This window comes from Salmo salar, chromosome ssa17, assembly GCF_905237065.1.
Source record: "Salmo salar chromosome ssa17, Ssal_v3.1, whole genome shotgun sequence".
Lineage (NCBI taxonomy): Eukaryota > Metazoa > Chordata > Actinopteri > Salmoniformes > Salmonidae > Salmo > Salmo salar.
In genome coordinates, this window is record NC_059458.1 from 52,982,281 (window position 1) to 53,108,597 (window position 126,317).

Here is a 126,317-nt window from a genome sequence, read left to right on the forward strand (position 1 = left end):
AGGGAGAAAAATAAAGAGAGGGAGGGCGACAGGGAAAGAGAGAGGGAGAAAGATAAAGAGAGGGAGGGCGACAGGGAAAGAGAGAGGGAGAAAGATAAAGAGAGGGAGGGCGACAGGGAAAGAGAGAGGGAGAAAGATAAAGAGAGGGAGGGCGACAGGGAAAGAGAGAGGGAGAAAGATAAAGAGAGGGAGGGCGACAGGGAAAGAGAGAGGGAGAAAGATAAAGAGAGGGAGGGCGACAGGGAAAGAGAGAGGGAGAAAGATAAAGAGAGGGAGGGCGACAGGGAAAGAGAGAGGGAGAAAGATAAAGAGAGGGAGGGCGACAGGGAAAGAGAGAGGGAGAAAGATAAAGAGAGGGAGGGCGACAGGGAAAGAGAGAGGGAGAAAGATAAAGAGAGGGAGGGTGACAGGGAAAAGAGAGGGAGAAAGATAAAGAGAGGGAGGGCGACAGGGAAAGAGAGAGGGCGACAGGGAAAGAGAGAGGGAGAAAGATAAAGAGAGGGAGGGCGACAGGGAAAGAGAGAGGGAGAAAGATAAAGAGAGGGAGGGCGACAGGGAAAGAGAGAGGGAGAAAGATAAAGAGAGGGAGGGCGACAGGGAAAGAGAGAGGGAGAAAGATAAAGAGAGGGAGGGCGACAGGGAAAGAGAGAGGGAGAAAGATAAAGAGAGGGAGGGCGACAGGGAAAGAGAGAGGGAGAAAGATAAAGAGAGGGAGGGTGACAGGGAAAGAGAGAGGGAGAAAGATAAAGAGAGGGAGGGCGACAGGGAAAGAGAGAGGGAGAAAGTTAAAGAGAGGGAGGGCGATGGGGAAAGAGAGAGGGAGAAAGATAAAGAGAGGGAGGGTGCCGGGGAAAGAGAGAGGGAGAAAGATAAAGAGAGGGAGGGCGACGGGGAAAGAGAGAGGGAGAAAGATAAAGAGAGGGAGGGCGACGGGGAAAGAGAGAGGGAGAAAGATAAAGAGAGGGAGGGCGACAGGGAAAGAGAGAGGGCGACAGGGAAAGAGAGAGGGCGACAGGGAAAGAGAGAGGGCGACAGGGAAAGAGAGAGGGCGACAGGGAAAGAGAGAGGGCGACAAGGAAAGAGAGAGGGCGACAGGGAAAGAGAGAGGGCGACAGGGAAAGAGAGAGGGAGAAAGATAAAGAGAGGGAGGGCGACAGGGAAAGAGAGAGGGAGAAAGATAAAGAGAGGGAGGGCGACAGGGAAAGAGAGAGGGAGAAAGATAAAGAGAGGGAGGGCGACAGGGAAAGAGAGAGGGAGAAGATAAAGAGAGGGAGGGCGACAGGGAAAGAGAGAGGGAGAAAGATAAAGAGAGGGAGGGCGACAGGGAAAGAGAGAGGGAGAAAGATAAAGAGAGGGAGGGCGACAGGGAAAGAGAGAGGGAGAAAGATAAAGAGAGGGAGGGTGACAGGGAAAGAGAGAGGGAGAAAGATAAAGAGAGGGAGGGCGACAGGGAAAGAGAGAGGGAGAAAGATAAAGAGAGGGAGGGCGAAGGGGAAAGAGAGAGGGAGAAAGATAAAGAGAGGGAGGGTGACGGGGAAAGAGAGAGGGAGAAAGATAAAGAGAGGGAGGGCGACGGGGAAAGAGAGAGGGAGAAAGATAAAGAGAGGGAGGGCGACGGGGAAAGAGAGAGGGAGAAAGATAAAGAGAGGGAGGGCGACAGGGAAAGAGAGAGGGCGACAGGGAAAGAGAGAGGGCGACAGGGAAAGAGAGAGGGCGACAGGGAAAGAGAGAGGGCGACAAGGAAAGAGAGAGGGCGACAGGGAAAGAGAGAGGGCGACAGGGAAAGAGAGAGGGAGAAAGATAAAGAGAGGGAGGGCGACAGGGAAAGAGAGAGGGAGAAAGATAAAGAGAGGGAGGGCGACAGGGAAAGAGAGAGGGAGAAAGATAAAGAGAGGGAGGGCGACAGGGAAAGAGAGAGGGAGAAAGATAAAGAGAGGGAGGGCGACAGGGAAAGAGAGAGGGCGACAGGGAAAGAGAGAGGGAGAAAGATAAAGAGAGGGAGGGCGACAGGGAAAGAGAGAGGGAGAAAGATAAAGAGAGGGAGGGCGACAGGGAAAGAGAGAGGGAGAAAGATAAAGAGAGGGAGGGCGACAGGGAAAGAGAGAGGGAGAAAGATAAAGAGAGGGAGGGTGACAGGGAAAAAGAGAGGGAGAAAGATAAAGAGAGGGAGGGCGACAGGGAAAGAGAGAGGGCGACAGGGAAAGAGAGAGGGAGAAAGATAAAGAGAGAGGGCGACAGGGAAAGAGAGAGGGCGACAGGGAAAGAGAGAGGGCGACAAGGAAAGAGAGAGGGCGACAGGGAAAGAGAGAGGGCGACAGGGAAAGAGAGAGGGAGAAAGATAAAGAGAGGGAGGGCGACAGGGAAAGAGAGAGGGAGAAAGATAAAGAGAGGGAGGGCGACAGGGAAAGAGAGAGGGAGAAAGATAAAGAGAGGGAGGGCGACAGGGAAAGAGAGAGGGAGAAGATAAAGAGAGGGAGGGCGACAGGGAAAGAGAGAGGGAGAAAGATAAAGAGAGGGAGGGCGACAGGGAAAGAGAGAGGGAGAAAGATAAAGAGAGGGAGGGCGACAGGGAAAGAGAGAGGGAGAAAGATAAAGAGAGGGAGGGTGACAGGGAAAGAGAGAGGGAGAAAGATAAAGAGAGGGAGGGCGACAGGGAAAGAGAGAGGGAGAAAGATAAAGAGAGGGAGGGCGAAGGGGAAAGAGAGAGGGAGAAAGATAAAGAGAGGGAGGGTGACGGGGAAAGAGAGAGGGAGAAAGATAAAGAGAGGGAGGGCGACGGGGAAAGAGAGAGGGAGAAAGATAAAGAGAGGGAGGGCGACGGGGAAAGAGAGAGGGAGAAAGATAAAGAGAGGGAGGGCGACAGGGAAAGAGAGAGGGCGACAGGGAAAGAGAGAGGGCGACAGGGAAAGAGAGAGGGCGACAGGGAAAGAGAGAGGGCGACAAGGAAAGAGAGAGGGCGACAGGGAAAGAGAGAGGGCGACAGGGAAAGAGAGAGGGAGAAAGATAAAGAGAGGGAGGGCGACAGGGAAAGAGAGAGGGAGAAAGATAAAGAGAGGGAGGGCGACAGGGAAAGAGAGAGGGAGAAAGATAAAGAGAGGGAGGGCGACAGGGAAAGAGAGAGGGAGAAAGATAAAGAGAGGGAGGGCGACAGGGAAAGAGAGAGGGCGACAGGGAAAGAGAGAGGGAGAAAGATAAAGAGAGGGAGGGCGACAGGGAAAGAGAGAGGGAGAAAGATAAAGAGAGGGAGGGCGACAGGGAAAGAGAGAGGGAGAAAGATAAAGAGAGGGAGGGCGACAGGGAAAGAGAGAGGGAGAAAGATAAAGAGAGGGAGGGTGACAGGGAAAAAGAGAGGGAGAAAGATAAAGAGAGGGAGGGCGACAGGGAAAGAGAGAGGGCGACAGGGAAAGAGAGAGGGAGAAAGATAAAGAGAGAGGGCGACAGGGAAAGAGAGAGGGAGAAAGATAAAGAGAGGGAGGGCGACGGGGAAAGAGAGAGGGCGACAGGGAAAGAGAGAGGGCGACAGGGAAAGAGAGAGGGCGACAGGGAAAGAGAGAGGGCGACAAGGAAAGAGAGAGGGCGACAGGGAAAGAGAGAGGGCGACAGGGAAAGAGAGAGGGCGACAGGGAAAGAGAGCGGGCGACAAGGAAAGAGAGAGGGCGACAGGGAAAGAGAGAGGGCGACAGGGAAAGAGAGCGGGCGACAGGGAAAGAGAGAGGGCGACAGGGAAAGAGAGAGGGCGACAGGGAAAGAGAGAGGGCGACAGGGAAAGAGAGAGGGCGACAGGGAAAGAGAGAGGGCGACAGGGAAAGAGAGAGGGCGACAGGGAAAGAGAGAGGGCGACAGGGAAAGAGAGAGGGCGACAGGGAAAGAGTAAAACAGAGAAAGAGAGAAACAAGAACGAGAAGAATCCCATGTTTCTTCTTTAAGGTTGAATGTGGTGTCTCTAATAGAAGGCACCATTTGCACGGGCCATAAAGGACATTTATGCTCATCACTGTTCCCCAGCAGAACTCCATTGACTCTTTGTTTTAATTGTCCATGAACAGACCCATTGTTCTGCTAGATCCCGGTTTGGGAGGAAATTTCCTCCAACTCGTTCATTGTTACAGAGAAGACATTATAGCCCCTTCATTATTTTCTTCTGATATAAAGAATATGTTATTTGAATTTACATAATTCTGTCTCTCCCTCTCTGCTTGCAGCTCAAAAGCTTGTCTTCCTATAAATGTCTTAATTCAACTTTCAACATGAATTCAAATGAGGGGAAATTCATAATCTCTTTACTGTGTTGTATCTGTAGATATTACTGGTCTCGGGTGTTCGTCCAACCATTGAGTGAACTCCAGCTGGAGTCTTTGTTGAGGACAAGGTCCTCAACTGTATTGATACACAGCATTTCCATTTTTGTGTGAAGGGATACATGCAGTACATATATAGTTTTGTTATGACATAGTTATACATTGATAAATACATCTGACATACAGAAGAAACACACAGCACTTCCTTCTATTTGCTGTGCTTCCAGCAGCCTCCAGTCCATCAGACTTCCTACGGTTGTTTTTCCCTGAAGATGAGTAGTGTAAAACATGTTGCTCTTCTTCTTCTGCTTGGTCAGACTAAGGCCTGTAGGACAGCCAGTTGTTCCCTGTACTGTAGCAGGGGGCTTGTCAGACAGAGTCGGGTGACTGCTGAACATGAAGAGAAGGAACAACACTGTTTTGAGGGGATATGATGCCAGATTGCAGATTTGATGTTTGAACAGCACCAATGTCTTTGTGTGGTCGGGTCTTTGTTTTACTGCTTGTTTTAAGTTTAACTAGAGCTCTGATTTTGGCATCGAGACATGACAAATGACAAATGAGGTTTATGAAATGGACATACTAATACTCTTCGAGGGTTGTTCAAGTTTGTGTAGCCTCCATTTCGACAACCTCTGGGTTTATTTTATGTCTGAATTATAATTCCACGTATCCCTGTCTGTCAGCGGAGGCTGCTGAGGGGAGAACGGCTCATAATGGCCGGAACGGAGCAAATGGAATGGCATCAAACACCTGGAAACTTTGATCTTTCTGATACCATTCCACTGATTCTGCTCCGGTCATTACCACGAGCCTGTTCTCCCCAATTAAGGTGCCACCAACCTCCTGTGGTCTATGTGGACTAACTCTGCTGGGTTCTAGTATTATAAAACCCCATAGTCTCCCTACTTTTCTCTCACTGCTTATTTCTTACTATATTAATAATGAAAGGCGTCTGTTAAGAGGAAGCCAGGGTTTGTATTTGTGAGTAGCTGAGAAGATTTCCAAGGTCGCCAGAAGGATGAACCAACTGTTATTCTCCCACTGCGCGAGAATCCCTGAACCTGTGGTCCTTCCTGCCGTCGAGGCCGAGCCGAAAGCTTCAAGTATTTTCTAAATATGCAATGAGAGCCCGAGACCTCTTGGCACGGCGTGTGTAACCTTTTTATGCAACAGGGATGTAATCTGCATTCTTTGTTGTGTTAAGAAGAGTTAAATGACCACTCGGGACAGACATGGCCTGAGCTTTGACCCTACGGGGGGCGGGGGGGGGGGGGTCTAAGTGAGGACAGCGAGAGTGAGGCGTATTATTCCCCCCCGTTATAGACTGGCGGTCCATCAGTATTGCGAGGGCAAGCCAGACTACACGCTACGTGGTGAAGCCACGCGCCCTGGCTCACTCTTTCTCTCTCGCTCTCTGTTCATGATAAGGTCACTATGTGAGATGATGATGGTGGAGATGAGATGGGCCGGGGTACAGTCGCTGACACAATTAGTCTCCTACAGTCTCAGACTAGGTCTTCCCTAATAGGCCTAGGCCTCCTCTCTTAAGCATGCAGACAGAGAGAGATAGGGAGAGAGATGGCACACAGTCGCAAGCCAAGGGGATAACTAACACCGAACACGCTCCTGGTGTGGAAAATCTAACAGGGTTATATGCAGGTTTTCTTCCGTTTCTCTCTCTGAAAATGAATTTCAACATTTTTCTATTATTCATTATTTCTTTCTCGGAAAGCAGTCTCATGATTTTGACTAGGTAGTGAATTTATAAAGAGGTGGAAGTGTTGGTTTGTCACGGGTCCTTTCCATTGGCCCTGTCATCCCTGTCCTTCCATTGCATCTGCAAAGATGCTCCTGAAAGGGCACATTTGTTGTATCTGGCGGTGTAGTGTCAAGACTTCTGAGAGAGAATAGATCTTTCTCTTTAGAAACAAGCACATCCTCTGGAATTAATCTGTCTTGGTATGGCTTTGTCTCCGAGGTGACACACAAGCAAAGGCTCCTTTTGTGCAGCAGAATTAATGTGGCTAACGGGTGTAATAAAAACGTCGAGAACTTGCACGTCGTGTTTGAAGATAAGCTTCTCCTTTTGTTGGAGGAGCACATACTGTAGTCGAAGATAACTGTTCAAACACAGACAGTGTTGGGTGAAAGATTACCATGTTTTCGGCATCTTTTTCAGTCCTGCATCTTTACTTTAGACAGACTACCTCTAGTGTCAACATTGCCGTTAATGGTTTGTATTTTCTTTGTTTTAAGGTGACTCGATCCTTCTGGTTTTTCTATCGAGACACAAGTGCACAAGCTCAGTGAGTGACTGAGCGTAAATAAGTCCACAAGCTCAGTGAGTGACAAACCCAGATAGCCTAACGCAGATGTCTCGTTCTCTGAGACTCTGAGGTGAGAAGTAACGGACAGCCAGCAGGATTAAAACACTGGCTCTCTCTGGTGGAGAACGCCTCATATTCATTAAAGACGGACTCATCACAACAGTCAGGCCGATAAGCAACGCGCCGAGTTGGCCATCATTCGTTATGCGCCTCAACATAAACCCACCGTTCAGTGTGTGCATGTGTGTGATTGTACGTGCTTACATGTGTGTGCAGCAGTCCCTTTGTTTGAACGCAAGCCAGGCTTATATTTTTTTACTCCGAAGTGACGTATCCAAATAAAGGAAGAAAAGCATGGAGTGACATTTTTTTGTTGTTGGTCTCATGACAAATGGTAACCCAACACCCCTAAATTACTGAACTGTGTCTGAGGACTATTGAGAAAAATGTCCCCAGGGGAATCTTTATCTATTGCTCTTGGAGAGCACCTTGGGGACGGCTTCTTCTGTCTGTCACCTTCCCTTCTTCCCTTCAAACCCCCCTCCTCCACCCATCCAGTCTCACTGACACTCGTGCTTCTTTGACGCTATCACGGAGTGCAGCCATTTCACTTTGCACCTTGCAATTAAAATCAGAGGAGGAAGACACTTAACTTTCATACCCTCGCTCTCTCAATCTCAGCACAACCTGCAGCTTTTCCTCTTTTCTCCTTCTCATTCACGTGGAGGAAGAGACGGTTTGTGTTAAGATCTGAGAGTTGAATAGTACGAGAGGTATGGAAAGGATTAACACAGGAGATCTCGCGATGCCTTTCAGCTGGAGTAGATATTATCAGTGTTTCACTTCATTTTCCTATGATGCCATGAAGGGGACTTTGTGAACATGTGATTCTAGGCTGATATGTTTTACAGCACAACCTGTGAGGAAGGAAGGCTTGTGGTATGACTCAGTTTCATGGAGTCGAACTTTCTCTTAATTCAGTCAGTCCATATAGACTTTCTATCTGTATGTCCAGCCACCTAGTTTCAGTTGTAGACATCTCAGAAGTCTTGTCCACCAGCTCAGGAATCATGCAGGGTTTGGTCTGTGTGTGTGAAGTCAGGAAAAAGTCTTTGATCTTTGTGGCGTTACTATACCGACCTCTGCAGGAGCCCTAGCGACTTTGCGTGTGTCTGCGTCTGACACCAAACTTTTGGCTTTTCGAAGTGTAGTTGGCTCGGTGCCATTAATGTTACGACGGCTGGTCCAGCTTGTGTAACGCCACAAGGCTGATATATGGAATGACCGTTTCATCTGGAGAGTATAGGAGGCCGGCCAGCTAACACATCAACACAGCTCAGAGATCAGGACACACACACACACACACACCCTGAGAGAAAACATAATCAGACACGGAGATCAGAGATTACAGCTAAGTAAACAACCCACTTGATTAGTATTTCATTACTGTTAAATTTTTTATTTGGGCTCAAATTGGATATCCGAGGTTGCCATTTTGGCCCGACCGGGGCTTCTTCCTCTCCTGATATTAAACATGGATTATGGATGGCTAAGCTCTTGTCTGCTAGACACCTCAGGAAATAAATAAAAACCCTGTCTGCTCCCTGCTCGCTGGCCATTGATTTCTAAGCTACTTACGGGTTGTTTGTATGTACGGACACACAGGAGTGTAAGCTTGTTAAATGTGAAGTGTATCACCTGTCACATTAGGGCCTGTCTCATCTTTCTCCGGGGCTTATCTGCACATTGAACAGGTTTATTCCACCCAGCCGCGTAGCTGCTTCGATTGACCATGTTCATTTATCAGATTAAACTGTTGCCTCGGCGTCCTGACAAGGTGCGGCTAACAAGATCATACGTCGCGCTATTATGATTTGAACCCAGTGGCTGACACTTATGACGGGCAAAATCGGGTGATCATCCACCACTGTTTTAAAGACTCATCCTTTATTCGTGTGTTTCCCTGTGTGTTCCTATTCACGAGGTCTATGTAGATCTCTGTAAGAAATGCAGTCGATTTGGGATTTGAGTGTTGTTATCGAGAGTGTGTGTGTGTGTGGAATTTGTCGATAATTAAACACGTCACGTTTGTTATAGGATTCTTCCCTTCTCTCCAAAAGTTCTGTATCTAATTAAGAGACTACTCCACTCTAGTTGGCCTAGCCTTGTGAGTCTCTGGGATCACCCAGTAGATTACTGCACGGTAAAATAGAGAGCAGTCCGGTTTATTATGCCAAGAAAACTTCTCCGGCCTCTTCTCTTCCACCCAAATATGTCATAAATAATGATCAGTGTGCGTTCTGGGGCATGGATATGCTTGTTTAGTTTCAAACGGACCCAATCAATAGGCGCTTGTCATCAAAAATGTATGAGAACACTAGCTTGTATTTTTTATTTATTTATTTGTCTATTTATTTATTTAATTTGGACTCGTCTCTTTTCTATTTCTTAAGTAATCTTTATCATATGTGTGGATGGATCATGGACGTGGGCCTGTGTGGGTTGTCCGTCAAGGGACTGTGAGATTATGGATCGAGGACAGCGGTCATGACTGAAATGTATTGACAGTTTTAGAGGGGATTTGGTGCTCCTGTCCAAAGAAAACAGACAGACATGATGATGGACATTTTCAACATTTATCATGTGTAGTAGAAATTAGCTGGAGCAGGAATGTTGAAAATGTCCATCATCATGATCAACGATGATTAGCAACACAGTCCACCGTAGTTACCTTCACAGTTGATTTATTCAACAGACAAATAGTTATTTCTTCCAATTAACCTCTGTGGTTAAGAAATCTAAATGCTTTGTAGATTCATCTGATTTTCCTATACATTTTCCTCTGGTGAATTGTATCTAATTATGTGAGAATCTACAGTTTTCCATACCCACCTGGCACGAGTGTTAATGTCTCCCTGAGTGTGTTTCTCATATTGTGACAATAATGTGTTGTGGTTATGAGTGACGAGGACGGTTCAAATGCAATCCAATTATGCCATCAGAGGAAAGTGTGTGAACCCTCATATCTAATTATATCTGTTTCCTATGTGATAAAATTACAAGACTTCCTCGAACATGATAGTGTAGTAAACAAACTCACATAAAGCTTCACACAACACTTAGATGTATAGGCTACAGTCACTGTCATGAGAATCATTCAATCGAATAAACAAAACCAACTTTTAGAAGATAAAACCATTTGATATAACAATGTATCTATTTTTCTCTCCTCTCCTTTCTCTCTCTCTCTTTCCGTCCCTCTCTGAAGAAGACGTGAGAGTTTGAAAGGTAAGCTAGCTTCACATGTCACCTATAAGCAGACCCATCCTTTTCTACTGCCCATCACAACAGTTGTGTCTCTTCCATTTCTCCTCACCACACTGTGTACATCTACAGTACACTACTACTGCCTCTCTCCCTTCCCTATCTGACAAAAGATGCACGTCCTCTCCCTCCTCTCCATGTCAGGTGCGTTTACCATGGCTTTGAACGCCATGCCTCCATGTTTTATTGATCGCTCTGTTGGTTGATGCTGGATTCTTCCACAATGCCTTACCATGGGCCTCATGCATTAGAAATGTACATTGTATGGAGCGAAGGAGCAGGATGAAAGGAGGACGAGGGACGCTTGTTTCTTTCTATTTTGGTGGGAGAACGGAGGAGAAGGCTCATTGCTTAGCATTTCCGTATTAATTCATGTTTCCTCTGTTTTTCATTGGGGAAAATAAAAGAAAATGTGGCATTCATAGTGAGTGTAACTTTAGGTTGAAATTGTTTGAAGATAGATGGTTTGGCCAGGAATAGGTTGGCTTGATTCCTGCTATGTGGACACAGTTCAGTAGCAAGAAAACTGGTCATATTTAAAGGAGGATTGTACTACGGACGATGGACAATCGTCGGTAACGGAATTACACTTAGACTCTGATTTTTCATTTGAAAATGTATGCCAATCAAAAACCATTTATTTCGAAGTTTAACAAAGCATACTGCTCTATGCACAGACGACTGAACATTTTACAAAAACAAATTTACAGGAAAAACTGTGCAGATGCAAAGTTTGGTAACAGAATGAAGGTAAAATCTCCATCAGTTTTAGTCTGTTACCAAAATCTGTATCTGCAGTTATTCCTGTAAATGTTTTTGTAAAATGTTCAATGGAAATTGTTAAATTAGTCATTGTGCATAGTTCTATGGTTGGTTAAACTTTGAAATCAATGATTTTTGTCTGGTATACATTTTAAAGTGAAAACTCTGAGTCTCAGCATAATTCTGTTACCATGGAATTGCCCCTATCTGTCATAAACTTCGTCGTCTAAGGCGGAGAAATCATCGGACCAAAATGCAGCGGATAAAGTGCTCATCTTCGTATTTATTAAAGAACCACACTTAAACACAAAAACAACAACGAAAAACAGTCCCGTAAGGTGCACTGACTATACAAGGAAACAACCACCCACAAAACACAAGAGAAAACTAACCCAACTAAATATGGCCTCCAATTAGAGGCAACGACAACCAGCTGCCTCTAATTGGAGGTCCTACCAAAACCAACATAGACATAGAAAAGCTAGATAGAAACATAGAAATTGAAAAACTAGAACATAACCCAAAAACCCCGAAACACACAAACCAAACACCCCCTGCCACGCCCTGACCAAACTACAATAACAAATAACCCCTTTTACTGGTCAGGACATGACAGTACCCCCCCCAAAGGTGCAGACCCCGAACGCACCTAAACACAAAAACCCCACAAAAAATAACCCCAAACTTAAAGGGAGAGAAGGGAGGGTGGCCACCATCACCGACGGTTCTCGTGCTACACCCCCCCTCCCCTATCCTCCAACTACGGAGGTGGCTCAGGCTCCGGCTTTAGTCCCCATTCTAACCTGCCCACCCCCCTTGAAGGCTCATGGCTGTAGACCACTGCTGAAGGCTCTGGGCTAAGGTGCGTCGCTGGAGACCTCGGGCTGAGGTGCGTCGCTGGAGACCTCGGGCTGAGGTGCGTCGCTGGAGACCTCGGGCTGAGGTGCGTCTCTGCAGGCTCCGGACTGTGGGCCGTCTCTGCAGGCTCCGGACTGTGGGCCGTCTCTGCAGGCTCCGGACTGTGGGCCGTCTCTGCAGGCTCCGGACTGTGGGCCGTCTTTGCAGGCTCCGGACTGTGGGCCGTCTCTGCAGGCTCCGGACTGTGGGCCATCTCTGTCGGTTCCGGACTGTAGGACATCGCCGGAAGCACTGGACAGGGAACTGTCGCCGGAAGCTCTAGACGGGGCACTGTTGCCGGAAGCTCTGGACGGGGAACTGTCGCCGGAAGCTCTGGACGGGGAACTGTCGCCGGAAGCTCTGGACGGGGAACTGTCGCCGGAAGCTCTGGACGGGGAACTGTCGCCGGAAGCTCTGGACGGGGAACTGTCGCCGGAAGCTCTGGACGGGGACTGCGCACTGAAGGCCTGATGCGTGGGGCTGGCTTTGGAGGCGCCAGACTAGTGACACGCACCACAAGGCTAGTGCGAGGAGCAGGAACAGGACGTACTGGACTGGGCAGGCGCACTGAAGGCCTGATGCGTGGGGGTGGCTTTGGAAGCGCCAGAACGAGGAGCAGGAACAGGATACACTGGGTCTTGAATACGCACTGGAGGTCTGGAGCGCACAGCCTGCACAACCCGTCCTGGCTGGATTGTCACTGTAGCGCTGCACGGGCGGAGTGCTGGCACAGGGTGAACTGGGCCGTGCTGAGGCATGATGGCTGCCGTGCGTAGAGCAGGCGCAGGGTAGCCTGGGCCTAGGAGACGCACTGGTGGCCAGATGTGCTGTGCCGGCGCACTTCTCCCTGGCTGGATGCCCACTCTAGCACGGCACTTGTGGGGGGCTGGTATCAACCATACCGGACTGTGCGTGCGGATGGGCGAGACCGTGCGCACTTCCGCATAGCACGGTGCTCTCAACGCCAAACGCTCCCCATAATAAGCACGAGGAGTTGGTTCAGGCCTATTGCCTGACTTACTCCAACTCCCCGTGTGCACCCCCCAAAGTTTTTTGGGGGCTGCCTCCTCACCTCCTGAAATGGAGGATATAGTGCCTCATACCTCCGACGCTCAGCCTTTGCTGCCTCCAGCTCCTCCTTCGGGCGCCGGTACTCCCCTGCCTGCCTCCAGGGTCCCTTTCCATCCATTATTTCCTCCCATGTCCACGACTCAAAGTAGCTCTCCTGCTGCTCCCTCCTCAGCTGCTTGGTCCTTAGTTGGTGGGTGGTTCTGTCATAAACTTCGTCGTCTGAGGAGGAGAAATCATCGGACCAAAATGCAGCGGATAAAGTGCTCATCTTCGTATTTATTAAAGAACCACACTTAAACACAAAAACAACGATGAAAAACAGTCCCATAAGGTGCACTGACAAGGAAACAACCACCCACAAAACACAAGAGAAAACTAACCCAACTAAATATGGCCTCCAATTAGAGGCAACGACAACCAGCTGCCTCTAATTGGAGATCCTACCAAAACCAACATAGACATAGAAAAGCTAGATAGAAACATAGAAATAGAAAAACTAGAACATAACCCAAAAACCCCGAAACACACAAACCAAACACCCACTGCCACGCCCTGACCAAACTACAATAACAAATAACCCCTTTTACTGGTCAGGACATGACACTATCTGTGCAGGAAACAAGGGGATTGGTTGAATCTGTCTCCTCCCTACAGCCCTTTAGTGTAAACTGAATGCCCTAGATTTGAAAGTCTGAATGGAATGCTTCTGATTGGTTAGAGTAGATAGATACTGTTAGATTTGGCTCTGAATCAATTCTTACTTTTCTGGTTATAAAATATAGTAGTAGGTCTACTGCTGTTTTTGCGAGCTAAAGTAAAGCCCAGTTGCCTGTGCCCGTCATAGGTGAAATAACATTGATTAAAACATATTTCTGTTACCTTCAAATGGTGATATGTTGCAAAGAAACGTAAAGTAGCAGAAAAAAAACACGAAGACGTGTCAGGACCTGAATTAACGCTCCATATTTTAGACCCATCGCCAACTGCGTAGCGTCCACAGACAGAAGGATCTCACATGTCAGACACTTCCAACCATTTTAACACTTTTTTTCTCACAGGTGTTGTTCTCCGTCGCTTCGTTTCAAGGAGCAATCAAGTCTATTGTTACAACAAGAGATTTTAATCCTACTCCCTCTGGGCCTATATCATTTTGTGAAGACAATAATCAAATGGATGTAAGATTTTATTCCCACAAATGTATGAAGAAAAGATACTCAAGTCGCTCTTGGAGAGAAATAAAAGTAAAACATTTGTTTGATTTTTATCTAAAACATGTTTTGGCATTATGGTCCTCATCAGGGTGCTTCCAAAGAATTCCTCCCAAATCTTCATCGGACTTTTAGTTTGACATTTTTTTTGTTGCCTTGTCCGCTCCTGCCTATTTGTCTAAGGGGTGTTGTTGGGGCCATTTGTAAAAGGGACGTCAGAGCCAAACAGATGTTAACGGTTATAACTGACAATTACAAACAGAGGAATCTCAGGAAAAACTGCACATTTTGTTTATTTAAACTAAATCGTTACATGACTTGCCCTCTCATTGGCTCAGAGCAGATTTATTTTAAACGGAACAGTTATGCTGATACTCAAATTTCTTTCTCAACCCAGTCCACTGAGCGCAATAATCTGGGTTCCTGTAGACTAAACATAAAATTAAAAAGCAATCTGTGCGATACAGTATGTTTTATAGAAATCTCAAAACTGCACATCAGCAACTTTACAGAGATAAAAGTGGGCACCGACCGATCCTTCCTCCGCCAGTCGGAAAAAAAGGGGGATAAGATGAATACTTTTGATTTTTTTGCATAAAACATTAAAGTACTTGATGAACGAGCATGCAGACCAGAAGGTAATTATTTTATTGATTCAGAATCCCACCCAGGGGATTTAACTTTAGCTTTAAGAATAAGAAAAGGGTCCTGGGATTTCTCCCCTTCTCCCCCTCCTATCCTCCGTCTTGTACAATGACAGGGGGATGAGCCCCAGGTATGGGTGGTCTCATCACATGTGTATCAATAAGGAGCTTACCGACACTACTGGAAATGGGAGGGAATACAATACCGTCGCAATTTGATTTGAAGCCCCGCGGGTCAATCCTCTGAACCATTTTTCAGGCATTTCCTTTTATCGTTCTTTCATTTTCCCCAATTCTCCATACTGTAACTTTGACTTGACTTCAATATTGACGTTTTTTTATGGTGAAGGACTGTCTTTCAGGACAGTTTCTGGTTTAATCGCTATATATATATATATATATATATATGCAGAGGCCACTGGTTAAAGCTTGGGATGCTGAAAGTGTCTTTCTGGACTCTAGCTGCATCTTGAATGACACTTTATTCCCCTAAATAGTGCACTACCTTGGACCAGAGCCCTATGTGGAACGCCTATGTGGCTCTAGTAGTGAAAAGAAGTGTGCTGTGGAGGAAATGACTGTGTGTCATTTTAGATGCAGCTTGTTAATAGACTATTTCCAGGGTGACTCTATACCAAGCCACAGCGTGTGTCTCTGTGTTCGTGTTGTTTGATTTATCCCATGTCCCTGTCAACAAGATGGCCCCTCAGAGAGGCTTCCTTTGACAAGACACCCCGCTGCGTTTAGCTGGCTCTTCTGTATTGAAGGTGAGGTGCAGTGGACAACAAATTGGCTCCTGCAGGTCACCCTCTCCAAATGCTAAGGTTAGCGTTTAATTGTGGCGCGAGGTGAGGAAAGGCAGCAGAGTTATAGACAAAATAGCGATGCACATGTCACCGTACGTGTTGTGAATAGTTCACTTAATACCACTGTATACACAGCGGGACAGAGACCGGGCCACCTTTGCTCCGCGTCCCGGAAATCTCTGAATAAGATTCCGACATAAATTCTGCACATATAAAATTAGTAAATGCCACTGTAGCCGTAGTTAAATATCACATAAACCCCAGGGGGAAACCCTTGGAAGTTACTTTGGCCTATTTTGCAACAAAAAAAAAAGAAGTGAGAGGGAGTGAGGAAATAGCTGTGTATAGTCAAACAGCTGTGTATAGTCAAAAGGAGGTGGGTATGAGTCGTGCCGGTTGGAGACAGAAGGTTGTTTTATATATGAAGCCATCAAGAGCTCAAGACCTCCCCTCCCTACCCCGTGGCTCATATTGAAACCATCAAATAAAAGTGCAGTTAAGAAACCTTTTATTCTGTCCCTCATATGGCTCGTTAGGGGTTAAGTGTAGTCTAATCTCTCCCCTAACAAAGTTGCTTTGAAGTGAGGAAAGGGGGTGGGGTGAGGCCAGGGGTTGTTCACACAAGCCATTTTGTAAATTAGCTGCAGCTAAAAGCCTTCTCTGGCACAGGCAACCCTGCTCAATGTGAACTGTCACTTTGAACTCACAGAGAGCGCAGCCAGCTCCAGACTAGGATGTGGATACTGGATAGAATATGGTGGTGGGAGACTGGGAGTTATTTTTAGGGGGAAACCTTGAATCCATCTTGATCCTCTCACATTAAACCCCCATCTTCTCTCCTCTGCTGGATCCCAAGGGCTCCTCTCCCACCCCCTCCACTCCCCTCCTCTCCTCCACCTTCCTCTCCCCCGTCCTTCTCTCCTCCTCTCCCTGCCAGCCTGTTGATACTCCAGGCCTGGCATCATGCCAACAGGGGGCAGGAGGAGTGGAAAAGCCCCTCCTCATTAATTTACCAACAGATTGCCGTTAGCTCCTCTCTCACAGTTCCGCCCACGCCGACGAGGAGTGTTTACAACAGTTTAGCGGCGAACTGTCACCGATTAAAGCCTTAACGTAACACAATGTCACGGAGCGGAGACGAGCCTTGTTTGTCTCTCGGCGTCGGCTGGCGTTCCCCTTAATAGGCTATCCTGGGCCCCTGCCAACACTGTATGTCTGTGAGCCAAGCAGCAACAGGTCTGACACCCACCAGCAGACAGCAGAGAGCCCAGCAGCACAGCACAGTGTGTGGATTGGTTTGGACGGAGCTGCTTACCTGACACAACACAAGCCCACAATGTGGTTGTGATTTCCAGTGTAAATGTTATTGTACTTGCATGCCTTCCACGCCATATGTTTTTGTGTCTTTGTGGAGGAACATTTGGAAGGGGAAGAGATTCTTTCTCCGAACGGATCATGTTAAATTACTCAAAACCGTTTAACGTCCTACACAGAAATGGCATTTTGAAACCATATGGAACTCTTTATTTAATGTTTTCCTTGTTGATATACAGAATATATAACAAATGGTAATGGCTAGCAGCTGTTGAATGGATGAAGCTCAGCAGTGTTATATGTTTTGGTCGCTTGGCCTGAGTGATTATGGAGATGTTTAAGAAGTACCTCATGTACCAGTTCCAACGGTTTCCATGTTGAGACCTTTGATTGGATTTTGTGACCGGCTTGTTCCATTCCGTTTTGGAGTAATAAACGCTCCAGTGAAGAAGAAGAAGAAGCATATCAAGTGTGTCGTCTGTAGTGAGTACGAGGCAGGCAGTATACCATTGGAAAGCACCAGACTTGGCTGAAGATTCAGCATTAACTTTCGAGTTGGCGTCTGGTCAAGCTATTCAAAAGGTTCAACTGTTTTATTGTTTAAACTGTTTTTTTTCTCCCAGATGGAAAGTGATGGTGATAAGAGTTTTGGGAGGAAATCAAACCTTTGATTGAATAAATAAAAGGAAGAAATTAAAAATAATATAATAAAGCAGCCAGTCTGACCCTAGAGAGACCTAGACTTATTTTTTTATCTGTGTATGCTACAGTATTTGGCCCCTATTCACTTTTACCATGATCACACTAGCTAAATGAACCGTCGAGGTCCCTATAGCTAACTCACCATAGCATGTTTATGCCTGTCATCAAATTGACTTGATATAGTATAGCAAAAATAACGGTGATTTTAAAAAGCCCCAGGCCTTAATTATACAAACCGAGTGTGACGGAAACAAATCAAAACAATAATCGCATACGTATGAATCCACTACTGGGATATAACATAAATGTACAGACAGAGTCAGTAACCTGATAACTGATTTGTACAGTACAAGTCTGTTTCCAACAACAAATCCATGTTGATTGATACAGATGTTCAGGATCCTCTGACAGCTCCCGTCCATCTCGCTCACATCACCTCTAAAAGGGTGGGAAGTCGGAGAGACTGATGTGAGAGTGAGAACGATGCGTCCCTCAATCACATTTTTGACAAATCACTTTTGAAAGGAACACAAGCTGTGCTGAGAGGCACTTTGATACAGGAGACAGAACTGAAAACAGGAGAAAAGAAGAACTGAGAGGGGTGTAAATCTTATACACTTCGGCGGTGAGTACACCATACACCACATTCAACCTCAAAGTGATATACTGCTGGTATTACCGCCAAAATCTAGGCAAACAATGACAAAGTGCATTATCAGGCCAAATGACTGGCTTTCTAAGAGTCGCTCAATTTGTCGGGACCAATAAAGCCATTGGCGCTCACAGTCTGGGCTCGCCGCCCAATCCGTGCCTAGAGGAAAGATGATTGGAAGTAATTTCTGACAGCTGTTGGAGTTCCACACGAATCAGAGTTCACTTCAGCCAGTCACGCTAAGTTTTAGCAACATCTATATGTATAGGATCTGGCTTTTGAAGGCATATGTCATTTATATGTATACAACGTGGTTCTATGCTTAAAAAGGCGTATGAGTGGTGTCGGCATGGGGTAATGAGAACCCATCTGGGGGTGTTTTGGGGTCCCCGGGCCCCACATGTACCATGGGGAGGGGGGCAGGTGGGGGGTCGTGTGGTGAGGGAAGGAACACCCAACACCTCTGGGAGTGTGGGGGGGGGGCGAGAGAGTGTCTGGGAGTGGGCGTGCTTTGGGGCGGCAGGGTGTGTGTGGGGGGTGAGAGAGTGTCTGAGTGTAGGAGGGGTATGGTAATAGGGTTTTATAATCTGTGAAGGGGGGCTAGGGGATGGGGGTGTTGGAAACAAAACGCTCCTCCTCTAGCCACCACTAAGCCTACCATCCAGCCCATAGTGGTTAAGAGGAGCCCTGTCCTTGTCAGTGATTATCAAACCATTAGTGTTCTCTGTTTGTTTGATTTCCTCCATCGATAAAGATCATCTCTGACCAAACAAGGTTATTGACGAAACACTGCAACCGACTGAAGCTTGGATAAACAGACTAGCACACAGGGCAGGCTTGTTGTGTTGAGATAGGCCCACGTCCTAGCAATCCATTACAGCAATGTCTTCGAGTCTCTCAGCTGGTTCCTCACACAGCCTGCCATGCAGTATGTTTTCATATGACAGACTTCTAGAAGAATTAACATTGACAGACGCATTGTAAAGTCTGTGATGGCATTCGGTATTGTGAGTTGCCATTGTCTTTCGAAATAAAATATTTATCCTATTGATTTCTTTTGATTAAAATCTCTACGCACACAATTCTCCCGTCGCTGTGGAGATAGTCACTCTCTTTCTCTTTGAGAGAAGTATATGTCAGATTCATATTATTAATATTTCAAAGCTGGATAATACATTTATAACAGGGGTTTGTTATGCAAAAGGACCTATTTTCACAGGATTGTGTTCCGTGACAGAACAACAACAGCGAGCAAGGCCTCTCTTGATGTTTCCGTTGTTTGTGTTTGTTTGTCGTTGAGCAGCGGGGGAAGCGACGACGAGGGGAAAGTGTTTAGTAATACAAGAAATGACACGACAACTTTCTTCTTTTCTCCATCTGGCGAGAGAGACGGAGAGCAAATTTGAAGATCTATTATTTACAGCAACATCTTGCTAGCTAACGAGTAAGCAGTTTGTTTACTAAACACTTGTTGGATGAAAGCGTCCCGATTGCATAATGCATGAACCCAGTGTTTGTTCACGTAAGTCAAGCATTGTAAAATGTTGTGGTGCCAGGTTTATCCCTACACATTAAAAATACACCAGTGTAACACAGCAAAGCTCCCCGCATTGTTATAATTTATTCAGCCCAACTCACATTAATATTGCAGATTGCACATCGGCGTGCCAACCAAACTCTGTGTGTCTGTTCCTCATGCCAGACAGTTTGCAAACACCAATCCCTCCTTTCTCTCTCTCCATCCCCCCTAAAAAAGAATCCTTGTTTTAATCACTCGGTTTGCAGTCTCTCTGTACCTCGATCAGCTCAGGTGAGAGATTCTCTCTATGACACCCTTCAGGGCATCTTAGGCACCATTTAATCCAAATGCCATATTGGAAAGGCACGCAAATACTGACGGGCGGGTTAAGGCTGTGCTTGTTTGGTTTGCAACTGGCGGCTGCTCGTAGATGTACTGTAGATGTGTGTGTGGAGCTTGTGTAGTAGTGGTACGGCCATAGATGTGTGTATGGAGTGTGTGGTAGCACAGCGTGGTGTGTCTCTAATTGGAGAGCGGGGAGCGGCCGGAGTGTGCCGTGTGTCAGTCAGTGTTTAGGATGCCCCGGGGCTCGCCAGGCACTCCTGTGGGTATCAAAGTGTTCTAATTAAATGTGGGGTTCACCACGTGGCCCTCCACATCACAGGCCCAGAGAGGGGAGAGGAGGGAGAGGGTCCGGTGTCCTCTGGTGTCTTTGAGAATCCATGCTAGTCCACACTAATTAGCTGTTGTCCAATTGACTTCCCTTATTCACATACTGCAACGAATGCCTTCCCACCGCCTCCCGCCTATGCAACCTCCTCCCATCGTATTTTTATTTTTTTAAATGTGCCCCTTCTGCCCATCCCTGTCTTTGGCTGGCGAGCCTAATTAATCTTATGGAAATCTCCTCCAGCCAGATCCCCAGCAAGGTTGGGCTGCGATGTTTATAATTTGATTTGTGATGATAAAAGTGAAAGCTCAATGGTGAAGAAACAGTGTCATTTTCCCAACACTCGGGAGACACAGTGGCAAGGGCTATCAATCTTTCCCACGTGCCCGGAAAACTGATATCCCCGAAAATTAACTTCAATTAATAACAGAAATTCCCCCGACGCGGCCATGGTGTCGAGCCGGGCTTTGAAGGAGGACCTTCAAACACATCTGTCTGCTTTCTTTTATAAGCCGTCTGGGGAGTTATTTTATTCTTTTCATTATCATCAGCAGCATTTAAAGATTTTTTTTGCTCTGGCCATTTAAATAAACCGGCGTCAACACAAAAATCTATTATATTCCCTCTGGCAAAAATGCAAAAACAAAATGGCAGTTCATAACGATGCTTAATATTCTGTATGCATTCCTAAACTACCCTCTCCACCAAAACCATGTTGATTTCCAGAACTTGCATCATAGATTCTTCTTCATATTGTACACAGTATGTGTCTGTATATACCAGGCCTTTGTCGTAACCATTCAGCCCTCAGAACTGACCATAACCCTCTCAATGTGTCCTTAGAAACCCTTTAGACACTGTTCATATCACCCATTTGCCCTTGTCGGAGTGGCACAGACACACAGCACTTAGCGTGTCACACAGACAGCACCATCCCACAATAAAAACAATCATTTTCTCTCCAGCCCCTCCAGGCCTGAGATGGCAGCAGCAGTCACGTCTGGCCAAGCTGCTTATTTATTTGTGGATGTTCCGCCGCTCGCTGTCAGAATAAAGAGGACAACATGGAATCTGTTTGAGAACATCATTTCAGTGTGTGTATCTTTGCCTCAAGCACTACTGGCTGGCTGCTGTGTCTGAGGATACGTCCTAAATGGCACCCTATTCCCTGTACAGTGCACTACTTTTGACCAAGACCCATAGGGTACCCTATAGGGCTCTGGCCAACAGTAGTGCACCATGTAGGGAATAGGGATCCATTTGGGATTCAGCCTGAGTCCTGACCGGCTCAATAATAACTCTGTCTGTTGCCCTGGCAGAGCAGTGCACTATGGGTAGTGTGGTAGCAGGCGGCAGGCGTCTGGTTAGCAGAAGATCCCCCCCCCCCCGCTACCTCCTGTTGAAGGCTAAAGAGATCCATGTCAACAACAAGCAATAAAGAAGCCAAGGCTGGCGAAGGAAGGAGGCGGAGGAGGGAAGAAAACACACACACACTACACACACACTACACACACTACACACACACTACACACAGACGCAAATAAAATATAGATAGAGGTGAGCTTTGAAGGGTCTATTATACAGGATGTGTGTGTGTGCTGTGAGGGAGCCATATTGCTGGGATCAGTGTCACAACTCCACGTCACTGGAGGGGGTCTGGAGGGTTGCCAGCTGCTGTTTACAAGGCTACAAGCCCCACAGCACAGTGTTCACATGCGTTTGATACTGGTCTGCTGACGCTTCATAGGGACGAAATCCCCTCCAAATGAAAACTAAACCACCAGGCTTTCTCTGAGAGAGAATGGATGAACACGGTTCAACACAGTTCAGTAGAGAGAGAGACAGAGATGCTGAGTCAGGTTGTTTGGCTGGCAGATTCACACAAGTGGTACAGTAGAGAGGTTGATGTCAGTACATGGGTACTGTACTAGGCTGTCTCTGTAGCACACCAGGGCCCGTATCCACAAAGCCTCCCAGAGTATGTGCTGGGCTTGTATCCACAAAGTGTCTCAGAGTAGGAGTGCTTATTTAGGATCTGTCCATATAATATTATTCATTATGATCTAAAAGACAAAACTGATCCTAGAACAGCACTCCTACTCTGAGACGCTTTGTGGATACAGGTCTGCTGGGTATCGTCAACAGCCGTTCTGCGCTCTTAGATTGACTTATCATGGCCCTTCAATGTGTCGTTTCTCACTGTAAATAGGACTTCAGTGAGTAGTTGAATTGATCAGCTTTCTACTTCCTGGTTTAAAAAAGCATATTGTTTGGATTTATACCTTCAGAGAATCTGTTATGGAGAATGTGGATGTACAGTAGGTAGAGCATCCACCACGGCCTGTCTACTGTAGCAGCCACTTCACTTCAATAAAACAACACAATCCCTTCTTAATTAAAGTTAGCGGTGTGTGTTGGTGTAAATGTCAAAACACATTGCTCACCTGCTGCTCAGAGAGGATGTGAGGGGCTCTCTCTCCTCTCTTTCTTCCTCTCCCTCTCTCTCCCCCCTCTCTCCTTCTCTCTCCCTCTTCTCCCTCCTTTTCAACCCCTTCTCCCTTTCTCTCCCCATCCCTCCCCTCTCTGTCCTTGCCTCTCTCTAAGGCTTCCTTACTCTCCTCCTCTCTCTACCCTGCCTGAGGCTGTTGGCCTCTGTTGGGATGGTTTATATGCAATAGTGGGGCCTCCATTTATTGACCAGTGTTAATGTCTCAATGATCTCCCACTCATGTTATTGGTAGACAGGGGGGTTGCCGGGCGGGCTGCATACTGAGTAGTGGGCTGGCACTGGCCTCAACGAAGCGTGTGATTACTACAGCAGTGGTGGTGGCGGCCCGCCGTGCCCCCCCCCCCCGTTTTTCAAATGCTTGTTAATTAGCAGCGCTGTTAATTAAGGCCCCACATCCTGGCCTTTCCATTCATCTAGACAACGAACGAACAGGGTTCATTCACTCAAAGTCGATGTGTGTTGCAAGTCGATGTGACTCTCTTTCAATCTCTCTCTCTCTCCATCATGGACAGAAGTCTCTCTCGTTCTCTCATTAGTACATGTTCTAACTTGTTAAGGCTTTTGATATGAAAATTGAACTGTGCAGTTGAAATCACATTCTTAATCACTGTAATTCTAATCTGTTCTGATGAATAAAGAAAATCATTGTTTAACATGCCATTACAATTAAGAAAGGGGCATATGTATATGGTACATAAGAAATGGGCATATATATATATATATATATATATATATATATATTACAGGTAACTGCCAAAATAAAAGAAACACTTGAGTAAATGAGGGATACAAAGTCAATTGAAAACAGGTGCTTCCACACAGCTGTGGTTCCTGAGTTAGTTAAGCAGATAACATCCCATCATGCTTAGGGTCATGTATAAAAACGCCCAGTTGCCTATTATTTTGTCTACTGTACCATGATGGCTAGAAGAAGAGGTCTCAGTGACCTTGGAAGAGGGGTCTTGGTCACCAGATCTCAACTCAATAGAACACTTATGGGAGATTCTGGAGCAAGTCCTGAGACAGTGTTTTCCACCAACATCAACAAAACACCGAATTGTGGAAGAATTGTCTCATCCCTCCAATACAGTTCCAGACACTTGTAGAATTTATGCCAAGGCGCATTGAAGCTATTCTGGTTGCTCGTGGTGGCACAACACCCTATTAAGACACTTTATGTTGGTGTTTCCTTTATTTGGCAGTTACCTGTTTATGGGGCATAGAAAGGGGCATATGGACATGTATATGTGAGAATTAAATGTCCAATGCAGCTGTTTTTTTTAAAATATTAATTCATTTCTGGGTACCTTACTGTGAATTGTTTTCAATTAAAATGGTTAAAAAATAAACAAAAATGGCTTCTTAGAAAATAGCAATTTCTCAAGCAACAATTTTGCTAGTACTGTCTGGGAGTGGTCTGAATAAGAAGATATTTGAAACTCTCTTCCTTATTGGTCCTGAGTGGCGCAGAGGTCTAAGGCACTGCGCCACTCTAGTGTAGGCCGTCATTGAAAATAAGAATTTGTTCTTAACTGACTTGCCAAGTTAAATAAAGGTTAGTATTGGTCTATTAACTAATTTACCACCTGGTGATGTCACCAGGAAAGCCAAAACTTCATCCATCCACAACAGGCTTCATTCCACACTAAAAGGGCATTGTCATCAATTTCACAGTATTATTCCAACTTCAGTGTGGAAATACTGTATACATAAAACACAGGAAAATAACATTTTTGACTACACAAAGAAACAGAAACAACACATTTTAGTTTGAAACGATTTGATGCGATTTGGTTTGATTAGAGGAATCGATGCAATTCGGTTAGACAGGATTTGATGTACTAACATTTGTTGCATAAACATACATTTTTCCATTCTAAATTCAAATCTGCTAATGACGGAGCTCATGAGCTGGACCTCTCTGTCTGAGCTGACTTGTGTGTGTCTGAGAGAGAATTATGTATTTTCTCCCACCACTTTTGATCTGAAATCACTATCACCCACTTAAGTGTTTGAGCTAGTAAAAGCTTCTAAACAGCTTGTACCCCCAGCCATAGGACTCCTGAACATCTAATCAAATGGCTACTCCAGACTATTTGCATTGCACCCCCCTTTACGCTGCTGCTACTCTCTGTTATTATCTATGCATAGGCACTTTAGTAACTCTACCTATATGTACAAATTACCTAGACTAACTGGTGCCCCCGCACAAAGACTCTGTACAGGTACCCCCTGTTTATAGCATCAGTATTGTTATTTTACTGCTGCTCTTGAATTATTTCTTACTTTTATTTCTTACTTTTTTTTTGTATTTTCTTGAAACTGCATTGTTGGTTAAGGGCTTGTAAGTAAGCATTTCACTGTAAGGTGAATTCGGTTGTATTCGGCACATGTGACAAATAAAATTTGATTTGTTTTTGTAATGTATAAATATCTATCTTAAAACATGTGCCATGCCATGATACCCAATTCATATATAGCACAACTTCGGATTTCACCCCATCTCAAAATGGAATGGTTTTGACCATTTAGAAGTTTTTAGGGAGTAAGCTTCTCCTCACGTTTGCTCACAAAAGGGATTGCTCTTCTTGTTATAAAATTATCAACTTTACCGTGTATATCAAAAAATGACCTTAAACACTGAACAATCAAAATCAAATCTAATGTAAGCACCGTTCAGCAGGTAGGCTATAGCCAGAAGTAGCCTTGTCAAACTTACTTTTATTCCACTGAAACACAATTTTCAACAGCGCATTTGATAAGAATAACCTATCAAATTACATTGGTTGTCACTCAACTAATAAAGCCGAATACTGAGCAAGCCCATTTACAAGCATTTGAATGCTAAGTGTGGTGCGCAGATGTGCAAAATCAGGAATAGACTGCCTACCTCTCATTGGTCAACGCGTGAAACATCGCAGGGTGCGCAGTTTGACAAGGCTACTGATATTGCCTGGGGTTGTTCGGCATGCAAAGTTACTTGTAGATTGATGACTGTCAACGCAGTTACATGCTTTCTTCGACATTGGAGAGGACCTATTACTTGTCACAAAAGCTGAGAGGTATTTTCGGGAAGCTAGAAAGTAACATGAGCACACCATTTTGTGAACCAATGATTGTTACGTTTTAAGCGATTTTCTGACCTATGCATGCTACAGTACATACCGGATGCACTCTATCTTAAAGCGACATTTCTAATTTGTATAACTTGATATTCATCATCTTCAGCACCATCCCAAAAATGTCACATTTCTATGTTTTATAGTAAAAAAGATAAAGGTGCGTGTTTCCAATGACATCAACCAGTAGGCATTGGAAACACTTAAAGTGGAACTGAGAGCGTTCTAACTACTTTACAGATATGAAACAAACAGACAGTCATAATATCAGTCAATATCAAATTCCCAGTTTGTTACAAAGCCAACTTTATAAGAGGTTTTAAAAACAGGTTCTATGTGACTCAACGTTCCACGACGTACACTAAGGCATTGTTTGCAGAATAGATGGATGCAGTTCAATGCATGATTCATATAATTCACTAGTACATTTCTTGGTAGTCCAAATAATATTGCTGTCAGGTTGTAAATCACAGCTCGCCTGCTACATTGTTTGCTGCCTCCATTCGGAATGCACTGCTTCAGTTTCAATGACTCAATATTTTGGAACAAAAACTCATGTAACTAAGGCTGGGAATGGCAATACAATCAAACTAGCAAGGGCAATGATCACAAGTCAGTCATAACGTGGATAATAGGCTAGCGTATCTGTTTATGTAGCAAGCTAAAAAGTGAGGTAGCTGCTATGTCATTGGAGGAGTGGGTGAGTGAGTGACTTTTTCCCCTCATTTCGTTTTTTGGTGTCCACACAGCTAGACATGCAGGTGTCATTTGGTTAACTACTGTAGCAAGAATTGAACGACTGTTATCCAGTTAGCATATCTCTTGCGTTCGCAAATTCACTCTGGCTATCTACTCCGATTTTTTGCCATCATTGTAAGCCTGCCTGCCACACACACACTATACGATACATTTATTAAACCTAAGAATGAGTGTGAGTTTTTGTCACAACCCGGCTCGTGGGAAGTGACAAAGAGCTATTATAGGACCAGGGCACAAATAATAATATAATAACAATCAATAATTTTGCTCTTTATTTAACTATCTTGCATATAAAACCTTATTTGTTCACTAAAAATTGTGAATAACTCACCACAGGTTAATGAGAAGGGGGTACTAAAAAGGATGCACATAACTCTGCAATGTTGGGTTGTATTGGAAAGAGTCTCAGTCTTAAATCATTTTCCACACACGGTCTGTGCCTGTATTTAGTTTTCATGCTAGTGAGGGCCGAGAATCCACTCTCACATAGGTACGTGGTTGCAAAGGGCATCAGTGTCTTAACAGTGTGATTTTCCAAGGCAAGAAACTCTGAGCGCAGCCCAATCCAGAAATCTTGCAATGGCTTCTGATTAAATTCATTTTTCACTGAACCGCTTGTTGCAATTTCGATGAGGCTCTCTTGTTCAGATATCGGTAAGTGGACTGGAGGCAGAGCATGAAAGGGATAACGAATCCAGTTGTTTGTGTCATCCGTTCCAGGAAAGTACCTGCGTAATTGTGCACACAGCTCACTCAGGTGCTTCGCTATATCACATTTGACATTGTCCGTAAGCTTGAGTTCATTTGCACACAAAAAAAATCATACAATGATGGAAAGACCTGTGTTTTCCTTGTTAATGCAGACAGAAAAGAGCTCCAACTTCTTAATCATAGCCTCAATTTTGTCCCGCACATTGAATATAGTTGTGGAGAATCCCTGTAATCCTAGATTCAGATCATTGAGTAGAGAAAAAACATCACCCAGATAGGCCAGTCGTGTGAGAAACTCGTCATCATGTAAGCGGTCAGACAAGTGAAAATTATGGTCAGTAAAGAAAACTTTAAGCTCGTCTCTCAATTCAAAAACACTTGTCAACACTTTGCCCCTTGATAACCAACGCACTTCTGTATGTTGTAAAAGCGTTACATGGTCGCTGCCCATATTATTGCGTAGTGCAGAAAATACATGCGAGTTCAGGGGCCTTGCTTTAACTAAATTAACAATTTTCACTGTAGTGTCCAAAACGTCTTTCAAGCTGTCAGGCATTATCTTGGCAGCAAGAGCTTCCCGGTGGATGCTGCAGTGTACCCAAGTGGCGTCGGGAGCAACTGCTTGCACGCGCGTTACCACTCCACTATGTCTCCCTGTCATGGCTTTTTTTTGTTTCATGGCGCCATCAGTACAGATGCCAACATGAGCAGCAGCTACGTTTGGCTACATACGGACCGTTAGTGGAATTACCGCGAGAGAGTAACGGTTAATGTGATTGGAATTATTTGACTAGGCTACCTGTATTTGACATTGTGTTGTTATTTCGCTGAACACTAGATGGTTTCATTTTATTTTTTGGCAGTGAAAGGAGGCTACTCAGGCGAGAAAAAACACTCACCCAAATGTATAGCCTCGTTGGAAAATATAAATGGATTATTTGAAAATTTGAAGAAGAAAAAAATGTTTAAAATATATATATATATTTAATTTAAAAAAATGTCAATCCCATTTTTATTTGGCGTACCCTCGACGGTATTGCGCGTACCCCCGGTACGCAAGCTAGGAAACTTTAGGCAGGCAGGCAGGCAGGCAAGCTGCAGAAGGACGTGTAGGCTACAATTCCCCATTGTTTATCAGTACAATTATGACAGCCAACTTGCTGAAAAAGTTTGAGAGGGTTTATCTAATGTTCCTTTGTTATATTTTAGCTCATCTTGCTCTGGCTAGCATTAGTTATTGATCTTGTTGATGTGCATAACTGAGAGAGAGCCTACCTTTTCATGCTTGTTTGATCAATAGGACTGTACATTTCATAAATGTAATAGGACTCCTGTGGTATTTACATTTTTGCAGAAATCCATTCAGGTGTGTTTTGTGGCATTTGGCAAATGCGTTCTAATGATCTAAAGTCGTGCTGTTGTAACCACCTGTAAACACAGAGTCTAATTCAAAGTGAATGATGGTAGGCCTGTGTGGCAATGGCTTGTTTGAATAAAGGCCTATTGTAGCTCTGATTGGCAATTGTGCACCAGTCTGCATAGACTCCGGTCCTAGACGAGACAGATGTTTTTATTAGGCTTTATATACTGCAGTGTCTATTAATTGTCCAAACCACAGCCGCTTTCCCACCCTATATTGCTATAGAAGTTTCACAAATGCCTTCATATTCCCAAATGTTCTAAGAATTTATGAAAACGTGAAAATGACCATATCTCAGCGCTTTTTTTTTAAGTGTCATATTCTTCCTGAAGGTGTATATGAACAGATGTTAAGAAGATTTAGTGTTGCGGAAAAAATGCTGTCAGTTCCAATTTAACTTATTTATTTTTTACTACAAAATATAGAAACACGCAATTTTCACATATATTGATGTTGGGGTGGTGCTGGGGAAACATTTTGAAATGTTCCTTTAAACATTTCAATCGTTACATCTCTATTTTACATGTTTCCACACTATGAGGTTGTAATAATACTGTGACATTTTGAAAATGATGACAATGATCTTTATAGTGATAGAGCTGTTTGAAAAGACGGCCTGAACTGTCTGCCTGTTGTGGTGGGAGGAAGTTTTGGCCTGCCTGGTGACATCACCAAATAGTAGATTAGATAATAAACCAATAGCTAAATTCTTGCTTGATAAATTGCTTTTTGCTAATAAGCATTTTTTTCTTCTGTTTAATCTTTTTAACATTTATAACAATCACAGTAACATACTTAATTGTTCCCACAGAAATGATTTCATATTGAGATAGAAACGGCTGCATTGGACCTTTAAGAGACAGTGTAAGACTGTTCCGTGTAAAGGTATTGTACAGTCAGTGAGCATGTACAGTATCAGTCAAAAGTTTGGACACACCTACTCATTCAAGGGATTTTCTTAATTTCTACTATTTTCTACATTGTAGAATAATAGTGAAGACATCAAAACTATGAAATAACAAATATGGAATCATGTGGTAAGCAAAAAAAAAACGTGTTCAATCAAAATAGATTTTAGATTCTTCAAAGTAGCCACCCTTTGCATTGATGACAGCTTTGCACACTCCTGGCATTCTCTTAACCAGCTTCACCTGAAATGCTTTTCCAACAGTCTTGAAGGAGTTCCCACATATGCTGAGCACTTGTTAGCTGCTTTTCCTTCACTCTGCGGTCCAACTCATCCCAAACCATCTCAATTGGGTTGAGGTCGGGTGATTGTGGAGTTGTGGAAGCCAGGTCATCTGATGCAGCACTCTATCACTCTCCTTCTTGGTTAAATAGCCCTTACACAGCCTGGAGTTGTGTTGGGTCATTGTCCTGTTGAAAAGCAAATGATAGTCCGACTAAGCACAAGCCAGATGGGATGGCGTATTGCTGCAGAATGCTGTGGTAGCCATGCTGGTTATGTGTGCCTTGAATTCTAAATAAATCACTGACAGTGTTCACCTACTCTGCGTCTCACGATGACACGGCGGTTAGAACCAAAAATATCAAATTTGGACTCATCAGACCAAAGGACAGCTTTCCACCGGTCTAATGTCCATTGCTCGTGTTTCTTGGCCAAAGTAAGTCTCTTATTTTTATTGGTGTCCTTTAGTAGTGGTTTCTTTGCAGAAATTCGAACATGAAGGCCTGATTCACGCAGTCTCCTCTGAACAGTTGATGTTGACATGTGTCTGATACTTGAACTCGATGAAGCATTTATTTGGGCTGCAATCTGAATTTATCCTCTGCAGCAGAGGTAACTCTGTGTCTTCCTTTCCTGTGGTGGTCCTCATGAGAGCCAGTTTCATCATAGCTCTTGATTAATTTTTGTGACTGCACTTGAGGATACTTTAAAAGTTCTTGAAATTTTCCTGATTGACTGACCCTCATGTCTTAAAGTAATGATGGACTGTCGTTTCTCTTTGCTTATTACAGCTGTTTCTTGCCATAATTTGGACTTGGTCTTTGTGAAGCAGTAACCGAAGCAGCGGATTGGACAGTGAGGAGACAGACAGGATGTTCTGGTGCTCACCAATCTTAGAGGCTTTTATTTACAATATTAACAGGTGCAGGACTAATTGGCCAATAAACTTTGTACAGAAAACCACAAACAGGACGTTGACAAAGACTTGAATAAATCAAACATTCTCAGTATAAACTCTTCCGGCAACAACTCTTTGCCTTTAACAAACCTCAGGTATAACTCTACTCTAGCCAACCTTTTACCTGCCCAGCCTGCTCTCCCCCAGGTAAAACCCAACTGAGCACCTTAAGTACTCTCCCTTCAGCTAGGAATGTTCCATCACGATAGCCCCAAAACTAATTTCTACTGTAAGGGTCCTGTGTGTAGCTGGTGTAGAGAGTCAGGCGCAGGACAGCAAATATGAGTAATCAACGTACTTTTACTCAGAATGACAAATGTACAAAGTACCATCACGAGCACACCATAACGGACCGAAAATACAATAAACAATCACTCACAAACAAACATGGGGAACAGAGGGTTAAATAATAAACAGGTAATTGGGTGAGTGAAACCAGGTGTGTAAGACTAAGACAAAACAATTGGAAAATGAAAAGTGGATCGGCGGTGGCTAGAAGGCCGGTGACGTCGACTGCCGAACGCCGCCCGAACAAGCAGAGGGACCGACTTCGGTAGAAGTCGTGACATCTACCATAAATGCATAATTTCCCATGGACATAACATCATAAACAACGGTTTTACGTCAACACACACACTTCAATAACCTGTGACATAACTACTTTATGTCACACAATACACATTCATGAAGTAATTCACCCCCGCAATAATTCATCACTTTGGTTATTCCTTCAACCAATATATATTTTGATTTGTTGAACACTTTTTTGGTTACCACATGATTCCATATGTGTTATTTCATAGTTTTGTTGTCTTCACTATTATTCTACAATGTAGAAAATAGTCAAAATAAAGAAAAACCCTGCAATGATTAGGTGTGTCCAAACTTTTAACTGGTGCTATATATATTTCCACGCTATATGATGATATTGTACATAGTGCACTGTACCATTAATCATTTTATTTAGGCTGAATGTCACAGTTGTGTGCAGTGCCTCCTGCTTCTAGCTCGCCTCGTATAAACATCCCTTCAGGATCAACCTTCTCATATTTCTTTGTATTTTCATGTGATAGTGTCTTCAGTGGCTGGTGAGGCCTCAAAAGGCTAGACGAGCTTGTACAGTAAATAAAATAACAATGCGGCATGTGTGAGACTGAGTGTGTGCATCGGACCGCGCGTCTGTGATTACACTGAGGCATAGCAGGTCCCCTCTCTTTCCCTCGTTTGTTATCGTTAGGGTGATTGCCTCAATGTCTCACTGACCTTCAGACACCATCACTCTGCTCTAGTCTACACACACACACACACACACACACACACACACACACACACACACACACACACACACACACACACACACACACACACACACACACACACACACACACACACACACACACACACACACACACACACACCAACAGATGATTACTTCTGTTTTTATATATTCTCTCTATCTCTCCCTTTCTGTCTTGGTCTGTGTGTGTGTGTGTATTGCTGTGTAGTAGCAGAAATGTGGATATTTTCATAGCAATGTATGTTTTCACTGTTAATTTTCAGCTTCCTAATGAATTCCTATGAGACTACTACTTTCACTCCCTTTCTGTATTTCCAAAATAACCTATTCATAATGGACAGTAGTACAGTACAGTGCTGTATAGCTAGCCTAGGTGGTTGCTGGGGAAACGCATGGCTGTCCAATCACTGATTCCCAGTTGGCAGTGACAGTTGGAAGTTTCCTGTGTGTGTGAGTGTACATGTGTGTGCTGAGACTGAGGCACTGTTTCACTGAGTGGCTTTGACCTTCAACCGGGATTAGGGACAATTAAATTGTAAACAGGTGGTTTAAACAGGCCCTCAGTAGAGAGGAACAGTCCACACGGGGGGAGAGTAGAGTTGGGAGTCAACGTGTCACTTCCTCCTGAACCAGGAGCCAGCCGTGACTGGTCAGGGCTACTGTGGGTGAGGTCATCACAGGGTTGTGACCTCACTGTCAGCGTACAGGCCAACCGTATCATCTGAAGTCGACAGAGAAATGGTAGGGTGGTGGGGGGGGGCATTGTGTGTGTGTAGATACATATGCTTGCTTTTATTCAAATTCTCACATTTTTACAACCTCGCCCAATGTTAGTAGTACATTATTTTTGTTATTGCTCATTGTCATCACAGCACCATATCAATATTTATCAGCAGCAGCAGGACTGAAATGGAGGAATGATGATTAATATTAATTACAGGCGACAACGTGATTGAAGGCAGCAAGGTTTCTCATGGTGGAGTGGCTGATGATGTCTCCAGAGTCCCTCCCACGCAGAGTGAGCAGCCCCAGCCAGCCAGGGGAGGGTTGCCTGAGTAGCAGCCCAGCCGGGACTGATATAGTGGGGAGGGAGGATTCTCTCAGTGCTCCATGCTGTCTGTTTCTCCTCCACAATGTTTTCTCAGACTGCAACGTGGTTGAGCACATTTTTCCTTCCTTCAGATACGGCTTATTGGAACAAATTACGCCGTCACCATTCCTCCGCGAAATACCCCTCAGCACCAAGTGATTAATTATGTCTACTCAACCATTTAACATACATACAGCTATGTCAGTCTCTCCTCCCAAACAGTGAGACAATCATGGGTGGTGAAGGGTGGTGTGCTATGGAATTGATTTCTATGGTAACAAGTCAGCCAGCCTGCACGCGCCACTCATCTGAGATGAATAGTGTCAATGTTAGCATTCTGAACTCTCTCTCTCTCCTACCAATAAAGTTGGTTTGAGTCTTCCAGACCTTTAGACCCCACAGTCTAGCCCTTGTCTGTTATTGTAGATTGACTGAAACTACTTCTATCTCTATAGCTGACCAGGCCTGACCCGGGTGGTGCTATAGTAGGTTATGCATGATGTGGTCCACTCTGTGTTGAGTGTTAATGTGTGTGGAGGCTGGAGGACCAGGCTCTGGTAAGGGGGTTGTGTTGGGGCCCCGGAAGGGGCTAGTTGGGGTAGTGGGGGCATTGAGGGGCCTCTGAAATTAAGAATGATTAGCACCAGGAGCGGTGCTGTGGAGCGGGGCAGGGGAACAAGTCTCAGCTAATGAACAGAGCCAGGGGACGAAAGGAAAGCCCAGTGGAGATAGATACAGAGAAATGCACACACACACAAACACGCACGGTCGGCTCTGATCAAATACAGTAGTTCAGGAGGGGTAACTATCTTAGCGCAAAGCCTGGAAGTCTTTGGGTACAGCTAGCATGCTAATGCTAGTTAGCACTGGCTCGCGAAACTACCTCCTTCATACTGGACGCGGAGACATAAAAATGGTATCCACAAGTTCATCTGACTCTAGGAAAATCCTGAACTATTAACTTCACCATAACTAGGAAGTCAAGTGTTCATTTATTTCATTTTGTGTATTTAGAAGAGAAATGGGTGTGACAGAGTAAATGTTGAAAAAGCACAGGCAGCCAGTGTGGCATTATTGCAGCAATCAGTGCTCAATAATTTTACGAGTTTATAAGTGTCAGCATAATTAAAATCACTGTTACTTCAGTGAGAAACATTTTTGTTGGCTTCGCCGGTGATGTAATTTACTTTTAGACCTTTCTGTTAGCGGGAGTTTTTCAACGCAGATGTGCCAATGAAAACAGCTCCACCACTACCCCCCCTCTCCATTTTCCTCCTCTGACTCTCACTCTCTCCCTCTCCACTCTTCCTTTTTCTCTCATTCTCTCTCTCTATCTGCCATTTTCTCAAATGTCTCTCTCTCTCTCTCCTTTCTCTTAGTCACACTACCCCTGGCACTGGAGATGTTTTCAAGCAGAAAAGCTATCCATACACACCATAAGGGTTTGTAACCAATGTGAGTGGCTTTCACTTCTCTGCCATCAACACAAAAGCTTTTCCTTGCTTTGTAACAATTTACTATTCCCGGGAGAAGTGCGTGTTTACGAGTAAGCTTCAATCGTTCTGACACTCTGGAATTGCTTAGCAGAGCAAATGTTTCATCAGTTTCATGCATTGTGTTGGACTGACTGAAAATAGAATCCCATACATGTTTGCAGGGAACGTGTTCTTGGCGCATCCCAGGAATTCTCCATAAAAACAATTCTGGATTTCACTTCACCTACTTACTCATATTGCACTGTTGAATTGTACTTTTAGAATGATGAAGAATGAATAAATGGCATAAATTCACTTTGAATAACCCCCACCGTAGCACTTCACATTGCAGGGAGGTAACTCACCACACCTGTAAGAATTAGGTGGTATCTCCCATGGGGGGGGGGTTGAGGTATGTAAACGTCAGGCCAGCCCACTCCTCTCAGAGGACCAGTGCATGCGGGAGTCAGTCAGTGAGTGGGCATGCAGCCCTCCCACACAGAGCAGGTGTGCTTTTAAAACCTCCCTGGCCATATCATCTCTAATGAATAATGATGCCGTGGGCTGTTGTTTATTTGCTGGCTCTGAAACAGGATCAGGCTTATTTAGCGGGACCTCTCACTCGTCCTCCATCTCTCTCAGCCCTCCCTCTCTTTCTCTCCTCTTTATATCTCTCTCACTCTCTCTCTCTCTCCCTCCCTTTCTCTCTCTCGCTCTCTCTACCCCTCTCTCCCACACACAATCTCTCGCTCTCCCGCTCTCCGTCTCTCTCTCTCTGTTTTTCTCTCTGTTTCTCTGTTACTCTCTGTCCCTCCCTGCCGATACATAGCTAATGGTTGGCAGATGCAGCGGGGATCCGCGTGTTTGTTTGCACAGGCCAATTCCTCAGACTAAACTGGTATCGGCCTCTGCCAGCTGGGTTGTATCAAAACAGTGCGACTGTGGGGGCGCCACCTGGCAAAACAAGATGGGAACCAACGTGACCTGAGTATAACATCTCTCTTTTAACAAACGAGCAGTTTACTGAGCGAACGCATCTGAGCCCCCACTGTTGTTTTAGCTGTAAATCCTATCGCGTCGAGCAGACGAAGAAGTCAGATATTTGATGTGTTGAGAAAAGGAGAGGAAGGGGGAAAAAAAGAAAAAACATTGAGTGCTTTCTTTGTCTGTTGAAACGGGGTCAGACTGAAATATGTGATCCAACGGTACAAAAACCAGACTCTATATTTAGTCCTTAAGGGTTGTGAAAAGATGGAAAAATATTTCCTCTCCAGTCTGACTTATATGATACAGTACACACTCTCAGTGATACTGATGATAACAGCCTTAAGTTCCTCTCAAGTGTCTTGCCAGAAGATGCTCCTCTGTAGCGTTTATATTGGAATTTGGTTTACATTTAACCATGTAAGTCATGCTGTTAAAAATTTGTTTGGGAGTGTGTAGTTAGAACTTCGTCATAGGCCAGCCCAATCAAGTAGCATGTTGGAGCCCAATAACTTTGACTGTCCTAGCTAAGTTTGTTTAGTTTGTTTAAAAGGAAAAGTAACTCACCTTAGTTACTCAGTAAACACCACTGAGACTACGTGGCCCTCGGGAAATGGGGATTGCAGTTAGTTGATAACAGAATGAAGTGAAGAAACAATGGGGGATGTGTTCCTGATGCTTCACTACTCCACAGGTGTGTCAGGTTTAAGCTGAGGTAAAATAGGCCCCCTCCCCCGCGCACACCCCTTACAGTACCTCACCTAGCTCTCCCCCCTGGCAGCGGGATAGGGGAGGAAGAGGCAGGGAGGGAAGGATGAGAAGGAGGGAAAGGGAGAGGTGGAAATGGAGGCAAAGAGACAGAGGTAGAAGAGGAGGAAAATTGAGGAGAGGTAGGAGTGAAAGCCAGAAGTGGAGAAAGACAGGGTGGTGGTGGTAGAGGAGGAAGAGGGAGAGGGTAGGCGAGGAAGGAGAGGAAAGGAAGGGGGATCCTGGCCGTCCCGTCTGCATCTGTCTCCACAGGTGGGGGTATCTGCAATGAGTGTAATGGATTCATTTTGGTGAGGAGTTGTTCCTCTCTGGGCAGTACTGCAGAGATTTCCTGATTTCCTGTTTTTAGAGACACGCCTTTCCATGACTGGAACGTTCCTCAAGGTGTCGGCGAAAAGGGATCTATTCATGCTTTTATGGCCAGTTAGAGAGCAACTGTTTTCTCACACAATTCCAAAAAATTTGACTCAACGCGCGTCAAAAAGAGTCAGTGAATACTGTCCTGTAACTACTGATGCTGCTGATTTGAATGTAATGACCGTGTCACGTCAGTGTGATTTTAATTGCCCGTCAGTCCGACTTGATGATCAAGCAAACCGACAAAGGGAGAAGATCATTTCAAGGGCATTTTGCATTTCTCCGGCCTATTCAAATCCTCCGGTGCAGACCTCACACGTGACTGCCTCCAGTTAACGACGTTCAAATCAGATGAATTTGATCCTACGAAATCATATCTTTGAAATATTTTCAACACCAACAATTCCTTGTAAAATACCGTTACGGAACAGAAATATCTGCCTTCTTTTTATTCCAGCACCATTTTATTTACGTGCTTGCCCTCAGTCCCCTGACTGCCGTTCACATGATGGACCATTCCTCACGCAAAACAGCATCAATCTTTAAAATATGTGAGGATTGCATAGCTACTGGCCGTAGCGTGTGGCTGGCTGCATTATCTCGCTGCCTGCCTGCCTGTACTACTTCATAAATAAAGCCATTCCACACCACTGAATGTACTGAGGATCGGGAGCTAGGTACTCATTCTTCTGTCATGGGACGATTCAAGCCCTCTCTCTCTCTCACTCACTCAACCCTGATGGAATGACTTCTAGGGGTAGATCTAAGGGAGGGAGGGAAGTAAATCTAATATATTGACAATAAACAAACAGTGAAAGTATCTGATATTATATTTTCCTTCATTGTCAATGTCAATTGATTGCTTTTAAAAGTGGTATGTTTTATGACTCTTTTAACTGGAGATTCTGAGGGGATAAGTAAGTAGGTGGCAGCCATTTTCTTTCCTCCCCTTCACTCTCCCCCAAATTCTCCCATTGATTGGCAATATAAGGATTGAATTTGTTTCAGCACTTCTAGCAACTTCAATACAGCTGTCTACGGTGATTTACATTACACCACAATATACATACAGCACTTGCAAGCCTGGGTCTGGGAGTGATTTCCAGGCGGCTCAGTCAGGGTTCGTGCTGATGCTGGGGGAATAGAGTGAAGGCCTGACTGAAGTGTTGGGTCTGACAGAAACCTCCATCTGATACATGCAGTTCCCGATGGGCCTCAGGGGCTAAACCCCTCCAGAGCCTGTTGGTGTGTTTGTAATCAGCCCCCCCACCATCACCAGCCTCTCAAGGCCCTTTCTCAGTTTCCACACCAAATAAGAGCGTGAAAAGTGAAGGTGGATACGAGGAGGATCTGAGCCAAGCAAAACGGGAGGGCCTTGTTTTAAACATATTTATTTTTGAAGACGCCCTCACGGTGATGTGGCTGTGCACTGATGTTCCAGCAGTCTCAGGTGTGGAAGTTTGAACAAACAGGGCTCTGTTAAGGGAGAGAGAAGGAACAGGGAGAGGGGCCGGGCATTTTAAGCCCTGCTGTTATTTTACGCCCGCTGCAGGGAGAGAACGAATTAGGACTGTGTCTCTGCTCCTCTTTCCCCGAGGCCCCAGCCCCAGAGAGGGAGAGAGAGGGGGATAGGATAGAGAGGGAGTGGGGGAAGAAGTAGGGAGAGGGAGACATGGGGGGAGGGAGGGAGTGAGAGAGAGAGAGAGAGGGATGGAGAGAGGAAGCGGGAGAGAAGGCAGAAAGCTTTCAAAGGTTCTCTTTTTTCTTTCTACCTGCTTCCTACTTAAGGGGGAAGCAACAAACTAGCATACATGCACTCTGTGGGTGAGACAGTGAAAGGTTGTGTGGAATAGTTTGTAAAATATGTATTTGTTGCGGCTTTGATTGAAGTCTAACCTAAAGCATTTTTGTATCCACTCTGCTTGATCCTTGCTCCTTGGCAAACACACACACACACACACACACACACACACACACACACACACACACACACACACACACACACACACACACACACACACACACACACACACACACACACACACACACACACACACACACACACACACTCACCAGCCAGCATCATAATAGAACAGCAGCAGCCTCTGCCAAAGTGGATCATTATTTACTAAACAAGTTGCTTGCCTAACAAGAGAAGACTGATTACCATAACCGCTGCTATCGAAACCCTGGCTCTGGAGGAATATCCATCATAATTGATGTGTTGCAAAGCAGATTACACACATTAACGCACACACTCCTAGATATGACAGCTCCAACTGAACATGACAAATTCCATAATGCGAAAAAAGGTATTTTAATCTCTGGGTATTAGGATGCAAAACAGCAAGTAACAAAGGAACATTTGCATGTTGTGTGTGTGCGTGTGTGTGTACACGCACCCCCACCTCTCTCTCCTCTTCTCCCCCCACTCCTTAATTACATTTTATTTGTTGCAGAAGATTCCTTCTGTACTGTAAACTGTTGTTGGCCTGGCAGGCCTTCTCCTCAGTTCATAATATATTCACTCATCTGTGTTAGCTAATCCTAACATGGCATTAGCTACGTAGTTGCTCCGTACGATAGGTTTGAGCTGGGGGTGACAGCTGCTGTGGTATTATTTACAGAACGCGACGCGTGTTATCCATAGCACAACAGAGAAGCTCATTTAAATTGGCTTGCTCATTCATTTGGACGGCATTAGCCTGCTCTACCCCTGTATAATCACCGTCAGGCGTTGCCGGTGTAAATAGGCTTTTGGGATAGATGGGCGTTTCACTCCTCACTCCTCTCTCTCTAGTTCAGTTAATCAACTCAACAGCGTTGAGACGGTCTGCCTCTGGAACGTCTGTTTCCTTACTGTTCAGTAGTGTACATCTTGGTTGAAGGGTGAGGAGATTTGTATCTAGATCGGGGCGTGGCTATTTGATAAAGGCCTACATCTGATAAACCATTTTCATCGTTATTCGTTATTCGTTTTGTAATTTATTTCATTTCCCGAAATCTTTTACTTCCGAATAGTATGTTCTGTTGTTCACATGTACCTATAGTTGATTTCACTAGTAGCCATTTCTTTATCCAGGCTGCGTTTAGAGATTATGAGTTATGAGGCAGAGTGCACAGAAGGTTTCTATAACACTACGTGAGCCTGAAGTACAGTGTCTACAGTTAAAATGCATTGTATTCCACGACATTGTATGTGTCATTTAAAAGGTTTCAATTAAATGTTGTCCTATGTACAAACTTCAGTATTATTAGTACTATTATTATGTATTTATCATGTTGTAAATTGTGCTATTTTATCACAGCATACATTAACTTTGATTAACTCAATATACAAAAATGTTTAATTCAGAGTCTATTTTAGACTATTATTGTGAACCGTGTAATTGTTTTATTTTGTTTAAAAGAAACCAGCAGAAGCTGGATCTCTACTGTGTGTTTATGTGTAGAGGAGGATTTAACTCTTCACAACTGTGTCCTTAAGATTAGCAACACACCCACTCCTTAGGCTACGCTCTTTTAATTAACACTCCGTGTTAATCACTTTGAACCCAGCCAAGGTAATGACATTCCATCATACAGATCTCTACACTCACTACACCTCACACAATATTCCCTCCTTTCATTTCATCTCTCTGTCTGTCTGTCTGTCTGTGTGTGGAAAGACACTGTAGTATTTCAATGAGGGCTTTCATGTAATAAATGTGTGTAAAAAGTTTTTTTTTTCTTCTATTTTCGTAAGGGAATTGTATTGAACAAAACTGTCAATCACTTTGTGGCGTCACATCGACTATACAAACACTTAGTGTGATATGACACCAAGTAGGAAATGAAATGCCCTGCCTCCTTTTACACTCAGCCATCTGCGGATATGCATAGATTTTTTCAACTATTTTTCCCAAGACTTAATATAACTTAATGGCACATTAATATGTGTTAGGATACATGGGGCACGCAGTATGCTATCTAATCCATTAACCGAGTTCCTACTTTATATACACTGATATAGGCCGTTTTAAGTACATGTTGGCTAAATATCTTCTGCCTGCCTGGCGACGCGCTAGCTGAAATAATGATTTCGATATAAGTTAAGCTGATTTGCCTAAGCTACCGAGTAATTAACTGAACTTAATAATTTCATTTTGATTCATTTCCATCACCTGAATTATGTTTTGTCCTCCCTTTTGTGATGGTTGCATCTTCTTAAGCTTTAGCCACAGCCCTGTCAGGCATTTAGAGATACCTTTAAATCTGTAGCCACACTGACCTCTAGTGGTGCCTGGTCCCAATCAGGATGTCTCTGCGTCTCTGTCCCTCCCTGGCAGAGATTACATTTAACTGGGCTCAGAGGTGGCCAGACAGACACTCACGCTGTGTCCCAAATGGCAACCGTTTCCGCTATATAGTGCACTGTTTTTGACCATAGCCCAACACGGTGCCATTTGGCACGCAGCCTCAGTCCCGTCTCAGGTAATGAATCCGCTTTTGGACGGACGGTCTCGTCGGAGGCTTTACCCTCCAAACGCCCAGAGCTGGGATTGCCCACGACGGGCCGTGGAGAGATTAAGAGTCAATGTAATGAGAGCAAAATAGGTTCTTTTAGCTCCTTTGTCTCTTGTCCTTTCCTCTCACTCTGTACGGAGACTGACTTAACTCCGCACTGACTCCACACGGGCCAATCGCATCGACTTCTTTCTTCATCATTCCTCTCGCTCCTCTCCTCCCTCGGCCGGCTTCCTCTCTTTCGTTTTTTTCCCCCCTTTCCGTACACTTCCATTTTCCCTTGCGTCCATCCATCCATCCATACCCACTCATCCATACGATCCCATCACCTAAGATCTTTAGAATATGGGAAAATGCACACACTACTACTCTGCAGACATGGTAATAGGTATAATAGTGTCAGGTCTTGCATTTAATAAACAATTACCCATCAATTATGAATGAAGGCCCAGCGATGGCCTGGATTCCTGGGTGAGGGAGGAGAGGAGAGGGAGATAAAGAGGTGGATGAATAATGTAGACGAGTAGAAAGATGCCCATTGGAGAGAAAAGGCGCCCACCAAACGCCTCGGCCCACACAGCTAGAGCCAATTATCTCACTGTGGTAATGATCATCATATCAACCCCAAACTTGGCTGACATTTACCCACAGGTCACGCCCTGCACCTCGCCTCACCTCGTCTCTCTCTTGACTAACACACACTCACTTACGCCGGAGACACGCAGGAGAATAGACAGACACACTACAGCACATTGTCCAATTGCACTCTCCACTATTAGATTCAACTTTAATTAAAAAACATTTTTTACTGAATATTTTTTGCTCGGTTGGTTTCCCCCTCAGGTGTTTGAGGGGGTTCGGGGCGGTAAGGGTTCTGGTGTTGGCAGTTATAGCAGCGAACATCATAGCCCTAGACCTGTCGCTCCCGTTTTGAATTACAAATCAATCAGGGCCTTCCATGGCCACCGTTCCCCCCCACTGTTCCCGCCAACCCCACTGCCCCACCAAGGTCACCGAGATTACAGAAGGTTACCAGAGAGAGAACGAGGAAGAGTGGGAGTGGGGGCCAGTGATGGGAGGATTAGCATAGCAGTTCCCAATAGCGGAGGAATTAAACGGGGAAAGCTAGCTGCTAACCCAACAAAACGGACCTGCTTTTTTGCTCCATTAGAATACATTAGCCGGAGATATTATGGATGGCGAGGGGGAGAGAGTCGGAGAAGGGATATTTTGGCCCCCTCGGATCAGAGGCTGGCCCGGAGGTGCTAAAGGCAACCCGTTAGTGTGGAGGATGAGGCTGAATCAGGGAGCCACAATTGAACCCCAATTGAGCCCCAGTGGATGGCTCCTCTATGGGCCCAGGCTGGATAACACGGACATCTTGGATCCCTGGTGGATCCCCAATGGCTCCCTCAGGCCCCGGGGCTCTGGTTGTAATGGGATCAGAGGCAGCCAGGACCCAGCCTGGACACAGTGCAGCTAGACACACTATTAGCCAAGTCTGTGGCATAAAGGAGGCTGCCGTCTGTAACTACTTTATAAGTACCTTCCTTCTTATACTGTAGTTCTTGGTATGTTCATAGACGTGCGTATAGACAACATCTGGCCATGTAATTGAATGCATGTCCATATGCATGACCATATGCCTAGGCTATTCGTGTGAACACCCATATAAAATAGTGAGTTCAGTAATTGTTCCTTTTTTTTCATTTAATTTGAACACTGAAAGAAAGATATGCAGAGGGATCACATTAACGTTTCAGAGAAACCTTGATACGGTTTGTCCTGGCTTTCTGCACGGAGATATTAACTGACTATATGAACGCTACAGTGTTCTGTTCTCTCTGTCGTTGGTTGGATTGACATTTTCCTAATGATGTGCTTTCTTTCTCTCATCCATGTCCCTCCGCTCACCTCTCGGCCCCGCCCACTGATTTAAAACACATACAAATGTAACCGCCTGCCTTTATTGTCAGAATAAAACAAAAACGCGGTTCGAGACACCTTTGGTCCCCCCCCTCCGCGCCTCCATCTGTTGAACATCTGGAATTGTGTGGCTCAAATAATTGGAAGTCAATTTGTTTGAAGTTATGTTTTGGCATCTGTTTCGATTCATAAAAACCTCTGGAAATTGCATTCATTTAATAGTGTTTCGAAGCCCAGCTGGTTATTTTTCATCCCTTTCTGTTCCGTCGTTAATGCGATGGTTTGCTGGCGTGTGACGTGGGAGTTTGTGAGAGACTGGTCATGGTGTGGTCTCGCCTCGTAAAGGCTCAATGGACTGGAGGCCCAGCCCCAAAGGATCATGGGATGTATTGTGGTGGTACTGTACAGCATGGCGGAGGGGCGCTACAGTATCTGCAAATATCTAATGACACTCTGGCTCTGGTCAAAAGTAGTGTATTATATTATAGGGAATACAGTGTCATTTGGCCATGGTCTGAAGTCCTGTACTAGATTATCAATGGAGTGCAATTTGCCATATGTATCCAGTACTCAGGATCTCTGGATCAGAATCAGCATGTTGTTTACCACACGGCAACTCTGAGTCCAGGCATGAAAATACATATGACACTGCTGTCATTTTGTTACTCACAGTCAAATTTCATTGAACTTGTGCACAAGCCTTGTCACAGGCCAGATGCTGATGACCGTTTGTAAAATGTATTTTTTTCCCCCTCCTGCTCGGGTTGGTGTGGCAGGTGAGGAGGTGAGAATATAGTGTGTGTGCCTGTGCGCACACACATATACATATGCGAGTGTGTGTGTGTGTCAGAGTGCTCGTTGTGTTCCAGAGTTGCCATTGGCAGCTTCAGCAGGGGAAAGCATTGTAGCACGCTACGCTGGCAGCTGTGGCATTCTGTACAGGTGACAGCTCTGCAGCATCCGTGTCAACCTTAGTGGGAAAAGGGGTGAGAAATTGTTAGCCGCGCTAGCACCTCGGAGGTTCATTACATCAATTGGGTTCATAAGACTGGTCTTTATTGGAGTCCATATACTGTACATCTAGAAGAAACCCAAATGTACTTGTAATTTTACTGGCGTAATGTTAAAATTATATGTTCATAATTAATTTTTTTATATACAAGAAAGGAAGGAGTTAATTAACATTAACATGAAAGCCTTTTGGGGTTTGTTCGTTTGCCTCGCTGGTTTAATCAACCACAATAACTCTCTGGGTTTGTATTGGGATTGGTAAAACGAGAGTTTTGGGTTTTTGACCAGAGTACACAGCATACTGCTGCCACCTACTGGTGAACTTTAGCATTGAACTACTCCTGCTTCAGGAAGTGGTGAGGTAATGCTCTGCTACGCACAGAAGTTATACAATAAAGCAATAGAAAGATTGTTTTACAAACCACACAGTTTTGGCAGTTACTCTAGTAGAGGAATAATTATAATCTCTGTCGTATGCAGAAGGTTAGACAGAGGGCATGGCAGCACCATATCAAGAAAGGTTTTAAATATTATAAACTAATCTGTTTTACATCTTTACATAAAATCTGTTTTACATCTTTACATTCATCTTTAGTTATTGAATGTATCGGTTCATGTTTTCTATATTAAACAGTTATCGGATACTCTTAATAATGTATGACTGTTTTGTCAATATATATGTTGTATCCCTGTCTTGCCCCCGAGTTTCCAAAGCTGTGGTTTAATGAACTGTGATATTCCGAATAAAACTTCCTAGTTCTGATGTCACCGTTGCCTCAGGCCACATCACTGTTTGAAGCCCCTTGAGATGAAACCATGAACTTTGTTCAATATTATCTTTGATGAAGCAAGGATTCTGGACAGAGTTGAAATGCATTCAATCTATGAAATGTCTTATTTTAGTCACATAATGAGAAGCTTGTGTATCTAAATCATGTATTTTATATTGTTTTGCAATAGGAGAGTATCTGGAGATAATCATATTGACATCAAAATGTAAATTGTGCCTTTGGAAAATTCTCCGAGACCCTCCATGTTTTCTCCTTAATGAAAATCCATATTTACCTTCCATAATTGCATTGGCCAATTACTTGTAAACATCACTCATCGCTTTGTAGTTGGGCTGTCTATATTGCATAATGATTGGGGGTTCAATTTTATTTTGTAGCTATAGAGGAGATGCAGGCAGTTATCTTTCAATTTCATTATGGGAGAAACATACAAGCTAATAACATTCTAAAACATTCATTTAGAAGAGCTTTGATGAGGAACACAGGCTATCCACTGAAACGCATTGAAATGTTGCTTTTTTTCCCTAATCTGGACTGTTGTATTATTAATGCATAAATGTAATATGATTAGAAAATATCCACTAATGAAATATTTATTCTAAAGATTTCAGCGTTATATGTATCCAAAACAAGACGGACTAAATTTTTATGAGTAAAGTTTAGATGTTATTTCAAGCAACTATTTTGATTCTCAGTGATTAATTGGACAGTATATTCTTTAAAACCAGTCATCTAGCCTCTTCAGAGAACTTTAAACGAACAAGTATTTTAAAGCCTACTGTATACTCTCCTTTAATTCGGGCCTTTTCCCTGTCCTTAAGAGCCCTTAACTGGATCAGCACCATCACTCCTCATTTTCCCATTCTCTCTGTCTTCTCTCTGTCACTCATTTACTGTCTGTCGCCCTGGGTGAGAACCCCCGTTTTACCCACACCCACCTCTGTTCAGACACAGCTCCCCTGTATGGACTTTCATTCATCAGTTTAGCCTCATAGGTCTAGCCTCCTCTGATTTTGTGATAATCAACCTTTCTGTCACTCCTCCTGGTTCATAACTGAGCTGCTCCTGCTGGATAGGAAAGAATGAAAGTTAACAGGTCTCCATACTTTTTTGATGATAGAGTAGGGCGTAATATTACAAATTAAACACAAGAGCTTTTGTGTTGGGTATGTGGTGCGCGTGTGTGATTATAATGACAAAACGCCAATTCTGATTTATACAAAAAAAAGGGGTTTATTATATTTTCCCCACCCCACCAATAGAAAAGAGAGCATGTTAGAAAGTGTAATGTTTTTTAGGAATACATGGATTAAAACACATATAAATACATAAAACATTTTATAAAAATAAATGTAAAGATGAACGAAGGACGTGTTAGGCTTTTTCGGCTAGTATCACTGTTCCATTTTAATTTCTGTTTGGAAGAGGAACCACCAGTAACTAACGTTAGATAGGGCCCATCAGTGAACCTCAATGGTTTAAAGTCCTTTATACAATAACAGTAATACTATACCTCTGAAAAGGAAGCAATCCTCTTTTGGCATGTCGCAAAGACACGTGATCGGTACAGTGAAGTAGTCTGTATAGTTTACAGTGGTGTACAACAACCCCAGTGTTCAATGCACTGTGGAGCAGTATTTTAAGATCAGTATGGACCGATTGTCTTTCTCCCTTTTTCTCATGAGTCTGGTTCTGTCTGCGAGGCAGAGGTGCTGGATGCACTCTCGGCCAAAGTTTTTAAAAAGTGGGAGTGCCAGTGTTAACTAACCCTGGTCCTGGAGAGCCACAGGGTGTGCAGGCTTCTGCTCCGGCCCAGCACTAACACACCTGAGCCCACGAATCAAGCTCTCAATGATTCGAGCTGGTCAGTGGAATCGGATGTGTTGGTGCTGGGCTGGAACAAATCCCTGCACCACTTTGTGAGGGTGACCAACTGCTGTTTGTCCTTTGACCTTTGACACGGGGTCGCGGAGGGGTCAGGGATCATAGGTCATCGTCGCCATCGTCCGAGCTGAAGCTGCTCCTGTGACTGGAGTCCTTGGAGGCGTCGGGCGAGCCGGCGGAGAGAAGCGGGTCGGTGCCGAAAGGCGAGAGCGGGTTGTCCATGAGGATCTCGTCCAGCCGTTGCTCCTCTTTGAGCGTGGAGCTGAAGAAGTCTGTGAAATGAGACAGCGGGTCGGAGAAAGTGGTGGAGCCATCAACCACCCCCTGACCCTGGTCTGTAAGCCCGGTGACCATGGCTGGCATGGAGGTCCTCTGGAGGTACTCCCCGTTCAGCTCTTCCTGGTACAGGGGTGGCTGGAGACCCTGCTGTGACTGGGGAGCTAAGGGCTCCTGCTGTTGTTGTTTTTGTTGTTTGAGGAGGTGGGAGGAGAGCTCTACAGTACCCAGGGCAGTGGCCATGCTGGGGAGGCCATGAGCACGGGCCTGGATCTCCAACTCCTGAAACGCACAGAAAATGATCAAGGATCAGGACAGTGTTATTCTCAAATACATATGAATGGGAACAGTGTTGAAGAAGAAGACTTTTCTCAGAATGAGCTCGGTACGATTTGGCAACCCTTATATATATATATATATATATATATATATACACACACACACACACACACACACACACACACACCCCTCCTCCCCGACACACACACACATCCCTCATGGTCTGGTAGATTATTATGGATTGACTTTAGAACTTCTTCGGGATCGGGGATGGTTGAGCTAACGTAGACTAATGCGATTAGCATGAGGTTGTAAGTAACAAGAAAATTTCCCAGGACATAGACATCTCTGATAATGGCAGAAAGCTTAAATTCTTGTTAATCGAACTGCACTGTCCAATTTACAGTAGCTATTACAGTGAAATAATACCATGCTATTGTTTGAGGAGAGTGCACAATTTTGAAAATGAAAAGTTATTAATAAACAAATTAGGCACATTTGGGCAGTCTTGATACAACATTTTGAACAGAAATGAAATGGTTCCATCTATCGGCCTAAATCTAAACTTGCCCTGAGCTGGAATAATACATTATGGCCTTTCTCTTGCGTTTCAAAAAATACACTGCTCAAAAAAATAAAGGGAACACTTAAACAACACAATGTAACTCCAAGTCAATCACACTTCTGTGAAATGAAACTGTCCACTTAGGAAGCAACACTGATTGACAATAAATTTCACATGCTGTTGTGCAAATGGAATAGACAACAGGTGGAAATTATAGGCAATTAGCAAGACACCTCCAATAAAAGAGTGGTTCGGCAGGTGGTGACCACAGACCACTTCTCAGTTCTTATGCTTCCTGGCTGATGTTTTGGTCACTGTTGAATGCTGGCGGTGCTTTCACTCTAGTGGTAGCATGAGACGGAGTCTACAACCCACACAAGTGGCTCAGGTAGTGCAGCTCATCCAGGATGGCACATCAATGCGAGCTGTGGCAATAAGGTTTGCTGTGTCTGTCAGCGTAGTGTCCAGAGCATGGAGGCGCTACCAGGAGACAGGCCAGTACATCAGGAGACGTGGAGGAGGCCGTAGGAGGGCAACAACCCAGCAGCAGGGCCGCTACCTCCACCTTTGTGCAAGGAGGAGCAGGAGGAGCACTGCCAGAGCCCTGCAAAATGACCTCCAGCAGGCCACAAATGTGCATGTGTCTGCTCAAACGGTCAGAAACAGACTCCATGAGGGTGGTATGAGGGCCCGACGTCCACAGGTGGGGGTTGTGCTTACAGCCCAACACCGTGCAGGACATTTGGCATTTGCCAGAGAACACCAAGATTGGCAAATTCGCCACTGGCGCCCTGTGCTCGTCACAGATGAAGCAGGTTCACACTGAGCACATGTGACAGACGTGACAGAGTCTGGAGACGCTGTGGAGAACATTCTGCTGCCTGCAACATCCTCCACCATGACAGGTTTGGTGGTGGGTCAGTCATGGTGTGGGGTGGCATTTCTTTGGGGGGCCGCACAGCCCTCCATGTGCTCGCTAGAGGTAGCCTGACTGCCATTAGGTACCGAGATGAGATCCTCAGACCCCTTGTGAGACCATATGCTGGTGCGGTTGGCCCTGGGTTCCTCCTAATGCAAACAATGCTAGACCTCATGTGGCTGGAGTGTGTCAGCAGTTCCTGCAAGAGGAAGGCATTGATGCTATGGACTGGCCCGCCCGTTCCCCAGACCTGAATCCAATTGAGCACATCTGGGACATCATGTCTCGCTCCATCCACCAACGCCACGTTGCACCACAGACTGTCCAGGAGTTGGCGGATGCTTTAGTCCAGGTCTGGGAGGAGATCCCTCAGGAGACCATCCGCCACCTCATCAGGAGCATGCCCTGGCGTTGTTGGGAGGTCATACAGACACGTGGAGGCCACACACACTACTGAGCCTCATTTTGACTTGTTTTAAGGACATTACATAAAAGTTGGATCAGCCTGTAGTGTGGTTTTCCACTTTAATTTTGAGTGTGACTCCAAATCCAGACCTCCATGGGTTGATAAATTGGATTTCCATTGATTATTTTTGTGTGATTTTGTTGTCAGCACATTCAACTATGTCAAGAAAAAAGTATTTAATAAGATTATTTCATTCATTCAGATCTAGGATGTGTTATTTTTGTGTTCCCTTTATTTTTTTGCGCAGTATACAAAAGAACGTTTTTTTTTCTTTGTATCATCTTTTACCAAATCTATTGTGTTATATTCTACTACATTCCTTTCACATTTCCATGAACTTCAAAGTGTTTCCTTCCAAATGGTACCAAGAATATGCATATCCTGTGCTTCAGGGCTTGAGCTACAGGCAGTTAGATTTGGGTATGTCATTTTAGGCGAAAATTGAAAACAAAAAGGGGGTAATCCTTAAGAGGATTCTAATAGCACTCTAATGTAGTGGATGCCAATCCATTTAATCTACCCCTCGTCTCCAGACCCCCTCTCAGGAAGCAGCCAGGGCCCTTGGGGTTTGTGCCATAAACATGATAGGGAGGAACCAATGGCAAAACCTCATCAATCAGCTACCAGCAGGTCAGCAATATGGTTCACGCCTCCCCATCAATGCTCTACTAGCAGTAACAATATGGACAACAGTCTGTTGTCAGTCTACCTTGATAACGGTTATCCTAGCATGTCGTTTAGCTAAACAAAACACGGGGGATAAAAAAAAGTGTTGAGGAATGCGATACAAGTTAGAAGCATCACTGTTCCCACGTTACGTGATGCAAAGTTATAACCATCTGTTTTTCTCAGTTTAAACATCTTTCTGTAGGATTCCAACAGTATATTTAAGTAAGACTAGCTGTGATGTTTGTGTGGGTGATGCTTGGTGTTGATGCTGTCTTTCGCCCTACAGTGTAATATCAACTGTCGTCAGCACTTATTTGGCTAACACTTTGAAGCTAGTGTTCTGTTAAATGCTTTTGTTAGCTCTCTCCACATGAAATGTCTCTTTACGCCTCTTTTGAGTTTTATGTGTTTTGTTGGTCTCAACGTCCTTTAGGATGACACTGTTACAATGAGAAGTTTAGCTTGACTATGAGTTCGGCGTAAGAGCCAGAGCCGTGAATGTGCTGATTCATTTGGTGGTTAATTGCGACGTCTCGGTAGCTGAGGACTTGTGGTAACGTCTCCACTGTCTGCTTGGCTCTACTCTGCTGCCATGTCAATCCCCATTTGCCCCGTTTTAACGCATCATTTTAGGGCAACGGAAAGTGGGGGGAGAGAGGCATGACTCTGGGCATTATTATGACTCACAATCTAATTCTGACCTGATTCCTCCTTCCGGAAGTATGGAGCCGAAGTCTATCACTCTATTTATTAATCAGGTAATTATTGTGTCATGGAGAGGAGAAGTGGAAAAGAGGAGCGGTGGAAGAGAAGAGAGGTGATGGGGAACTGCTTGACAAACATCAATACGAGCAGGGCCGGTCTCTGCCAGGGAGTGGGGGTGTAAGGGTATGGGGGTTAGGTAGGTATAGAGCACTGAGCTGGCAGGGGAAAGGGGGGGGGTCTCTATTGAGCATCAGGGCCCCGTGATGGTGTGCATTGGCATGGTGTTAAGGATGAGGAAGTCGCTGGATTGGGGATCTGTAGAGGTAGGGGGCCGGGTTTTGAGGGTGTCTCTTTCTCTCTCCATAGTCCATACCTGGATCCTGAGCAGTAGCTTCCTGTTGGCGTGCTCCATCTTCTTCTGCCTGTTCTCCAGCTCTCTGGTGTGCTGCTGCTCCTTCTGCAGCCACTTGATGTACTCCACCGACGCCTTGAGAATGGTGCCTTTGTTCCAGCGCATATCACTACGGCAGAGGGACATAAAAGATAACCTTTTATTCACCGCCTCAGCGGAATGTTCTGTACAAAAACGTATGCAGGAACCCATTTTTTATATATGAATAAGAAATGGTGATTTACATGGCCAATTATTCATTCTCGGACATTACATCCAGCCTTTGAATGGGAATTTTAATAGAATAGTTAAGTATAAGTACGTCTACAGAAAGTCCATTCTGGAACCGCTTGTATGGTAAAATTAATCCTCAGGTAAAAATAGGTATCGGAAGAGGGGGGGGGATGTGACTTTGGAAGAAGCCAAGAGTGCAGGCGCCATTCCCTGATACCATTACTTTTTAAAAGCAGGACGCAGTTGTAAAATGCACCTTTCTTTGGAACAAGACGTTGGTCTGCTCCACAGCTAATAATCTTCTTTATCTTGTCTTAATGGCACGGCGACAGCGGTAACCTTCCATTTAAATTCTATCAAAAGTTCAATTGCGGTTGGGACAGTCGGTTTCCAATTCCGGCTTCCGTATTCCATCTTAGTGGGCCAATTGTGCTCAAACTTTGATTCAAATGGGTGGTGGCCCTCTTTGCGTTTGACCCCAATCTTCATCATTGAGCTCTAAGCTGTAGTCTACTGTTAAGAACCCAAAGAACATTCAGACTCACTACTTTGCAGAGCGTGAAGACTACAATAGCTACTCAAGTACACCCTTGAAATAGGAGCGAAATGTGCTCTTGAGTATTAATTTGAATTCAATGAACAACATGTAGCGGGCTGTGCTTAGTGTTTGATATGCTCAACAGCAGCCAGACATTTGTACATCTATTCATGGCAATAGACTTGATCATGGGGAGTTGCTTTGCAATATTGAGTCAGGTAAACTAATGTTTTGAACATAATAAACACTGAGAGAAGTGTAGCAAGCGCTAGCTAGACCACTTACGGGTCATTCGACTTTGGTATCATTGTTCCAAGTTCTTTGATTCTGTAGTTAATGTTGTATCTTCTTCTTCTTTCAACTGGTGAGAGAGAGAGAGAGAGAGAGAGAGAGAGAGAGAGAGAGAGAGAGAGAGAGAGAGAGAACATTAAGTTACTTTAGTGCCCCACACAATGCTTCTGAAGGTACTCTGTATTGAGTGGGGCGGCTCGTACTCAAGTTGTGGTTGTCTTTCTTCTGTCGTTCTTTGGCCATCACTCTCGTTTCATGTTCTGTGAAACACAAAGAAGAACACAGGCTGATAAGAAACACACACAGAGCGTAAAAGAAGCTCCAGTCAGTTGATACACAGTTCTGGCCTGGATATTTCTGGGGTGGCAGACAGAGTGGAGATCATCTTCGCCACCACAGACACAGAGCCTGAACCTTCCACAGAGCCTTAACCTTCCACACAAGCACACTCAGTGAAAGGACACGATTTATCCCGCTCGCTCCCAGCCCGCCTGGCATACATAGCATTGTCTCTTCTCTTTGGTTCATTGTGAAAAATCTGTGTCCTCTCTTAAACCACTCAGCCTGGCAATTAAGTCCGCTTAACAAATTTGCTGATCTACCCTTGAGGGAAAAGGCATGGTATAGCGTTCATATTCACATTCACATTTCTCCCAAATTATATAATCAGAACCTGTGATTGGATTTCTCAATTCGTCTCTGTTGATTCAATAAGGTCATTTAGACTTCTGTGTAACTGCCCGTTGTCTGACCGCACACTTATATGAAAAATATACTGATTCACTTATTTTCTCGTCGGAGCTAATTCAATTAGCTTTACTTGATGCATGGCATTCATAAACCGTTTCTCAGAGGTCCTTTGTGTTGGGGACTAGAACACAAAAAAATCCATGATGCTTCCGTAGACCATAAACCGAGGCCATTGGTAATTAGGTATGTGAGTGATACAACTGTAATCCAAACACTACGCATTTAAGGGAAACATCTATTTGCTACATGGAAACACATTTGTCCTGTTTTCCCTTCAGCTTCCTTCTTCATCGGACTTGATACGGCTAGACATGGAACTCATGCTACTACCCATGCACCCTATAGAAGCTATCCTTAACTTATCCAAACAAATCCATGTTGAATCTGTCCTCCACTATACAAAGTGACTGACAAGCTATAGATGCTGTATAGAATACACCGTGGCAATCAGCTGAGAGCAGACAAACGTAATCGAAGGACACAGATATTGATGACTTTATTTTGTTAGAAATTGAATAGTTTGTATAGGATGAATGCTGTACACATCAGGGCTAAAGAAGAGGGCTTTCCCAGTAGAACATGCTACTCTATAGACCTGTAGACCTCTACTGCAGTCTCCCATTGGTCAGTAATAGACTGTGGGAACACCTTATTAGACTGGAAGGCTCGGTTTTGGTTAATCCTGTCTCCAGATTTAGGATTTGTGCATTTAGGACATGCTGCCTACACAGCATTTTGTCTTCATTTTAGTCAGCCAAAGAAGAAAAATGTCTAAATGGATTACTCTTTCTCATTTCCTGTTGTTGTGCGCCTTAAAAAATGCCAAACTTATTCTTTCATTAAAAAAATTAGATGCCAGTAACTGACATGATTTGTCAGGAATGTGTTTCCTAAAGTGTTGTATTCTTATGCTACAGTATGTGGTTGAGTTTCACACTTCTATCCTCTTGAAATATTTTTTATGTGATCATGCATTGATTATTTTGATGCATTGATTATCTTCAGCGCTATGATGTGTGTTCGTACCTGTGACTTCCCTTTTTACAGTAGTGAGCATAGTGGGGCGTAAGGTGGGTGTCATTCGGCTATGAGGGGCTGTAGTCATACCTGGTTCACCCCCATAGATGTCCAGCATGCTGCTACTGAGCACCTGGAGAGGAGAGGAGAGGAGAGGAGAGGAGAGGAGAGGAGAGGAGAGGAGAGGAGAGGAGAGGAGAGGAGAGGAGAGGAGAGGAGAGGAGAGGAATGTCAGGGAATGGTTGAACACAGACACATAGATACGGAGAGAACATTTCATTCAGACTCAGCGACCTCAAGTTCACAAAGTCATTGAAACTTTTGGAAGCAGGTTGACTTTGGCTGATCTGAAAGCTTTGAAAGGGTAACAGGAATTTGTAAGGTTTCAGATGAGGTTGGGTGTGAGGGCAATCATTGCACTGTTGGCAGTCCTGTCGCTTTTCAGCCTTCAGGGCATTGCTTTTGTGTGATCCAGCAGGAGAGGCTAGGGGCCTCCATGTCTCCCCAACAGGGGCCCTGCCTGACCACAGCCTTGTCAGGGTCCCCTAAGGCCCTCTCAGGTCCTTCTCTGGGAGTACGACCTCGCTCCGTGCCCCCGTTTACTAGCCTAATAGTACCATTATCAGTGACCACTATGGCTACTCAGCTTGAAAGGGCCCCAGAACACAGAGGCGTCTGTGTGTTCAAAATAGCACCCCACTGGATGAAAGCCGGGTCATAACCCACCCAAACAGACACCAAACTGTTTTTCTACGCCGCTTGTCCACTGTGAGAAAATAGGCATATATTTTCCGAACAAGCGGGATAACTGCGGTCTCTTTTAGGGACTCTGTTGGAATGCAGAGGGATATATATGGGCTTCTGACACACACTGTATGCATGTCTAATCTTAGGGAGCTGTGTATTTCTAGGAATCCTACAAAAGCCGGCATAGATGCCACAAGCCATGTAAAGACAATTTGTCACTGTGCATGTGTGAAATTTAGTTCCTAGAGTAGTGTAGAAAGGGATAAGAATAGAGGTCAAGTTATGGGAGGGAGGGAGGGAGGGAGGGAGGGAAGGAGGGAGGGAGGGAGGGAAGGAGGGAGTGGGAGAGAAATAAGGAACTGCAGACATTTCAAAATTTGCAGTTGGTTTGCTTTGCCTGTAGATGGCTTTCTCTCTCTCATTATCTCTAACGGGGGGGGGGGGTACTTATCAAAATGAAAGATTGCGACAGTCCCCCGACTGCTCACATCGTAATCACTTCAATCCGTTCCCATCTGTGTTCCTGGGATATGTTGACATGGCAAAACGACGTGATGCATCGTACTGTATGACTAATTAAAATGAATTGATCCATTTAAGCACGCTATCATTTCAGAACAAGCCCATCGGGAGTGTAGGCATTAACCCAATCCAATGCCTCACTGCCTCACGCTAAATCTCTCCTCCTCTCCATTTTTTTCCGGGCGCTCTGATCCTCACTCTCCACACCCCCTTCCCCCCTGTCTTGTCTTTCATGTACACACACACACACACACACACACACACACACACACACACACACACACACACACACACACACACACACACACCCTCCGCTTTTCTGTCACCCTGTTTTTCTATGTGTGTGTTTGTGTGCATGCCTGCCTGCTTGCCTCTTTCCTGCCTGATTGCCTCTTTCTGTCTCTCTCTATCGCTCTTCATCTCTCTCTATCTCTCTGTCACATTCAATGCTGTGGGGACACATTCTCCTTTAGTACCACATACCTCTGATCAGAATTCAGGTGTGGCTATAATTGTTACTCAAATGAGTCTTTGTCCGAGCATAAGCTCAAAGTTTTACAATTCCACTCCAGATATAATTTCCACTGGGGCTATTTGTCTCTGCTACCATCCAGGCATTTTCTTTCTAATGGAATGCCTAGTCTGAATAAGATATTTTTTGTCGTAGTAGATATCTAGCATAGTCTTGCCGTTCTGCCTCTGTCTTCTTGACTACCATTCCCAAACTCTCTGGTAGTGACCATGTAGGTCTTTCAGCAAAAAAGAAGAATCACAGACTTAGTGTTTATACTAATTAACACATTATTCTCACACTGTCATCATTTACCGTGTAGTTACGTGTAATGACATCACTTGCGGACTAATCTGTATTGTTCAGCAGCTTGAGAAATGTGAGAAATGCTTTAAGCCTCAACCCTGGTGAAATGAACTTTGACTCATCGGTGGACTTAATCTGACTTCACACAAAGCCAGCTCCTTTTTTCCCAAGCAAGTCAAGCCTGAAAGTTAATGTTTGGCAGAGGAAGTAGTTCTCACATCCCCCTTTAATGAAGTCAGTTAAGCAACTTAACTTTAAAGCTGAACTTGACTACTCAATATCTGCTCTTCGTGAGTTTCAAGAAGATCAAGGCTCTTCTGGGAATCACCTCTGGATCAAGGAATCATGTCAGCAAGAGTCAATAGACAGAAACACCTGCATGTCCAAGGCATGGTTGCATTTCTTCTGTTTTTACCTTTAGTTTTGCAATTCAAATGAGTGTTTTTCCCTTTACATTTGCGATTGATATAATAGTTAATAGGATTATTCATACTTACATTGTTTTGCATTATGATGCTGGGATCCATACAATCCAAGCCCCTGTCATTGAACCCGGATTCCAGGCTAATCAAGTCATCAATAACTTCATCCATTGGAAACTAAAAGAAAACAGTCAGGTTGTACCAGTTCAATTCAGATACATAACAACAGGTAATAAAAACGCTAGGTGGGCAAATGCTCTCGCTGTAATTCAATGTAACATTTCTATTTGCATCATTCAGAGGGAGAGACAGTTAGGATCCTAATCCAATAACAGACATTTCTTCACCACCATGCTGGAAGAGATCAGCCGCCATGGTGGGAACAAAATATTTGTTATCAAACTAGTTTCATCCTTAACAGAGATTCTCTTTAGGAATTGAATCTCTGAAGTTATTGATGAGCATTTTAGAGAGAATGGGCGGGTCACTAGAGATACCTGCTGTGTAAACAACTCAGTTATCTCATGTCAAAGAGATTTAGGACTCCGTAATCAAACCTGCATTGTGTTATTAAATCACTATTTTAAAAATAAACCTACTAAATAAAGACACTGAGATTAAACAAACAAATAGCGGGATTGATTGAATCCCAACACTAAGTATCAAAGGTACAGTTGAAGTCGGAAGTTTACATACACTTAGGTTGAAGGCATTAAAACTCATTTTTCAACCACTCCACAAATGTCTTGTTATCAAACTATAGTTTTGGCAAATTGGTTAGGACATCTACTTTGTGCATGACACAAGTCATTTTTCCAACAATTGTTTACAGACAGATTATTTCACCTATAATTCACTGTATCACAATTCCAGTGGGTCAGAAGTTTACATACACTAAGTTGACTGTGCCTTTAAACAGCTTGGAAAATTCCAGAAAATTATGTCATGGCTTTAGAAGCTTCTGATAGGCTGATTTACATCATTTGAGTCAATTGGAGGTGTACATGTGGATGTATTACAAGGCCTACCTTCAAACTCAGCGCCTTTTTTCTTGACATCATGGGAAAATCAAAAGAAATCAGCCAAGACCTCAGACAAAAAATTGTAGACCTCCACAAGTCTGGTTCATCCTTGGGAGCAATTTCCAAATGCCTGAAGGTACCACGTTCATCTGTACGAACAATAGTGCGCAAGTATAAACACCAAGGGACCACGCAGCCGTCATACCGCTCAGGAAGGAGACGCGTTCTGTCTCCTAGAGATGAACGTACTTTGGTGCAAAAAGTGCAAATCAATCCCAGAACAACAGCAAAGGACCTTGTGAAGATGCTGGAGGAAACAGGTACAAAGTATCTATATCCACAGTAAAACGAGTCCTACATTGACATAACCTGAAAGGCCGCTCAGCAAGGAAGAAGCCACTGCTCCAAAACCGCCATAAAAAGCCAGACTACGGTTTGCAACTGCACATGGGGATAAAGATCATACTTTTTGGAGAAATGTCCTCTGGTCTGATGAAACAAATGGAACTGTTTAGCCATAATGACCATCGTTATGTTTGGAAGAAAAAGAGGGACGCCTGCAAGCCGAAGAACACCATCCCAACCGTGAAGCACAGGGGTGGCAGCATCATGTTGTGGGGGTGCTTTGCTGCAGGAGGGACTGGTGCATCATGAGGATGGAAAATTATGTGGGTATATTGAAGCAACATTTCAAGACATCAGTTAGGAAGTTAAATCTTGGTCGCAAATGGGTCTTCCAAATAGACAATGACCCCAAGCATACTTCCAAAGTTGTGGCAAAATGGCTTAAGGACAACAAAGTCAAGGTATTGGAGCGGCCATCACAAAGCTCAAACCTCAATCCCATTGAAAATGTGTGGGCAGAACTGAAAAAGCGTGTGCGAGCAAGGAGGCCTACAAACCTGACTGAGTTACACCAGCTCTGTCAGGAGGAATAGGCCAAAATTCACCCAACTTATTTTGGGAAGCTTGTGGAAGGCTACCCGAAATGCTTGACCCAAGTTAAACAATTTAAAGGCGATGCTACCAAATACTAATTGAGTGTATGTAAACTTCTGACCCACTGGGAATGTGATGAAAGAAATAAAAGCTGAAATAAATCCTTCTCTCTACTATTATTCTGACATTTCACATTCTTAAAATAAAGTGGTGATCCTAACTGACCTAAGACAGGGGATTTTTTACTAGGATTAAATGTCAGGAATTGTGAAAAACTGAGTTTAAATGTATTTGGCTAAGGTCTATGTAAACGTCCGACTTCAACTGTACCACGATGAACACATACTGTTGTTGAAAATCAAAATGCTCACTCACCTCACTGTCATGGTTGGATGCCAGGGTCAGCAGTGTAACAGGGCTGCTGGGGGTGCTGCCATCGCTGAGGGGGGCCATGTGGCAGTTCCTCATCACTGGAACGGTGCCCAAGAGCTGCCCTCCCTGCCCAGTGGGGTGAGGGTGGCCCCCCTGTCCCCCGGCCACCTTGGAACCCAGCGTCAGGTACTGCTTGACCTGCTGACTCTGGGCCTGGTGTAGGTGGAACTTTGAGCCCTCCAGGTGGCTCTGGACCTGTTCCATACAGACCTGAGATCAGTTATTGGGTAACACAACAGGCAACGGTTACTATGTAGTCTCAAATAACAGTTTAGTGTTAGTAGTCTCAAATAACAGTTTAGTGTTAGTATGCAATCTCAGACAGACATAAAAAATAAAAGTCACTGCTCAGTGCAGTCTCAGAGAGAGCACTGATAGTGTAGCAAGTCATGAGTCATGTTTCGTCAAATTGTTCTTAATCATGTTTTACCCCTGAATGCAAGACACATCCTCTTGACTTCTCCAGCAAATCAAGAACCAATCAAACTTTAGACAGGCAATAAGAAGATGATTTACCACAAGTGTAAAAAGTTGTAACAGTCAGTACAGCATTAGCAGATGTCCCAATGTACTACCGTATCCTTCAAATGTCTATGCCCCAAATGTATACACACACTATAGAACTACAACCAACTTACTAAACCAATTATGAATATGTCAACAAGTCTCCAAGTGGACTTCATTGGATTATGTATACTGTTGCTATTGAAACATGAATCCTTACATTGGAAACTCGGGCTCCGTCTCGCATCTTGTAGTAACTACAGTCACTTAAGTGTGGCATTCTCATCAGTCAGAGAGAGAGAACAACTGTCTTCAGGTCTGGTGTATTAGCTGTAGAGCAGCTCAAAGTAGCAGTAGGATTGTGGTTAAGAGGCTGCTATCCGGTAGCTGTCCTGGTGAGTTGATAGGTTGAGGACAGTCCCCTCCTGTCCTCAGTCTTTATAAACTTCTTAAGGCTCTGCACTACATTTGCTAATTAGGCGAGAAGCCGGGCTATCCCTTAGTTTCCCTGCGTGATAATCACTTCAAACAGAGACTCATCAGATTACCCCCAGGTTTGATCCCAACAGGATATCTGCCGATGTCTTTTGCCTATATTTCGACTAATTCAACGGGACCGCCCTGTTTCTGTTTGGGAGTTATCGGCCAATCACGATTGACCCCTAGTCAGGACTCTCTACGATCTCCTTCGGGGGGGTCTAGTAGTTGACTCTAGTACAATTGGTTCTTTCTTGTTCTTCTTTTTTAAATAATTTTGGACGGCCATTTCTACCATGACCCATCCTTTGGCCGTTCATTGTCTGTCAATTACTCTAAGAATAACCCGAGATGGACTATTCTGGCCATGTGATGAAAGAGTTGTTTTACTCTTGTCTGGGGCTATAAAGGGGATCATTGTAGTACTTTTTTTATTGGTTTACGGTTGCTTAAGTATTTTGAGAAGAATTGGTTGATTGATCATTGGGTTTTATTCTTCTCTACTATCAGTGAATTCCCATGAGATTTTCATGACTTTACCATAAACCGTTTGCCATGCTGGTTGAACTCCTGACAGTAAATGTTTGTCTGCTTTTAGCAGTAGCTTCTGGCTTTCTTCATCATTCCTCGTTTAATCAATACAAAGAAGAAACAACTCAGGTCAACTTAGGTCTGTACTACAGTTGTAAAGTTGTAATTCTTGTCATCACACATGAACATTCAGACCGCAGCCGACAACTGTAACCGCTTGCTCCCCTTTACTCCAATACTAGTAGCAACATCTTTAGGTTGTAAAAAAAAAGGTCTGTACTACAAAACAAAAGTCCTAGAAGCATCTGATTTGACCACAGACACAGATGCACACTTTGCACATAACGATAGTATAGAATCAGCATTTTTGGTCAACACTAGTGCTGTCGTCTGTCGTCCACATAGAAGACTGGCCCTGCTCAGAATGGACTCACGCACGACAATACTGAACTTGTCACCAATGAAGAAAGAGCAAGTCTCATTGCTGGCAGCTAAGGGCTAAACAAGATGCCATTTGTTACTCAATCAACATTCTTCAAGAGCGGATGGAAAGACTGCAAGCGTACTACACTCAGCTTGTTGTCTGAAGAGACAGAGGTTGTCCTTGGATTAATAGCCTTCTCTCTACTGTACATGCAGCAGGAGACACGCCTATTAGGTCGTTAGGGGACCTCTAATTAGATTCCTACCAAGTAATGCATCTTCTGTCACTAATGCGCGGCATGACAATGACAGGACTGTGCATGAAGACAAGACACAATGCAGTTCACTAGGCACAGAAGGAGATATGACTGGAGAATCGGCGATGTAGACGTTTGTAAATTACTTTGACACTCTTGAAAATGGAAGAGTTTGTGTTTGTCCTTTTCCACTTGTTGGAACTGATTGTGACGTCCCTTCTTTCATTCATTGGATTGTCGTGATCAGAGCCATATATTTAAAGAGTTTGGCCAACTTTTAGAATTGTGAATATTGTTCTAATTCAAATTGTTTAAATATTCACCATGTAATGTTAATGGGGAGCTAACATGGCTGCAATAGAATGTTGAAGTGTCATGTAAATGCATCATCATTTATACAACGGCTGGGTCTAATTCTGGATGCTGATTGGTTAAAATCACATTCCAACTGGTGTCTATTCCACAAGTTACCACCAGCTAAAACAATGATGTTGAAATGCCTATTTACTCTGTTCGAGCTCACTGCACAATCCACTGTCTCATCAGCCCAGCCAGGCAATTTATAAACTTGATGTCAACTATAAAAAGCATCTAGACATTATCTTCCATTTCTTTTATACTAGTATTTGGTTTTCAACAGCGGAGATTTGTATAAACCTTGCTCTCGTTCTCTCCAACATTTGCAACATTGTTTCAATATTGAAATTCAATCTCCAGCTGTCCCATAGTAATGAACGTGTCAGGAGTTGGGACGAGACAGACAGGCAGACAGTTTACCTCAGCCAGTCAAAATCATGAATCAGCTGGCATAATGTTTATGGATATATACAATGAAATGTCAATGGAAAATAAAGTGATTGTGTTAGCTGTGTTGTTGGCTAGCTCCTCTGAACAACAGTGTCCTGATGAGAGAACACATTTTCTATGCCAGGCGAAATTGCGCATCATTAGCTCATTGTTATGGATGTATACAAACAAATAAATGTAACTAAAAAACAGCTTAAACAAATGCAAGTGCAGCTACTTTGCTGTTTGACGTGACTGTAAGTTAGCCGTAGTTGGCTAGCTAGCAAGCAAGGGATAAGAACGTTGCCAGCCAGTATGGCAATGGAATATTTAGAACGAACAACTGGGTCGCATCCATAGATACTGAACAAAAAGACTGAACGACTGGGTCTCATCCATAGATACAGAACAAAAAGACTGAACGACTGGGTCTCGTCCATAGATACAGAACAAAAAGACTGAACGACTGGGTCTCGTCCATAGATACAGAACAAAAAGACTGAATGACTGGGTCTCGTCCATAGATACAGAACAAAAAGACTGAACGACTGGGTCGCGTCTCTGGCAACCGGACCAATAGAACAAACAACCAGCCGGCTTGGGTAGCAACCTTAGATTTGTGTCGGGACTATATCTCATGAAATAGTATGACTAAATACTTCAAAATAAAAATAAAAAAATTAAAATAATATGTCCATTATTTGAATATGTTGGTAACCCGTTTATAAAAGTGATAATGCCCTCGAAGCCGGTGTTTGAAGAATATATTGGCACGGTTTTCTGGCTCGAGACAAAGTATCCTCCAAACAGTGGCTTCTCGGGCATTATCACTTAAGAAGAAACCGCATTGGCCCGACGCTCTAAATATATGGTTTGGATATCGCTTAGAATTATTTCCTCCCATGTCAAAATGACCCAAAATCATGTTTGTTTGTGCACTCGACCCATGCCATTATTCTGTCCCACTGTACAAAATACGTAGTTGAATGCTGTCCATGTCATTCCACTAGCATATACATCATCAAGCAGTATGTCTAACAGACATTGGCGCTGTAAATGAATGCCTGAGGCAGACATATTGTGTACTCCCAATGCAGTTTGCTTATGATTGAATCAGAGCATAAATGTGTTGTTGTTTCGTTTGTTTTTCTAATGGCTGGTGGGGAGAACATCCATGAGAGCTTTGATTCCTATTAGGACGGCATTTATGCCCTCTTCATAACTTTGCTTTCACTGCTTAAGCCACTAAAACGAGGAATGTCTGACAGGCAGAGAAGAGAGAGACAACTCACTGATCTGATCCATGGATCACTCTAGGACTGACTCGTACTGTCTGTCTCCTACTTTGATGTATAACATACCGCATTTCTTCACACAACGTAGCTGTGATGGCATTGATAAAGAAAGTACATCACGTTTATGACATTTTCTGTCAGTTATGATAAATGAGAGTTAAATGGCATGCGCAGAACGTCAAAGTCAACACAAAAAAACACGAATAATGTATGGACAGATTCAGGCATCCCATTAAATTAACTTTTATGATGAAGATGGTCATAAAAAGTTGGGATAAAATCATTTTCAAGACGAAACTTGGTAAAACCATTCACATTCTAACAACATCAAGTAAGACAGCGCAAAAGTAACTAAGAACCTAATATCCGCTTTAAAATGTCAAAAGACATTAATTGATGTTTTTAACATATAAAAGTACTCTACAAACTAGACATAATATCCATACTCGAATCTACTTTAAATTGTGACAAAGTTGCACTGATTTACCTCAGTATGTACTTTCTCCTTGAAGTCAGACAGTAGCCCTGCAGTAGCACAGTGATCTATGGTCTTTGATGACACCTCTGTATGTCACAGAGCTCATTCCCAGGTAGCTACTGTTCACTATTCTAGATAGCCAGCTGTTGTTTAACTCAGTTTCACTCTTACCCAAGTTCTTGTTTCACTTCAGAAAAATCTGGATTATGAAACACAGGGTTATTATTTCACTTGGACAGGCTTTGGCAATTCTGGACATAACCTTATAACCTCACAACTGTTGGGATTCATTTCTACTATGAATCCCAAACTTTAGTGTTATATTGACCTACTTAACAAGCATGGAGTATTTTGAAGTAACGCTACTACAGTAATGTTGTGCAGTAACGCTCTTTCTGTGGTGTAGATACAGACAGACATGTTCTCAGACATGGTTCCTGTGGATATGCTGAGCCAGCTAACCAGTTAATAGCTGTGACCACACATCTGAGATTGTATGGAGGGAGGAGAGATAATTCCACACTGAGTAGAATTGCCCTTTTTTGGAATGTCAGTCTTGAAGATCATGCTCTTTGGAGCTCTGTGTGTGCATGTGTAAGTAGTAAGTGAGTATTATATAGGTCACACAGAAAATGCCATTACAATACCCCCCCATACATAGACACCCAATCAACCAAACGATGCACTTACACTTGTATCCAAGCTGCGAGTACCTCCATATACATACAGTATCCTGGGTGAGACTGCAGAGACCCTCTCTTCACCCTTTTTCACCCTCTTTCTCTTTCCCTATTTATCCCTCTCTTTCCCCCTCTCCTTTGCCTGCTGATGTCACCTACCGGCAGTATCTGGATCTCAGTCAGCGTGATCACTTTGACCACACAGGATCGACTCATGGCTCCGAGAGTGACGGCCGCCCACTACAGTCACGACTCAAGCAACAGAAGAGCGCTACCGTACTGTCTGCCTGTCAGGATCCCAGAAACAGAAAAAGGAGAAGAAGAGAGGTGCTGCCATGTCGTTCCAGGAAAGGAAGGTATGACACATCAGCTTTTTAGAGAGCAGGTCCGCTTCCTTTAAGTGTGTGTGGGCTTGCATGAGCCAAGCACTCGTTGCAAACCCTAACATTGGTTAGGAAAAGGCCTGACTGTGGCAGAAATACAGATGGCAGTTGGTCTGAAGCAGGCAGGGGGGATAGGTCTGTGTTCCTGCCTTCGACTTGCCACACTTTCCTGCCTGAAACACTTTCAGCTCTGATTAGTACATTCCCCCCAGGTTATCTCACTGACACTCACTTCCCCAGCAATTCCTTTAAAAAAAAAACACACACACAGGTCTCACTGGGCCTCCAAGACACTCACACACACAGACAGAGGACAGGCCACTGTTCTAACCCACGGACACAGTCAGAGAGTTTACTATGGAAACCCTTGGCAGGTCATTCAGAAGGCATTGTGCTTACCAGAACCTCTCTGTACCAGAAATACTGAGGACAGCAAAGTGGAAGCTTGTGTGACTTAACCTCTTGACCCTGAAGCATCAGATCATGTCAAAACAATCAGCGAAATGTCCAAGCCAACAAACACCTAGTCTGGGAAATTTATTCTTCCACATTTCAGCAGAAGCATTGGAGGAATGAGACTGATAGTATTTTTATTAAACGCTTTCTCTGCCAAATATTCTGCAAAAACATGTTCACTACCTCAGTCAATGTCAGTCTTATCAATGCTTGTGATGATTGAACGCCCAAATAACTTTAGATACAGTCAAGTAAACGTATCAGAGCTGAATTTAAGTACAGTGAATGCAGTAAGGGTCAAATAGCATTACAATGATTACATTTCAAAAGAAGATGGTCTTTTACTTAACTAGACAAGTCAGTTAAGAACAAATTCTTATTTACAATGACAACCTAGGAACAGTGGGATAACTGCCTTGTTCAGGGGCAGAACGTCAGATTTTTACTTTGTCAGCTCAGGGATTCAATCTAGCAACCTTTTGGTTACTGGCCCAACATTTTAACCACTAGGCTACCTGCCGCCCCAGGGTGCATGCTGTCTTTAGAGTGCATGCTTAACTTGACACTTAAATGCTCCATTAAAGTAATGTCTCGCAGTGTCGAAAAGACGCATATTGTTGTGAATTCTTTTTCTGGTGGGAGGCTTGTTTGTGACCTAATAAACACACATGTCTCGGGGCCTGAATGGTTCATGATTTTATTATTGTGGGAAATCCTTAAGCTGATACCGTTAGGCTACTGGCCATAGTGGAGTCGTTGTGTTGACTGACTGTTTTAATTATCTGAACAAATGAGCAGTCAAATTGAAATGACACTTTAGTCTCATTTTGTTCTTCGTTTAGTGGACAGGAAGTTCTTAACTGGGAAGGAAGTTGGAGTTCTCAGACAAGTGCTTGTTCAGCTGTGTGTGTGTGTGTGTGTGTGTGTGTGTGTGTGTGTGTGTGTGTGTGTGTGTGTGTGTGTGTGTGTGTGTGTGTGGTGTGTGTGGTGTGTGTGTGTGTGTGTGTGTGTGTGTGACCATTTTCCATTCATCTTGGGGCCCATCCAGAACACTCACCTTTGTTAGTCCCACACACCACAGCAGGTATATTTAAAACATGAGCAAAGGTACTTCCTGTAAGAGTTGGCCTGCTTCTGAGACAGACTTCAAAGTCCTGCTCCCACATCTAAGGGCTGTTTTATCCTGCTAGAAAAGGAATGCATAATAGCCGCTGCACCTCACTTTAATGATTCATATATAAATTAAATATTACAACCACTTTAACATCAGTGTTATATGTGTGCCTAACTGTTACCTTGAGCTTGATGTTGGTATAGGGGTGGTATGTGCCTGTACTGGAAATGTTGACCTTGTATTTGTAAAAAAGAAAACGATCATATGGTACATTTCTTTACAATACGCATGTACAGTAGCCTACGGCATATGGGGAACAGAGGGATGTGTACTGTGTAGATGGATATAATGTTGATTGGTTTTAATGAAGACTTGCTTGTCCGTATCTATCACAATATCTACTGTACAACATAAAAAATGTGACAGCATGCAATAGATATTGTAAACTCTGATATGAGTGAATTAGGAACATCATTGCATTTCTCTAATCAGTATGAGCATGCCATATAACATTATAAGTGCACAGATTTTTTTACTCTAGATAAACCTATAATTAGCTAATTAGTGTCAATCTCTCTGTCCAACACATATCTTTCAGTTTCTGTTTAAATCATCCATAGGCTAAAGAGGTCATCAAACACTGAATGGCCATGTGGCTAACTAACAGTACCATCCACACATTCACACATGCACACATACAGTACCAATCAAAAGTTTGGACACACCTACCCATTCAAGGGTTTTTTCATTATTTTAACTATTTTCTACATTGTGGAATAATAGTGAAGACATCAAAACTATTAAATAACACATATGGAATCATGCATTAACCAAAAAGTGTTAAACAAATCAAAATCAATTTTAGATTTTAGATTCTTCAATGTAGCCACCCTTTGACTTGATACAGCTTTGCACACTCTTGGCATTCTCTCAACCAGCTTCACCTGGAATGCATTTCCAACAGTCTTGAAGAAGTTCCTCTGCTGTCCAACTCATTCCAATCCATCACTCCATCCCTCCATCACTCTCCTTCTTGGTCAAATAGCCCTTACACAGCCTGGAGGTGTGTTTTGGGTCATTGTCATGTTGAAAAACAAATGATAGTCCCACTAAGCGCAAACCAGATGGGATGGCGTATCACTGCAGAATGCTGTGGTAGCCATGCTGGTTAAGTGTGCCTTGAATTCTAAATAAATCACTGACAGTGTCACCAGCAAAGCACCCCCACACCATCACACCTCCTCCTCCATGCTTCAAGGTGGGAACCACACATGCGGAGATCATCCGTTCACCTACTCTGTGTCTCACAAAGACATGGCGGTTGGAACCAAAAATCTCAAATTTGGACTCATCAGACCAAAGGACAAGCAAGTCTCTTCTTATTATTGGTGTCCTTTAGTAGTGGTTTCTTTGCAGCAATTCGACCATGAAGGCCTGATTCACGCAGTCTCCTCTGAATAGTTGATGTTGAGATGTGTCTGTTACTTGAACTCTGTGAAGCATTTATTTGGACTGCAATCTGAGGTGCAGTTAACTCTAATGAACTTATCCTCTGCAGCAGAGGTAACTCTGGGTCATCCTTTCTTGTGGCGGTCCTCGTGAGAGCCAGTTTCATCATAGCTCTTGATGGTTTTTGCAACTGAACTTGAAGAAACTTTCAAAGTTCTTGAAATGTTCTGAATTGACTAACCTTCATGTCTTAAAGTAATGATGGACTGTCATTTGTCTTTGCTTATTTAAACTGTTCTTGCCATAATATGGACTTGGTCTTCTACCAAGTAGGGCTATCTTCTGTATACCCCCCCTACCTTGTCACAACAACTGATTAGCTCAAACACATTAAGAAGGAAAAAAAAATCCAGAAATGAACTTTTAACAAGGCACACCTGTTAGTTGAAATGCATTCCAGGTGACTACCTCATGAAGCTGGTTGAGAGAATGCCAAGAGTGTGCAAAACTGTCATCAAGGCAAAGGGTGGTTACTTTGAAGAATCTCAAATATAAAATATATTTTGATTTGTTTAACATTTGTTTTGGTTACGACATGATTCCATATGTGTTATTTAATAGTTTTGATATTCCCCCCCCCCCACACACACACAAATCGAGACTTTTGAATAAGAGGAGCAGCAACATTACAAACAATTTCATACACTTCTAATAGGTTCATAGGTTGGAGAGGGGAGATGAATGAGACAGTTCTTCTTTAGTCATTTCGCAGGAGATGCAATTACAGCGAAATGGAGTAATGCGATTTTCGCTCTTAAATCAATTAGCCCGGTCCTTCCCTGTCATGGATGACAAGAGGCTGTTCACAGGGACACCTGGGAGCTAAGGCATCTAAGGTCATCCTCCTCCTTCCTTGCATCCTTCTCTTTGCTACTGCTTAAATGACAGAGATTAGAAGCTAGCAGTGCCAACGAGAGTGGTGCCTGTAATGTTCTCCCTGTGATAGTCCTGTCTTGAACTAGGGTAATGAGCTGCTATAGTAGGGGAGAACCGGGCCGAAAATAACACCACATTTTTTTCCTAATTACGCAGAGATCGATAGAGCTAGAGACACCATATTTTATGACAACTTACGTATACGTCCTCTACCATTAGCAACTGTAATTTCATTTCTAGGGTAAATGAGTTTAAATGAAATAGACCGAGAACAGAACAACTGCACCGTTACTTTTGTACCTGCCGGCGGGGCGGGAGTAACACAGCCTTGGGACAGATTAACAGCGGGCGAGAAGTGCACAATATCGGTCTTATCTCCATGCTTCTGGTTTGTAATGCACGCTACTTTCTACAAATATAACATCAGCCATAATTTCATGTTTATGTCGATTTGAATAATTAATGCTATAGGTTCATAATTTATGAAAACAGGGGCGGAAATCCCGGGGGGGACACGACCCCCCCATCCTGGGAAAAATATGATTTGTCCCCCCCAATATATCACTGAAACATAACTATATAATTTAAATAATATTAATAATATGCAATGAAAGCAATTGTGGTGATTATAGACACTTAATAGCGCATTTTTAAGTTTCAAAAGATTGCAACCCCCCCACCCTTTGCCTCAATGGTTTGATCCACTGCCAGTTCCTTAGCTTGCCAGGTCGTATCTACTGTCTGAAAGGCACTCAATGCACGTAACTGACGTGAGGTTAATCCAGTCAATCGCGCACACACACTAGCTGAATATGCAGAGCTAGCGCGCAAATATTAACTATTAAGCTAGCTAGTACCTATTCCATTTATGTGGCGTCGTCAAAGATGGAATCAGCATGCAGATGATGTAAGTTAGTGCTTCAAAGTCCCTGTGATAAGGTTAGCGATAAACTGAAATCCAAACTGAACAGAACTACACTCTTCTACCATTGTCTTAAATATATTTAATGGTCTCGTTGCAAAAGCTAAATTGTCGCAAGGGAACTTTTATTTATTTATTTTATTTCACCTTTATTTAACCCGGGTAGCAAAGATTATAGCAAACACCACTGAAACTGAATTGGTGCTCGCTAGCTTTGCAAATTCAGCTATTGTTGGAAGCCAGCCAATATGAAACAAACTATTAAAATTACAAAAGGTTGCAGCATATGTTGTGTAAATGGTGAACTCATACAGCTGTCAACTCTTGTCATTTTAATCCGTTTCACATTTGCTAGCTACCTTTTAGATCGAATCCCAAATAGAATGATTGAAGATGATAGAAGCCCATCTTCTACTGTAAATAACCTACACACTGTGTGTGTAGCCAGCCAGCCAGCCAGGTAGAAAAATGGCAGAAAAATAAAAGACGGACATCAGAGTATTTTTCAATACACCAAAACGCATAGTAAGAACCCGAGTAGCCTAATATCTCAAAGACTAGTTGATAAAATGTTCATAAGAAAGAAATGAAATTCTAATGGAAATGTTTCACAATGATGTCATTAGGCAGAGCAGGCAACAGATGGCACACAGACAGCAGAGTTGGGGACAGATATGCAGGGACAGACTGGCAGAGACAGGGAGTCTCAGGTAAGTTTGTTGAGTCTTTGTTTGGCAACATTATGAAAGGTTCTCAATTTTTTTTACTTGTAAAATAGGAACATAATTGGAAAATGCCATGGATACCCCCACTCTCAACTTAAACTGGTGACTGAACTAAGATTTGTTAAAGGCAGTGGTATTGCTGTTGTGATTAGTTGTGTTGTTTTGGGTACCGGTAGTTAGGAGTACAGCAAACACCTTATTTCTTTGGTTCCTCAATATACATTTACCATATTACAATGTAGGCTATGTTTTACAGTACTACTTATGGTGTCCCCCTCAGGAATTGCTCTTGAGAAAATGTCATGTAATTGTCCTCTCCAAAGTTGATATCAGATTTTCGCCAATGTATGAAAATGAACAATGTGTCAATATCGCAATGTTGCGCAACCACAATATTTTGCCTTCCAATATTAATCCGATTCAAATTTATCCCATAATTCATGTTAACCATAATTTTCACACTTTGATGGGGATGTAGTAGGAGATGTTTTTCACCATTTTCAATTAATATTCATGCTTAGCCCTACCAATCAGGTGATCTCCAGCTTGTCATGTCTTGATAGAATAAAACATCTTTATTCTCTTCACAGACAGGCATAAAGCCAGGCAGACATAAAGACAGACAGACCCAGGTCATAGTAATATGCTTAATTACACTGTATATGGGTTGAATGGGGTTTTCAGGTGTTTTATTCACTATGTTGTTGATGAGAAGTTGAGATGCTACTGAAAGGCTAAAGACATGCTGTTAAAATGCTGCTGATAGTCTACAAATAGTTCGTTGACCACCTGTAGATGAACTACAGACACGCCAACAGACGTGCAGTTGACATGTTACTGGTATGTCTTCAGATAGATTGTAGAGTATCTACAGATGGGCTATCCAAATAAAGTGCTACTGATTAGAGAAGCATGATCAACTGCAACAACACAATTTGAGAGCTCAGAATGTCCATCTTACCTTTAGCAGACGCTCTTATCCAGAGCAATTAGGGTAAAGTGCCTTGCTCAAGGGCACATCAACAGATTTTTCACCTAGTCAGCTCGGGGATTCAAACCAGCACCCTTCTGGTTACTGGCCCATCGCTCTTAACCACTAGGCTACCATGAAGTGGCCATAGTTGTTCTTGTCATTACACAAGCACGAGCAGCTTCAACTTCAGGAAGTAATAGTGTGAAAAATCTGAATCATAAACCTCCCTGATGGCACTCATGAAACCCTCACCTCCCCCGGATTCACAAAATGGTCATCTCCTGCCACATGACTCCTCCATCCTTCCTGACCCTCAGACACAAAGCTGCCCAGCGCCGCAGAGCAGTGGCCTATGGGTAAACTGCTGTGTCTGTGTCTGCGGTTTTGAAGCGCATCTTTATCCCTAACTATGGCTGACCACTAGGTTGACTACTGGTCTGTGACTAAATGGATCCTCTTTATTGTCATCCTCTGGGTGATGTTAAGAGAAGTGGTATTGCAGGCTTCTTTAATCTGTGTTTTGGCAGAGAGGGAAGGGGAGTACAGAGCTGTCACTTCTGTAACATTGAGGTCCTAAGATATGCACTCAGTAAAGAGATGTCTATACTGTCACTCAAGTAGGGTACAATTTCATAGGTCAAATGTACCCAAGTTTTTTTCACTTCCAAGAAGATACCAGCCTATAGAGGAGGCTAGTAGGATGGGCTATAGGAGGATGGGTTCATTGTAAGGGCTGGAATGAATCCATGGAATGGTATCAAACTGATCAAACACATGCAAACCACATTGACTCCGTTCCATTAATTCCATTCCAGGTATTACAATGAGCCCATCCTCCTATAGCTCATCCCACCAGCCTCCACTGCTGTATGATATATTGGATATTTTCTTAAGTAGATGTTCCGATAGCAAAGTGGTAGTCTGAAAAGAATGCATGTCAAAAGCAGACTGAATACTGTCATTGTAGTACTGTATACCTAACGCAATGATACTTTCACTGATGGCCTTTCCATTGGCGAAATCTATTTTCACAGATTGATTGAATTTGAAGGGAAAAAGTGAAATACTATATCTTATTGTAACCACCACCATTTCATTGTTCTACTTTATTTAATATTTTACCACGCTCAGAGTGTTCTTATTATCTTATTACCTCACATACCAGATTTTTTTTGTCATAAGCATTTTATGCTGTCTTTTTACATTTATTATTTAACCTTTATTTAACTAGGCAGGTCAGTTAAGAACAGAATCCTATTTACAATGACGTCCTACCAAGAGGCAAAGGGCCTCCTGTGGGGACAGGGCTGGAATAAAAATGTTTTAGGACAAAACACACATCACGATAAGAGAGATACCACAACACTACACAAAGAGAAACCTAAGACAACACAGCATGATAGCAACACAACATGACAACACGTGGCAGCAGCACAAATATGGTACAAACATTGTCTAATTGATTCTATATAGGCAGTCAATATAGCTTTTATTTCTTTCATCACATTCCCAGTGGGTCAGAAGTTTACATACACTCAATTAGCATTTGGTAGCATTGCCTTTAAATTGTTTAACTTGGGTCAAATGTTTCGGGTAGCCTTCCACAAGCTTCACCCACAATAAGTTGGGTGAATTTTGACTTTGTTGTCCTTAAGCCATTTTGCCACAACTTTGGAAGTATGCTTGGGGTCATTGTCCATTTGGAAGACCCATTTGTGACCAAGCTTTAACTTCCTGACTGATGTCTTGAGATGTTGCTTCAATATATCCGCATCATTTTCCTACCTCATGATGCCATCTATTTTGTGAAGTGCACCAGTCCCTCCTGCAGCAAAGTACCTCCACAACATGATGCTGCCAGCCCTGTGCTTCACGGTTGGGATGGTGTTCTTTGGCTTGCAAGCCTCCCCCTTTTTCCTCCAAACATAACGATGGTCAATATGGCCAAACAGTTCTGTTTTATCAGACCAGAGGACATTTCTCCAAAAAGTACAATCTTTGTCCCCATGTGCAGTTGCAAACCATAGTCTGGCAGTTTTGGAGCAGCGGCTTCTTCCTTGCTGAGCGGCCTTTCAGGTTATGTCGATATAGGACCTGTTTTACTGTGGATATAGATACTTTTGTACCTGTTTCCTCCAGCAACTCCACAGGATACTTTGCTGTTGTTCTGGGATTGATTTGCGCTTTTCGCACAAAAGTACGTTCATTTCTAGGAGATAGAACGCGTCTTCTTGTTGAGAGGTATGACGGCTGCGTGGCGCCATGGTGTTTATGCTTGCATACTATTGTTTGTACAGATGAACGTGGTACCTTCAGGCGTTTGGAAACTGCTCCCAAGGATGAACCAGACTTGTGGAGGTCTACAATTTTTTTCCGAGGTCTTCTTTTGATTTTCCCATGATGTCAAGCAAAGAGGCACTGAGTTTGAAGGTAGGCCTTGTAATACATCCACAGGTACATATCCAATTGACTCAAATTATGTCAATTAGCCTATCAGAAGCTTCTAAAGCCATGACATCATTTTCTGGAATTTTCCAAGCTGTTTAAAGGCACAGTCAACTTAGTGTATGTAAACTTCTGACCCACTGGAATTGTGATACAGTGAATTGTAAGTTAAATAATCTGTCTGTAAACAACTGTTGGAAAAATGACTTGTGTCATGCACAAAGTAGATGTCCTAACCGACTTGCCAAAACTATAGTTTGTTAACAAGACATTTGTGGAGTGGTTGAAAAATGAGTTTTAATGACTCAAACCTAAGTGTATGTACACTTCTGACTTCAACTGTATATGATCTTCTCTATGTCTAGAGTCTATAGCCTACAGTATATCTTCAGTTTTTACATTGTTACGTTGATAGTCAGGCTGAACACAATGCAATTACCCTTCACTTTATAACTGCTTAGACCCTACCTACTGTAAACCTCAAACCTTATATTTAATCACTAATGGGTTTAAACCTGATCAAAAAATAGGTTTTAACCAACCCTTCTTATTTCAGGAACATTTAGGAAAATAATGACTGCAGACCATCCTAGCTTCCACTCAGAGTAGAAAGCGATCCGATAGAGGTAAGAGAATGGAAAGCAATTGGTCCATTTTGCACCAAATGTCAGGGTAGATGAAATGAGAGGGAACTATTAGCTGGCCTGTCATGGCTGTCTGGTTCTGGGAAGCTCATGCTGCTTTCCTATTGTTTTGATTTATAATCTACTCTGTGACTGAGGGAGAAAAGCTGACAGCTCACAAAAATGGTTTCATTCCGACCACGGTGATATTTACTGCGTGTTGTGAATCATCTTTCATTGATTCCTCCTATATCAGAGTTACTAAAAGCAGCCCTGCCTGGCTTATAACGTGCAGACTGCAGATAAAAAATAAAATCTACGCTGGTCGCATCCCTGCCTTACCTCCTCCTCCAGCTGACCTTTTGGATCTCCCTGGAGTAAAATCCGCCCCCAAAGTTTTGAAAGTGCACATTAAGTATATATGTGGGCTAAATCTGCAAGCCACTGTTCAAAACCGTTCACTCAATATATTCATTACGCCCCCCAATCTGATTGTGGGAAATCAAATAATGCAATAGCTGTTTAATGAGAACTAAGCAGAACATTTGATCAACTTTGACCTTACAGGAACAAATAATATGTGGTTTGTGTGTGGCGGACAAAGGCGCGTTTGTCCTGAGAGTCTTTGGTCCCCTGTCGTTGCACAGTTGGATGTTTATAGAGGGGGACAGGGGAGAGGGTGACAGAGCGCACGCGCGCACGGGAGAGGACCTGTGTTACCCAGAGGCACCCAGGCTGAGGTTAGAACCGACCGTGAGCCTAAGGAGTGAAGGATAAGGGGGAGGAGGTTGAATACTGTCCCCTGTCTGGTTACGAGGTCAATCTGGTGGTTTCTGTGCTCTGGTAATAGAAGCAAGGGGGTAAGTTAACCCACATACAGTGTAAAGCAATTAGGATTTAAGAACAGTTGACAGATCATAAATTAAAATCATTATTGTGGTTATGCTCACAAGACACTGTTTGACAGTACCCAGATAATGTGAAGGCGTTATACGTATAAAAGGTCCATAAGTCATCTTAACAGCTCAACATTCCGACACACACAACAGCACATAAATCTCAATGCTGGCATTGCATGGCCCAGCTAAATGTTGTTTACGCATAATCATACATCACAGCCACTTTTATACACTTCTATTAGCCTTGTTAAATCTGATACATGCCATGTGTCAGACAAATACTGTGACAAAAATGTCTTACCCAAGAGAATAATGACTGGATATACATTTTACAAGATCATCACAATCCCATTGCTCCGGGGATTTGTTGTTATGGGTCACACTCTTAGTAACCCATATGCCTTCAGAAAGGATTCACGCCCCTTGACTTTTTCCATATTTTGTTGTTACAGCCTGAATTTAAATGGATTACATTTACATTTTCTTTTGTCACTGGTCTACACACAATACCCCACCATGTCAAAGTGGAATTATGTTTTTCGAAATGTTTACCAATTAATAAAATATGAAAAGCTGAAATGTCTTGAGTCAATAAGTATTCAACCCATTTGTTATGGCAAGCCTAAATAAGTTCAAGAGTAAAAATGTGCTTAACAAGTCACATAATAAGTTGAATGGACTCTGTGTGCAATAATAGTGTTTAACATGATTTTTGAATGACTACCTCATCTCTGTACCCCACACATACAATTATCTGTAAGGTTCCTCAGTAGAGCAGTGAAAAACTTTTTTTTAATCCAGTTTGAATTCAGGCTGTAACACAACAACATGTGGAATATGTCAAGGGTATGAATACTTTCTGAAGGCACTGTAATTGACCTCTGTATTCTGTTTGTTTAACTGGCTTTAATTTTACTTTACTGTCGACTAAAGTTCTATAAATACTTACAATTCGGCTTGCCAGCAAAGCAAATTTATTTTTTCCACTGACAACAGACAAAGGGATGCAATGAACCATGAACTATCCCCAAAGTACTCTACTATAGAGTTCATAACGGTACTGTTTTAACTTAATCAAATAGATTTTAATATTCAATCATTTCTTTATAGATGAATACATTAATTGTCCAGGCCAGTATGCTTTAAATTGGATCAATGGACCCCCCTCATTTCTTAACTGATTAATCAGCTCAGCCTGAGTTGAATTTGATACTGAAGAAGACGAGGCCCCCAGAGCGGGGAGTACAAAGTACACCACTGTGCCAGCCTCCCTTGGCCGGCCTGTCAAAGAGGGGCCTTGTCTCGCCCTGTCCAGGGGTCTCTGTCCCAGTCCTGTCTCTTTAGGACCTGGGCTAGGATCGAGCGCCAAGACAACCACGGAGGAAATGTACGAATCAGCTGTACTCTTAGCCTGTCTGCGTGTAGAGGAGAAGCCTCTCCTCTCTTCTAAAACCCTCTGATGACCAGCTGATCTACTCTGATTTGCATGTATATAGTAGCAGGTGTAGGCTAGCACAATCTATACCAGGGATGGGCAACTGGTTTCCCGTGGGTCAATTTCCCCCCCCCCAAAAAACAAAAAAACACATTTAAAAACTGTCGGGCGTCTCAATTTACGGTTGAGAGTTAGAATAGGAGAAAACACAAGATGCAATTTCAAAATTGGTCCAATTATGGTTGAATTACCAAACATTTCTCTCCACCCAATTGCTCTAAAATGGCAAAAATCTTCTCTCTGCCCCATGGCAAAATGTATAGAATTGCAGGAATTTAACTCTAAAACTTTTTCTCCATGGTCAAGAGGGGTCCACTAAAATGTTTTGATCGTAAGGTGGAGGGGGGGTCCCTCAAATGTTTTGGTTAGAGGCACCCAAATGGCAGGGCTGGCACTTACTGCATGTGTGGGTATGGATGGGTGTATGCAGAGTTCTGATTTTTTGGGTGGCCCCCACCCCCATCAACGTTGCCCATCCCTGATCTATGCTATAACTATTGGTCGATAACAAGAACGATCACAGGGATTCCAACCTGCAAAAACAATCAATTATCGGGGTTCTCTTTAATCTTAATCTCAGAATAGGATAACAGCTTAGATGTTTTTGACTTCACTCAAGCCCACTGAACCCTGAGTACTAACTGCCCTGATAGTTCAAACGGTGTTCCATGTGATGTCAGAGTGGGTCAGCTCAGCAGCGGGCCTCTAAGCCCTTTAAAGGTGTAACATAGCGATCCTTAAAGAGGTCCAACAGTTGTTTCAGCCTGGTCTTTTTAATGTAGCAAGAGACGGCTAATAATCCCAGTGTTAACTCTAGCACTACCAGAGCAGAGAACATTCCTGAGATGTTTCTCTCTACCTCTCCTCTGCCCCCTTTCCTATCACAATCACCTCTTTCCCCCCCCACTTCTCTCCCTCCATCTCGCTCCTCTTTTTTTCAGGCTCAGCATCACTATGATCTGATGCGCAGCGGAGAGAGATGGAAAGAGAGCGAGAGAAAGGGAGAGAAAGGGAGTGAGCACCTGTCTGAGGCTAATGTGACACGACACCAGTCTTTTCATCACAGCGGGGTGCGCTCCAGACCAAAAGACTGACTTTAGACTTATTAGGATATGAATTGCTTGACATGGCACACCCAGGTAATGGTACTATGGAAACCTTTTAACTGCAATTAAAGCACAATTTAAAAGAAAAGAAAAAAGAGTGAGTTGTAAGAGGTTAGATTAGAACAATAACAAGTGATGAGGTATTTATTTTACAACAATCACATGTCTTCCACTTGAAAACTCGGGTTAAGGCAATTGAGTAAACCTCTCCTACACTCTTCTCTCAGCCATTGGAGGGTAGCGAGAGTAGGGCTAGTTACACACAGTCTGATGTTTTGGTTTCTTCTGAATTGTGTCCTTTGACATGGAATGCTCAAAGGACACAGCTCTGTCTGTGATCAGGCAACAGAGTCTCAAGATGTTGTCCTCAGTTTGAATTGATAACAGGCCTATTTCAAATTGTTACATTTTAGCAGACACTCTTATCCAGAGCGATTAGGGTTAAATGCCTTGCTCAAGGGCACATCAACAGATTTTTCACCTAGTCGGCTCGGGGTTTTGAACCAGCGACCTTTCGGTTACTGGCCCACCGCTCTTAACCACTAGGCTACCTGCCGCCAGTATTTATGATTCTCTTTGCATGGCATGTCTCAAAAGATTGTCTTTTGTTGTTTTTGTTGTTTTCTGTTAAAGGACCTCAGTGTAAGGGAGAAACCTCAGAAATACTGTTAAATAGGTTGCAGCCTTTACCACAGCTTTCACCTTTAAAAAGAAATAGAGTTTCGAAATGCCACAACTCTCTTCCCCTTCTACTTGTTCTATGACCATGTGCGTATTACATGGTCATTAGACTATTAGTGTAATAATAATATTACAGTAATCATGTAGCCATAACATTGCTGACGTCACCAGACTTTCCCGTGCACATGCTGTTAATCTCGTAGCCTGTTATCCTAATTCAACTACGCGTCTCATCCTACAGGAGAACTACACTGCTGGAGAAGATGAGTGGTCATGATAAGGTCATGATAAGAGCATGCCAGAGATGATTATCTGTAGACCAAGTGGTTGGGCCTTGACAAAGGCATATCTATCTTGTCATCAGAGTTCATTCAACTTTGATGATCCTTTCCTGGCCTTGTTGCATTATCTAAAGTGAATTCAATCGTTACAACTTTGCATACACATGGTCCATTCGTGTACTCAATTGAAAATGTTATTTGTGAATTGGTAAAATGGCCATAATTCTCAAAGAGTGATGCCATATTATATTATTATATTTGTACCATTTGATAATTATTGTTATTTATTCTACATTATGTCTAATACTTTGAAATAAGTGACAAAAACAATACACAACTATAAACAGCATTTCTGTTTGACTTACCTGCCCATACCAATTATATTCCAGCATAATGGCAATCGCTTGATCGTAGCAGTGTTTGTTCCGGTTTAAACTGTTCTTAAAATATGATGACTTTTCGGTTCTGTATCTGTCCAACTCTTTACTTTTCCCTGGACGTTGTTGGCTGATAATGTCGTCAGGTCTCGGGAGACTAGCTAGCTTAGCACTCACCCATCAACATAGCACAGCCCAGCTCAGCACAGCCTAACCACTACACTGTTGAAAGTTTTGCACTCCCAGAGCTTACGACCTGTTGATAATGAACCTGAACCCATTATTTTGAGTCAATGAATTGAAAGAAATAGGGCAAAGAATGAAAGCCACCGGGCCAATTACCGGCCCGCTTTGATGTATTACGCCGCCCGTGCTCCTCACCCAAACCGCTCCACGTCTTTTGTCTTTATCCCCTCTGTTATTCATTAATTATTCTGACCGGGATCAAGGGTCGCACGGCTAATTGTGCAGACTGTCTTACTTTGAGGATGGTGGGGATTCTGCCTAGTAACACTGACACTCTCCCTCGCTGTGCCTAGCCACCTTGCATTATGCCAATTAATCCAATTCTTAAATTTTTTTAATCTTTTACTTTTTCTCCTGGCCCCCCTTTGTTTCTTTTGAGTTCTCTTTCTTAATCTTTATGGTTCGTACGTTCCACAACACCAACACCCCTCTCCCCCCTCACTTATTTGGGGGTCGTTGGGGTTGGTGATGCTAACAGGGGAATTTACAATTTAGATCAGTGGTGGGCAAACTTTTTAGCACGGGACTGATTTTTGTTTTTGTCCAAATCAATTTGCAGGCCAGAAAAAGGGCAATAAATAGGTTCATCATCATTTAAAAAAAGATTATGTTACCCCTTTTTCATGGTATCCAATTGGTAGTTACAGTCTTGTCTCATCGCTGCAACTCCCGTACGGACTCAGGAGAGGCGAAGGTTGAGAGCCGTGCATCCTCCGAAACACAACCCAACCAAGCCGCACTGCTTCTTGACACAATGCCCACTTAACCCAGAAGCCAGCTGCACCAATGTGTCGGAGGAAACACCTTGCACCTGGCAACCATGTCAGCATGCACTGCGCCCGGCCCGCCACAGGAGTCGCTAGTGCACAATGGGACAAGGACTTCACTGCCGGTCAAACCCTCCCCTAACGACTCTGGGCCAATTGTGCGCCGCCCCATGGGTCTCCTGGTCGCGGCCGGCTGCGACAGAGCCTGGACTCGAACCCAGAATCTCTAGTGGCACAGCTAGCATGTTTTTAACAGGAGGGATAAACTCTCTGTGTAATCATTCATGACAATTTTAGTATTTAAAGAATTTTATCCAAAGTGACTTAGTTTGTTATGTAACATATTCAAACCCACAACTCATGCTTCAACCAGCCATTGAAGACACTCTCTGTCCCTAACCTTGATCCCCACAAGTCAAACCCAGCTAAAACTACACGGCTCTCTTTGTCCCTCCACAGTGGACTTTGCTTGCTCTTTCCATTTAATTTCCCACAGCTGAATGAAGGGTTAACCGCCCTGAGCTCCTTCACAGCTTGAGCCAGTTTAACGGCCTGTTGGAAAGGCCACACTCGATTTACGGTATAGATAGATAGTATTGATAAAGTATAGTCAATCACATTGGTGTCTGTCTTTCTGTCTATCTATCCTACCAAGTAAGATACTAAACCCCACAATACATGGGTTGTGCACTTCAGAAGTATGTGGCCCAATAAAGAATGGAACTAGCCTTGTCTCAGATCTGTATGTTAGCCAACTCCTCAAACTCCTCTGTTGCCAGATATAAATCAGACTGGAACCAAGCTAGAATGGAATAGGCCTATCCCCAGTGGACTGCAAACACTGAGAGACATTCTTCTTACTCCCTTTCATTTTAATTTAGTTAAACCCTTATTTATATAGGATAGTCTCATTGAGATAACATCTCTTTTGCTAGAGAGACCACCTCCAACAGAAGCACTGATTCGACATTGTACTGTAACTGATCATGTTTGGATCCAATGATATGGACTCCCCTTTTACAGGGAAAGTCATACACTCTCAACATCACAGGGGATTCCATGTAAATAAAAGAAACAAAGGACATGTTATCCCAGTGATGAAGGCCATGGCGGAGGAGAGGGGGCCGTCATCTGTTAAGCAACCCGTGTCAATGTGGTTGGACGGCAACTTATTGTCTGTTGGGCCACTTTATCTCTCCCTCCGTCTGAAATCATGAATACGGAGATGTCGTGTCCTTGTCTGGAGATGATGGGTGAGGAAAATAAAGTGTTCATGGACGATTCTATAGATAGATAATGTACTTTTATTTATATGTATAAAATATTCAGGACAGCAAGATACTCCACAGTAGAGCACCAATGGAATTAGTGTGAGGATTTGAATTAGCTCAGTAATTGCTGTTGTTTTTTGCCTGTAAGCTCTGTAAACACTTAGGGGACTTAAGGGATTGTTCTAAGTAGACTTTAGAAAAGGAGAGTTGTGAATTTTACAGCTCTATATTGGGCCAGTCTTCTGTGCTTAGTGAAATTTCACATTCTTTTTAACCTATTATACTATTTCAGGATGTGGTTGAATCAGCCTTTTTTTATACCTTTATTTAACGAGGCAAGTCAGTTAAGAACAAATTCTTATTTACAATGACAGCCTAACCCAGCCAAACCCGGACGACGCTGCATCAATTGTGCACCGCCCTATGGGACACCCAATCACAGGCAGATGTGATACAGCCTGGTTTCAAACCAGGGACTATAGTGACACCCCTTGCACTGAGATGCAGTGCCTTAGAACACTGCGCCACTCGGGAGCCCAATTATTGAGGGATTTTAAAATTGAATTTAGTTGCGTAGAATTTAAATATGCATATATAAGATATTGCATATCTCATACTGCATATCTCATCATGAATTGTATTTTAGTTTTTTATTTCAGTTTATTGCATCTCTGAAACCAAATTGAGATTTGTATTTATTTTCGACGTGTGGCTGTGGTCTTTCTATGGCAGCTAGTCCTCTAAATGCTCCCTTAGTTGTCTAGTGATGGAAATCCCAGATCTAGGGAAAGGGGATACCTAGTCAGTTGTACAACTGAATGCATTCAACCAAAATGTGTCTTCCACATTTAACCCAAACCCCTCTGAATCAGAGAGGTGCAGGAGGCTGCTTTAATTCACATCATCGGCGCCCGGGGAGCAGTTATTGTGGGGGTTAACTGCCTTGCTCAACGGCAGATTTTTCCACCTTGCCGGGGCGAGGATTTAAACCAGCGACCTTTCGGTTACTGGCCCAACGCTCTTAACCACCAGGCTACCTGCCACCAGCCTGTCTGCCTAGGGAGACTAATAGTTGTCTGTCATGAACAGACAGACGTGTCTCTAGTCTCACCCCTACTGTGTTCATGGTGGTCTAGTTAATGTGACTGTGTATCACTGCGAGCCTGGTCTCCATGGTTGTCCTCTGCAAAGGTAGTCACTGCTAGCCTGGTCTCCATGGTTGTCTTCTTCAAAGGTAGTCACTGCTAGCCTGGTCTCCATGGTTGTCTTCTTCAAAGGTAGTCACTGCTAGCCTGGTCTCCATGGTTGTCTTCTTCAAAGGTAGTCACTGCTAGCCTGGTTTCCATGGTTGTCTTCTTCAAAGGTAGTCACTGCTAGCCTGGTCTCCATGGTTGTCTTCTTCAAAGGTAGTCACTGCTAGCCTGGTTTCCATGGTTGTCTTCTTCAAAGGTAGTCACTGCTAGCCTGGTTTCCATGGTTGTCCTCTTCAAAGGGAGTCACTGCTAGCCTGGTCTCCATGGTTGTCCTCTGCAAAGGTAGTCACTGCTAGCCTGGTCTCCATGGTTGTCTTCTTCAAAGGTAGTCACTGCTAGCCTGGTCTCCATGGTTGTCTTCTTCAAAGGGAGTCACTGCTAGCCTGGTCTCCATGGTTGTCTTCTTCAAAGGGAGTCACTGCTAGCCTGGTCTCCATGGTTGTCTTCTTCAAAGGTAGTCACTGCTAGCCTGGTTTCCATGGTTGTCTTCTTCAAAGGTAGTCACTGCTAGCCTGGTCTCCATGGTTGTCTTCTTCAAAGGTAGTCACTGCTAGCCTGGTTTCCATGGTTGTCTTCTTCAAAGGTAGTCACTGCTAGCCTGGTTTCCATGGTTGTCCTCTTCAAAGGGAGTCACTGCTAGCCTGGTCTCCATGGTTGTCCTCTGCAAAGGTAGTCACTGCTAGCCTGGTCTCCATGGTTGTCTTCTTCAAAGGTAGTCACTGCTAGCCTGGTCTCCATGGTTGTCTTCTTCAAAGGGAGTCACTGCTAGCCTGGTCTCCATGGTTGTCTTCTTCAAAGGGAGTCACTGCTAGCCTGGTCTCCATGGTTGTCTTCTTCAAAGGTGGTCACTGCTAGCCTGGTCTCCATGGTTATCTTCTTCAAAGGTAGTCACTGCTAGCCTGGTCTCCATGGTTGTCTTCTTCAAAGGTAGTCACTGCTAGCCTGGTCTCCATGGTTGTCTTCTTCAAATGTAGTCACTGCTAGCCTGGTCTCCATGGCTGTCCTCTTCAAAGGTAGTCACTACTAGCCTGGTTTCCATGGTTGTCCTCTTCAAGGGGAGTCACTGCTAGCCTGGTTTCCATGGTTGTCCTCTGCAAAGGTAGTCACTGCTAGCCTGGTTTCCATGGTTGTCCTCTTCAAAGGGAGTCACTGCTAGCCTGGTCTCCATGGTTGTCTTCTTCAAAGGGAGTCACTGCTAGCCTGGTTTCCATGGTTGTCCTCTTCAAAGGGAGTCACTGCTAGCCTGGTCTCCATGGTTGTCTTCTTCAAAGGTAGTCACTGCTAGCCTGGTTTCCATGGTTGTCCTCTTCAAAGGTAGTCACTGCTAGCCTGGTTTCCATGGTTGTCCTCTTCAAAGGGAGTCACTGCTAGCCTGGTCTCCATGGTTGTCCTCTACAAAGGGAGTCACTGCTAGCCTGGTTTCCATGGTTGTCTTCTTCAAAGGGAGTCACTGCTAGCCTGGTTTCCATGGTTGTCCTCTTCAAAGGGAGTCACTGCTAGCCTGGTTTCCATGGTTGTCTTCTTCAAAGGGAGTCACTGCTAGCCTGGTTTCCATGGTTGTCTTCTTCAAAGGGAGTCACTGCTAGCCTGGTTTCCATGGTTGTCCTCTTCAAAGGGAGTCACTGCTAGCCTGGTTTCCATGGTTGTCTTCTTCAAAGGGAGTCACTACTAGCCTGGTTTCCATGGCTGTGCTCTTCAAAGGTAGTCACTGCTAGCCTGGTCTCCATGGCTGTGCTCTTCAAAGGGAGTACATGCAGCCCAGCACCCCTGGCTAAGACTGGTCTCAGACGGGTCCCTTTCCCCTCTCCAAAGGTTAGTTCCTGACGCCACTGGTAAAAGGTGTCCCGGTTTGGCCTAACTTGGTTGCGGGAGAAGGGACATGGGGATGAAGGGATGAGGGGGCTAAGTTACATCAAATTAGGACAGGGCACAGTGGGTCTGTCTGAAGGAGTTGCTTCTTCTCTCGCATCTCATCCTCTTTAGATAGGAGCAGGTAATAGGTGACTAGGAAGGACAAGATAAGATCACACTAGGGTCTTTCATGAGGCCGCTGATGCATTTGACCTGGTGGTGTTAACAAATCGACATCACAAACGATTAGGAATAATTTGTCTGCTTTGCCGTTTAGAACGTAGGGAAATTATGAGATGTTAAGGGCTTTGCTGAAGCAATTCCTATTTCTCTAAAATATGATCAGCATGAAATGGACTCCAGGTTCATATTGTCCATGAACATGACACAAATAATAGAGCATTTACCCCTTGTGTGGTCCCTTTGATGAGCACAGTGGGATAAGGATCAATCCAATAATCAGACCGGAACGTCACCGTCCACAAACCTCCCCACACCAACCACAAACATCCCCCACCTCAAACCCCTCGCTAATACCATAACCACCTAAACCCACCACCACCACACCCTCCCACCACTGAGTCCTGATCCCCCTCTCAGCACCTCTAGCCTCCAGAGACCCCGGCCTCACCCCTCTCTCATTATAAAACAGATCCCAAATCAGCGGGTGGGGGGGGGCAGATCTCCTCAGGCCTTACTAGCCACTGCTCACCGCTCACTGCTCCAGCCACACACCACTGGACTAACTGGTTGCTTATTCTATTTCATGCATTGTACCATTGTAGCTTTTCTTTTGAATCCTATTAGAGGCTGAACTTGGTTTAACTGAAAAAGACTGACGACTTCACTCAATTAGCTGTAATAGGATTAACCGCTGGTATGGGCCGGGAGGTTTAAATAGGAATGGAATTTTGGCAGACACCTGCTACATGCACTGCATTCATCTCATAACGTCTAGTATGTGGGGGCCGCTTGTTTAATGGGGGCCAGTGAGGCCAGTGTTCCAGTGTGCAGTAGGCCCTGTGTGTATGTGAATGTTGGGGCAGGGATCTGAGAGTTGGCACACACACAGAAGGCCGTCCCTGTCCTGTCCCAAGCCCCAGTCTAGGCCTGTGAGGCTGCCAAGAACCCACAATGAGGGGGGAGGGGTGCCTCAGAACTGGGACTCTGTGTGTGTGTGTGTGTGTGTGTGTGTGTGTGTGTGTGTGTGTGTGTGTGTGTGTGTGTGTGTGTGTGTGTGTGTGTGCATCCATTTGATATATGGGAAGGACCTTTTATTTAAAAAGAAAAGGTGGGACACCTGAAAATGGTCTGACATACGGGACTGTCCTGGGATGACGTTGAATTATTATTATTATTAACTTTTATTTTGACAGGGAGTCAACGCTGAGACCAAGGTCTCTTCTCCAGATGGGCCCTTTATAGCACCACAATACACATCAAAATACAATAAACACATGTTAATAAACATAACAATACACAAAAAGCAAAACACAATCATAGAAACAGACACGTTCTTCAGTCAAAAGGTGACTCTATTTCCCCCATGTCGTAAAACACAACATTTAAATGCTGTTATGAATCACATTTGAAAATTGCCAAATGTCAAACAAGATCCTTACTTTAATGTATTTAATGAGTTTTAATGCTGGAATGAATTCATGTTTATATGTAATTAAAAAAAAAAAAGTATATTTCCTTCTTTTAACCATCTTGGGAGGAAAGTACAGTATGAGATACAGTGGGGGGGAAAAAGTATTTGATCCCCTGCTGATTTTGTATGTTTGCCCAATGACAAAGAAATTATCAGTCTATAATTTTAATGGTAGGTTTATTTGAACAGTGAGAGACAGAATAACAACAAAAATATAGAGAAAAACGCATGTCAAAAATTTTATAAATTGATTTGCATTTTAATGAGGGAAATAAGTATTTGACCCCCTCTCAATCAGAGAGATTTCTGGCTCCCAGGTGTCTTTTATACAGGTAACGAGCTGAGATTATGAGCACACTCTTAAAGGGAGTGCTCCTAACCGCAGCTTGTTACCTGTAAAAAAGACACCTGTCCACAGAAGCAATCAATCAATCAGATTCCAAACTCTCCACCATGGCCAAGACCAAAGAGCTCTCCAAGGATGTCAGGGACAAGATTGTAGACCTACACAAGGCTGGAATGGGCTACAAGACCATCGCCAAGCAGCTTGGTGAGAAGGTGACAACATTTGGTGCGATTATTCGCAAATGGAAGAAACACAAAAGAACTGTCAATATCCCTCGGCCTGGGGCTCCATGCAAGATCTCACCTCGTGGAGTTGCAATGATCATGAGAACGATGAGGAATCAGCCCAGAACTACACGGGAGGATCTTGTCAATGATCTCAAGGCAGCTGGGACCATAGTCACCAAGAAAACAATTGGTAACACACTACGCCGTGAAGGACTGAAATCCTGCAGCTCCCGCAAGGTCCCCCTGCTCAAGAATACATATACATGCCCGTCTGAAGTTTGCCAATGAACATCTGAATGATTCAGAGGACAACTGGTGAAAGTGTTGTGGTCAGATGAGACCAAAAGCTCTTTGGCATCAACTCAACTTGCCGTGTTTGGAGGAGGAGGAATGCTGCCGATGACCCCAAGAAAACCATCTCCACCGTCAAACATGGAGGTGGAAACATTATGCTTTGGGGGTGTTTTTCTGCTAAGGGGACAGGACAACTTCACCGCATCATTTTACGGGGCCATGTACTGTCAAATCTTGGGTGAGAACCTCCTTCCCTCAGCCAGGGCATTGAAAATGGGTCGTGGATGGGTATTTCAACATGACAATGACTCAAAACACACGGCCAAGGCAACAAAGGAGTGGCTCAAGAAGAAGCACATTAAGGTCCTGGAGTGGCCTAGCCAGTCTCCAGACCTTAATCCCATAGAAAATCTGTGGAGGGAGCTGAAGGTTCGAGTTGCCAAACGTCAGCCTCGAAACCTTAATGACTTGGAGAAGATCTGCAAAGAGGAGTGGGACAAATTCCCTCCTGAGATGTGCGCAAATCTGGTGGCCAACTACAAGAAACGTCTGACCTCTGTGATTGCCAACAAGGGTTTTGCCACCAAGTACTAAGTCATGTTTTGCAGAGGGGTCAAATATTTATTTCCCTCATTAAAATGCTAATCATTTAATAACATTTTTGACATGCGTTTTTCTGGAGTTTTTTGTTGTTATTCTGTCTCTCACTGTTCAAATAAACCTACCATTAAAATTATAGACTGATCATTTCTTTGTAAGTGGGCAAACGTACAAAATCAGCAGGGGATCAAATACTTTTTTCCCCCACTATATACAGTACCAGTCAAAAGTTTGGACACACCTACTCATTCCAGGGTTTTTCTTTATTTTTACTATTTTCTACATTGTAGAATAATAGTGAAGACATCACAACTATGAAGTAACACATATGGGATCATGTAGTAACCAAAAAAGTGTTAAACAAATCTAAATATATTTTATATTTCAGATTCTTCACAGTAGCCACCTTGATGAGCACTTGTTGGCTGCTTTTCCTTCAATATGCGGTCCAACTCATCCCAAACCATCTCAATTGGGTTGAGGTTGAGTGATTGTGGAGGCCAGGTCATCTGATGCAGCACTCCAAAATAGTAAAAATAAAGAAAAACCCTTGAATGGGTAGGTGTGTCCAAGTGTTTGACTGGTGCTGTATGTATTGACCTATCATGACTGTGATGATTTGCGAGGTCATGAACTGTTCGGGAGGCTTTGCATCTCAGACAAGGACCTTATTTAGTCTCTTCAATACAGTCTGGTTGGCATCCTCGCTGGTGTTAATATCTTATTTCCTCCCAGCTATATTACATCTATTCATTTTCATATTTGTTTCCATCTCTGATACACAGCAAGAAGAACACAGCAGCTAGCCATTAGATACAGTTCAACTGAGGCCATCTTTATCTGGCTAAATGTAGTTAGTGATAAATGTACTATCCCAGGGCTGTCTCGAGCAGGGTGAATGAGATACTGTAATTACACTATTAAACCACTAAACTAACCAATCTTATAGTCTTGTCATGGTAAATACACCTAGATGCACATTCAATGGGGGTTAACCCGCACAGGGCAAAGAGCTAAAGTGTTCAATTAGATGTACAGTTAAGTGATCATGCCAGAGAAGCCGGTGTTTGGAGGATATATTGGCACGGGTGTTGTTCGTCTCGAGCCACATACAACAAAGTACATTACATATATTTTTGTTTTCCCTTTATTCACTTCGACGGATTGGATCAGAATCATGTGCGCCAGGGGAGTCCACATCTGCTCGACATTGTTTCTCCATATGGTAGATGAACTGTTTCCCTTACACTGTATTCTGGCCAGAGACAAGAAACCTAAAAAAGCTGAGTAGCCTAGGTATAGTTCAAAGATGCTACCGTACTGTATAGTAATTTCAACTGGCCCTCAGGTCTCCCAGGCAGGCTCAGAGTGAAAACACACTTTGTGAGGTCTACACTATAAAAGCCTTTCTGTTGAACCACAGAGCCCCTGGTTTTATTTCACTAGGCAAGTCAGTTAAGAATAAATTTCTATTTACAACGGTGGCCTACACCGGCCAAACCCAGACGACGCTGGACAAATTGTACGCCGTCCTATGAGACTCCCAATCACGGCCGGCTGTGATACAGCCTGGATTCAAACCAGGGTGTCTGTAGTGACACCTCAAGCACTGAGATGCAGTGCCTTAGACCGCTGTGCCACTCGGGAGCACACTAGTTGTGTGGCTTTAATACCCTACCTCTGGCTCTGTCTCTGGATTCATCCCAGCAGAGATGGGGTCTGGACTGGAGTGTGTAGATACATAGATAGAGTCCCTCATACTGACTGACTGCAGGCCCAGTGGGCCACAGCACGACACCCCCAGGCACTTCGCCAGCCCAGATGGGTGGTCTGGCCCAATCACTGCCTGAATCCCTAGCTATTCCTCCTAACTACACCTTCCCCCTTTCCTACACCCAGCCCCTCAGTGGGGTCTATAGGGCTGTCAGCTTTGGGCCCCCCACCAACCCCTCCACCTCCACCTGCACTGAGACAGTCACAATCAGGCATCATCAGGCTAACAGCAGGGGCTGCTTGTACATACACACTCTGGATTGTCATCCATCCATCCCTCCATGCCCCCGGCAACCATAGGGGATACCCTGCTTCTGAGAGGATAGGCCCTCTTGCTATCTCTTACACACACACACAGGCAAACACATGTGTGAGTACAAACACAAATGAATACACAGGTGTATACACACACACTCTTTATCATTCTCACACACACACACACACACACACACACACACACACACACACACACACACACACACACACACACACACACACACACACACACACACACACACACACCACGTGAGGCCCTAGCTCCCCTGAACCAGACACACTTTAACACATGAAAGGCCTCCTGCAGACCAGAGAAAACAGAATTGCTGCTTTGAAGTTTCCCTGACTTCTCCCCAACACCGGCTGCAAGTCTGATTCATTTCTTGCTTTGGGTAACCTGTCTGGGCCAACTGCAACTGAGATGGGAGTTATTGTATTTCAGTGACAATAGCCCAAATATCCCCAAACTGGGAAATATAAACTCTCAGTTGCATAGCTAGAAGCCAGGGGAAGAGAGAGAGAGGGGAAAAAATGACTCTAAAGAAACTGGATTTACGCCATAGCGTTAGCACAACCAAAATAAACACAGACAAGCACACACATGTTAACCCTGGAAGCTATAATTCCAGTGACATGTCTTGGCTCAGTGGTCCATCAGCACTTTGTGAGGAGGACTTAATCTCACGGACAATACCGGCCAAATCCTGTGGGACAGAATTCCAGAGAAATGACCCTTGAAACACAAAGAGCCTTTTTGGGTGGTTCCTGGCTCAAATGTGCGGACATCGGCATTCGTTTTTAATCACATCATGAGATTAACTATCAATGGCAGAGCAGAGACAGCCAAAACGCATGGACAGACACACACACACACACAGCCAAGCCTCACACAACACACTCATCCACTGCTTTCCTCTCAAAGGTTTGTTTGATATGGTGTGTCTAATCTAATCAAAATACAGATTCCACCACCACCACCGGGCCAGGGACAGTAACAACACTGCCCTTGAACAGAGATAGGTGCCTCACCTCAATTGCCTACTATACCCAGCCATATGAGCTACAGAATGTGACAGGATCATCAACAATGAGCATCATTCACCTTGTTGATTTATGAATTGGTGTGCCTTTTTTGATACAGTTAAATAAAGGTTAAATAAAATTTAAAATTAAAAACACCACAGCCATACTTTACAACAGATCGCAACTGGTCGATCTCCAAGGCATTCCTATTCGATCGCCAAACATTCTGGAAAAAACCCAACGAAAAATGTACTTTTTTTATTTTGAATTCGTTTTGCTGTTGGCTGGTAGGTGCACTCGATTCAGCTGCCCTGCGCGCCTGGTAGGAGAAGTGTTCCCATTTTGAACCATTTCATGTGTCAGAAGGTACCATGTTGGCAGTAACGAAGCAGGCATAAAGAAAAGCTACAGTAAAGTTGATACTGTGAGATTTCTAAAAGTTTAAAACCATGACTAGAGAGAGACTGTCAACGAATACCGCAAAGAGCTTTTGTATTTATGACTGAGTTCATGTTTAAGTTCTTACTCAGCACTGTCAAAACTTTGTATTCAACACTTTTATATGCCACAACAAGCACTGTAATGAATGAGTAGGAAAGTGTATCGGTAGATTTGCGTTGTTATTATTAGCGGCTTGGCTCTTTTTTGATAGCGAAGAATTGGTGTCCCTTTTTTGGTCAGTGTCAATGAAAGAAAGGGAGAGTGGAGAAACGTTGAGAGATGGACCATCACATGCTGACCAGACCGCTCGCGCGTATGTTGATATTGTCTACCTACACCGGACTTGATCGGTACACGCAGCTTGAAATATCAAAACGAACTCTGAACCAACTATGTTAATTTGGGGACAGGTTGAAAAGCATTAAACATATATGGCAATTTAGCTAGCTAGCTTGCTGTTGCTAACTCATTTGTCCTGGGATATAAACATTGGGTTGTTATTTTACCTGAAATGCACAAGTCCTCTACTCCAACAATTAATTCACAGATAAAAGGGTCAACTGTGTTTGTTTCTAGTAATCTCTTCTCCTTCAGGCTTCTTTTTCTTTGGACTTTATATGGTGGTTGGCAACCAACTTTAAGGTGCATTACCACTACTAACTGAACTGGAGTGTGGAACTCAGTTAATCTTTCAATCACCCACATGGGTATGTGCTCCTAAAACCAATGAGGAGATTACACGTGGGTATATGCACCTAAAATCCAATGAGGAGATGGGAAAGGCGGGACTTGCAGCGCATCTAGTGTCACAAATAGGATTCCCGAGTGGGCTCCCAAGGGGCGCAGCGGTCTAAGGCACTGCATCTCAGTGCTAGAGGTGTCACCACAGACACCCTGGTTGAAATCCAGGCTGTATCACAACAGGCCGTGATTGGGAGTCCCATAGGGCGGTGCACAATTGTCCCAGCGTCGTCCGGGTTTGGCTGGTGTAGGCCGTCATTGTAAATAAGATTTTGTACTTAACTGACTTGCCTAGTTAAATAAAGGTTAAATTAAAAAAAACATTTGAACCAAGTTGTATTTTAGTGCCTGGCTACGCAGATGCCCGTGAGCAGTGTGGGGGGGGGCAACGATTGAATAACATGTATGTGTACATTTATTTTGCAATTCGAGCGGTGTGGTCAGCATGTCAGTCTGCTGCTCTTTCCCTCGGCTGAGACTGACCATCAGATGCAGGCACCATCTGCCCAGTAAAATACAAATGTAAAGCTAATTATTTAAATGTATGCTCACTCAGCTGTGCCTCAGAGGTAATACAACAACTGATCAATCTATTACCGGTGTGATCATATAGCCTACCTCAAATTTTGAAATATGATTGTAAGAAATGTCCCGAACAACAATGCATTGGCAGGGCAATTGAACCAAACCCAGTATACAGGGATAATGTCGTGGTCTTATAGCCTACTGCACAAACCTCATTGCTACAGAACTGTTTTTAATTAGTTAATGTTGCTTGTGTTTTTTAAGCCATGTTAGAAAAAAAAATCTGAGCGATAGATCCCGGCTTGCATTTTGACTCAGAAAGTGATCTTGACTCAAAAATAGTTTGGTGACCAATGCTTTACAATGTACAGTAGATGTATCTATCAATCACATAGGCTGCACATAAGGAAAGAGTTGTTTATCTCCCATGTGAGAAATTAAACAAGAAGGTTGTTCATACCTTCCATGTGTTGTGTGGTTGATGCCAGGCTGGAGGCTGCTGCTCTGTGTAGTAGGCCCCCAGGTATGGGTATGGAGGGCGGGCAGGCCGGGTTGGACAGGCAGGGTGAGGAGGGTAGGGGTAGGGCCGGTGCTGCTGTGGCCAGGTATGGGGGTGGGGATGTGGTCCTGGGGGGCCCAAGTATTCCTGCTTCACCCCCTCAGGCTGTCCCCTTAGTTGACCCCTCACCAGCTGCACCACAGGCAGGTCAGTCTGGGAATCGAACATGGCTCTCCTCTCCACGGATGGTCTTGTCTGGGTCAAAGAGAAACAGAACAGACAAGGGCCTATACAGTCATTAAGCCACTCTGTAATGTTTGGCTCGTTGAGCTAACAATCTATTGTCTGACTGACTGATCGTTAAGATGGCTGTCATAGACAGTAATGTTACGACTCCCCACAATAACCCTTCATAAAACATACTACTATACTGTAGGTGCCCACTAACTCTAACCACATGAGATTCCTATTAAAATTAAAGGATTTTCCAAAGGAACTCCCTCTGAAACCTTTGGTCTGATGACAGCAGCCTGTTGAACAGTTTATTCTTGGAATGGATGGGAGACCAGATATTGCTGGAAGTGGTGTTGGTGGGCCAGTGGGAGGCACGCATTCTAAAATAATATCCCAAGTGATTTAGGGTGCTGTCTTTCTGATTGGATGTTAAATAGGTGTCCTGATTCTCTGTGGTACCCTAAAGATTCCATGGAACTTATTGTAAGAGTAGGGGTGTCAACCCCAGTTTCCTGGCTGAATTCCCAATATGGCCACCTTATCATCCCCAGCTTCCAAATGGCTCATTCATGTATCTGTTCCCCAGGTTGTTGCTGTAAATGTCACGGGTGTCGCAGGGTTTAGACCAAGACACAGCAGGAAAATGTATACTCATATTCTTTTATTAAATGGACAAAGAAGGAAAACGTATACAAAACCACGACGACAAAGAACATGCCGGCACGGCACAAAGCTATACACAGCAACAATCTCCCACAAAATCCCATGACAAAAACACTCCTGTATATAGGACCTTCAATCAGAGGCAACGATAGACAGCTGCCTCCAATTGAAGGCCCCAATCCCCATTACCAAAACATAGAAATACAAACACCTAGACAGAACATAGAAAAACTAACATAGAACAATAACCAAAACCCTGGACTAATAAATCAAATACCCCTCTACCTAAATACATAGCCCGAACCATATAAACCAAATACCCCCTCTACATGAACACATACAGAAACACACCCTGAACCACATAAAACAAATACCCCCTGCCACGTCCTGACCAAACTACAATAACAAATAACCCCTATTACTGGTCAGGACGTGACAGTAAATGTGTTCTCAGTCACCTTACCTGGGAAAATAAGGGTTATAAAAAAAAGTACCCAGCAAACATTGGCATGATGTGGGGCTAAAATATTGGCCTCACAAAGGCTTCCCACATTAGGCCGATCCACCTTTGCTCGTTGGCCCCAAGGGCAGCTTGAAATAAGCCCACCCTTTTGGATCGGCTGCCCTATACATTGTATCAGAACGATAAAGTTGTTACTATTATATATATATATATATATATATATATATATATATATATATATACTCAGCAAAAAAAGAAACGTTCTCTCACTGTCAACTGCATTTATTTTCAGCAAACTTAATTAACGTGTAAATATTTGTATGAACATAACAAGATTAAACAACTGAGACATTAACTGAACAAGTTCCACAGACATGTGACTAACAGAAATTGAATAATGTGACTAAGGCACGTTCACGCAGATGAGTAGGGACCCTGGGCATCTTTCTTTTGGTGTTTTTCAGAGTCAGTAGAAAGGCTTCTTTAGTGTCCTAGGTTTTCATAACTGTGACTTTAATTGCTGTTAGTGTCTTAACAACCGTTCCACAGGTGCATGTTCATTAATTGTTAATGGTTCATTGAACAAGCATGGGAAACAGTGTTTAAACCTTTTACAATGAAGATCTGTGAAGTTATTTGGATTTTTACAAATTATCTTTGAAAGACAGGGTCCTGAAACATATATATTTAAACCAGAGAAGTTTTTGTCACATGCACTTACCAAAGTCTTTTCACAGACTTCGTCATTGGCATTGTACAACAGAAAAGTTCAACTGGAACGGCTTTCTCAGTAATGGTTGCACAAAAATAACTTGTGAACTTAGAGCTACTGTGTTGGGTTGGTGTAGGCTAGCCCGTATTGGGCTGGTGTAGGCTAGACTGTGTTGGGTTGGTGTAGGCTAGCCCGTATTGGGCTGGTGTAGGCTAGACTGTGTTGGGTTGGTGTAGGCTAGACTGTGTTGGGCTGGTGTAGGATAGACTGTGTTGGGTTGGTGTAGGCTAGCCCGTATTGGGCTGGTGTAGGCTAGACTGTGTTGGGTTGGTGTAGGCTAGACTGTGTTGGGTTGGTGTAGGCTAGACTGTGTTGGGTTGGTGTAGGCTAGCCCGTATTGGGCTGGTGTAGGCTAGACTGTGTTGGGTTGGTGTAGGCTAGCCCGTATTGGGCTGGTGTGGGCTAGCCCGTATTGGGCTGGTGTAGGCTAGACTGTGTTGGGTTGGTGTAGGCTAGACTGTGTTGGGTTGGTGTAGGCTAGACTGTGTTGGGTTGGTGTAGGCTAGCCCGTATTGGGCTGGTGTAGGCTAGCCCGTATTGGGCTGGTGTAGGCTAGACTGTGTTGGGTTGGTGTAGGCTAGACTGTGTTGGGTTGGTGTAGGCTAGCCCGTATTGGGCTGGTGTAGGCTAGCCCGTATTGGGCTGGTGTAGGCTAGACTGTGTTGGGTTGGTGTAGGCTAGCCCGTATTGGGCTGGTGTAGGCTAGACTGTGTTGGGTTGGTGTAGGCTAGACTGTGTTGGGCTGGTGTAGGATAGACTGTGTTGGGCTGGTGTAGGCTAGACTGTGTTGGGCTGGTAGGCTAGCCCGTATTGGGCTGGTGTAGGCTAGACTGTGTTGGGTTGGTGTAGGCTAGACTGTGTTGGGTTGGTGTAGGCTAGCCCGTATTGGGCTGGTGTAGGCTAGCCCGTATTGGGCTGGTGTAGGCTAGACTGTGTTGGGTTGGTGTAGGCTAGCCCGTATTGGGCTGGTGTGGGCTAGCCCGTATTGGGCTGGTGTGGGCTAGCCCGTGTTGGGCTGGTAGGCTAGCCCGTGTTGGGCAGGTGTGGGCTTGGTGTGGGCTAGCCCATGTTGGGCCGGTGTGGGCTTGGTGTGGGATTTGTGTGGGCTAGCCCCTGCCCACCTTGCCCACCAAATACCCACATGGGACCAATGGGGTCATGTATGCTGGGTAATGTCCTTGTCTCTTCTAGTAGGAGATAATGAGTGTCACTGTAGTAATAGGGAGCATCATGTTCTGTAGAAACCATTGAAATTACCGCGGCATACTGCATTCAGTTGATACATAAACCAAATCAAGCTGGGCAATTGAATTGGGAAAACAAGTCTGCCAATAAACCAATGTAAATGACCTAAGTGACATATTGGGGTGAATCCATCCAAATCATGCTTCAGCAGAGTGTGGCCTGTCCTTAAACAGTGGGACACATTTAAATGCCATGGTTAACTTGATGTTGTATAGTCCCACAGAGAGATTGTACCTCAATAAGTCAATTTGGGGCCTTTCTCAGTAGTCTATTTTACACATGCGTCAAAGAATTGTCCGCAATCACTGATACAAGTTGACACTTTTCATCCTCCTTGTGCTTTTGTGCAGATATGGAGTCGGGCAACTTCTGCCTACAGTGTGAATCACCTGTGGCACAAAAGAGGACCCCTCAGCCAGCATTGGCTGCCCTGGACCATGCCTGTCTGAATGTCCGTGTGTCATCCCCATGTGTTATCCATTAGAGATCAGTTAGTGGAGAGACGGCCCCACACACTCAGAGACAGCTTTGAGAAATAAACAGAGCAGAGACTAGAAGGGAAGGGGCCTCTAATAGGGAGGTAAGGAGAGGTGGCAGTGAGGTGGAAGGGAAGGAGAAGTGTGTCGGCCCTAAGCAATGGCCCTTCTCCTCTTCATCCCTTCACATGGAGAGGTAATTAGCAAGGTTCTGGCTGCCTCTCTTTCCCTCTCTCCTCTTCTCTTTTTCTCCCCCTCTCTCCCTCCCTAACCTCTCTCTCCCTATCCCTCTCTCTGTGCATAACGCAAACACTATGTAATTGCCCCTTCTTTTTTCTGTCGCCAGCATTGCAGAACACTGGTGCTAGATAATTGCTCATTCTATGTCAGACAAAGGACAAATGTGTTGGATGAAGTTGGGTGACGGGAAAAATATATGGTGTCCACATATCTGCATTCCACGGGTGATGCCTGTTTTAGCCTGCCCATTTTGAACAATTGGCCTTGTTTGCACTTGACTTGGGTCTGTGTCAGCAATTGTTTATGTGTAGATCCCTCTATTAGGTAGAGGACATTCTGCCCTCTCAGACAAGGAGTCCATTTTGCCAGTGGTAATATACTAATGGGCATTTGTGGGCAAGGTAATGTCACTAAACCAGGCTTTTGTTGCCAGTTGCACCCACTACACGATTTATACTTGTCTAAACAGTTGACACCTATGTTAGGGGTGGATAGTGTTGACTTGAAAAATAAGGATGTGACTATATATGACCACTAAAATGATTTATATAAGCATATATACTGAACAAAAATATAAAAGCAACATGTAAAGTGTTGGTCCAATGTTTCATGAGCTAAAATAAAAGATCCCAGAAATGTTCCACACACACAAAAAGCTTCTTTCTCTCAAATGTTGTGCACACATTTGTTTACATCCCTGTTAGTGAGTATTCCTCCTTTGCCAACATAATCCATCCACCTGACAGGTGTGGCATATCAACAAACTGATTAAACAGCATGATCCTTTTACAGGTGTATCTTGTGCTGGGGACAATAAAATAATGTGCAGTTTTGTCACACAATACACTGGCACAGACGTCTCAAATTTTGACGGAGCGTTCAATTGGCATGCTGACTGCAGGAATGTTCACCAGAGCGTTTGTCAGAGAGTCTACCATAAGCTGGCTCCAACATCATGTTAGAGAATTTGTAACCACGCCAGCCCAGGACCTCCATATCTGGCTTTTTTACCTGTGGGATTGTCTGAGACCAGCCAACCAGACAGCTGATGAAACTGAGGGGTATTTCTATCTGTAATAAAGCCCTTTTGTGGGGGAAATCTCATTCTGATTGGCTGGCCCCAAGTGGGTGGGCCTATGCCCTCCCTGCCCTCCTTTGCCCACCCATCGCCCCTGCCCAGTCATGTGAATTCCATAGATTAGGGACAAATGATTTTATTTCAATTGACTGATTCCCTTATATGAACTATAACTCAGTAAAATCTTTGAAATTGTTGCATGTTGCGTTTTATATTTTTGTTCAGGATATTTCAATGAGATGGACCTCGTACTACATGCATATTCCATATAAAATAGATTCAGAAAATGATTTTCACAGTCTGCTGTAAAATCAAGTTTGAAAATGATTGCGTCACAAGATGACAAAACATGACATGTTAGGAAGCTTAAAAGCTGTGAATCCCCTTGTATTGTGTTCTCTCTTGCAACTTATTGATCACAGCATGGTATGATCACTTAATTCTCCATCAATGTGTCAATCAGATCCCAGTTACATCTTCCTGATTCAACGGGCCACCAGGCTATTTAGTCGGGGACTTTCGAGGGCAACATGCAAATGTTATTCTGTCTCGCTCCTTTTAAAACAGACAGCTGTTGTCATTGTCCCTCTGCCCCTCCTCTGCCCAACTCACACACACACACAAATGTTTGTTTGACTAGCCTTGTGGGGAACCAAACAATTGATTCCCATTCAAAATCCTATTTTCCCTAACCCTAAACATAACCCTTAACATAACCTTAACCCCAAACCCCTAAGCATAACCATAACTCTAACTCTAAACCTAACCCCTAACCTTAACTCTAACTCTAAACCTAACCCCTAACCTTAACTCTAACTCTAAACCTAACCTCTAACACTAATTGTAACCCTAAACCTAACCCCTAAGCCTAAAATTGCCTTTTTCCTTGTGGGGACCAGCCACATTTTCCTTGTTTTACTATCCTTGTGAGGACTTCTGCTCCCCACAAGGATAGTGCACACACACACACACACACACACACACACACACACACACACGTCCTTCTCAGCCCCAGAGAGAGGAAGTCAGTGCATCGTTTCCTCAGGAGGATGTTATGTTCTGAGTGTCTGTGTCACAGTCTGACGAGCAAACCCCCCCTTCTCCCTCATACCCCATTTCACCCACTCCTCCACCCTCCACCTCATTAAAACCCTTCCCATAGACACCACCGCTCTGTGAGGCTCTCTGCTCTCGCATCACCTCCTATCCCCCACTGCCTCTATGTCTTCCTTTGGGCCTCAACCCTTTATTTTCATCAGGCAAGACATGAAGAGGAAAAAAAACATGTTTCTTCTCTCTTCCCTCTCTTGTCTTCAGTGGGCTGCTGGGGCTTTGTGGCTGAGCTTTCAAGTAGCAAGCACCTATTTATTTGCTCTTTTCACCGCTAATTCTCCATCATTGTCCCTCAACACCTCCCATGGAGCTGTGAACAAGGCAGCCATGAGAGACTGCTTTCTCTCCTTAGGATGTGATTCACTGAGCTGGGATAATGATGAGGCTACGGACACTGGAGAGATGCAGGCTCATTCACAGCACAGCACTGCTATTCTGTTCTGTACAGCCCAACAGTAAGCACTCTGCTACTCCACAATCACCATGTGTGTTATGTGTGCAAATGAACTCAGATTATTGGTCATAGTTATGAAATGACTTCTGGTCATCACTTGTTCTTTCAACTGCTGGGTAGATTAGGCCAACCAGTCCGTTTTGTGTTTCAAGACGCTACCTGACAATCTGGTCATTCTTTGGGCTTGTGGTTTGAGAAAGGAATGTTGACACACAGGCTATTTGTTTTGAGGTAGCAGACAGCTCGTGTCCCTCGTCAAGATATCCCACTTGTTGATTGAACTTGACACTGTTAAATACATTACTGGCAGGAACATCTCGTCACAAATTTGTGCCACCTGTGTTCAGTTATCAGACAGACAGACAGACAGACAGACATGTCTGCCTAGCGATTACAGCATTCCCCTACCCATGAGAGAGAAAATGACTTGTATCTGTCTGACTGTCTGCCTCACAAGTCAATCTGATCACTTGCATTACTTCAAAGACAAAAGCGCCCCAGCATAAGAGACAGTGGAGTGGTCTCAGAGGGGGGAGATAGATTCCTCGTCTCCATCCTCTATGTCAATCTATGTCATCTCTGGTTGGTCAGGTCTGGGCGGCAGCATATACATTCACTGAACTCAATGAGACCCCCCACTGGGGTAAGGTTAGCATGGTCTCCACTTGGAAGTGAACTGTTAGACCGTACAGTGATACAATGTGTACATTATTTGATCTATTTCTCTCTCGCTCACTCTCTCTCTACATCTTGGTCTCTGTATCTCGCTCTCTCTCTCTCACTTTCTCTCTGTCTGCATTTCTGTCTGTCTCTCTCTCCCTTCTGTCTATCTCCCTCCCTCTATCTCTCGCTTCAAGCCTTCTGTCAGCATTTTAGATTAGTGTCTGTGGAGCAGTGAAGTGTCCACTCTTTTCCCCTCTATAGCAAAGTGAGTGCCTGAAGGGCTCTCCCATCACCAGACATGGCACTTGATAGAAGAGTAGTGTCATCTCAAACTAAAGTCATCCTTTTCTTAATGAGGCAATGTCATTTAGTCCAGTATCATTAACATTAGTATAATATCTGAACTGTGTTATATCTGAAATACTGAACACTAAGATGGTAGTGGTCCAAGATGCTCAAGTTGTCTTCATGCTCAAGTTGTCTTTCCCCTATGATCCACAAGAGGGCAATGTATACACCATTTCCTATGCTTCAAGTGGTTCCCCTCTCTTGCCATTCTATACGAATGCATTGTTGAATCTCCACACCCAGTAACAAAAAGTATTATTATATGTTTACGTCCAGCTGGGTTAAATTATATTAAGAAATCCTATTATAGCCTAGCTATAACATGAATCATGAATGAACTTTGACTCATCCAGTAGCCTACTCCCACACAAATTACAACACGCTGACAGCACACCAACACTTTTCACATAGTGGACACACCACCCATAATGCACAGTATGCGTGCAGTGGGCACTGCAATCCTCTCTGTCCTCTAAACATTGTTTTTTGGATGTTTTTGCTAAGTCATAGCGACACATTCTGTAATGAGTCATGTGCCACTTTAAATACTCACACTGGGGCCCTCGCCCCCTCACCAGTGTGTGGTGCAAACTCATCCCGTCTAAACAGGTTGCCCATATAACATGATAAAATCAAATGTCCCATGATGATCGTGACAAATTACAGAAGTCCAAGAGATTTTTCGAAACATATTGAGAATAATATCTGGTGACCAAAACAAAAGAGGAAATCCCCAAAAGAGGGGGGTGTGGAAGGCTTTTCTTGCAATGTCATTGTGTACATTATAGAAGTTCACTGAAACAAAAAAACAATCACAGCACATGAGACATGGTGTTCACAGGGCAGAAGAACAAACCCAAACAACTGCAAGGCTGCATCAACACAACTATCTAAACTCAACAAAGGAGTTTTGACCCTGTCTTTCAAAGATAATTCATAAAAATCCAAATAACTTCACAGATCTTCATTGTAAAGGGTTTAAACACTGTTTCCCATGCTTGGTCAATGAACCATAAACAATTAATGATCATGCACCTGTGGAACGGTCGTGAAGACACTAACAGCTTACAGACGGTAGGCAATTAAGGTCACAGTTATGAAAACTTAGGACACTAAAGAGGCCTTTCTCCTGACTCTGAAAAACACCAAAAGACACCAGGGTCCCTGCTCATCTGTGTGAACTTGCCTTAGGCATGCTTCAAGGAGGCATGAGGACTGCAAATGTGGCCAGGGCAATAAATTGACTGTGAGACGCCTAAGACAGCGCTACAGGGAGACAGGACAGACAGCTGATCATCCTCGCAGTGGCAGACCACGTGTAACAACACCTGCACAGGATCAGTACATCCGAACATCACACCTGCGGGACAGGTACAGGATGGCAACAACAACTGCCCGAGTTACACCAGGAACGCACAATCCCTCCATCAGTGCTCAGACTGTCCGCAATAGGCTGAGAGAGGCTGGACTGAGGGCTTGTAGGCCTGTTGTAAGGCAGGTCCTCACCAGACATCACCAACAACAATTTTGCCTATGGGCACAAACCCTTCGTGGCTGGACCAGACAGGACTGGCAAAAAGTGCTCTTTACTGACGAGTCGTGGTTTTGTCTCACCAGGGGTGATGGTCGGACTCGCGTTTATCGTCCAAGGAATGAGCGTTACACCGAAGCCTGTACTCTGGAGCGGGATCGATTTGGAGGTGGAGGGTCCATCATGGTCTGGGGCGGTGTGTCACAGCATCATCGTACTGAGCTTGTTGTCATTGCAGGCAATCTCAACGATGTGCGTTACAGGGAAGACATCCTCCTCATGTGGTACCCTTCCTGCAGGCTCATCCTGACATGACCCTCCAGCATGACAATGCCACCAGCCATACTGCTCGTTCTGTGCGTGATTTCCTGCAAGACAGGAATGTCAGTGTTCTGCCATGGCCAGCAAAGAGCCTGGATCTCAATCCCATTGAGCACATCTGGGACCTGTTGGATCGGAGGGCTCGGAGGGCTAGGGCCATTCCCCCCAGAAATGTCCGGGAACTTGTAGGTGCCTTGGTGGAAGAGTGGGGTAACATCTCACAGCAAGTACTGGCAAATCTGGTGCAGTCCATGAGGAGGAGATGCACTGCAGTACTTAATGCAGCTGGTGGCCAAACCAGATACTGACTGTTACTTTTGATTTTCACCCCCCCTTTGTTCAGGGAAACATTTTTCCATTTCTGTTAGTCACATGTCTGTGGAACTTGTTCAGTTTATGTCTCAGTTGTTGAGTCTTATGTTCATACAAATATTTACACATGTTAAGTTGAAAATAAACACAGTTGACAGTGAGAGGACGTTTCTTTTTTAGCTGAGTTTACAATGAATACGCAAGGAGGAATTAAAAGTGAACTTCCAAAGCAATGCAGTATTTCATATTTGTATTTCTTTTCCTGATACTTCTCAATCACAAAACGAGAAGGTTTTTTCTTTGTTTTGAGAAAATCAAATTGCAGTAAACCTCAGAATTACTGCATACATTTTAATGAGGGCATATAAAGACTTAGAATGAAACTTATATTGGGGCAGCAGGTAGCCTAGTGGTTAGAGCATTGGGCCAATAACTGAAAGGTTGCTGGATCGAATCCCCAAACTGACAAGATAAAAATCTGTTGTTTGCCCCTGAACTGTTCCCCGGTAGGCTGTCATTGTAAATAAGAATTTGTTCTTAACTGGTTAAATAAAGAAAGCATATAGGGTTGATTTTAGTTCCCCAACATTGCATAGCCAATCAGAACCATCACTTAAAAATACACAACAAGTGTCAACAGTTTAAATGTTTCCTATGTTTGTAAAGAGCAATCCATCCTGAATAAGATACTTCCTGTTAAGCAGGATGTGGTTAGAGGAGAAGTTAGGGATGGATAGGACCAGAGTAGGTAGAATTTGTATCCAACCACTCATCTAGGATCAGATACTCCATCCCCCTTATGCTCAAGGGTAGCATCCTAGATCTGTGGTTTGATGTACTTCCTACTTCAAGCAACACAGACAAGTCTGCAGGGACAGAATTCCATCATCATCCAAAATCATGAAATTCAATTCAAATGAAAATCACACAGGCCTACTGCTACAAAACTTTGCTAGCTACAATTTATAAATCAGAAATATCTGTTTAGATAAATATGTGATTATTGGTTATTAGTAAGAAACCTGGCCCTATATGGAATAGCCTACCTGTGTTTGGAGTGGGTAGCAAGTCTGGAGGTAAAGTCAATTGAGTCTTGTAATTTTGTACTGAAACTTCAGCTTTAGATATCAGCCCTGGATGGGCAAGTGAAAGGGCCCTAGATATTTAACCAAACCCTGTTTCCTCTTTTTTGTCTATTGGAGCGGAGTGCAAAGGGAAGTTGTTACGTCAAATCCTTGGTTGGACATATCTTGGACAGAAATAATCACCCACAGATTTTGACAAGTCATCACGCTATGTATACTGTTGAATGTGTGCCACATCACTCACTCCATGGCGTCTTTTTCGAAGAGGGATGCATTGTTAGGACAGAGGAGTTTGAGCCGTTTGGAGCGCTGATCGAAAGTAGTGGAATTTCTGGTGAATTTTCTGTTTTTGATGTGTCATCTATTTCCTCAATGAGGGATGTTTGTGAAAATTCTTAACAGAATATTGTTTAGAGTAAACGGGGCTATTTGAAGTCCTGAAAGTCAGATACATTACCTACATTCATACTAAAACTAATTTATAGAGACAATTTGATATCATGAAAGAGAATTACTGACAGCAGTTAATTGACATTATTTTTTCATTTTGCACTTTATTTAGACAGTTGGAAACAGAGGGAGACAGGCAAGTAGGAGAACAGTAGGAAAGGTGGATTGTGGGAATTGAACCCCAGTTTACAGTGGGGTCTGGGGATTGATATATGTGTCTAGACACAAGTGTTGCTGCTAGACTCGCAGGCTCTGCACAGTTACTTGACTTTCAACTAAGTCTTGACTCCTCAATCCTCAATCATTCTTGAGACGGTCTATCCATGTCTGTCTGTCGAGTGCAGTTCCTCTTCTCATGAACAAAGAAGCACACAGGAGAACGTAATTGCCAACCTGTGTGGAACTCTGACACTCTGTTCCATCTGGTACAAAGGCAAAGCACTCTTCTATTCCACGTCTGTTGAGCCCATGTCTGACACACACAGTATAATCTACATAATTAGAAAGACGAACAGCCCATCAGAAGTGATTTGAGGGAAAAAGCCTCCAATTCCCTCTCAAAATATGTACTATATTGATGATGTTTATTCACACCAGTTAGGGCTGACGAGAGAGAGACATGGATGGGCACTTGTTTTGATGAAAAAGAAGCATCTTCAGATTATTCACAGGGAACAAACAATATTGAACCCAGAAAATCAAGGCGTCAGAGAAGCACTTCATTACTCTGCTTTCTCCCTGCAGTATTCTGTCTGAGAGGATGAACTAAGTGGTTAATCAAGCTGAAGCCTCTGCCTTGTTTGAGGGGCCAGGAGTGGCCAGGAGAGGCCCGTGGCTATGGATGCTCCACGGACCGTACACAAAACATACACATGCAGAACGCACACACACCGCATTACAAACACACAGGGAGGGAGTGGGCAGACGATGGAAGCAGACACTCAGAGGCTCGTGTCTGCCTCAGTGCCCAGCAGAGGTGAAGGGGCAGCAGGCGTCCCACTGGACAGAGGAGCTATTTTGCGTGATGGTGAGGTGGATAGTGCAGACTACTTGTTGCATGTCTTTATATGACCTCTCTCCTCTTCTTTCTGAGAACTCAAGTATCATCATCAAGGTCTTGATTGTCCAGACAGAATTCCATCAAACGCTCAAAGAAAGAGACATGTTTATATTTAATGAACCATTGACTTTCTACAATGTTTCTGTTTCTATGTTTCTACATTGTTATGTGTTTTCCCGCAAATAACTTTTCTCAGAAGATGATAATCCACTGCTTTAATTTGATTCACATTGATCAGACCCAATTCAATAATAACTGCTTTGTTAGTGTTCATTGTCTATTAACCCAGTTGAGATTGCTAATATTCCTGGTATTTCCTGTGAAGATTTATACTAAAAGCATGTAGATGATTTGATTTTGATTTGATTTTGATTTGATGAAAAGCATTTTCCATTGATTCCAGTAGAGATTTTTAATAAAAGCCGGATGACAATATCTCCTATGTTGTGTTTAGTCCGTAGACAGAATGTATGGTATGTGGTTGAACTCAGCAGGATCTGACACTCAGTATTACCTCTGTGTGGACAGGGATGATCCAGTGCACCCTGGCAGAAAGAGAGTCGGAGAGAGAGAGGAGGCCCGGCGAGCCGAGCACAGAGATACTGTTTGATCTCCCCAGGACAGGTCAGGACTCAAAGGTTTAGTGTGTGATCTCTGGTAGGGAGCAGGGAGAAGAAGGGAAACATGGCCACCAGCCCACAGAGTCCCCATTATAACCATACACATCAGGGAGGCCGGACTTGGAGATCAGTAGATCACTAGCAGCATCGGAAAGGAATACTCGGTCAATAGTGTGTGTTGGTCAATAGCCTGTGTGTGTGTGCATGTGTGTTCTCTGTCCATATTTCTCTTTGTCTATATATGCTTGCCTGTACTTTATCATAGGTAATAGTAGGTATATTGTATTTCATATCAAGCATATAGCCATATCTTGACATGGATGAGACAGTGACAGTATATATATATATGTATTTAATGAATGACTTAAACATGAACTTTAGATGGAAGGTGATGAATATTCCATCTTAAATTCAAATTCTTCAGAGTGTTCAGACAACTCACTACAGTGTTGAACTTCTTGTCCAAAAGTTTCCTATAGACAGTCAGATCAAAATTAACTAATCTCTCTTATCTTCAAATCTGATCAACTTCTTGTCCTTGATTCTGATCAATGCATTGACTCTGTTCTCCAGGAGCCGTATCATCTCAGCCTAGTCAAGTTACACAAAAGATAAACGTTAAAAAATGAAAATGTTCCACCTTTTTAGATGGCAATTGTATGTGGCTTCATGTCTGGCTTACCTGTGCCTCTTTGATCATGCCAGAGCATGGAGATGGGGTGGCTGGGCGTTTGATTCCAGGGGTACTTTGACAGCTCACAGGCTGGCAAAAGGCTGTCGGATGTCTGCAGGCAGATCAGAGGAGACGGGGTGGAAATCAGAAGTCCAGCTGGGAGAAGATCAGAAGAGACACAAACTTCAGCGAGAGCCATTGTGAGATACACAGACAGTGGCTCTGATAACTTTTCTGTTTCTTGTTTCTTTTCTTATTTTTCTTTTTTCTTTCAGTACGTCCTTTTCAGAATTTTGAATGGCTCATTTAAAGGTCTGTGAGGTTTTGTCTGACTGACAAAAGTGTTTTTTTTCTTCTTTTGGTTGCCTTTTGGGGTTTGGCTTATTCTTCATGGTGGTGAATAACTATTCGATACGTACAGTAGGCTCCACACATTCACATTGCACGTGTTTCAAGACAGATTTTTAGAAAAATAAGGATTACCCCCTTTTTTTAAATTTTTGCCTAAAATGACATATCCAAATCTAACTGCCTGTAGCTCAGGCCCTGAAGCAAGGATATGCATATTCTTGGTGCCATTTGAAAGGAAACACTTTGAAGGTCATGGAAATGTGAAAGGAATGTAGTAGAATATAACACAATAGATTTGGTAAAAGATAATACAAAGAAAAAAAACGTTATTTTGCATTTTCTTCTTTGATATGCAAGAGAAAAGCCATAATGTATTATTCCAGCCCGGGTGCAATTTAGATTTGGCATCAGTGAATGTGCAAAGTTTTGACTGATCCAAAGAACCATTGCATTTCTGTTGAAAATGTTGTATCAAGATTGCCCAAATGTGCCTAATTTGTTTATTATTAACTTTTTATCTTCAAAATTGTGCACTCTCCTCAAACAATAGCATGGTATTCTTTCACTGTAATAGCAACTGTAAATTGGACAGTGCAGTTCCATTAACAAGAATTCAAGCTTTCTGCCAATATCAGACATGTCTATGTCCTGGGTAATGTTCTTGTTACTTATAACCTCATGCTAATTGCATTAAACCTACATTAGCTCAACCGTCCCGTGGAAAGGACACCAATCCCGAAGAAGATATTATTAATGAGATTAACCTGGTTAAGGGCTGGAGTCAATCCATATCACGGAAGTTCCGTGTTATAGCTTGATTAAAATGTAAAGACAACGTTTTCACGTTCGCGGAGACTGCATTCAAGGTAAACGCTGCATACGTTGGCTCAATCAAAAATTACCTTTACATTTTTACACGGATCTTTCGCGATACTTCCGCATTACGGATTGAATCCAGCCCTTACCAAAGGGTAAGTAAATACAAAATCTTATGGTATACTGTGTTTCTTGAATTTTTAACCAGGTTCAAATTCAAGATACTGCATAGGAAGTTATCAAATTACACTGAACAAAAATATAAACGCAACAAGCAACAATTTCAAAGATTTTACTGAGTTACAGTTCATATAAGGAAATCAGTCAATTTAAATAAATTAATTAGGCCCTAGTCTATGGATTTCATGACTGGGAATACAGATATGCATCTGCTGGCAACACATCTCCTTCTCATAGAGTTGATCAGGTTGTTGATTGTGGCCTGTAGAATGTTGTCCCACTCCTCTTCAATGGCCGTGCAAAGTTGTTGGATATTGGCAGGAACTGGAACACGCTGTCATACACATCGAACCACAGCATCCCAAACATGATCAATGGGTGACATGTCTGGTGAGTATGCAGGCCATGGAAGAACTGGTACATTTTCAGCTTTCAGGAATAGTGTACAGATCCTTGCGACATCAGGCCGTGCATTATCATGCTGAAACATGAGGTGATTGCGACGAATGATTGGCACGACAGTGGGCCTCAGGATTTCATCACGGTATCTCTGTGCATTCAAATTGCCATCCACAAAATGCAATTGTGTTCATTGTCCGGAGCTTATGCCTGCCCATACCAGAACCCCACCACCACCATGGGGCACTCTGTTCACAATGCTGACATCGGCAAACCGCTCGCCCACAAGTATGCCAAACATGCTGTCTGCCATCTGCCCGGTACAGTTGAAACCGGGATTCATCTGTGAAGAGCACACTTCTTCAGCTTGCCAGTGGCCATAGAAGGTGAGCATTTGCCCACTGAATTCGGTTACGACGCCGAACTGCAGAGAGGTCAAGGCCCTGGTGAGGATGACGAGCACGCAGATTAGCTTCCCCTTGTGCAGAAATTGTTCGGTGAAGCAAACTCAGTTTCATCAGCTATCCAGGTGGCTGGTCTCAGACGATCCTGCAGGTGAAGAAGCCGGATGTGGTGGTCCTGGGCTGGCGTGGTTACACGTGGACTGTGGTTATTAGGCCGGTTGGATGTACTGCCAAATTCTCCAAAATTACGTTGGAGAAGGCTGAACATTAAATTATCTGGCAATAGCTCGGTGGGCATTTCTGCAGTCAGCATTTCACGTGCACGCTCCCTCAAAACTTGAGACATCTGTGGCATTGTGTTGTGTAACAAAACTGCACGTTTTAGAGTTGTATTTTATTGTCCCCAGCACAAGATGCACCTGTGTAATGACCATGCTGTTTAATCAGCTTCTTGATATTCCACACCTGTCAGACGGATGGAATATCTTGGCAAAGGAGAAATTGTCATTAACAAGGACAAAAGGACAAAAATAAATTTGTGCAAACATTTGAGAGAAATAAGCTTTTTGTGCATATGGAACATTTCCGGGATCTTTTATTTCAGGTCATGAAACATGGGGCCAACACTTTAGATGTTGCGTTGATATTTGTGTTGAGTGTACTAAAGACTAGTCTATATTATACCCCCTAATCACATGCTTTAGGCTTTATCTTAGTCTCTTTCTTATTTTTTAAATAAGAATATTGATGGCAATGCAATGTTTTTTTTTTTTCTTGACCACATCTCTTCCTCACATTTCACACAAATATAAAAATCTTAGTATCAATACCATATTAGAATTGAACCTTTTGACTTCATGCATGTATCACTAAATGCATAATTTCAGTTTTTCCTTGGAGTGCAGTATTCCATGGTGTAGTATCCATAATATGCCAGTTAAAGGTGCGATCTGCCCCTGAATTGGTTAACAGTTTAGGGATTGGGGCTGGAGAAATTTTACCACTCTCAAATTCATAGACAGAGCTATGGATGCAAGGACTGATCGTCCATAAAATGAAAGTGATAGTTTTAACCATGTTTTGAGGCAATACAGTGTTTACAAACAAAGTAAAAACAAGCTTATATTTTGGGTTCTGGTGCGGTAAGACAATTTAACTAAGCTCACGAGGCATTTCTAAGTTATATTATTCAAGAATCAAAAGGGTATATGCATTTCTAAGTAAAAAAAATCGTAACATTTGCAATTGACCCTTTTAGCGTTTGCTTGCCAGCTGAACGGTGTGGTAATGTCTCCCTCTAGTGCTTGTTACACATAATGCTTGAGGTGAAGCAAACGTTTTTGATTAAGTTTCAGAAACAAATTGATAAGATGCAAATGTGGAATTCAAGATGTGTGGGGGGGGGGGCAGCAATGATTAATCAGTTTGTGAAAATGCTATTAAACTATTTTGGTTCAGGATTCTGTTTTACAAAGAACGTATTCGTATTCTGGAAAAATTTTAAATCCATCTGCAGGTTTATGTCAAAGTAGTCTGTATGAAGCGACTCATCTGTGCCATTGTAAAATCATTACTGAAGAGAGTGAGGGTGGCACTGGGTGGCGCTGTTGTCCAGGATGTTCAGCTAAATAGAATTCCAGACGTAAGCAATCGATCACCAATATGGGCTGGCTGCCGTACCATTCGTAGTCTGCACTTGGCGCTGCACTTGAGGTTGGACTAGCACCGTCTGCAATTGCAACAAAGTATCTAAAGGTATATTTTGCGACAAAGAGGACAATGGCAACATCCGTGAAATTGAACACCGGTGCAGACATGCCCATTCTCGGTCTCGGGACGTGGAAGGTTCGTTCTAAATTTAGCAAGTAATCCCCTTTACTTGTATAGATAGCTAGCTAGCTAGGTCGAACTTTTTGAGTTCTTGGTCTTTGAGCTAGTTAGCAACTTTGGAAATTACAGAATGGTATGCATTTATGACATGAATACGTTGCTTTCTCTCTTCCGTTATGTAATTATAATATCTTGTCAAGTAACGTTACTTTTCTCTATTTAGCACGCTCTCGACAATAACATAACCAGGAGCCAGCTGTAATAATTCCATAAAATGAGCAATGAGATTTGTTCGATTTTAGATTTTTATATAGTCTATTTTATATTGTCAAAATATTAGCTAGTCAAGATATGTGAACTCTTACGTTTTTAGGAATAGGCAATAGACCCCATAGTTTCTGTTACAATAAAGCTTTGCTTAGCCTTGGTCCTGTGATTTGTCGTTGAAAGGCTGCACCTATTTCCTCATAGCTGTATCAATAAAAGTCACAAAATCCCTTTTATGCAATGTCTTGTGATCAAGTCTGTATACATTTGAATCCACAAGGGACATTTGCAGGTTACTGCGTGACCAAGGCCCTTCTCTCCCGATTGCTCAGTTTGGCCGGGCAGCTAGCTCTAGGAAGAGTCTTGGTGGTGCCAAACTTCTTCCATTTAAGAATGATGAAGGCCGCTGTGCTCTTGGGGACCTTCAATGCCGCAGAAATGTTTTGGTACCTTTCCCCCATATCTGTGCCTTGACAAAATCCTGTCTCGGCGCTCTACGGACAATTCCTTCAACCTCATGGCTTGTTTTTTCTCTGACATACACTGTCAAACTGTGCGACCTTATATAGACAGATGTGTGCCTTTCCAAATCATGTCCAATCAATTGAATTTACCACAGGTGGGCTCCAATCAAGTTGTAGAAACATCTCAAGGAAGGTAAATGGAAACGTGACACACCTGAGCTCAATTTCGAGTCTCATAGCAAATGGTCTGAATACTTATGTAAATAAGGTATTAATGTTTTTTTTTATATTTTCAAAAAACCTGTTTTAGCTTTGTCATTATGTGGTATTGTGTGTAGATGTTTTTATTTAATCCATTTTAGAGTAAGGCTGTAACATAACAAAATGTGGAAAAAGTCAAGGGGTCTGAATACTTTCTGAATGCACTGTATATAGTATTTTCAGTCACAACATTTATAGATCATGGTATTTTGAACCCACCCCTCAGCTGCTCTCAGCCCATTCCACCTACTGTATCTCTGTAAATCACCCTCTTATGATTTGTCAGCCAGGAGATAACATTGAGATCCTACTACTACAAAAGGAGGCTTACTGGATATCCTATCTAAAAACATTGACCCCTAGTGGTCTGAATATTGACTTTGATCTCAGGCCTTTCTTATAAACAATCATTTATTTTATGAACAAGTATTATATATTCATATATTTGTTTTTACAGCTTATTAGCGTACACCTAATATGTTCCCTCTGTTGATGATGCTAATTATACATTAAGGTTGAACCAAAAGATTACATGTAACAAATATGAAGTTAAATATGAAACAATTAAATATGTGAAATTGAATTAAACAATAATGTATGTTGATGCTAATATTATGTACAATATTCAATGATGTTTCTATATGACAACAATAGCCTAATATATTTAATATGCCATAAACTATTGTTTTTTTAAGTTTCACTAATTAATTCTAATTAACTTAATCATTATGACACACCCATCACTATTGTCATTGGTTGCACTGTTTGTCTACATAACCTGGTTCAAGTATTCATGACATTACCCTGAAGAAGGCGCCGTGATGCCGAAACGTTGGTAAATACCCAATAAATTACTGGGAGTTTATATATGGAGTCTGCGACTCTCTTTATTTTGATAGTTAATCGTTTTTTCACCGTTAGTCAGCACCTCCACACAAACTACTTTTTTCTGGGTGTGCGCCAGCTCATGTTTTTTATGTTGAAAATTCTAAAATAATTTGCTGCATTTTTCACAATTTTCCATCCAGTTTTCTTTATTTTTGTAATACACAGTGTACAAAACATTAGGAACACCTGCTCTGACCAGGTGAAAGCTATCATCCCTTATTGATGTCACTTGTTAAATCCACTTCAATCAGTGCAGATGAAGGGGAGGAGACAGGTTAAAGAAGGATTTTTAAGCCTTGAGACATGGATTGTGTATGTCTGCCATTCAGAGGGTGAATGGACAAGACAAAAGATTTAAGTGCCTTTTGAATGGGGTATGGTAGTAGGTGCCAGAGACACCGGCTTGTGTCAAGAACTGCAATGCTGCTGGGCTTTTCACGCTCAACAGTTTCCCGTGTCTATCAAGAATGTCCTTTCAATGGTGGACCATTCAGCCAACTTGACACAGCTGTGGGAAACATTCGAGTCAACATGGGCCAGCATCCCTGTGGAATGCTTTTGACACAGAGTCAATCCCCGACGAATTGAGGCTGTTCTGAGGTGCAGCTCAATATTAGGAAGGTGTTCCTAATGTTTAGTATACTCAGTTTATATTACACTTGATCGTTCTTGAGTAAGCTTCTCCAGTTCTTTTTGTTTTTCTAACTTATTCTGTGCCTCTGTTTTTATTTTAATTACATTTTTTGTTATTGTGCTTTACCCCCTTTTTTTCTTCCCAATTTCAATCATGTCTCACCGCTGCAACTCCCCAACGAGCTCAGGAAGCGAAGGTCAAGTCATGCATCCTCCGAAACATGAACCACCAAACCGCGCTTCTTAACACCCGCCTGCTTAACCCGGAAGCCAGCCGTACCAATGTGTCAGAGGAAATACTGTTAAACTGACGATCACAGTCAGCTTGCAGGGCTCGCCTCAAGGAGTCGCTAGAGCGCGATGAGCGAAGTAAATTTAATTGGTTTTGTTTTAAAGATGAGTATTGAATTGCATGGCCTCTGAAGACACATTTGAAAGTATCTCATACAATGAGGTGATCTACTGTACCAATGTTATGCAGGAAAAAGTCAGTTATAAATGATTCTGTCTAGGTTAAAAACAGCTTGTCATCCAGTCGGCTTTGATTAGACTTCCAATATCCGCATCCCCACCCACGTGGAAATTCGGTAAGAGTTATGTGGATGGTGGTCCGATCGCATTCTGTCTCCCATCAACACTTTTTAAACTTTTGGTGCCAGCGAGGACACAAGAAAGACGACTAGATGGATTTAAGCCTCCTTCATGTATCTCTCAGTAGGTCAGGGTTTTTAAGCCTCCTCCATATATCTCAGTAGGTCAGGGTTTTTAAGCCTCCATATATCCACTAGTTCTAATGTATCCATGGTTGTCGTGGTCTCCTTAAGTGCATGAGGGTGAACTTTCTTTGTGTGATTTCCTTTACGGTCCATTGAAGTACTTAAAACTGTTATCACCCACCATAATAATAGGATTGTGTGTTGCTTGTGAGATCGATAGATTGTTATAAATAGTTTCTAAGAAGTGTGGATCATCATTATTTGGACTGTATAGTTTTTAATGAGCAAGATCTGTTTATGGTCCAATAGCATATCTAAAAGGATCCACCTTCCTTGCAGATCTGTTTGGACAGTTTGTACATTCGGATCAAAATTATTGTTCTTTAATATCGTCACCCCTTTTGAGTTTCTTTGCCCGTGACAGAAACATTTCTTCCTCACTGTCCCTTTTCCACACAACCTCATCTGTAGTTGTAGAATGAGTTTCCTGTAAACAATGTTCCTTCTCTTTTAGCCAGGTAAAGACTGATAATGCATTTTTTTCTTTATCTGCTACGCCATTACAATTACAGCTAGCTATACTTATTTCACCATTTACCATAATATATGCCTGTAAACTTACTACCAAAAAGCACCGTGATGATCAAGCTGCTAGACACCCTGAATTTATCCATACTTAGTAATACTACCAGAATCAATGACTGGCATCTATCCATGTAGCTGTACCATACTATATGCACTGCTAAACATACTGTAGCTGCAACTGACTAAGTAGATCTCCAATTGTCTTTCCAATATCCCTCCTGGGAACACCTCCCCCATCCCAGAAGGGGCTGTTGTCCCTGATGATGTCATACCACCGCCGTATCCGTAACGCACCTTTAGCGTCCTAAGCACGCCTTCAACTGCCGATTGGCTACTGGAGATCTTAATAATGTTGTAGTGGAATCATTTGAAAGAATGAATCATTCTGTTTCCTGCCCCCTCCTCTGTACCAGTCCCCTTCACGTAAAGTAACAGATGCGGTGAAGGCGGCCATAGCTGCAGGCTACAGGCACATCGATGGGGCCTTCATCTACCAGAACGAGACAGAGGTGGGAGAGGGCATTCATGCCATGGTCAAGGAGGGGGTGGTGAAGAGAGAGGAGCTGTTCGTGGTCAGCAAGGTGAGATACAATGTCACTGTCTGCAGTACAGTTATCTCTGGTCTCAAGTTTGTACCACTGACATTGCAGTGAGAAGTTGAACCACTCTTTAATATGCTACTTAAAATAACGAACTTGATATCAAGGCTATATGATTGAAATGATCACATCTTGGCTAGTGAATTTGTGGTTTAGATTGAATTGAGGAAATTGGGTGGTAGTTATGCAAGTCAAGCTTGTCCTCTTTTCAGCTGTGGTGCACATTCCATGGGAAGTCTTTGGTGAAAGAAGGCTGTCAAAATACTCTCAGTGATCTCAAACTAGACTACCTGGATCTTTATCTGATACACTGGCCCATGGGCTTCCAGGTGAGACTAATACCATTTTAACACTATCTCACTTGTAGCTTTTTTTGCTCAAGTAGGCTCCATTGGTTCATGGCAGGGGTATTCAAATCCATGCCTGGAGGTATGGAGTGCTGCTGTTTTCTGTTCTACCTGATAATGCCCCAGGTCTAAATCAGTCCCTGGTAAGAGCGGAAGAATGAAAATCAGCAGTAGAACTGGCTTCAAGGTCCAGATTTGAATTCCCCAGGTTTATGGTGTTGTAAAAAGGAATGTCTTATGACTTTTATAATTACTATCGTTGCGCAGCCTGGAGTAGCCCTCTTCCCTACGGACAGCAATGGAAATAATATCGACGATGGGTCCAAATTCCTGGAGACATGGGAGGTGAGTCGGTGCGAGAGGACGCGTCCTCTAAGACACTATAGGACACTGTACAGTTCTCTTCAATTGAACATCACTTAAACTGGGTTATATTCATTAGACACCAAACGGACTGAAACAGGGACTACCTGGTCCAATAAGAAATGCTCATTTTCGTTTTCCGTTGGGTGCCCTAATGAATACAACGCTGAGTTCATTGTAATCTATCACACATTGGGGATGCCATATTGGCCTGTTGTCCTGTATACTAGGCTATGGAGGAGCTGGTGGATGCTGGACTGGTCAAGGCTATCGGTGTCTCCAACTTTAACAAAGACCAGATTGAATCCATCCTGAACAAGCCAGGCCTCAAGTATAAACCTGCCAACAACCAGGTACTGACTTTCCTTCATTACTGAATGAGTGTTTACTGATGGCGATAGTCACTCAAAAAGCTCACAAGCCTGGGATCAACACAATACATTGTGAAGCACACAATGCTGATCCTATATTCTTATGTGATGTTAATTGTATCTTGTATCCCTCAACCTTTTTCTAAAATAGACTTTTCAGGACACTGAGCACCCAACGCTTGTTTTAAACCCTCCCTCAAGGGACAGAGGCCTCATTGTCAATATCCCTGCCCTATTGTCTTATTCACAGTGACCGCTTGGTCAGGTAAAGGCCTGTTTAGTGCCTTTATAGTCAGCCTCTTTCCCTGAGGCAAGGCAGCAATGCTTTGGTGACCTTATATTCCTGCTGTTTTCCAGGCACATCTATCCCAATAGACATCCTGATTAACGGGTACATATCAATCTGATTATTTGAGTGGCCAGACCCTCTTGTGCTTTCTATTGTCACCATACTGAACAGCTTCCCGAATAAACAGCAAAACTTTATTGGGCTTATTTGACCGTAAAACACAAAGGGTCTTAATAAAAATAAATGTTATTTATTTGTAATACACCATATAATTTAATTCTGTATGTTTATGAACATACAATACCACTCCACTAATTCTCTAATGCTACAGTACATCCCATGTGTTGTAATAAGAACTGTAGGTGAAGTGAATAACCTCACTAATTATTTCTACTGCCAGGTTGAATGCCACCCCTATCTGAACCAGGAGAAGTTGATCAACTACTGTCACTCTAAGGGCATCTCTGTGACAGCCCACAGCCCCCTGGGTTCCCCAAACAGACCATGGTGAGGACATATACTTCAACTAATAATACCTGAGAGATTTACACGGAGTGTACAAAACATTAAGAACACCTGTCCTTTCCATGACAGACTGACCAGGTGAAAGCTATGATCCCTTATTGATGTCACTTGTTAAATCCAATATTTCAACTAAATTTTAGGAAGGTGTTCCTAATGTTTGGTATAGTCAGTGTACATTCACCTTGTACATGAATTATGAACATACACAGCCATTTACAGTTGTCCCTGTGAAAAGATTGTAACACTGTGTGTCAATAACAGGGCCAAACCAGAGGACCCTTCGCTGCTGGAGGATCCCAACATCAAGGCCATAGCTGAGAAGCACAAGAAGACCTCTGCCCAGGTGCTGTACTCTAACACCCTTTTCACACTATCGAACCAGCCCGAACCACACGGATATTTTCTTTAACCTGGGATCCTATTTACATGTCCGCTTTTCTCTCTGTCATCCTCACTTCAGGTCCTGATCCGCTTCCAAATCCAACGGAACACGATTGTGATTCCCAAGTCTATCACCCCCACACGTATCCAGGAGAATTTCAAGGTATTATCTCCCATAAATTCTCCATTATTTGAAGAGGTGTGACATCTGATTTAGTTCACACGTGTGGCTTTGGGGTAATTGTCTTTTTGAACCATGCAGGTGTTTGACTTTGTGTTGAGCGACGAGGAAATGAAGACCATTCTGGGCTTCAACAGGAACTGGAGAGTCTGCCCAATGACAGGGTGAGACCCTACGTGGTTCATTTTGACCAATGTACTGTATTTGCAGAGGCTCAAACTGTTTAAATAAGTATTATGAGGTCAAATTTCAGTCATCCTCATTTTAATGTGATGATGACAGCTATGTTTATTATGCTGTTACTTTTCTTTGAATGCAAATATATTTCATGTTTATTTGATTTCTGAACATGTGAACAACTGTACTGTCTCTCTGAATCGTGTTTTGTTTTTCTTTGTCATCCAGGAGCATGAAGCACAAGGACTACCCCTTCAATGCTGAATTTTAAGGAACGTTACATCTGGTGCTATAACTTGGTTGAGATGTCTGCCCTCTCTCTGTTTAGATTCATTCTTATTTCTCCCTTTAAGACAATATGCATAACAGCCATCCTTGAGCTAGTTTCTAGCGATTGACTGATTTAGTGTCTGTGTGTTGCACTATTGTATTTCTCATGACATATACACTCTGACTTATGTTATAGCCTGCTAACCTAGCCTAATGCACAATGGTAATTATTTTTTCAACAATCATGGAAACATAATTTGACATAGGATTGATATTAGTGAAGTTTAAAAAAAGCTTAAGAGTTTGGTCGCTGGTTTGATAGGAAATCTGGAGCCTTGGATCTGCTAACACACAATAGGGTGTTTGTGGCTTCTCACATGACCTAGTTTGTTTGTCTCATTCGATTTGAGTCTCCAATGGTCTCTCACAAACTTTTTCATCAATGAGCCTCCACATTTAAAGGCCATACAATAACCATATAACTTTAAAGAATGTATGTTAACCATAAGTATTCATAGCTTAAGCATAGGAGCTGGGTATGTCATACCTGGTCTTACTGAAGTAAGTTATAGAAATATCACAGTGGTACATGGACATTGTGTATGTGATGTACAGTATTACATACCAACTGTGAGATTTTTCATTTAAATCCATCTGTTTTTGTTTCAGGGATAAAAACAGCCAAAGAGTGGAACATTGGCATATAGAAATAGTATAGACATAGCTTATCCTAATACTATATTGACCTATATGCATTAAGATATTTTGTTGAACACCCCTTCCATGAAATGCCTAGTCATAGGAGCTGTTTTCCCTAGAACGAGTCATCACTCCTTGCCTTACAGGATAAAGCACTTCTACTCATTGACTGACTCATGATGTGTGTTGAGACTGTTGTGAAATTCCCAGTTCTCTTCTGTGAAAGTTTCTTAAATGTATTTTTTACCAATAAAGCTTTCTGTGCTTCATTCATTGTGTACTGTGTTCTTATATACTATTATACATGCAGATGATAAGAAAATATTCATATATCAAGGTAGTCAGTTAGAAGTTTATATTTTACTGTGTAAGTTGTCAATGTTAACATATTGTTTGAGATATATCTCCAGAGAGTGCTGTCTAAGGAATGATGAATATAATTTCATATTAGAACAAGGCGCACAGGGACACCATGATTTGAAAGGCACTTTCCAACATGTAAGTAAACTTAGAAGTTATGCAACATTTATAATAAACGTGTTTAAACTCTGAACAAGTAAAGGCAACACTATTTGGCACCTATAGTTGAAGTCGGAAGTTTACATACACTTAGGTTGTAGTCATTAAAAGTCGTTTTTCAACCACTCCATAAATTTCTTGTTAACAAACTATAGTTTTGGCAAGTCGGTTAGGACACCTACTTTGTGCACGACACACGTAATTTTTCAACAATTGTTAACAGACAGATTATTTAACTTATAATTCAATATATCACAATTCCAGTGGGTCAGAAGTTTACATACACCAAGTTAACTGTGCCTTTAAACAGCTTGGAAAACTCCAGAAAATTATGTCAAGGCTTTAGAAGCTTCTGATAGGCTAATTGACATCATTTGAGTCAATTGGAGGTTGACCTGTGGATGTATTTCAAGGCCTACCTTCAAACTCAGTGCCTCTTTGCTTGACATCATAGGAAAATCAAAAGAAATCAGCCAAGACCTCAGAAAACAAATTGTAGACCACAAGTCTGGTTCATCCTTGGGAGCAATTTCCAAATTCCTGAAGGTACCACATTCATCTGTACAATCAATAGTACGCAAGTATAAACACAATGGGACCACGCAGCCGTCATCCTGATCAGGAAGGAGGTGCGTTCTGTCTCCTAGAGATGAACATACTTTGGTGCGAAAAGTGCAAATCAATCCCAGAACAACAGCAAAGGACCTTGTGAAGATGCTGGAGGAAACAGGTTCAAAAGTATCTATATCCACAGTAAAACGAGTCCTATATCTACATAACCTGAAAGCCCGCTCAGCAAGGAAGAAGCCACTGCTCCAAAACCGCCATAAAAAAGCCAGACTACAGTTTGCAACTGCACATGGGGACAAAGATCGGACAAATGTTCTCTGGTCTGATGAAACAAAAATATAACTGTTTGGCCATAATGACAATCGTTATGTTCGGAGGAAAAAGAGGGAGTCTTGCAAGCCGAGGAACACCATCCCAACCGTGAAGCACGGTGGTGGCAGCATGATGTTGTGGGGGTGCTTTGCTGCAGGAGGGACTGGTGCACTTCACAAAATAAATGGCTTAATGAGGAAGGAAAATTATGTGGCTATATTGAAGCAACATCTCAAGACATCAGCTTGGTCGCAAATGGGTCTTCCAAATGGACAATGACCCCAAGCATACTTCCAAAGTTGTGGCAAAATGGCTTAAGGACAACAAAGTCAAGGTATTGGAGTGGCCATCACAAAGCCCTGACCTCAATCCCATAGAAAATGTGTGGGCAGAACTGAAAGTGTGTGCAAGCAAGGAGGCCTACAAACCTGATTCAGTTAAACCAGCTCTGTCAGGAGGAATGGGCCAAAATTCACCCAACTTACTGTGGGAAGCTTGTGGAAGGCTACCCGAAACGTTTGACCCAAGTTAAACAATTTAAAGGCAATGCTACCGAATACTAATTGAGTGTATGTAAACTTCTGACCCACTGGGAAATGAATAAAATAATAAAAAAATGAAATAATAAAAGCTTAAATAAATCATTCTCTCTACTATTATTCTGACATTTCACATTCTTAAAATAAAGTGGTGATCGTAACTGACCAAAGACAGGGAAGTTTTACCAGGATTACATGTCAGGAATTGTGAAAAACTGAGTTGAAATGTATTTGGCTAAGGTGTATGTAAACTTCCGACTTCAACTGTATTACATTACACACTGACATTATCAGTGGACGTTCTGTTCGCCTCCTGAACTTTTCTGTCTCTCATGAACAATGTCAAAGTAGTGGTTGAATCTATATACAACTACTGGACTTCTCGCTGTATGTCCCCAGTGTTTTTCACAGACCGGAAGACCGGCACTACAGTATAGGAATGTGGGTGTCAGGTCAGTGTCCTTTCTCTGTCTTTAGCTCCAGTTCCACTCTGAGGTTTCAGTACTCTGCATGCAGAGGGAAGTCTTTGTGCTTGTTGCCCCTGCAGTGAGGAGGAGGGTACATCAGGGATGAACAGGTAAAGAGGATAGTGGGGTTGAAGACAGCATCTAGACACTCTGGAACTCTGTGGACTCACCATTCCATAGTGAATCCTCTCCAGTTCCTGTTGAAACCCAGGATGACTTTCACGTCTTCGTCACTCAGCACGAAGTCAAACATTTGTTTGAAGGCGACAAAATAACTAATGTAGAAATGTGAAGGAACCAGTGGCTTGAATCCGAAAGATTGTGGGTTCAAATCTGACATTTCCTCTTTTTGAGTACAATTCAACAACTGTCAATGTCAAATATATGAAGAGGTAAAAGTGTCTAGGTCTCAGTGGCTCCCAGGTTAAATCCCTGCCTTGCATGTAGGTTCAAAATGAATCTCTTGTCCGTTTGTGTACAACTCTCAATATGGGGCGAAGGTTAACCTTTCAACAGGACCCTAAGCACACAGCCCAGACAACTCAGGAGTGGCTTCGAGTCTCTGAATGTCCTTGAGGGGCCCAGCCAGAGCCCGGACTTGAACCTGCCACAACCATCTGTGGAGAGACCTGAAAATAGTTGTGCAGCGATGCTCCCCATCCAACCTGACAGAGCTTGAGAGGATCTGCAGAGAAGAATAGGAGAAACTCCCCAAATACAGGTGTGCCAAGCTTGTAGTCTCATACTCAAGAAGAGTTGAGGCTGTAATTGTAATTGTAATGATGCTTAATCTTGGTCATCATCATAGTTCATTAAAACTCTCAGGATATATGCCAAATGAGAAGACTGTCATTTTTTTTTAACATGAACATACCGGTAGCTGCCAAAGGAAAGAAACAGTTAACTGCCTATTGTTGATTCCATGAGTTCAGTTCAACAATGATCAATGCCATCCATGCAAGATGACTAGAATTAACAATTACGCTTTATCTTACCCTCCGTGCTTGGGCCTCTGCTGTTTTTATTGTATATTAAAGATACGAAAGATGCTTGATCTTGCTGTCTTTTTCTTTATGTGGAAGACTCTACACTTCTGGTGTCTCACAAAAGTAGAACTATATGTTGGATAGCATAATTAGCACAGAGCTTACTAACATTAGCAAATGGCTTGGAGATAATAAGCTATCTCTGCACTTAGGGAAAACTGAGGCAATTATTTTTGGATCCAGACCTACATTGAGTAGGTCCTCTGAAATCAGAGTGGAGTTAAGGGGTGAGGTGCTGACTACTAAAACCTCTGTTAGCTACCTGGGATGCATCCTTGATGGAAGCTTGGGAGGTATGAGCATGGCCAATAAAGTGCTAGGGAAGGTTAATGCCAGGACTATGTTTTTGGCTAGAAAGTCCAAGCTGCTTGATAAGGACTCCATGAAAGTGCTAGCCACCGCCCTCATTCAATGCCATTTTGACTACGCTAGTACTTCCTGGTTTGGGGGCTTATCTAAACTTATGAAGGGCAAGCTCCAGATTGCCCAGAATAAGCTGGTCAAGGTAGTATTGAAGTTGAGTCCACGTACTCACATAGGCAGGAGCTGCTTTCAGGAACTAAACTGGCTGCCTGTTGAGGCTAGGATGTCCCAGATTAGACAAAATTTGGTTTACAGGAGTATTTATTGTCTGCACCCAGATATCTAAGTGATTACTTTCCTCTTGTTAGGGATGCACACAATCACAGCACCAGATCAAGTTCAAGAGTAATGCTGGGAATGGTACTTTCTTGTATACTGGAGCCTCAGAATGGAATGAGTTGCCTCTACCCATAAAAACCACGTCCTCTCTGGGCAGCTTTAAAAATAAGTAAAAATATGTTTGACGTCTTCTGTGCCTATATGAATGACCCCTATGATGTCACTGCAAAGGTGAGAGATGTTTTTTGGTTTTATTATTTCACTGCCATACCTTGTTTAACTATGTTCGATCTTGTCTAGCTATCTTGTCTCAAGAGGACCACAATGGAAATAAGTCCCAGATTGTATTGAGTGTTATCCTCGATGATTTTACTCATGTGCATGTATGGCTTTTTCAAGTTTTATGTGTGCTTGTTTTTTTAAATGGTTGAATTAATAAACTAAACTAAATGTCCCCAACATGTGAGGAGGGTTATTGGGTTTATGTAGAGGGAGAGTGTCACTAGCATACAATGTATGAAGGTGGCCTAGCATAAAAACACAATAGATTAAACGCAACAGATCTGCATCACAAGCCTCGAAAGCATAGCTATACTAGACTTGAACCCACAAGCTATCTAGGTTAGGGTTGGGCATAAGGTTAGCAGTGTGGTTAAGGTTTGGTTTAAAATCACATTTTAAGAAGAGAAATTGTAGAAATGGGAGGGAGTTATAGCTTGGTTGTGGTAACTAGTGACGGCCCTGAAGAGCCTGTCTAGAGGACTTGAGAACTTGAGAAAAGTGTAAATGTACAAAGGATGAAAAGCTGAGATTGAACAGTAAAATATGGTGAGGTGTTCTAATTACTGTATGTTGAGCAATGAATTCAGATTCAAATTCAAATGGATTTTAACATATTTAAGTTTTGTGATACGTTTACATCCAGACCATAACATTGTCCTACCCTAATTCTCATCATAGCTGACATTATAATAGTTTTAACACAAAAACATTTTCAAACGCACATACCTAAAGTATTGCAGTAGTTATTAGTGATTCTGTAAAAGCATACTGTTTGGCAAATACTTCGCCAAGGTAATCTACTGACTCAAATACTAAAATAAAACATTTATTGATTTAAACACACATTCAAATGTGTGTGTGTGTGAAATGGTGTAATTGTTATAGTTTTAAATTAAAGACCTCAACCGGAAACATTTTCAATAAGTAGAAATTGCTCACTCCAAACATCTGTCAAAATGTAAATAACGCAGTACTGTGTAAGTGATCAGACATCAAGTATTTCTCACTGGAACCAGTTAGTAGTGTATTACAAACATTTTCATTCAAAATAAATAGGAATAAATTGATGAAAAGGACATTATAATGGTTATCATTAGAAATCAATATCAAAGACATCAAATGTTTCACACTGAAATCAATTAGTAAAGTGTTGTCAGATTGTGACCTTTGAGGTTGGGTTAGGAAAACTAAATAAAATGGGTGCATCGTTCCGGACCTGTACCGGACTTAGCAATGATAAACAACCAACTTAACAGAACTTGAAGAATTTGAAAAAGAATCATGTGCAAATATTGTACAATCCAGGTGTGTAAAGCTCTTAGACTTTCCCAGAAAGAGACTTACCCAGAAAGACTCACAACTGATATCACTACCAAAGGTTATTCTAAGATGTATTGACTCAGGGGTGTGAATACATATGTCAATTAGACATTTATGTATTTCATTTTCAATAAATTGGAAACATGTTTTCACTTTGTCATTATGGGGTATTGTGTGTGTAGATGGGTAAGAAAAACATTAATTGAATCAATTTTGAATTCAGACTGTAACACAACAAAATGTGGAATAAGTCAAGGGGTATGAATACTTTCTGAAGGTATTGTATATATTTAATGACAAGTACCATGTCCTCACCCTGTAAAGTTTAAACTGAAATTGTTCAAGAGGAACAAGCTAGCTAGCTTAATAAACAGTGCAAACAATTAAATTTGGGTTAGCTAGCTAAATTATACAGCCAGAATTGTGTCTATATTGATGCTGTTACAATAACCAAACAGTTGGATAAAAAAATAATTTGTGAATCCATGATGTGGCATGCAATTCCAATGTTGCTTGAGTTAATTTCTTAAGTTGATTTGAGATAATCTCACTGCAACACAGCTCACTGTGTCCATGTTGCTTGAAATAGACGTTTTCAATGAACCGTCAGTCAAGGTGAGCTCCCCACCGACTCAGTCTACCTTTTCAGTGTCCCTGGTAGTTTGACATGAGAGAAAAGTACCCAGAAAAAATATTATAGGTATTTTAGTCACTCAAAAGGCTATTTTACATGGGCATCATAATGACTTGGCTCGGGACCTTTAAATATATTTGGCTACATGTGAGAGGTTATAGGCCTACAGTCAATGTCCAGACTTCAGAAGATGAAAGGTTTGAACCCTTTCCACCTTGCATGGATTTCTTGTGTTTCATTTATCAGCACAAGGTGCCTCTCTTGGAAAGAAGCATCGTGTGTGGATGTGGGCACACACCAGAGTACTGATTTTGCCATTATGTTGAAAGAGCCTGTGTGCTGGCCGCTCTGATGAACTCTAATTCTGCCACTGAGTCATTACTTAAGATCTACAGATGTATCATGGAAATCAAGTGCTCTTTGCATGTGAAAATATAATGGGATGCACTGCCAACTTCAACATGCCATCACTTTGCTTCCTTCATTCGTGAAAACCGTGGCTTTAAGCATCCTCATCACGAGCTCCACAAACCCTACTGGTTTACTAACTTGGTTTCAACCACATGGAAATGCAGCCTAGCAGATACTACCTCTCTTGTTATTAAACTTTTGTTTCCTCATCTCTCAGAACATTTAAAGACTAAAGAAGACATTGTGGGACTCTGGCATTGTGCTAGGACTCCAAAATGCAGATGTAGCTTTAATTAGTGGTCCTAGAACCAGTTCTAGCACATATTTACTAAACAGTATGTTCTAAATAGTATGTGTACGTTAAGTACGCAGTATGTCGTTTTAGTAAGTATTAGGCAAGACAGAGTTTTTGTCCAGCACATAGTAAATGCACACAGATGTCACCTTGCAGCTCACAATTTCTTTAGTCTTTAAAAAAACAGATTGGCAGTATCAGGTGCTAAAATTAAAGCTCACCTTTAGCTGCATTTACACAGGCAGCCCGATTCTGATCTTTTGCCCAATTATTGGCAAAAGAGTGGATCTGATTGGTCCAAAGACCCAACTAGCGGAAAAAGATCAGAATCAAATCAAGCTTTATTTATATAGCACATTTCAGACATGAATGCAACGCAATACGCTTCACAGGAAAAAAAACTAATACAAAAACAAGAAATTAAAACTGAAACATTTACTACACAACA

General features: G+C 43.2%; 2 protein-coding genes across 12 annotated transcripts; one reads left to right on the plus strand and one right to left on the minus strand.

Moving 5' to 3' along the window:
• Positions 1-46,277: 46,277 nt before the first annotated feature.
• Positions 46,278-104,079, minus strand: LOC106576052 (transcription factor EC). 10 transcript variants are annotated; one of them, XM_014152889.2, is made up of 9 exons: positions 103,995-104,079; positions 92,997-93,290; positions 58,896-59,147; positions 56,635-56,736; positions 54,142-54,184; positions 52,488-52,544; positions 52,279-52,354; positions 51,204-51,351; positions 46,278-47,509 (listed from the first exon to the last, which is right to left on the minus strand). In XM_014152889.2, the coding sequence occupies exons 2-9, from the start codon at positions 93,261-93,263 to the stop codon at positions 47,051-47,053; spliced, it is 1,404 nt and encodes a 467-aa protein (XP_014008364.1). In that variant the 5' UTR covers positions 93,264-93,290; positions 103,995-104,079; the 3' UTR covers positions 46,278-47,050. The 10 variants fall into 10 exon arrangements, with proteins under 10 accessions (XP_014008364.1, XP_014008363.1, XP_014008362.1 ...); XM_014152888.2 differs by having other exon boundaries at positions 51,204-51,378; XM_014152887.2 differs by having other exon boundaries at positions 54,061-54,184.
• Positions 104,080-110,605: 6,526 nt separating this feature from the next.
• On the plus strand, positions 110,606-119,101 carry LOC106576053 (aldo-keto reductase family 1 member B1). Of its 2 annotated transcripts, none has more exons than XM_014152898.2 (10): positions 110,606-110,831; positions 115,044-115,211; positions 115,442-115,558; positions 115,844-115,921; positions 116,170-116,292; positions 117,000-117,106; positions 117,386-117,467; positions 117,585-117,668; positions 117,768-117,850; positions 118,092-119,101. In XM_014152898.2, the coding sequence occupies exons 1-10, from the start codon at positions 110,766-110,768 to the stop codon at positions 118,132-118,134; spliced, it is 951 nt and encodes a 316-aa protein (XP_014008373.1). In that variant the 5' UTR covers positions 110,606-110,765; the 3' UTR covers positions 118,135-119,101. The 2 variants fall into 2 exon arrangements, with proteins under 2 accessions (XP_014008373.1, XP_014008374.1); XM_014152899.2 differs by lacking the exon at positions 110,606-110,831 and adding an exon at positions 114,017-114,043.
• Positions 119,102-126,317: the final 7,216 nt, after the last annotated feature.

What these genes read in the sequence shown, in the direction of transcription:
- LOC106576053 (XM_014152898.2), top strand. Translation starts at nt 110,766, where the DNA reads ATGGCAACATCCGTGAAATTGAACACCGGTGCAGACATGCCCATTCTC. An exon ending in ACAAGAAGACCTCTGCCCAG is followed by an intron (nt 117,468 to 117,584) that starts GTGCTGTACTCT and finishes TCCTCACTTCAG; the next exon opens with GTCCTGATCCGCTTCCAAAT. An exon ending in GTATCCAGGAGAATTTCAAG is followed by an intron (nt 117,669 to 117,767) that starts GTATTATCTCCC and finishes TGAACCATGCAG; the next exon opens with GTGTTTGACTTTGTGTTGAG.
- LOC106576052 (XM_045699703.1), bottom strand. Translation starts at nt 93,263, where the DNA reads ATGTTCGATTCCCAGACTGACCTGCCTGTGGTGCAGCTGGTGAGGGGT. An exon ending in AACCACACAACACATGGAAG is followed by an intron (nt 59,148 to 92,996) that starts GTATGAACAACC and finishes TGTATGGAACAG; the next exon opens with GTCCAGAGCCACCTGGAGGG. An exon ending in AGCTACTGCTCAGGATCCAG is followed by an intron (nt 47,510 to 51,203) that starts GTATGGACTATG and finishes TGTGCGTTTCAG; the next exon opens with GAGTTGGAGATCCAGGCCCG.